The sequence below is a fragment of the Pelodiscus sinensis genome, chromosome 19 (genome assembly GCF_052426305.1).
Source record: "Pelodiscus sinensis isolate ZL-2025 chromosome 19, ASM5242630v1, whole genome shotgun sequence".
Lineage (NCBI taxonomy): Eukaryota > Metazoa > Chordata > Testudines > Trionychidae > Pelodiscus > Pelodiscus sinensis.
Genome location: NC_143070.1, coordinates 22,051,912 through 22,176,004, shown reverse-complemented (window position 1 = coordinate 22,176,004; position 124,093 = coordinate 22,051,912). Strand labels below are relative to the sequence as shown.

The 124,093-nt window shown below is 49.6% G+C and overlaps 4 protein-coding genes across 8 annotated transcripts; 1 reads left to right on the top strand and 3 right to left on the bottom strand.

Moving 5' to 3' along the window:
- The first annotated feature begins 18,424 nt into the window (after positions 1–18,424).
- On the top strand, positions 18,425–41,289 carry LOC102461082 (uncharacterized). 5 transcript variants are annotated; one of them, XM_025185934.3, is made up of 7 exons: positions 18,425–18,790; positions 19,505–19,536; positions 20,585–20,670; positions 27,304–27,373; positions 28,460–28,586; positions 29,697–29,810; positions 33,457–41,289. In XM_025185934.3, the coding sequence occupies exons 4-7, from the start codon at positions 27,308–27,310 to the stop codon at positions 34,956–34,958; spliced, it is 1,809 nt and encodes a 602-aa protein (XP_025041719.2). In that variant the 5' UTR covers positions 18,425–18,790; positions 19,505–19,536; positions 20,585–20,670; positions 27,304–27,307; the 3' UTR covers positions 34,959–41,289. The 5 variants fall into 5 exon arrangements, with proteins under 5 accessions (XP_025041719.2, XP_075769239.1, XP_075769238.1 ...); XM_075913124.2 differs by lacking the exon at positions 20,585–20,670 and having other exon boundaries at positions 33,460–41,289; XM_075913123.2 differs by lacking the exon at positions 20,585–20,670.
- Positions 24,730–26,246, bottom strand: LOC149522264 (zinc finger and SCAN domain-containing protein 29-like). Its single transcript, XM_089771185.1, has 2 exons — positions 25,427–26,246; positions 24,730–25,231 (listed from the first exon to the last, which is right to left on the bottom strand). The coding sequence occupies exons 1-2, from the start codon at positions 25,974–25,976 to the stop codon at positions 25,110–25,112; spliced, it is 672 nt and encodes a 223-aa protein (XP_089627311.1). The 5' UTR covers positions 25,977–26,246; the 3' UTR covers positions 24,730–25,109.
- Positions 41,290–50,087: 8,798 nt separating the features above from the next.
- LOC106732199 (uncharacterized) lies at positions 50,088–119,975 on the bottom strand. Its single transcript, XM_089771522.1, is given in 8 exon segments — positions 50,088–57,066; positions 57,068–57,683; positions 58,451–58,564; positions 74,340–74,540; positions 92,383–94,128; positions 116,461–116,505; positions 116,508–116,654; positions 119,862–119,975. Coding segments are annotated over 7 exon segments (3,330 nt in total). The 5' UTR covers positions 116,641–116,654; positions 119,862–119,975; the 3' UTR covers positions 50,088–56,591.
- Positions 62,398–68,845, bottom strand: LOC149522263 (uncharacterized). Its single transcript, XM_089771037.1, is given in 1 exon segment — positions 62,398–68,845. A coding segment is annotated over 1 exon segment (1,773 nt). The 5' UTR covers positions 67,192–68,845; the 3' UTR covers positions 62,398–65,418.
- Positions 119,976–124,093: the final 4,118 nt, after the last annotated feature.

Sequence of the window (124,093 nt, the reverse complement as noted above, 5' to 3'; positions counted from 1 at the left end):
CGGGGGTGCGATCATTAGGGTCTCCCAGGGAATCCACTTCTTCAACAGGTTAGTGTGGAAAACCTGGGTGCCCCGGCAATGGCCTGTCATCCTCACCTCATAATCCACCTCGCCTATCCTTTTAACCACCTCGAAGGGGCCTTGCCATTGTGCCAACAGTTTGGACTCTTTTGTCGGCAACAGGAGCATCACCCGGTCTCCCGGTTGAAATTCTCATTGAAACGTGTTGGGGTATGTCTAGACTACAGGGTTTTGTCGACAGAAGTTTTGTCGACAGATACTGTTGACAAAGCTTCTGTCGACAAAGAGCGTCTAGACTACATCCAGTTCTGTCGACAAAGCAAGCCGCATTGTTGACATAACAGTGTGGATGCAAAGGACAGTGTAGATGCAATAATGCCTTCTATCGACAGAATTCTGTCAACAAAAGGCGTTATTCCTCGTAGAATGAGGTTTACATACGTCAACAAAACTGCTGAGTTTTGTCGACATTATGTCGACATAACTCAAAGACAGTGTGGACGCAGGTATAGTTTTGTCGACCAAAGCCCACTTTTGTCGACAAAACCCTGTAGTCTAGACACACCCTTGGTGTTATAATACCGTGCTTGCCTCCTCTGGCTATCTTCCAGATTTAAACATGCGTATTCCCCCAGACGACTTAACTTCTTGCGTAGTTGCATAATATACTGGACGGTCCCGTGTCCTGTCATGGCTTGATTCTCCCACCCTTCCCACAAAAGGTCCAAGATTCCTTGAGGACGTCGCCGTACAGCAGTTTGAAGGGGGAGAATCTCGTAGATGATTGGGGGACCTCTCGTACTGCAAACAGAAGGCCTGGGAGCATTTGGTCCCAGCCCCAGGTGGTCATCCTGCACAAACCTCCTCAGCAATCCCTTTTAGCATTTGGTTAAATCGCTCAACCAGCCCATTGGTCTGCGGATAGTATACCGAGGTCTTTAGCCACTTAATTTTCAGCATTCGGCACAGTTCCCTCATGACCCAGGAGGTAACATTTGGGCCCTGGTCAATTAGGATCTCCGGGGCAATCTCACCCTCGAGAAGATTTTCACCAACTCTCGGGCTAAGGTAGGGGCCTTGGTGTTCCTAAGGGGGATGGCCTCGGGGTACCGGGTCGCATAGCCTAGCACCACCATTATATATCAGTGTCCCCTCCCCGAGGGTTCTAGGGGTCCCACCAGGTCCATGGCCACTTGCTCGAATGGCACCGTAACTAATGGTAGAGGCACCAAAGGTGCCTTCAGGACTAGGGCTGGGGCGGTCCATTGGCACTCAAGGCACGATTCACAAAAGTCCTGCACGGCTCAAAACACCCCAGGCCAGTAAAACCTTTGTAACACCCGGGCTAACGTCTTTTCCCACCCTAGGTGTCCCGATCAAGGGTTCGCATGTCCGAGTTCCAATATTTCCCAGTGGAACCGTGTGGGGACTGCTAACTGCTTCAATTCTCCTCCCTCTTTCTCCCCAGTCACCCGATATAGGCGGTTGTTCAATACCTGGAAGTGCGGTCCTTGGATTTGGTAGTCTTGGGGCTCCTCCGGCTCTCCGGGGCTGATAGCCTGGTCCCATGCATGCTGGAACGTGGGGTCCTGTCTCTGTTCCGTCATGAAGTCTGGGGCCGATTCTACCTCCAAACAGGCCACTCCCCCTCTGGGCCTCTCTTGAGCATCTCCTTCGGCATTCTCCAAGGCTCGTTCCTTGGTGATCCATCGGCCTTGGCTCTACAATAGCTGCCCGAACCCCAGCCAGTCTCACCCAATTAGCATGGGGTAGGGCAGGTTCGCTGCCTTCCCCACTCTCCATACCCAGTCTTGTCCACCCCCTTCTATCCTGACCCAGACTGTCAGGTATGCCCTCATGTCCCCGTGGACGCATCTCATCCACACTGGCTCTCCTTCTGGCCACCCTCAGGGTATCAGGTCTGCCTGAACCAGTGTCATCGTCGAGCCCGAGTCCACCAGGGCCTCAGTACATTGGCCTTCTATCGTCATCTCTGTGAGGACCCGATGCTTCCCCGCTCCGGGGACCGAGTTGGGGCCGGTCTGTTCCTCCTGACTCAGGGTACAGTCCATTTCAGCAATCCCGCTTGACATGTCCCTCCTGGCCACACTGGAAGCAGGGCCCCCGCAAGCCTGGCCTCGCCTCCCTTTGAGTCCCGTCTTGGGCCTCATCCCCTTCTGGTTTTTCCACGATCCTGGCAGGCCATACCGGGGCCAGCCTGGGAATGTCGTCCCACCCCCACCGAGGCCCTAGGGGTTGGCCTCTTCCTGTGGGCTTGCTTTGGGGCCTTGGTCCCACTACCTTCGGGCCCGGTAGTGTCTCTTATCTACCGCCCCCTTCCTCCGCCTCGGCCATGAGATATGCCTCCATCAGGTTCACTGCCTCGTTAAGCATCGTAGGCTGGTTCCTTCGTACCCATCGCTGACCTTCCCGTGGGAGGATATGTATGAATTGTTCCATCACAACCATCTCCGTTACCTGTGCGCCTGTCTTGTGTTCGGGCTCCAGCCACCGGGAAGCCCACTCGGAGGTGCTGTGCTCCCTCTCGTGGCCGGTCCCCAGCATTAAATGACTCTGCTGGCAAGTCTTGGGGGAGTGCCCCAGCTGGTCTAGTATCGCCTCCCTTACTTTATGGTAGTTAAGGGCGTCACTGACCGATAGGCTACGATAGGCCAGCTGGGCGGGCCCGCTCAAATACGGTGCCAACAGAGTGGCCCATTGCTCCAGGGCCCAGCATGCTGCTGTAGCCACCCGCTCGAATGTCGTGAGGAATGCCTCCAGGTCGTCTTGCGGCCCCAACTTGGTGAGGTGTAAGGGTAGTCCGGGCTCCTCCCCGTGTCCTGACCGGTGCCTCCAGCTTCTTTTCCACTGTCTAGCACCATTGGTCTTGCTGGGCTGCTAATTCATGCACCAACATCCACTGGTGTTCCTGGAACTGCGTGGCTAACTGCTGGATCAGTTGGGCCTGTTGTTCCTGCTGGGTCTGTTGCTGTTGCCGTTGGGTTTCTCCGAACCATTCCAGTAACTGCCTTGGCTCCATGGGGTCATCAGGGCCGCTATCGTCTGACGCTCGGAATACTCACCAGCTGCTTGGCCGTTTAAGCTCGGGGGGGGGAGGGGGGGCTGTCACAACAACATGACTACCCACGTTCTCCACCACTGTGATTGATTTACCGGGTGTGAGCACCCCCTCCCGACGTCTGACTCTGACGTGTTTCTGTCCCGGGGCCTGCTCCCTGGGGAGGGGTACATGAGTGTGATTGCCCGGTGCCGAGTTGGTGCCGGGGTTCGGCGGACTCACTGCCCCGCCCTCGTTAGGGTCCAGGGGTCCCATAGGATAGGGGGGATTTCCAGGGGCCAGTTCCTAGGAAAGGTCCTCCCCGAAAGGGGGAAGGGTGGAATATCAAGCGTTCAGTTTGTCTTGAAGGTCACCTGGCTCCCCAGGAGTTATGGCGTGATGTAGTTACTGGGTAGGTTGAGGTGGCGGGGACAAAAAGGGGGGGGTGTGGGGGACCCAGGCCTGCCCTCTCCACCAGGTCCCAGCCTGGGGCCCTAAATGGGGAACAACTAACGCATTCCCTCCACGACAGGTGGGGACGATCAGGTGGCGCCATGAGCGCTCTGCCCCGGGCTTCTTCCACTCCTAACTCCCTGCCGCCTTGCTGGGGTGTCCGTTCTGGCCACTTACCACGCCTGAGCTATTGGCCCCATCTGCCTAGTGTCCTGGGGGCTCCAGCATCGCTTTTCTTTCCCTCCAGCGAGGCAGGATGCTCATTCTTTTGGGGGAAGTTTGGCGGTTCCTCCCTGAGCCACTTCCCGCTGTCTCACCCAGCCGCTTTTCAAGCAGCCCAGGCAGGGACATTGGGGGCGCCAGCCCTGCCCCTCCGGTGTCCGCACGCCCCGTCGCATAACGGCCGGGGCCCAGAGCTCCGCCCCCGCTCTGCGCGTCCCCGTGCAGCCGGCACGCTCCTCGGGCTCCCAGCCCGCCCGCCCCCGCTGTGTCTGGCCCCGCCTCCTTTGCCACAGGGCTGTGCCAGGTCTCAGCCTGGCTTGGGCTACTCCAGCTGTTCGTGCCACCTGCATGTCTTTCCCTAGCCAGGGAACCGCTGGGTCCATCACACTACTCAACACACAGGCCCATTTAAGTCAGTTCTGCTGATGTTAATAGAATGCAATATTTACCCAATTTCCACCCATATGACAGCACTTTTAATAAGCAATGACAGTTCATGAATTTAACTACTAAAATGCATATCAACAGAAGACCATTATATTGACCTGCCACTGTGGAACGTGTTCCCAGTGGAGGCCATATTCAAAGGGTCCCAACCTCAGGCTGCATGTTGAGCCCCTACGCTGAGGCCACAAACAAATAGGTCATGGGCTGTGTATTGAGTAGACCTGGTCTAGTGGATACAGCTCAGTGTGAATCAATAACTGGAAACTAAAGCCAGACAGATTCAGACTAGTAAGGAGGCATAGATGTTTGATAGGCAAAGAATCATAGAATACTAGAACTGAAAGAGACCTTAAGAGATCATCAAGGCCCGTCCCCTGTGCTCATGGCAGGACCAAGCACTGTCTAGATCATCCCTAAGGGTATGTCTACACTACAATGTTAATTCGAACTAACGGACATTAGTTCGAATTAACTTTGATAGGCGCTACACTAGCGCTCCGCTAGTTCGAACTTAATTCGAACTAGCGGAGCGCTTAGTTCGAACTAGGTAAACCTCATTTTACGAGGACTAAGCCTAGTTCGAACTTACTAGTTCGAATTAAGGGGTGTGTAGCCCCTTAATTTGAACTAGTGGGAGGCTAGCCCTCCCCAGCTTTCCCTGGTGGCCACCAGGGAAACTCTATTGCCCCCCTCCCAGCCCCAGACCCCTTAAAGGGGCATGGGCTGGCTACGATGTCCGTGCCAGGTGCAAGCCTGCCAGCACCCAGCCAGTAGACCCTGCACCTGGCACAGCTCGAGCCAGCCACCCGATGGCCCCCAGCCCTCCCCCTCTTCCCGGGACCAGGCTGGCGGCTCCTGGGAGCTTGCCCAGGACCGCAAGAGGTGGGCACCCGCCTGGTCCAGTGCAGACATCGTGGACCTTGTCCACGACCTCCGCACTAGGCACAGGAAAGCGGCCGTCTAGGGCAGGAGAGCTGCCAGCCTGGCCACCCAGGAGCAGGTTTGCATGAAAATCAAGGTGGTCCACTGAGACCCCCGACCCTGAGCCCTGAGCTTAGAATGGCCATACTGGGTCAGACCAAAGGTCCATCTAGCCCAGTAGCCTGTCTGCCGACAGCGGCCAACCCTAGGGACCCTGGAGGGGATAGACCAAAGACAGTGACCAAGCCATTTGTCTCGTGCCATCCCTCTCCAGCCTTCCACAAACTTCAGGCAGGGACACCAATCCTACCCCCTGGCTAATACCACTCCATGGACCCAACCTCCATGAATTTATCTCACTTCTCTTTAAACTCTGTTCTAATTCTAGCCTTCACAGCCTCCTGCAGCAAGGATTTCCACAGGTTGACTATTAGCTTTGTGAAGAACTTTTTTAATTAACTTTCTGTTATTAGTTTGAAGCCTGCTACCCATTCCTTTCCTTTGGTGTCCTCTACTCCTTCTATTATGGAAACTAATGAAGAACTGTTCTGTATGCACCCTCTCCACCCCACTCATGCTTTTATAGACCTCTATCATATCCCTCCTCCATCTCCTCTTTTCTAAGCTGCAAAGTCCCAGTCTGTTTAGCCTCTCTTCATATGGGACATGTTCCAAACCCCTCATCATTGTAGTTGCCCTCCCCTCTCCCACCCTCTCTTCCCCTCTCCCACCTTCTTTTTCCAGTCTCCCCCAGTTTTGTTCAATAAAGAGAGATTCTATTTTTGAACACAATTGTCCTTTATTTTGTACATCAGGAAGGGGGGCTAGGGAGGGGTAAGTGGAAGGAGGTGAGGGAGGAATGGGGTACGAGCTCCCGATGGGGCTCTGCGGGCTTCTGGGGGGTGGAAGCTCTCCTGTAGCCCCCCCAGTTAGTTCGAATTAGCACTGTAGTGTAGACATACCCTTAGTTCGAATTAGCTTAGTTCGAATTAACTAATTCGAACTAAGTTAGTTCGAATTAACATAGTGTAGACATACCCCTAGAGGGGTCACGTGACATCTTTTACTTGTCCATCTTGTCCAGGTAGAAGTATTATCCCCAGGTGTGGGACCTCCTTTCAGGAAGGTGAAGGCTGCTATCAAATCCCCCCTCACTTTTCTCTTCTGCAGATTAAAAAAACCCAAATCCCTCAGTCTCTCCTCATAGGTTATGCGATCCAGCCCCCTAATCATTTTGGTCATCCTCTGCTGGACCCTCTCCAATGCATCCACATCCTTTCTATAGTGGGGGGCCCAGAACTGGACACAATATTCCAGATGTGGCCTCACTAGAGCCAAATAAAGGGAAATAATGCTCCATTTTTCTTCTTGGCTACAAGGGCACACTGTTGACTCATATCCAGCTTCTCATCCACTGTAATCCCCAGGTCCTTTTCTGCAGAACTGATACTTAGCCATTCGGTCCCCAGCCTGTAACAATCTGTAGCCAGACATGAACCCCATCTTGTCCCCCCCCCCCCCGAGAGCAAGAAAAAGGCAGTCAGCCTTTGATGCCCTGGGAACACAGGTGTGCCGCCTGTCCCTGACTCTACCATAAACAGAAACCAGACAGTAAATGGGCTAGCTGACAACCCAGGGCCTCCCGCCGTCCTGATGGCTAGTATCAGTAATTGACATGCCTGCACTGTCCCAGGAGAGGAATCTTCGCCCATCACATACTAGAGGTGCCCATTGTCTGCATTTTCCCAGGTGTGAATTATGCTTTGCACCCTTTGGGGGAAACTTGGCATTCAAAGCCATTTTTCCTAATTGGCCACTTGAGACCAGGAAGAAGCCTACATGACCCAAGGGGTATAAAGAGGGGTTTAGTAGCCCACCCCATTTGAGCTCCAATCATCTACACCTGCTGGCAGGTATTGATTGTCTCCCGAGGTCTGTGGGACACCCAACCTCACCCTACTTCTTTCCGAGGGATTGAGAGAAAGACGCTGGTCACACCAAGTCTGGAACGCAGGGGTGAGAATATATACCTGCTATGTGTCTATTTTGCATGCATTTAGTAAGAGCTCAGAGAACCAAAAGGGTTTCATGGTACCTGTAAGTGACTTATTAGTGTAATTTCTGTCCTGTCCTTTGTAGTAACTGTGTTATCTGTAACACAGTAGTAGAATTTAACAACTAAGTTTACCCTGTAACAATAAAATAGTAACTGTTTAAGCTTTAACCTGACTCCTTCAATTGCTGTAACAGAACCAAGCACAATTTAAAAGAACTTCAGCCGGTCATAAGGGACAGGTATAGGAAGAGCTTGGGCGTTTTGGATTGTGTCACTCCCAGGTGACAGATCAGTTGGGGCTTCTCTCAGTCTTTCCCAGACTGCCCGCTGTGAAGGGATTTCTGTATCCTAGCAGCTAAAATCTGAGGTGTAATAAGCTTTTCCTATAAACTCGGGGCATCTGAGAGCCTGTTGGCTGCCCTCTGCGATGGGACCCCGGTCCTAGCAGTAAAGTCACAGACGTTAAACTATTTTTCGGGGCGCCCTCCAGCATCCTAGGCTGTCCACTGCAACGAGACTTTGCGTCTCAGCAGTTGAAGACTTGGGTGTAACACACACGCACACACTGCCCTGACCGTCGGCTGACACAATCCTTGGGATTCTTCCATCCCGACGGCAGGACTCTACACTTGTCCTTGTTGAACCTCATCAAATTTCTTTTCACCCAATCCTCTAATCCAGTGGATCCCAAACTTTTCAGCATCACACCCCCTTTTTGATTTTTGAGAAACTCTTCCCCCTCCAAAAGAAAAAAAAAATAGCAGCAAAACTTGGTGAGCAAAAAAAAAAAAAAAAGGAACTGGCCAGGGCTGAAAAACAAAAATAGCAGCAAAACTTGGGGGAGAACAGGGGCAGCCTGTGCCTATAGGCAAACTAGGCAGCTGCCTAGGGCACCAAGTTACATGGGGCACCAAATTCCAAATCCTGCTCCTTCCATTTCCCCTTCCCTTTCCGGTGCCTTACCTGGAGCACGGCCTCCCTGCAGCCAGGAAGGGGGTAAGTCCTGGGAGAGGCAGCGCGTGAGGGGTTTTTCCCTGTGCCACAGGAGGGGAGGTCGGCCCCAGGGGAGGAGAAATTCAGGAGTTTACCCTACTCCATGGGAGTGGGGGGGTCAGCCTCGAGAGAGGTGCATGCCGACTTCTCTCGGGGGGTGGGATCTTGGGAGGAGGTGGGTACGGGGGACTTTCTCCCCAGCCCAGCACCCTGTTACCTCTCCCCAGCCCCGGAACTCCATCCCCAACCCCTTGGCCCCCAGACCCCAGCCCCAGAACTCCATCTCCGGCTCCCAGTCCCCTGGCCCCCAGCCCCAGAACTCCAGCCCCAGCCCCTTTCCCCCAGCACAGAACCAAAACCCTCAATCGATATCTGCCCTTGGGTTGGAGGGGGGCGCCGATTGCATGGTTCGCCTAGGGTGCCAGTTGCTGGCAGCTAGTCTAGGGCCGCCCCTGGGGGAGAATTGATGGGGTAGAGGGGGGCTGGGTCACCTCGCACTCCCCTGGAATTTCTTCACACACCCCAGTTTGGGAACCCATGCTCTAATCTGGACCCTATCTCTGCCCTCTAGCGTATCTACCTCTCCCTCTAGCTTAGTGTCATCTGTGAACTTGTTGAGGGTGTAATCCATCCCTTCATCCAGGTCTAGACTAAATAGACCCAACTCCCTCAGCCTCTCCTCGTAGGTTGTATGCTCCAGTCCCCTAAACATTTTGGTTGCCCTCTCCTAGACCCTTTCCAGTGCGTCCACATCCTTTTTGTAGTGGGGACCCAGAACTGGACACAATACTCCAGATGTGGCGTCACCAGAGCCGAATAAAGAGGAATAATCACTTCTCTGGATCTACTGGTAACAGGGCAATTCAACTTTGAAAGCCCCGGGGGCCATAATAATATTCACAGCCATAGGCAACGAGTTATATGGGCTTGTGGTGCTCATGCTCCAGGAATATTCAGAGCCGGGGGCCCTGCTCCTCCAATGTTTGGAGGTGGGTCTCTCCCCAAGCCCTGCCTGGAGCAGGCCTCGGCCATGGACAGACTGGCCCGGCGGGACACAGGGGAATTTCCCAGTGGGCTATCATCAGACAGGCCAGCTGGAGGCTGCTGGTGGAGAAGGGGTGTGACTGGGCAAGCCCGTCCCCTCACCCCCACAAGAAGATGCCGGCGACTGCGTCATCAGAAGCTGCACCCCCTGGCGCACCTTGGTGCTCTGTGCATGCTCCGGCGGCCCAGTGGGCACTTCAAAAGCACTGCATAGCTGAGAAAGGGGGCAAAGCACGCCACCATGAGGCCGGCAGAGGATGCGGGAGGCCGGAGGGAGCCAGGGCCCCAGATGAACAAGGACGAGAAGCACCCCATGGCGGACGGGAAAGGACTGTTGAAGGGAAAGGACTGGGCAGGGATTGTCGAATTGAGGATGTAAATGCGTGGTTGCGCAGATGGTGTCGCAGAGAGGGCTTTGGTTTCTTCGACCATGGGACTCTGTTCCGGGCGCAAGGATTGTTAGGAAGAGATGGGATCCACCTAACAAAGAGAGGAAGGAGCATCTTCGCGGGCAAGCTTGCAAACCTAGTGAGGAGAGCTTTAAACTAGGTTCGTCAGGGGACAGTGACCAAAACCCTGAGGGGAGTGGGAAAGTCGGATACTGGGAAGAAATGCAGAGAGGAAGGGGCAAGAAAGGAGGACCCATGTTTCGAATGGAGAAGATAGGACGATCAACTGGTTACCTGAAGTGTTTGTACACTAATGCGAGAAGCCTGGGCAACAAACAGGAAGAACTGGAGGCCCTGGCCCAGACCAAGAAATATGATTTAATTGGGATAACAGAGACTTGGTGGGATGATTCGCATGACTGGAGCGCTGTCATGGAAGGGTATAGACTGTTCAGGAACAACAGGCAGGGGAGAAGAGGAGGAGGAATTGCACTATATGTAAGAGAGCACTACGATTGCTCTGAACTCCAGTATAAAGAGGGAGAAAAACCTGTTGAGTGTCTATGGGTTAAGTTTAAAGGAGCAAACAACAGCATTGATGTTGTGGTTGGTGTTTGCTACAGGCCACCGAATCAGGTGGATGAGGTAGATGAGGCTTTCTTCGGACAACTGAGCGACGCTTCCAGATCTCAGGCCCTGGTTCTCGTGGGGGACTTTAATCACCCTGACATCTGCTGGGAAACCTATATGGCAGTACACAGGCAATCCAGGAAGTTTTTGGAGAATGTTGGGGATAACTTCTTGACACAGGTGCTGAAGGATCCAATCAGGGGCCGTGCACAGCTTGACCTTCTGCTCACAAACAGGGAGGAACTAATAGGGGAAGTGGAGGTGGGTGACAACCTGGGAAGCAGTGATCATGAGATGGTAGATTTCAGGATCCTGACCAAAGGAAGAAAAAAGAGTAGTAAAATACACACCTTGGACTTCAAAAAAGCAGATTTTGACTCCTTCCGAGATCTGATGGGCAGAATCCCCTGGGATGTTAACATGAAGGGGAAAGGAGTCCAGGACAGCTGGCAGTATTTTAAAGAAGCCTTATTGAAGGCACAGAAAGAAACCATCCTGACGCGTAGCAAGAGAGGCAAACATGGTAGGAGACCGGACTGGCTTACAGGGGAAATCCTTGGTGAACTTAAGCACAAAAAGGAAGCTTACAAAGAGTGGAAACTTGGACAAATGACCAGGAAGGAATTTAAAGGTATAGCTTGAGAATGCTGGGGGTTATCAGGAAGGCGAAAGCGCAAATGGAATTGCGACTGGCTAAGGATGTGAAGGATAACAAGAAAGGTTTCTACAGGCATGTTAACAAGAAGAAGGTGATCAGAGAGGGTGTGCGGCCCCTAATGGATGAAGGAGGTAACCTAGTGACAGATGATGTGGGGAAAGCTGAAGTACTCAATGCTTTCTTTGCCTCTGTATTCACGGACAAGGTCGGCTCCTGGACTTCTGTGCCAAGTGACGCAAGATGGGATGAAGATGGACAGCCCGTGGTGGGTAAAGAGCAGGTTAGGAACTATTTAGAAAAGCTAAACGTACATAAATCCATGGGTCCGGACTTAGTGCATCCGAGGGTACTGAGGGTATGTGTACACTACCCTCCTAGTTCGAACTAGGAGGGTAATGTAGGCATACCGCACTTGCAAATGAAGCCCGGGATTTGACTTTCCCGGGCTTCATTTGGATAAGCGGGGCTCCGCCATTTTTAAATCCCCGCTCGTTCGAACCCTGTGCCACGCGGCTACACGTGGCACGAACTAGGCAGTTCGAACTAGGCTTCTTAGTTCGAACTACCGTTACTCCTCATTCCACGAGGAGTAACAGTAGTTCGTGCCACGTGTAGCCGTGCGGCACAGGGTTCGAATGAGCGGGGATTTAAAAATGGCGGAGCCCTGCTTATGCAAATGAAGCCCAGGAAATTCAAATCCCGGGCTTCATTTACAAGTGCGTTATGCCTACATTACCCCGCTAGTTCAAACTTTGAAAAGTCATGGAGATCGGGAGAAATCCTGAATGAGTGGAAAAAGGCAAATGTAGTGCCCATCTTCAAAAAAGGGAAGAAGGATGATCCAGGGAACTATAGGCCGGTCAGTCTGTAGCTAGACGTGAACCCCCATTTTAACATCCGTCTTTGTCTGCTTGAAACCATGCAGGGCACATAAGAGCAGGAAAACAGCATATTCTTTGAAAACCTTAGAGCAAGAGGTTTAGATATGCTGCCTCAGTGACCATGACCAACAGTAAGCAGAGATAAGAGGGTGGTCAAACTAAGAGTCTGTACATCGTGCCCTGGACTTAACCCATATTGATACGAACACATAACCGTCCGCGGGGGGAGGAATCTCCCGCCCAACAAGAACATCCGGCAGTCCTAATTTAGTTATCTTCCTCTCTTACAAGTGTAAATTAACTTGTAACCTGCTTGTAAGAACTGGCACCACAAAACGGACCAGTAAAATTTGGCCTCTTAAGATAAGAAAGAGAATACGGGCCCCCAGGGGTATAAAGATGAGTCCAGCAGCACACTTGATTTGTGTGTCAATCTACCACCTATCTGCTGGTCGGGTTTGGTGTTTGACCTCCCGAGGTTCCAGAGGGGACGCCCACCTCGTATTCCTCTTTCCGAGGAATTGAGAGACCGGCCCTGGCCTGACTCGCTGGAGTCGAAAGGCACAGATGGGGGTAAAAATTGTACCTGAATGTGGTCCTTTATTTAAGTATATATACATAGTGTTAGAGCTCTTTAAAGATTAAGCTGTCATTTAGTACCATTATTTCTATTTTCTATCTTTATCTTTTTCCTGTAACCACTTTTTAAAGATCTATCTATATTTTACTAGCATTTAAGAAATAGAGCAATAGTCATTGTAACCATATGATTTATAAGTTCCTTTAATAAACCTGTAACTGTTTAAGCTTTGACATGACTCCTTCAGTTGCTGTAATAGAACCAAGCACAATTTAAAAGAACTTCAGCTGGTCATAAAGGGACAGACATAGGGAGAGCTTGGGCGTTTGGATCTGTGTCACTCCCAGGTGACAAGATCCGTTGGGGCACCTTTCCAGCCTTCCCTAGGCTGCCTGCTGCAAAGGAACTTTGTGTTCTAGCAGCTAAAATCTAAGGTGTAATAAGCTCTTCCTACACACTGGGGCGTCTGTTAGCCTGTTTGGCTACCCTCTGCGAAGGGACTGTGGTCCTAGCAGTAAAGTCACGGACGTTAAAAACTTTCGGGGCTCCTTTCAGCCTTCTGGGCTGCCCACTGCAACGAGACTTCGTGTCTTAGCAGTCAAAGACTTAGGAGACATACCCACACACACTGCCCTGACCGTCGGCTGACACAGTCTTACCTCGGTTCCTGGAAAAATCATGGAAGGGATCCTTAAGGAATCCATATTGAGGCACTTGGCTGAGAGGAAAGTGATTAGGAATAGTCAGCATGGATTCACAAAGGGCAAATCGTGCCTGACCAATCTGATTAGCTTCTATGATGAGGTAACTGACTCGGTGGACATGGGGAAGTCAGTGGATGTTATATACCTTGACTTTAGCAAGGCTTTTGATACGGTCTCCCACAATATTCTTGCCGGCAAGTTAAGGGATTGTGGATTGGATAAATGGATGGTAAGATGGATAGAAAGATGGCTAGAAGGCTGGGCCCAGCGGGTAGTGATCAATGGCTCGATGTCAGGATGACGATCGGTTTCTAGCGGAGTGCCCCAAGGTTCGGTTCTAGGACCGGTTTTGTTCAATATCTTTATTAATGATCTGGATGAGGGGATGGATTGCACCCTCAGCAAGTTTGCGGATGACACTAAGCTGGGGGGAGAGGTAGATACGCTTAAGGGCAGAGATAGGGTACAGAATGACTTAGACAAATGGGAGGATTGGGCCACAAGAAATCTGATGAGGTTCAACAAGGACAAGTGTAGAGTCCTGCACTTGGGACGGAAGAATCCCAAGCATAGTTACAAGCTGGGGACCAACCGGTTAAGTAGTAGTTCTGCAGAAAAGGACCTAGGGGTGACAGTGGATGAGAAGCTACGGGCAGTCCCGTATTTTTTTCTTATGATAGTGATATTGTGCAATAAAAGGAAACTGTTCGACACAGTTTCCAGTCCATTTTTACATTATTTAATAAAATATATATCAGCTTACAGTGCGGGTAGGGGTGGACTAGACCCATTCTGGGCACCACCAAAAATTTTACAAACCTGCCGCCCCTGCTCACAGCATATGTCAAGGGCCACAACTTAAGTGAGGTTGCATATACATGCAAATTTAGGGTATGTCTAAAACTCCATCGCATCCAGGGAACGCGTTTGCTCTTCCATTTTTTTTGTGGAAGAGCAAACATGCTCTTTCGGAAGCCCCTGTGTTCCTCGTTCTACAAGGAAAAAGAGAATCACAGAATACTGGGACTGGAAGGGACCTAGAGATGTCATCAAGTCCAGACCCCTGCCCTCATGGCAGGAGTCTACACAGGCCAAATGTCAGAAAAGCCTCTTTGACAGAAGAATTGGAAAAACATACGCAAAATGTAAAGCACATTTTGTGTATCTTTTTCCAACAAAAACTTGTAATCTAGCTGTACCCATATATGCAAATAGGTCCTTTCACACTGATGGGCATGAATACAAAGATTAAGGGAAGACTACACAACACACAGGTCCGTTCCGCTGATATTAATAAAATGAAATATTTACCTGATTTCCACCCATATGACAGCACTGTTAACAAGGGCGGCCCGTGGATGAAGGCAACCTCGGCAGTTGCCAAGAGTGCCACATTTAACGCGGCGCCCGATGATAATGTCATGGCATTGAGGGCTATGGAGGCGGTGGCACCGATCGCGCATTCCGCCTAGGGCACCAGTTGCTGACTGTTAATGAGCAATGACGGTCCAGGAATTTAACCACTAAAACGCATGTCAAATATTAACTACTTTTTTGTTTTAAAAGTAGTGCGTGCTGAGTAGCCCTGCATTAAAATCTGTCTGGTTTACAAAACAAAAACATAGGTAACTACTATAGGAGTAATTGTAAGCAAAGAGGAATCAAAAAGGATATTTGTAAAATAAAATAGTATTTAAGCAATACTGTGCCACCCCCAAAGGGGAAGAAGGAGAGAGAGAGTGAGAGAGTATGTTTTTCAGAAAAATCAGTACAAGTTGGTACCAGCTGAATACTCTAAAATACTATGGATCTGTTGTCACAACAAAGATTATGTTTTATGTTTGTCTTACTGTTAGCATTGTTGTGTATTGTGTTAAAACAGTACTGCATTAAGCGGAAAAGGTTTCATAAGCATCAAGCTTTTTGACTGTTTTTTCAGAATCCAGTGTCTCAGAAGGGCAGAGACCATAGAATTCCAGTCTTAATAAAGCATCCAAAAGTGATAAAGACACATTTAAAGGCAGAATAGGCACAAGGATTATTTGTTGGCAAAAATGAAAACTAATAAACATAAAGAAAGTACAAGGTTAAATTATTAAACAAAAGTAACATAGTGGCTGATGTTATCGATTCTGGTTTATCATTAGAAGTTAATTGAACAAAACTATATCATTGGATTTATTAAAGTGAGCAAATTAGCCAACTAACGAATGCCACTGGGGTTCAGATTTAAACATACAGTTTGGCAATTTTACTTAAAGGGTGTAAAATCCCCAAATGTTCACATAAAGCTAAACATAAGTATTCATCAATGTTATGACAATGAGAAGTCCTGTGGCACCTTATAGACTAACAGATTTATTGGAGCACAAGCCTTCATGGGCAAAGACCCAGTTTGTCAGATGCATGTAATAGAAATTCCAAAGGCAGGTATAAATATACAGGCTCATAAAAAGAAGGGACTACCAATCGAGGGGAAGGCCAGAGATAATGAGATCAATTCAGCAAAGAAGGATTTGCCCCATTTCCAGCAGCTGATGTGGAGGTGTGAACACTGTCGTACCTCGGTGTTTTCATACCTTGATACCTTCAGTGGTCTGGACTGTCAGTGTCAGCGTCGTCTGGCCAGGGTTGTCCTGGCGCGCTCCTGACAGGACCTCTACTCCATCGGTGATAATAAACTTTCGGCTGCGTGCATAACAATCGGTACTCCCTTTATCTAGAGTGTTAGACCCCGTGCACTTGGGTCAACACAAGAGATCTCTGAGAGGCCCCGGAAACGACGATGCAAGCAAGGTTTGAAATCAATCGAGCAGGTTTATCGTCAAATTCGAAGCTCTACCAGTTGGTAACAGAGATCAGTACAATGTTACACCACTGGGCACTATGGCCCGCATTGACAAGGTACCAACACCGGGCAGGCCTATTGCCATATATCAGATATTAACAGCAGTTAGTCAAAGTTAAGCTACTGTGCATTCTGTAAGTTTAGGCAATGACATCTGCCGTTCAGGCGCCTAGTGCGCCCCCCCCCAGGTCGGCCGGAGAGCATCCTCTGCAGTGTGCTTTTATAGACAGGTACAAACAACTTACATCATTTCTTTACGCACCAGGTTACCACCCTCTGTTGCCTAGTTACCACCCCTCACCTTATGGAAGGGGGGCTTACTTACTATCCCTCATGCTGTCAGTTCCGATCTGGTCCTGAACCTAGATCGGTATGTGCATTAGTTTTTAGGGAGTTTTTGTACCAAGACATTTCTTATTAAGATGTTCCATTACTCCCCTTTGGCTCACAGTCTGTATCCAGTGCCTCCCTGTGTCCTTCCATGCTCGACCTAACTTACACAATCACACAGTTATCAATAGGGCCTCTTTCTTGGCTCCTGTTACTGAACGAAAGTCTTGCTCACTAGATTGCAGGCCTGTTGCTGTTTTCATGTTACAGGCCTCTATTTAGGCCTGCTGACTCCATGTTACTGACCCTCAATTTACTACAAACACCAATCCAGGAGAAACTGCTTTTAAGGGATTGTCACTTCCATCTAAAATATTGGGAGTTTTTTTCACTCTAATTGTGATAATACATATTAAAATATTGTTTAATGAGTGTGCTGTATGTGATGTTGGACAAAGAAAACATTTGTTAAATTACAACCACAAGCTCAAATTGCTTCTCAGTGTGTTGTCATTCATCAGTGGTATAAAGTGTGACCCACTCAAGAATTGTTCTTGAGGGGCCAAAAGGGAGACAGTGTAGATACAACTCTGTATTAATCGTAAAGCTCTGCATTTATCATTTTCTCATTGAAGTTTTTAACTTTGTACATAGCTTTTATATAGCTTTGTATTAAGTCCTTTTATATGGAAACTTTGTACCTTTTCATATACAACAGTGGTTCTCAAACTTTTTGGCATCACGCCCCCTTTTTGATTTTTGAGAAACTCTCATGCCCCACCCCCCCCCCCCCCAGCAGCAAAACTTGAGTAAAAAAAAAAGGGAACTGACCGCAGCCAAAAAACAAAAATAGCAGCATAGCAGCAAAACTTAGGTGGGGGGGGGGGGGGGGAGTTGATGGGAGGGGATGGGTCACCTCACGCCCCCCCTTGAATTTCTTCACTCCCCCCCAGTGGAGTATGCCCCTCAGTTTGGGAACCCTTGATATACAACATAGAAACTTTGTATTAACTCTTTTGTAGTAAGTCTTGATAGAATAGTATCAGAGGGGTAGCCATGTTAGTCTGAATCTGCAATAGTGGTGAGAAGTCCTGTGGCACCTTATAGACTAACCGAAGTGTTGAAGCATAAGCTTTCATGGGCAAAGACCCACTTCGTGCATCTGACATTAAAAGTATTTGCACAAGAGCGCGTCTGTACTGGCATGTGCCTTTGTGCAAAAGATTTGCTTTTGCTCTAAAGCATCCGTGCCAGTGTAGACGCTTTCTTGCACAAGAAAGCTCTGATGGCCATTTTAGCCATTGGGCTTTCTTGTGCAAGAAATTGATGTTACCTGTCTACACTGGCCCCTTGCGCAAGAACACTTGCGCAAGAGGACTTATCCCTGAGCAGGAGCGTCAGAGTATTTGCACAAGAAGCGCTGATTTTGTACAGTAGAACATCAGTGTTCTTGCACAAATACTCACGGCCAATGTAGACACAGCCTATATGTTCCATCCCTCCCCCACCTAATTCACCTGGCCATTGCAGTTGGGGGGAGAAACTATTGGTAACAACAAGGGGGGAAAGGGAGAGAGAGAGAGAGAGAGTGTGTGTGTGTGTGCTACTTTAAATATAATAGGTGCTCGGTGGGAACAGCTGGGAGCCCATGGAAATGAGAGGGTACTGCATGTGCCAGCTTGAGCCATTCTTGTGCACCGGGCAGCAGGCACATGGTGCATGCATGCCCCCCCCCACCCCCGAGGTGCTCCTTACAGCTGTAATCAGGCTCTGTACGGCCCCTGCCCCCGGGCTGTAAGGGGCACTGTGTGCTCAGGGGCAGGGGCCATGTGGTGCCGTATTGCAGCTGTAAGGGGCTCAGCGCACCTGGGGATGGAGACCGCATGACACCCCTTACAGCTGCAATCAGGCACCCCCCATAGGTTGGTGCCCCGGGCAGCTGCCTGGTTAGCCCCCCCCCCTTAATCTGGCCCTGGGTACTGTAATCACTCCTCGTTCCTGCGTCCATGCCTCCTTGCTCTGCTCCTGCCCCCACCTCAATCGGCACAGATGCCTCCTGAGGCAACCCCTCCCCCACATAGAGGGCAGCATGAATCTGAAGGATCAAGTCCTGCTCCCACAATGCAGTGGGCACGGAGACAAAAGCAAGAGGCACTGAGGAAGGAAACGGAGGTTTTACGAGAGCAGATAATGATTCTCCTCCCCCATCTCAGAGCCAGGGCTAACACCCCGGTGCAGGTTCCCAACTGCTTGGAAAGACCCACACTAGCTGCAACTACACTCTTCCTGCACCAGTATTTTTACATGCAGGGATGATCACCTGTAGAGCCTTCCTCAGTTGGCTGCTGCGTGTACCTTAAGAGTTAATCGCTGTCGGCTCAGGTCTTCCCACATTCCTAGGCTGCTCTTAACCCCACCCCCACCCTGCTTTCTCCCCCTCTCTCTGCTGTCCTCTCTTTGAGGCTTCCTCTAGTGAAAGTGACAGGTTTTACAGACACTTCCCAAAGGTAAAACAATTGAAAACAGAACGAAACAAAAAACAAAGAGAAAACAAGGTAACAACTTTTCTTTCGATAAATCCAGTAACTTAATAACAATGATTTGAACCCTCAGGAATGCAACAGCTGGAAAGAGTCCCAGCTTCCTGGAAGAGATGGTTGCTGAGCAACAGAAATGTCTACTCTGCTTCTAAGCACTAATGCTTGAAACGTGGGCTTTTCCTATCAGTAGACAGCAGCGTTTTAAAACAGAGTTTATATAAATACATGAAAATGCCAAACGTTATTATATTAATGGAAGAAATTTGGCAAGCATCAGAATGCATTTGTATCAGTTATCACTGCATGTTTCCATAAGGCATTAAGTTGTTTATTTATATGTTTAACCCTTTTAATGTTTTATTTTTGTTTGCCTTATTTTGAATAGTCATAAATAGAATTCTGGCCCCACTTGTTTTTAATTGTAACTTGTCCTAGAGTTTCTGTATGTTGTGTGTCATATGAATACTTTTTTATTATTTTTATTTTATTGCAGCAACAGTCACTGTTCTATGGTTTCTTTTAAAAATAGATGGTACAACATTATTTTAACATCTTGCTTCTGGTATAATCATAATGTTATTAATATCAATATTTTTAAAGTTCAAAGAAGTCACTGTTATAAATATAGGTACATATATTTCTACCTCAACAAATAACGTACTTGTAAACAAAAACCAATCTCTTTTGTTAATTACGGTTTTGTTGTTTATTTTTATTTTTTAATTTAAGGACAAAATGAAAGGGGAAACCTCACCATTAAGGTAAATGGAATATGAACATAATGTCAATGTCTTGTCTGGGGTTTTATAAACTTGCTTGAACTTTTGAATAGCTGACTTGTAGCTATGCCAGAGCCCTTCTTTGGTAATGATGACCAATAATCAATTGCCCTCAAGTGACTGCATTTCTCTGCAGTGAGTCCAAGCCTTGGCCTAGCTGATTTTTCACCTAGATGGAGATTCTGGGGCCTGTCAGCCCCTTGGCTGGAAGGTTCCACTTTTCTTAGCTGGGCAGGAGCTTGTCCCCCTGGGAAATGCCCAGCAATGGCTGCCAGGCTGGCTTTGTGCCCTGACTGTAGCTCCCGGAGCTTGCTGACCTGGCTTCAGGAAGCAGAAAGGTCTCTGCAGCTGCAGCTTCCATCTCCCACTGAGAGTGGGACATGGCAGCTTCCCATGCATCTGGTTGCTGGCTGTGTCTGCCCCGTCATGCCAGTGTCACTTCCCAGCTCTGGTTCCATGCATGTAGCAGGCAGGTGCAGAGGAGGTGGTTGGTGATTTGTACAGAGCTAAGATAGGACTGTGCTACTTCCAGTAGCAATATCTTACAGTGAGGAGAATAGAAAGAAGCAAAGTTTTTCAAATTAAGTGTAAAAATATAATAAGAAAAGCCAAAAAGGAGTTTGAAGAACAACTAGCCAAAACCTCATAAAAAAGTAAAACATTTTTTAATACATCAGAAGCAGGAAGCCTGCTAAACAGCCAGTGGGGCCCTTGGATGAGTGAGATGCTAAAGGAGCACTCAAAGAAGATAAAGTCATTGTGGAAATGCTAAATGATTTCTTAGCTTCAGTCCTTATGGCTTCAGTCTTTATTGAGGAGATCCCCAAACCTGAGCCATCCTTTTTATGTGACAGATATGAAGGATTGTCCCAGATTGAGGTGTCATTAGATGAGGCTTTGAAACAAACTGACAAACTTAACAGTAACAAGTCAATGGGACCAGATGGCATTCACCCAAGAGTTCTGAAAGAATTCAATTGTGAAATTGTGGAACTATTAACTGTGGTTTGTAACCTATCCTCTAAATCAGCATCTGTACCTAATGACTGGAAGGTAGCTAACGTGATGCCAATATTTAAAAAGGGCTCTAGAAGTGATCCTGGCAATTACAGACAGGTAAGTCTAACATCAGTACCGGGCAAATTTATTTGAAACTATAGTGAAGAATAAAATTGTCAGACACATAGATGAATATAATTTGTCGGGGGAAAGTCAACACAGTTTCTCTAAAGGGAAATCATGCCTTACTAATATACTAGATAAACTTAAAAAACAACAAATAGTCTAGTACAGTGGTCTCCAACCTTTACACATCCAAGATCACTTTTTAAATGACAGACCAAGCCAAGATCTACCGCCCCGCCCTTCCTTGAAGCCCCTCCCTCTCTATTCTCCTCCTCTCCTTCACTTGCTATCTCCAATCCTTATACTGCTACTTTTAAAAAAAAATTCCCACCATTCCTCGCAGCTACTCACCTGTGCTGTTGCTCGGTGAGTAGCTGCTCCTCAAATGAGGAAATCTAATGTAAATGTACTGGGCAGGCACGCAGTTCAGAGAGGGCTCAAGAGCTACTCTTAGAACCTCCGAGATCTACCGGTAGATCGCGATCTACTGGTTGGTGACCACGGGTCTAGTAGCACCTCAAAAACTAACTAAATATGTAGATGGTACCATGAGCTTTTGTGGGCACAGCCCACTTTGTTACCAGCAAAGGCACACTAGTAAACTAATTTAGACTGGAGCTGCTGACTAGATGGTAAATGCCTTTGTCCCAGAAGGAGATCCGGCCTGGAACCCACTGTATCTATCACCAGAGGATTTCTCAGATGGAAATAAACACAGACTCTGATTTCAAATTTAAAAGATGTAAAAGTGTATTGAATACAACAGGTAACCAATAAACTTGAATAAACACAATACGACACTGTAAAACCAACCCTACACTCTTTTAAAATAATGAGATGTTATGCAGTGTGTAAAGGAGATTATACTCAGTCTGTCTGGAGATGGTAACTGACAGCCAAGGCTCAGGACCTGCAACCCTTTAGCTCAGATAGCCTTGGGGGAGGAAAACTGAGGAGTCCTTGTTGTTATTCTGTCGATGGTGTGACAGTCAGTTTGTGAGTAGAAAACACACAAGATGGTTTTCCCCGCTCTGGAGTAGAGGGCATTCACCACAGCAATCGGAGTTAGGCGGTGTGTCTGGTTCGTCAGGACAGGTAGCTAGAGTCCACTTACACTGGGCTTTCACCGCAGTGATGGGTTGAAGCACTCTGCTGGTCTGTTATTAGGATAGGTCCCGGCCTTCACCACGGTCCTGAAGACAGCAAGCTAGGTGAACGATGAACTCACGAAGAGACGACGGAACCCGAGAAAATCAGGAACTCAGGAACCCGAACTCTCTCAGGGTCCAAGCTTATAAAACGCCTCTGGGCAGGAAAGCAGCTGAAGCGCCAAGTGCAGAGAATGGTGCTGGGTGCAGACAAACTGGTGCGGTGTACATGGACACATGCCATGTGCAAAGGATGGTTTTGGCGGCAAAAGTCCTTTCAGTCTGTTGGGTTCCATGTTGAAATCCCACCACAACTCCATCTTGGATTGTCCCATTAGTCACAGTCTCTATTTTGGTTTTAGTGCATTTCTAATAACATTAAATCCCTACTAACAACTCTCCAGATGACCATCTGAAGAAGTGGACTGTGCTCACGAAAACTCATGATAGTCTTTAAGTGCTACTAGACTATTTGCTGTTTTTTAAGTTTATCCTGTACAGACTAACTCGGCTATCCCTGAATCTAATAAAGGCCTCTCACCAAAGGCTAAGTAAAGTAAGTTGTCGTGGGGCAAGAGGGAAAGTCCTGTCATGAATTGATAACTGGTTAAAAAACAGGAAACAAAGGCTAGAAATAACTGGTAAGTTTTCAGAGCGGAGAGAGGTAATTAGTGGGGTCCCCCAAGGGTCTGTCCTGGAACCAATCCTATTCAATTTATTTATAAATGATCTAGAGAAAGGGGTAAATAGTGAGATGGCAACATTTGCAGATGATAGCAAACTACTCAAGATAGTTAAGACCAAAGCTGATTGTGAAGAGCTTCAAAAAGATCTCACCAAACTAAGGGTACGTCTACACTACAGCGCTAGTTCGAACTAACTTAGTTCGAATTAGTTAATTCGAACTAAGCTAGTTCGAACTAATGCATCTAGAACTAAAAACTAGTTCGAACTAGCGTTTTGCTAGTTCGAACTAGCGCGTCCACACTGATTGGATGCAGGGGGGCATTTAAGGGCAGCTGAAACCGGTTCTGGCAGGGCATCAGGTCAGCAGTTGCTTTGTGTGGCTGCTGTCTGAGGCTATCTGAGGCTCGTGCTTAAAGGGACCCCCCTGGACAGCCGGTTCTCAGCTTTTCCTGCTTGCTTGCCAACCTCGCCGAGGGACAGCAAAGCGTCGGTCTCTGTGCCCATCTGTGTCGGTGCTTCCCTTCGGGGGGGACCGCCGCAGGTGGCAACATGGAGCCACGGCTCGCCCTGCACCTTCTGGTGCACTTTCTGGACTTGCTGCTGCAAGCCTGCCAGCAATGGCTCGAGGCTGCCTGGCACCACCTGGGGAACGTCAGCCCCCTGCCTCTCCGCCTGGCCACCCTGGGGGCCATGGAGGAGCCGCAGCGGCGCCCCGGCACCGGCGTGCCCCGCCGCGTCTGGCGTTTGGACACCAGCAGCGACTGGTGGGACCGCATCGTCCTGGAGCGCTGGGACGACCGACAGTGGACCCAGAACTTTAGGATGAGAAGGGACACCTTCCTGGAGCTCTGCGAGGGGCTCGCGCCTGCCCTGCAAAGAAGGGACACTCGCATGAGACCCGCCATCCCCCTCCAGAAGCGGGTGGCCATCGCCCTCTGGAAGCTCTCCACGCCGGACAGCTACCAATCCGTCGGGAACCAGTTCGGTGTGGGGAGATCCACCGTTGGAGTGGTGCTCATGCAGGTACGGTGCTCGTCGGCCACCGAGCCGGGGGGGAGGGGGGCTGCGAGGAGGGGATGGGCCGCCCCAGGGACAAAGGGGGGGGCGGGAGGAGGTGAAAGCGCCCCGCACCGGAGGGGTCGGGCTGTCCCGGCCGTACTACACGCCGCCAGGGGGGTTGCTTCCGGGAGTGGGGCGCGGGGCACTGCCAGGACACGCACACTCCCAGCCACCCGGGCGCCCCACTGATTGGCACTTTGCTGTGTCTCTCTCCGCAGGTGGTCAAGGCCATCAACTGGGTGCTGCTCCGCAGGGTGGTCCGCCTCGCCGACCCGGACGCTGTCATCCGGGGATTCGGCGCCCTCGGCTTCCCCAACTGCGGGGGGGCCATCGACGGGACGCACATCCCCATCCGTGCCCCGGAACACCAGGCGTCCCGGTACGTCAACCGCAAGGGGTACTTCTCCATCCTCCTGCAGGCCGTGTGTGACCACCGGGGACAGTTCACGGACATAAATGTGGGCTGGTCCGGCAAAGCACACGACGCACGGGTGTACTGCAACTCCTCCGTGTGCCGGCGGCTGCAGAACAGGACCTTCTTCCCCGACCGCCACATCAGGGTCAGGGACGTGGACATGCCCGTGTGCCTGGTGGGGGATGCCGCCTACCCACTGCAGCCGTGGCTCATGAAGCCCTACACGGGGCACCTCAATCCCTCTCGCCAGGCCTTCAATGCCAGGCTGACCAGGGCCCGCATCGTGGTGGAGGGGGCCTTCGGGCGACTGAAAGCCCGCTTTCGATGCCTCCTCACCCGTCTGGACCTGGCCGAGCACAACATCCCTCCCGTGGTGGCGGCATGTTGTGTGCTCCACAATTTGTGTGAGCGGAAGGGGGAGGCTTTCCTGCCAGCCTGGATGGCTGAGGCTGACTGCATGGCTGGACACTACGGTCAGCCCCGCACCGCCGCCGTCCGGGAAGCCCAGCGGGGAGCCATCCGGATCCGGGAAGCCCTGTGGGAGAGCTTCCAGGTGGAGGAGGAGGAGGACTGACCTCTCCCTGCATGCCCCACTGGGGCCTTCTTCCACCCTACCCTCCCTTCCCCTTTCCCCTCCCTACCTACTGTCAAATAAAGACACCTGTTTTTCCAACAAAAACGTCTGTTTATTTCACAGAACTGGGGTGGGGGGAGGGAGGAATGAAGGTGGGAGAAGGGAGGGGGAAACCTGGGACGAGAGAGCTGGAAGGGGAGGGGAGGGAAGGGAGGAAGGGGAAGGAAAGCTCAGGGGTGGGAGTCCCGCTGCCTCTCCCGTCTCGCCACACTGCGGGTCCGGGGGCGTCGGTGGGGAATGGTTGTGGAGGGGGGGCAGAGGAGACAGGGGGTGTGGAGGAAGCAGGAGCGGAAGCAGGAGCGGAAGCAGGAGGAGCAGGGGGAGCAAGAGGGGGAGCAAGAGGGGGAGCAGGGGGAGGAGGAAATGGAAAGCGGTCCAGCAGGCTCTGGAGGTGGCCTCGCAGGGCACGGCCCTGCTCCTCCAGGGCCTCCAGACTCCTCTGGCACAGCCTGAGGTCCTGGACCCAGTGGTCCTGGAGACGGAGCTGTCAGTCCAGGAACCGAAGGTGCCGCCTCTGGTAGTCCTCCTGGTTCCTGGCTGTCCTGCTTGCCCGGGCGCGGGCGGCTGCTGCAGGCGGGGTGGTGTGTCCTGCAGGCCCAGGTGCTGCAGCTGTGGTGCAAGAAGACCAGCGGTCAATTTCCCCAGGGGCCCAGGTGTGTGAAACCCAGCTCCCCTGTGCAAGGCCAGGGCCCCTGCAGGATCCCCAGCTGCTGCTCCGTGGTGGGCAAGGCCCAGGCACACGGTCCCGGGGCTCCCTCTTGCCCCAGCCCCCCGTACACATAAGGGGAACACGAGGGTACTCACAGATGGACGCCTCCCCGGCCTCTGACGATGCAGGCGAGCGGCTCTGTGGCGTGCCTCGGGGGTCCCGGGTCCTGGGCAGGCTGGCGGCAGGCTCCTGGCTCTCAGAGCCCTCTTCCTCCTCCTCCGTCTCCAGGAGCGGTCCCTCTGCCCCGGGGTCAATCACGTCCCGGGGGGCAGGGACGGCATGAGGCCCCAGGATGCGGTCCAGGGCACGGAAGTGGGGGCAGGCCTCCGGGTCGGCCCCTGGCAGGCAAGCCCGGGAGTAGGACTGCTGCAAGTCCTTTATTTTGCAGCGCACCTGCTCCCGGCTGCGCTGGTGGCCCCTGGCGGCCAGGCTGGCAGCCATGCGTCCGTAGACGGCTGCGTTCCGGTGGCTAGTGCGGAGATCATGGACATTGGAGGCTTCCCCCCAAACCTCGATGAGGTCCACGATCTCCGCACTTGACCAGGCGGGCGCCCGCCTTTTGCGCCCCCGGGCAGGCTCCTGGGAGCCTCCAGGATGGTCCTGGGGAGCAGTGGAGGGCTGGGAGCCCTCGGATGGCTGGCTCATGTTGTGGCAGGTGCAGGCTGTGCAGGCACGGGTGCTTGCAGCCTTGCAACTGGCACAAAGTGAGTAGCCAGCCCGTGGCCCTTTAAGGGCTCCGGGGCTGGGAGGGGGGCAATAGAGTTTCCCTGGTGTTGGCCAGAGTGGCCACCAGGGAAACCTGGGAAGCCTTAGCCTCCCACTAGTTCGAACTAAAGGGCTACACAGCCCTTAGTTCGAACTAGCTAGTTCAAACTAGGCGTTAGTCCTCGTAAAATGAGGTTTACCTAGTTCGAACTAAGCGCTCCGTTAGTTCGAATTAAGTTCGAACTAACGGAGCGCTAGTGTAGCGCCTAGGAAAGTTAGTTCGAACTAACGTCCATTAGTTCAAACTAACTTTGTAGTGTAGACATACCCTAACTGATTGGGCAACAAAATGGCAAATGAAATTTAATGTTGATAAATGTAAAGTAATGCACATTGGAAAAAATAATCCCAACTATACATGCAATATGATGGGGACTAATCTAGCTATAACTACGCAAGAGAGAGATCTTGGAGTCATTGTGGATAGTTCTCTGAAAACATCCACTCAATGTGCAGTGACAGTCAAAAAAGCAAATAGAATGTTAGTAATCATTTTAAAAGGGATTGAGAATAAGACAGAGAATATCTTATTGCCTCTATATAAAGCCACAGTGCATGCACATCTTTAATTCTGCATACAGATGTGATCGCTTTATCTCAAAAAAGATATATTGGCATTTGAAAAGGTTCAGAAAAGGGCGAGAAAAATGATTAGGAGTTTGGAATGGCTTCCTAATGAAGAGAGATTAAAAAGACTTGGACTTTTCATCTTAGAAAAGAGACTAAGGGGGGAATATGATAGAGGTCTATAAAATCATGACTGGTGTGGAAAAAGTGACTAAGGAAAAGCTATTTACTTTTCCCCACACTATTGGTGTGAGCCTTTTAAATAGAAGCAGTTGAAAGGGCTCTAGCATCCCAGTTTCCCAGGCAACACACTAGCAGCAAGGGCTGGAGCAGCAAGCTCTTTAAATAGCAGGAATTGAAAGGGTTCGCAGCTGTTAATGTAATGCCTGGGAGCCACAGGGGAGGCGCGAGCCCTTTCAACTCCTGCTATTTAAAGACCTGCCCCTTCTGTCCATGGCTCCACCCTTCTGGGTTGGCCTATAATCGCTTCAAAAAAAATTGAAGTGCCCCTCATTCAAAAATTATTGCCCACCCCTGGCCTAGAACATCAGTCTGCAGAGAGAAGCTGGGGGAGACTGGGGTGTGAAATGGAACAAACCCACTTTGAAAACCTCCCCAATCAGCCCTCTCACTCTGACAGGCTGATGAATCACATCCACACTGTGCTCCAGATCGTCTCATCTTGCAGTGCTGTGGTGGAGGAAGTTCAGGTAGGGGATTTTGTGGGAAGCTGTAGGGGGGTTATTGCAGTGGGAGAGGGGCAGGAAATACACAGGGTGGGGCAGGGTGGGATAAACATGCTGGTCTTACTCAACCTAGGGCCTGATTGTCTGAACAGGCCTGTTTGGGGGGCAGGGTGAACATTTTCCGTTTTCTGAAAGAGGAAACACTCCACGGGTGGGCTGGGAAACTGACCAGAGTCTCCACTGGTCCATCAGTGGCTACTAGCCAGAATGGGCAGGAAGGATGTCCTGAGCCTCTGTTTGCCAGAAGCTGGGAATCGGCAACAGGGGGTGGATCACTTCAGGATTCCCTGTTCTGTTCATTTCCTCTGGGTATGTCTACACTAGCCCCCTAAATTGATCTAGGGAGGCTAATGAGGGCAACCGAAATTGAAAATGAAGCACGGGATTTAAATATCCCGCGTTTGATTTGCATGTTCCTAGCCGGACGCCATTTTAGAAATTGACTAGCCGGAAGTAACTACCCACATCTACATGCAGCAGTGAAATGGGATTCCAAAATAAAGCCCTAACTCGAATTAGCTGGTAAACCTCATTGCAGGAGGAATATCAGCTAATTCGAGTTAGGGTTTTATTTCAGAATCCCGTTTCACTGCCACGTATAGACACGGGAAGTTACTTAAATCCCACACTTCATTTACAATTTCGGTCACCCTCATTAGACTCCCTAGATCAATCTAGGGGGCTAGTGTAGACGTACCCTCTGGGTTGCCTGCATTGGCTGTTCCTGTTGTTGTTTTCTCCTGCTGGAGACAGAGCTCACTAGCCAGAGGCTGCCATGAATTAGGAAGCTGCTGGGATTCCTGTCCCTATCACCTGTGCAGAGCTCTGCTCCCACCTCAGCCTGTGGCTGGTAAGTGGGTGACTGAGAAGACCCTGCCCTGCTGCATCTGCTGGGAGGCACAAGGAGCTCACCCGTCTCTCTTCCCTGGGCCCTCCTGGCATCTCTGGCCAGGGTGGGGTGGGATTCTGCTCCTCGGGCCTCTTTCATTGTGACTAGTGGGGCTGTGGCTGGGGTGGCAGGAGCTAAGTGGGGGGCTCCTGTTGTTTCAGATGCCGGTGACCTTCGAGGAGGTGGCTGTGTATTTCACTCCAGGGCAGGGGGCTCTTCTGGATCCCGCTCAGAGAGCCCTCTACAGGGACGTCATGCAGGAGAACTATGAGACTGTGGCCTCACTGGGTAAGAATTCCTGTGCCCTCAGCTAGCAAAGCCCTGGGGCCAGCATTTCAGCATCAGGTCAGGTTCTTTCCTGGTCAGTTTGCTTAGAGGGAAGTGGGGCCCACAGCCCCTATGTGAGAGACATTTTCATCATCATGCCCCCTTCTGGAACAGGGAAGTCAGACACATAAGGGACAGGCTAGTTCATCCCCATCTACCTAGCTTTCAAGGGCCAGACCTGCGGTACTGTCCTACCAAAATTATTTCTCCTACATACACCATTCACCTGTCTTCTTGGGACTGGCTCCACCTGTGGGGCAGGCTCTAGGTTCCACAGGCTGGGAAATAGCCTAGACTTCAACCCCAGAGATGTGTGTGTGTGTCAGCAAGTCCCTCAGAACCCACAGATCATTAAAATTTCTAGTGAGGGCATGACAACACCCTCTGTCATCGAGGAGTGGGGAGTCACTGGGCCTGCACTCCTATCCACAGCCAGACGTGTCTCTCAGCTGGCAGGTAGAACAGAAGTTTTATTAGTTCACAGGGTTACAGCGTAGAACAGACTTGTTAGCACAGGGACCAGGAGCAATCAGTACAGTCCATCTTGGGAGAAGGTCCCAGAGCCAAGGGCCCTGCCCCCATCTCTGCCAGCAAGACACATTTCCACTTTCCACAGCTCATCCCTGGCTTCAGCCAGCTCCATCTCAAATCTTTGTCCAGCTTCCTGAGCAAAGGGTGTCACCTGATCACATACCCCTCCCAGACTCAGATTATTATGAGCATGCGTCCTTCTGAACATGCTGGCCTGGGCATCCTCCCCCAGTGAGTCACAGCCAAACTACTATCCCTATCTAGATAGTAGTACAGTGTTCAGGTAAACTGAGGCACATGCATGGGGTTGCTACAGGGCAGTAGAAATCAGATACACCATAAAAAAGTGAACAGAGAGAACACAATCCTGACTTCGCCACATCTCCCACCCTCATTTTTCCCCAAAAGTCTACTGCTCTTAAGATGTCTGAATTACCCCAGTCCCATGTAGGATCAGATTGTGCTCAGTGAGTTTTCTTCTGATACATTATCTGCCCAGATTCCATGTGCCTTCAACTTTCCTGATTTCACCCCATGCAGGATTCTCCATTCCCAAACCTGACCTGATTGCCCAGCTGGAACAAGGGGAAGAGCCATGGGTCCCAGATCTCCAGCCTTCCAAAGAAATGGTGATCCTGAGAGGCATCTGCACAGGTGGGGAGTCGGGGAAACTAGGGTTACTGTAATGGGGTACGCTCCATGTAGAGGTCCTTTGGAGGTACCTGTGTTCCTCTTTAGTGCCCCCCCCCTCTAAACAGTACTCATACCCGTTAGATAGACAAACGTTCATCACATCCTAAGTCTTTCTCTGAGTCCATAACTGCTTAGACCCCCCATGGGTCTTCAGGCAAGCCTCTTCCTTCCCCAGAGTTTCCTTGGCTATGATCCCAAGTGAAATGGTGGGGTAGGGGGACCCAGGCCTGCCCAGGGCCCTAAAGCACAGGAACGGCCCCCTGCACAGGTTAGTGGGGGAATAGCACCCGCTAACCCAAGGGCGTTCCAATTACACCCTGCACTGGGCTGCTTCCTACCCTTGCTGTCCTTGTGTCCGTGTCCGCTCTGCATCGAGGCCATTCCCGGGATCCAGACACTCTGCTCCCCTGTCTGGAGGTGCTGTATCCCCTTCCTGGTGGCCGCTTCCTCTGAAGCTCCTGCCAATCGGCTCCCGGCTGCTTCCCCACACCTCCTGACACTCTCCTGCTGTCTCCCCCTTCTCCAGGGTCAGGGCCACCTTTCAAAGGCCCCGCCAGCACTGACATCACCCGTACGCTAGAAGTTGGGTGCAGCCCAATGTCTTACTCCCCGTCCAGACTCCGCCCCCTTTCTCCCTCCCCGCCAGGCAGTGTCCAGGCCGCTTTTTGCCTGCGGGAGGGTTGCGTCCCACCGCGTCCGGCCTGGCCTTTCCCCCATGATCCCGGGGTGGGGGTGGTGTCCAGCTTGTATCGCAATCCATTCTGAGTGCAGGGCTTGGGCGTCCCATCACAGTTACCATATCTGAACTTTCAAAAAAGAGGATACTCCTGAGTGGGAGTGTATCTGTATCAGTAGCTACTAACTCACATTGTATTAATGTGGGTTTATATATATATATATATATATATATATATATATATATATATATATATATATATATATATAATCTATACTGTATACAAGTAACAGTGAGTATACAATGTGAGAATATAATATAAAAAAGCATACTGGGCACTCCCAGAAGACACTGAATCCCAGACTCACTGAGTTACCCCACTGTTCTTACCCTGTTGCTGTGTTGCATTGACAAGCACGCCAGGTCCCCAGGCCCACTGGCTAAGCCTTCCTTCCCCCCTCCAGCCCCTATGTGGTAACTGGGCTGCACCTTACCCGGGGTGCTGTTGCTGCAGGGGAGGGTGGGCTGGCTTCACCAGAGAGCCCCAGCTGCTGCTGCTGCTGTCCAGTGTAGCGACCTGAGTGCAGGAGCTGCAGCTGCTCAGACACCAGCTGCTACTGGGCTTCCCATCGCCACTTCTCTGGTTCCTGCTGGTGCTGCTGTGGGGTGGCTGCGCAACTCATACAGGAGGCCAGGCTTAGGAGCTGGCAAACTCATCCCCATGCATACCAGTCTTGGGGCTATCTTGCTGCTGCTGGGGCTGCCTTTGCCCCCTCAGGCTCTCAAGGTGTAAGGGAACACTGCATGCTGGGATCCTGCTTCCCTGCCACGTCGCCCCAAGACATGCGGCAGCACAGGCTCCAGCAGCGCCACCAACCAGCCAGCAGCCCAGACTGCTGCAGGGCCAGGAGGAAAGAGTGGGGGTCCAGGGAGGCTGCTGGCTGGGCCAGATCCTGAAATTAAAGGCAGCGAGGGGAGAAGTGGCTGGCTAGAAAAGGAACCCAGGAATCCTGCTTCCCAGAATCCCTTACTTTCACTTGCCCACCCCACCAAGCACCAGCACCCACAGTTCTCACAGAGCTGAGACTAGAAGCCCCAAATCTAGCCAACAGATCCACTGCCCACCTACAGGAAAGGAAAGAAGCCAGAAGTTCTAATGCCCAGTTCCCTGCTCTAACCCAGTGCCGCAGCCCTCCCCCAGAACAAGCCAACCCCAGCCCCTTGCTTTAACCCCTACTGGCCTCTGCCTGTGAGCACTGCCCAGCACTGCCCCGCATGAATTGGGGGCAGTGAGGGAACTAGGGAAGTGAGTGTTTGGGGGAAGGGTTAGTCTTGGGCTGGAATCATGAAGGAACCAGTCTAAGGAGGGGGCTGGAATCTAGGGGTGTGTCTAGACTACATGTCTCCGTCGACGGAGGCATGTAGATTAGCCAGATCGGCAGAGGGAAATGAAGCCGCAATTAAAATAATCGCGGCTTCATTTAAATTTAAATGGCTGCCCCGCTCTGCCAATCAGCTGTTTGTCAGCAGATCGGGACAGTCTGGACACGCCGCGCCGACAAAGAAGCCTTTCTTGATCGGCACAGGTAAACCTGGTTTCACGAGGTTCTGCCGATCTGGCTAATCTACATGCCTCCGTCGACGGAGGCATGTAGTTTAGACGTACCCTAGGTGTCCAGGGACCCCATCTCAAGGGGTAAGAGGCATCCTGGCCCAGACTCCTGTAGCAATAGCACGTCTATGCTGTGCTGAATCCTGGAGAAGCCTCTATTCTACTGGCTGGGGGAGTCTGTTCTTGCTGCTACTTAGGTGCAGTGTCAGGGGAACCCCGACTGCGTTGTCACAGGTGGAAGGTAAAGCAGTCACTCCATGGGACGAGCCAAACCCATCCCCCACATCCAACCTGCCCTTGGTCTCACCGAAGATGCAGCCAGCACTTTTCCTTCCAGGCACTGGGGCAGGTGTGCAGAGTGACTGTGAGTGGTCCAGGCACGTGGCTCTAAATGATCAATTTTGACAGACACTTGCCCCCTCCCCAATTCCGGGCAAAATCCTGGATATTTTTAGCCATTGAAAAAGCCCAGCCAGATGGAGATTTAATAAGTGAAAAGGAGGAAATGTCTGGGGAAAACTGGACATATGGTAACCCTAGGGAAACTGGCACAGAAACCATCAGGTGAGTCCAGGAAAATGCTGGGACTCCCAAAATGAGTTGTGGATGAGAGCTCTCACTTCCACCCCATGTACCCCAGGTAGGGCTGCTGGTATCATCCTGGCAAATACTTATCACAATAATAGCTAATATCCTGTTAGATGTGTTGGGATTTTGTGGTTCCCAGAGAATCAGGTGCTGGGCAGAATCAAGGGTCTTCAATACTTCAATTCAATTCAATTCAATTCAATTCAACAAGACTTTATTCAATGTGCACAAAGGGAGAGCCCCTGGTACTAAAATCAGCCAGAGCCCCTCGAGCAAGGAGCCCCTCCCCTTGCTGTTTTATAGCACATGGCAGTTACATAACAGGTTACATAACACAAACTTCTAAACCAATCAGATTCAACCTTTCCATATATGGCTTTGTCACGTGCTTGTACTTCTCCACTCCACATGTTGAGTTCACCACCCTCCCCTGGGCCTTTTCTAGACTGTTCCTAGGATGGTGAGCCACAGCATGCTTCTTTATGCATATCTACTTTCCAAACCACATTTTGTTTAAAATGAACACATACATACCCTTCAGCTGTCAGGAGTTTCCTCCCTATGTTTCCTTCCCTGCGAGTGTTTGGGGGAGGGGATGTGGAGGCAGAATTCAATGTCTCAGTCTCCCCAATTATTATTGTGTTGTATTTTCTATCTTTGCCATTCCCCTGTCAGTCCCTTCTTCCCAGCACAGACAGTGACTCCTTGCTTGGATTCTCTCTTTCTCCCAGCAGGTGATAGAACGAGGGAGAACAATGAGCAGAATCAACAGCAGGAAGGTTCTGGAACCGTAGAACCACAGGAAATGTTTGTGGAAGGAGATGAAGGGGATTTTTCCCAGAATATAGAACAGGAGGAAGCCTGGGGTAATCAACACAGGGCAGGAGGGCAGCTAGAGAACAGTCTAAGCAGAAAAGCAGAGGAATCCATTGAATGTGGGGGAGGATCCAAGGATCCCATAGAAACTCCAGCCCAGCAATCAAATTGCAATGGAAAGAAACCCTGTGAATGCTCAGATTGTGGGAAAAGATTCAATGAGAAGTCAGGCCTTAATCTGCCCCAGATAGGGCACACAAGAGAGAGAATCTGCAAGTGCCTGGAGTGTGGAAAAAGTTTGATTGAACTGTCATCCTGTACTAAACATGAGATTCTCCACATGGGAGAGAAATCCTCCCATAAATGCTTTGAATGTGGGAAAAGCTTCACTTTGAGATCAAACCTTAGTATACATCAGAAAACCCACACTAGAGAGAGGCTATGTAGATGCTTGGAATGTGGGAAAAGCTTCAGTCAGAGGACAACCCTTATTGAACACCAGAGAATTCACACAGGGGAGAGGCCATATAAATGCCGTGAGTGTGGAAAAGATTTCTCTAGGCGATCAGTCCTTGTTAGACATGAGAGAACTCACACAGGAGAAAGACCATATAAATGTCCTGAGTGTGGGAAAGGTTTCACAGAACCATCTACCCTCCTTAGACATGAGAGAACCCACACAGGTGAAAGACCATATAAATGTCTGGAGTGTGGGAAAGGTTTCACTGAACCATCTGCCCTCCTTAGACATGAGAGAACCCACACAGGTGAGAGACCATATAAATGCCATGAGTGTGGAAAAGATTTCTCTAGGCGATCAGTCCTCATTAGACATGAAAGAACCCACACAGGAGAAAGACCATATAAATGTTTTGTGTGTGGAAAAGGTTTCACTAGGCGATCAGTCCTCATTACACACGAGAGAACCCACACAGGAGAGAAACAATGTAAGTGCTTTGATTGTGGGAAAAGCTTCAGCAGGAGTTCATACCTTATTATCCATCAGAGATTGCACACAGGAGAGAGACCTTATAAATGCCATGAATGTGGGAAAGGTTTCACTGAGCCCTCTAACCTCCTTAAACATGAGAGAACCCACACGGGAGAGAGACCATATAAATGCCATGAATGTGGGAAAGGTTTCACTGAGCAATCATCCCTTGCTATTCATGAGAGAACCCACTCAGCAGAGAGACCATTTCAATGCTATGAATGTGGGAAAGGTTTCACTATACAAGCAGCCCTTACTTTCCATGAGAAAACCCACACAGGAGAGAGACCATATAAATGCCTTGACTGTGGGAAAAGCTTTGAGCACACTTCACACCTTATTAGACATGAAAGAATCCACACAGGTCCTTGCAGCAGCAAATCCTCCAGGGAAAAAATCTCCCAGGCTTCATTAGCTAGGATGTAAAACACCGCTTTTAGAGTTTGGGCACCAGAGACTGCTCCACACCCAAGGGAAATTCTCTCCATGCTCTGCCTAATTCCTACACACAGATGAGTGGTATTTGGTTCGCAGGGGTGTCCAGCACTGGGGTGAGGCGCTGTAGATACATCTCTGTATTAAGCATGTTCATGTAACTTTATAGCATCGTATAACTTTGTAGCATTTTCATATAGCTGGTTGTTACTTCTAGTAAACAACCTTGAATAGCTGTTTCATATGCTTCTTCAATGTCCTTATGTTGAAATAGTCAAGAAGCACAAAGTATAGCTGAGAGAGAGGAGATAGAGTTGCTGGTGGGTGGATGAGTGATAGGGTTGTTCTGAAATGCTGCAGGTACCACTTTACCCTTTTGTTCTTCACCTTGTGACAACAGAACTGAGCAACACTCAGTCTACACTAGAACTGGCAGCTCGGCATAAGGGACACATTTCCAGCTATGTAGAATATGTATCTGGAGTTGGTTTCCCTTATTTTCCCTTTGGCTTCTGTCATGTTACTAGATTTTAAAGGGAGCAGCCAGATCACTGCTGCACCCATGGGGGGAGAGGGCGGTATTTGCCCCAAAGTGTATACAAAGGGGGCCATGTGAGGTGTCACATGAAAGCTTCTGCTCTACTGATTTTGTGTGTGCTATTCATGTAATGGTATAATATCTGTATGGAGTTAGAAATATGTACTCTGTATGAATGCTGCAAAATTCTCGGTGGCTGAGCAAAGGGGCAAGGAAAACTCAGCCTATGGAGACAATGAGCAAGGAGACAATGAATCTCTAGGTGCCAATACACATCTCAGGATTGTGACTGATACCTAAGGGCTACCAGCATGGAACACAGGGATAGGCCACTGACCAGGTGACCTGTGGCAGCCAAGAAGATTCCAGGAGAGGTATATAAGTGCTATGTGGCACCCTCCATCTTGGTCTTCAGCTCAGCTCTTGATCCCAGATGCAGGGAACCACGAGCCAGAAAGAACTGTGGACCCATCCTGACATAGGATGTATACCAAAGACTTTTAAGATAGCAGAGATGTTATGAACTGCTAAGAGCCTGCCTTGAGAATTGGGTGATTCGATGCATGTAATGTACAGCCAGTCTCCGAGTTGCGAATGGTCGACTTACAACCATTCGCAGTTATGACCAAAGGTGTCGTAAATGGCGGACCCTGAGTTACGAACACGATCCGCGCTTACGAACAGTGTGGTCGTGTGTAACTCAATGGGGTCTGACTTACAAATGGACCGAGTTACAACAAATTGCTTGGTCCATAACCGGTTCGTAAGTCGGGAAAAGGCTGTATTATCCTTTAACAATCTTACTCTCATGCTTTTCTTTCTTTTAGTAATAAACCTTTAGATTTTAGATTCTAAAGGTTTGGCTCAGCGTGGTCTTGTGGGTAAGATCCAGAATAAATTGACCTGGGAACTGTGGCTGGTTTCTTGGGACTGGAAGAACCCATTTGGGGTGGGTGAGATTGGGTTCTAAAATCCTTCACCTGTGTGTTAGGCCTGGGGCTGATTGGGGCATAGGAAGAGCTGAGGGGTTTTGCTCGTGAGGCTTCTGGCTGGCTGGATCGGCAGCTGAAGCACTCGGTGTGACTGGTTTGTGGCTTGTTTGGAAAGGGCCTCCAATCAGAAGCTGTAAAGAGCCCTGAGTTTGAGCAATTTGCCCTGAGTGGATACCCTCAGCCGTGCCCAGACCTGGACCGGTCCGTCACAGCTTTCCTTAAGACTTGTAAAAGTAAAGTAACAGACATTGATGGGGGTGCCCCCTGAGTTTGACTTCAATGAGTCTTAACTAGACTTGCTAAATTGAACTCTGGAAGATCAACAGCAGTCATCTTCCTTTTAGTATTATTATTATTAGTCCTCTTTGCTCCTGATGGAGCATAAGGCGCCAACGAATCTTCTCGAGTCTTCACAGTCCTGAGAAAGCCAGCTGACTTCTTCCCAGGTTGTGCCCTTCCTTTTCATGTCCTCCTCCACAGTCGTCCTTCAGGTGCCCAACAGCCTCCCTCTTTTACGCTTTCCAGGTGGAGTCCATTTGAGTGCCATATGAGGGAGTCTTGATTCGCTCATCCAAAGGACATGCCCCAGCCATCTCCAGCATCTCTGCTTGATCTTGTTCATAACATTGTTGATGCCAGTGCGTTGGCAACTCCTTGTTGGTAACATGCTGTTCTCAGCAGACTCTGAGGATACGACGAAGGCACTGTCCTTCAAAGCCTCTGAGTCTGCTCTCAATCTTCTTGTTAGTCCTCCAAGTCTCTACGGCATACAGCAGGACTGAGCGCACATTTGACCTATAGATTATCAGTTTAGTCCTGGTCTGCAACAGTGACAACTTCCAAATGTTGTTAAGCTTTTGGAAGGCTTGCGCTGCCAGGGCAATTCTAGCGAAGATCTCTTTGTCGATGTTGCTGTCTGCCGAGATGTAACGGCCGAGATACCTGAAGTCATTTACTTCCTCTAACTCTTCACCCATGATGGTGGTTTTATCGGTGTTAGTTGTCCTCAGTTTCATCACTTTGGACTTGCCAGGGTGAATTCTGAGCCCAACGCTTCTGGCTGTCCGGTCAACAATGTCAGTCTTTTCTTGGATGTCCTGCTGATCATGCGCGAGAAGCGCCAGCTCATCTGCGAAGTTGCAGTCCTCAAGCCAAGCAATCGGTCCCCATAGCACTCCCCTTGATCTGCCCTCAGTGGCTCTGTGCATCACCCAGTCAATGACCACAAGGAAGAATAACAGGTGAGATTACACAGCCCTGTCTGATCCCTGTCTTCATGTGAAACCAGTCACTCTGCTGTCCTTCATGTCACACACAGCATTGATTCTCAGCATACAGGTCCTTCAGGATGTTAATGACCTTCTCAGGGAACCCGTATGCTTGTAGAATCCTCCAGAGTGAGGGGTGGTGGATGCTATCAAACACCTTCTCAAAATTGATGAAATTAATGTAGAGCGAAGAGTTCCACTCTATTGACTGCTCCACTATGGTGCGTAGGATGAAGATCTGGTCCATGCATGACCTTCCACTTCTGAAGCCAGCCTGTTCTTCCCTGAGGATTTTCTCAATGTCCTTTCGCATTCTCTGTAGCAAGACTCTACAGAAAATCTTTCCTGGCCCAGACAGCAGATTAATGCCTCTCCAATTCCCGCAGATGGACAGATCGCCTTTTTTGGGTAACTTCACAATGATACCCTTCTTCCAGGCCTCCGGTACCCTCTCTTCTTCCCAGACCCTGTTGAAAAGACCCCTCAGAGCTTTCAGCAGTGATCTGGTCTTCCCCTGGCGCTGTGTTGCCCTTCGTCTGTTTGATAGTGTCTGCTATCTCCAGCTCACTGATGTCCCCACATTCCATGTCTACTTGGAGGTTCATACTTCTAATATCAGCCTCTTCCTCTGGGTCTGGTCTGTTGAGAGACTCCCTGAAGTGTTCCGTCCACCTGCTGAGCTGTTCTTTTGTTGTCACCAGCATTTTCCCGTTCTTGTCTCTTACTACTGTAGATTTGTTGGTAAAGTCTCCTATAAGAGTCTTGGTGATCTTGTACACTGTCCTAGAATCACCTCTGTCTACTGCTGACTAGGCCTCCGTGGCAATATTGTCCACATACGCTCTCTTATCTCTTCGTACACTTCTCTTCACGGCAATGTTTAGGTCCCTGTAGACCTATACAGCTGTTATTTTATCTTCGTCACTGCCTGCAAGTGTGTGCTGTTTAACCATCTTTCTGTTCTACATGAGCTGCCATGTAGCATCTGAAATCCACTCCCTTCTCTGTTTCTTCTTGTACCCCAATACAATCTTGCTGGTTTCCAGGTATACCTTCTGGATCTTCTCACAGTGGATATTAATATCATCTGCTATCAGGTCTTCGAGCAGGCTGAATCTGTTGGACAGCTCTAGAGTGAACTGGATCTTCACTGTTGGATGTTTTAGTCTACTGGAGTCAAAGAGATGGCCACCAGTCTTTCTGTCTGTCCTTTTCAGCCATTTGAGCTTGAGCTGCAGCTTGCAAAGAAAAAGATGATGATCGCTGTTGGCATCTGCTCCTTTCAGTGCTTGGACATCTCTCATGGATCTTCTCTACTTCTGGTTGATAGGAATGTGATCAATTTGGTTACAAGTCCTTCTATCTGGAGATATACGGGTCAACTTATGTATTGTCTTATGTTGAAAGACAGTGTCTCCTATCACCAAACCATTCTCCAGGCACAAATCTACAAAACGCTGTCCATTATTGTTTCTTTCACCGACACCCTCTGGGCCCATGCAGGATTCGTAGCCTTCGTTATCCGACCCGACTTCTGCATTCAGATCCCCCATTACGATCAAAACGTCGTGGCGAGGTGTCTTGTCTATCTGCTCTTGCAGGTTGCTATAGAATAAGTCCTGCTCCTCCTCTGTTGCTTGTTCAGTGAGTGCATAGCATTGAATAATGGTGGTTTTGGCGTAGCTGGAAAAGAATCTTGCTCTGATGATTTGAGAGTTGACTGGTTCCCATCCCAGAAGGCTCTTCTTAGCCTGAATATCCATGATGATGCCAACCCCTTCTTGATGCTGTCCATCTGACCTTCCAGACAGTCTCCTTCCAGACAGTCTCCCCTGAATCAAGTGTTAGCATCCCTGAGTCAGTTCATCTCATTTCACTAATGCCCAAAATATTGATCTTGTACCTGGTCATTTCTCTCACCACCTGTGCTGTTTTCCTGGTCTCGTACATGTTTCTTACTTTCCATACTGCCACTCTCACTTGTTGCTTGGGTCTCGCTAGGGACTGAATCGGAGCAGAAACTTCCTTTTGGCTTTCATCTCTGCTCATCATGTTAGGCGTTGCTGCCTCAATCCTCAGCTGATCACCCCTTTGATGGCTTTTTAAAGTTTTCATTGACGTTTCTGTAGCAAGAGTTTTTTACGTAGTGGGTTGCTAGCCTGACGTACAATCCTCCTCCTTTCACATCCTGGACTTGGGACCAGGCAATGGTGGAGTTAGTATAGACAAGGACTAAATGTAGCTCTAAGCATGAGTCCTGCTTTGGGACCGTCTCTCTGATACAAGAAACTGCCTAGCCTGCTCTGGTGGTGACACTCCCTCCCTGAGGAAATGTCTTCAATTTTTGAAATAACGAGTATGTCTACCCTGCAGAGATGATCAAAGTTGCTGCTGTCATCTTCTGGGGTTAAAATTAGTGGGTCTAGTTAAGACAGCTAATTTGAACTGAGAGGGGCACTCTGGACTGTGCTAGCAACTCTGCTATCATGAGGAGTAAAGTAAGAGTGTTCTTCCCTTGACTTCCTGTGTCAACAATTGAGTTAAGCTATTTCTATTTCAGCTATGCAATTATCGTAGCTGAAGTCCCATATCTTATTTTGACCTTATCCCATAATGTAGACATACCCAAGGTGAGCATTCACACTATCTAGCCTGTTATTTTGAAATTGTTGATACATTTCTGTGTTAATCATAAACCTCTGTATTAATCATTTTCATATAAGTATGAATCATCTTCATATAATCTCCATATTAAATTTTTAAATTTGTATCAGGTCCTTTCATATAGCTTTGTATTAAGTCCTTTTATATAGAAATGTATCTTTTCATATAGAAATAGAAACTTTGTATCAAGTCTTTTGTATTAAGTCTTGGTAGAATAGTCCCAAAAAATAAAGTAAAGAGAATGTCTTTGTACCAAAATAGAGCTCCCCCTTTTTATTTAATTGATTGCTCTGTTGAGTGAATAAAGTGTAAATGGGTATGATATGGAAGGCATGCACCTCCGAACTGTTGCAATGGTTGGAGGGGATGGGAGCCAAGAACAAGGAGACCTGTTAAGTGGACTCATTGAAATAAGATTAGACATATGGACACCTTGGGAGTCAGCAGCAAGTACCTGCTTTTGGAAACCCCCTCTTTGGAGATGAATGTGTCAGCACTAAGACAATACCCAGACTGTACCACAGATGACTAACTGCATATACATATAATGATTCTCACAGATTTTGCATATGCAGAAGATGATAGAGTTGTTTGAGAAAAGAGCTACTATAAATCAGTGGTATCTTGCAGGAGGACTCCAGGTCAAAATGGAAGCACCAATTTGGATCGACAGAAGCCCGGCTTCATCCCTTGCCCACTCAACTCACTTGGCCAGTGCAGTTAGGGGGGAGCAACTATTGGTAACAACAAGACAGAGTGTGCTTGTGTGTGTAACTATAATATATCATGTGGATATGATAAATGTTGATTGCTATATGTATTACCAATAAATGTGGCATTGTGCCTTATCCCCCTGAAAAGATCCCATGCAGTAATTTTAAGTACAGCATGTTGGAGGCAAAGGAGGAGTAAGGGGAGAGTTAAACTGGTGGTTGTTCTTTCTCACCTGTTAATGATGATATTTGGTTCCCTAAACTTTTGGGCTGTGTCTACATTGGCACCCTTTTCCGGAAGATCCCATGTGCCTCTTAAAAGGCTTTATTTTCCGCAAGATCCTTGTCTAGACTGGCGCTTTTTTTTGGCAAAGCCCCGAGCCGGAAAAAAGCAGCAGCCATGTTCATGCAAATGCCGCGGGGAAAATCTAAATCCCTGCTGCATTTGCAATTCTGAAGTGTCTCATTAGCATCCCTTTTTCGGAAAAGGGTGCCAATGTAGACACAGCCTTGGAGTGTTGTCTGTTAACCCCCTATCCCTTCCCTGAGTGAGTGCAGAAGAACGTCTGAGGTAAACAGCAGGAGTAAACAACAATGCACATGGCCCCCAGCAGGGAGTGCACACAGCCCCAAGAGGCCCAGACTCAGAGGCTGCATGTGGCTGAAGGAGAGAGGGACAGAGATAGAGTGGGTTGACCATCAAGTGGAACCTCCCAGAACACCCTCTGCTTGGATTGCCTGGCCAGCGGACCAGCTTAGGAGTCTACTTGGGAATATCAAACAATATGAACTGCCTTCTGCTCGCCTTATCATCTTGCCTGGCACTGTAAGTGTGATTGAGTGTATGAGTGAGATTCCCCTCCCTTCCCAGTTTTAATTGAATAAACAAACCCTTTACACTCCTATGTGGTGATCCCCTCTCCTTAGTGTTTAAAGCAGTTGCAATCCACATCCCCTTGCAACATTTTTGGTGGAGATGCTGGGGAAGAGGGGATAAGTAAAAGTCCTTTCCCCATGGGAAGTTGAGACGGTGAACTTTGGGGGACTGGGGTGCATTGAAACGTGGTAGGCTAGCAACCCACAGCACACAGTCCAGGTTCCTGTCAACAAGAAGCCCATTTGGGGTAAAGGAAAGGGAGGTGTAAAGGACTCCCAGAAGGGTGGAGTGCAGCACCTGTGCCTGGACCCCTGAGGGAATGGATCCAAAGTAAAGGGGTTGACCCCTGGACTTAAGGGGCGGTGCTCTCTGGTGCTTCAGTGACTGATTTGGAACTAATGATGGAAAAATATGTTATTGTATAAGCGAGGTAAGGAGAGAGCAAATATGTTATTGTACAAGCGAGGTAAGGAGCGAGCAGCTGCTTGGCTGCTATGGCAGGCAGTACATCAGTGGCAGGCAGCTAAGAGTCAGCTAGCACAGGATGTGGAGCAGTTGAAGGAACAGAAGAAGGAACTGGAGAAACAAGATATGTGGAAAGCTCAGGTGCTTACAGCCAACGCCCAAGCTTCTTCTCTTTCTGTTGCCACCATACAAGTGGCAGCTGCAGAAGAGGAACAGGAGCATGTCCAGGAGGAGAATAGAACTTTAAGTGAAAGGGTACAGTGTCTCAAGGGGTTAGTTTTGGGAGAGAGTAGGCCAGAGAGAAGGCTGCTTTCTAAGCGGCTGTAGGGCTTCCTAAGAGAAGTGATCAATACCTAGACTGGGAAGTGACTGGGGTGAAGATTGGGATGGGGATATATGGGGTGACCTGGATCACCCAGATCCAGACTCTGGAGGGCCAGATCTCAGACATCGGGTTGCAGCAATCCGAAGGATAGTCCGGACTGATGGGCCCACCCCGCAAGGGGGAGGAGAGGCCCCGAATATTGGGCATACGGTGGCAGAGAGGGTATGTCTACACTACCCTCCTAATTCAAACTAGGAGGGTAATGTAGGCATACCGCACTTGCAAATGAAGCCCGGGATTTGAATTTCCCGGGCTTCATTTGCATAAGCCGGGCGCCGCCATTTTTAAATCTCGGCTAGTTCGAACCCCGTGCCGCACGGCTACACGCGGCATGGAGTAGCTAGTTCGGATTAGGCTTCCTAATCCGAACTAGCTGTACTCCTCACACCTGGTCAGCCGAGAACCACCGGCTGACCCCAACCCCATAGGGAAGCCCACAGGAGGATCGGCGTTCGGAGGGCAGATGGCAATGGATTGCCACTCTGTCCACCGATACAGAGGGACGCTTTATGGTCCAAATGAGGGTGGGAATGGCGCGAACCCCTTGTGCAGCGCTAGTGGACACTGGAGCTGCTATGTCCCTTCTTCCCTTCAGACCTCCTGAATGTTTGGTAGTCCAGTCTGTTGTTTTAGCTGCTTATGGGGATCAAGAAGAAAAAGGACGGGTCTTGTCTCCAACCTGATGGGAAGTGGGAGACCTCATCTTGGTGTTACCCTGGGTCCAGTCTAATTTAGTAGAAGAGCCAATTGTGGGGATAGATCAATTAAAGGAAATGCAATTGGTGGTAAACTGTGCTAATTGTGGTTTGTGGCAGGTCCCTAAGAGAGATTGGAATCCAGAAGCACTAGGAGGTGTCTCAGGGGTGTTAATTCACTCAATGTTAGGAGTTTCTTCTGTGAATGTTCCAGAGGATGATGAGTGGTGCTATAGGGTCCCTGGAGTCTGGGCTACAGATAAATATGATATTGGCTAATGGAAGGGAGAACCCATTGGCTACGTCTAGACTGGCATGATTTTCCGGAAACGCTTTTAACGAAAAAGTTTTCTGTTAAAAGCATTTTTGGAAAAGAGCGTCTAGATTGGCATGGATGCTTTGCCAATCTAGACGCGCTTTTGTGCAAAAAAGCCCCAATCGCCATTTTTGCAATCGGGGCTTTTTTGCGCAAAACAAATCTCAGCTGTCTACACTGGCCCTTTTGCACAAAAATTTTGCACAAAAGGGACTTTTGCCCGACGGGAGCAGTATAGTATTTCCACATAAAGCACTGATTTCTTACAGTAGGAAGTCAGTGCTTTTGCAGAAATTCAAGTGGCCAGTGTAGACAGCTGGCAAGTTTTTCCGGAAAAGCGGCTGAATTTCCGGAAAAACTGGGCAGTCTAGACACAGCCATTGTGATTAAAGGCCCTCTGGTTGCTCCACAGCGGCAATATAAATATCTAATAGAAGCTGAACAGGCAGTCAGGGAAATTACGGAGGCTTTGAAAAAACAAGGGGTAATTAGGGAGACCACCTCTCCATTCAATTCCCCTGTCTGGCCTCTGCAAAAGGCAGATGGCAAATCATGGCGATTGACCATTGATTATCGCTGAATTAATGCAAACATCCCACAGCGAGCCCCTATAGTGGCAGATATGACCTCCTTATTAGAAAGCATGCCACCTGAAGCAAGATGGTTCTCGGTGGTCGATCTGGCTGTTTATTTGCATTGCCTTTAGCACCCGAAAGCCAGGACCGCTTTGCCTTCACCTTTCAGAACTGACAATATACATTTACCCGAGTCCCTCAGCTCTCCGACACTAGCCCACCAGGCTGTGACAGCCACTCTTAATCACCTGGGACCCTTAGATCAGCCCTGGGTGGTGTCTTATGTAGATGACATTTTAACCATGGGGACAGAGCAGCAGGAGACCCAAGAACATACAGAGCGGGTTCTGCACATCTTACAGGAAGCTGGTTTTAAAGCCTCCTGGGAAAAGGCCCAGCTAGTCTAGCCACATGTCACATACCTTAGGGTACAAATATCAGAGAAGGGACGGCAGGTGTGTCAAAATTGGCTGCAGGCACTGCAGACTCTCCCAGTGCCCTCTGATAAGCACTAGCTTCAGATGGTTCTGGGCTCCTTTAATTTTGTTCGTGCACATGTCTGGGGACTTTGCCAATTTGGCCCAGCCCCTGTATGCCCTTCTAAAAGATGGTGTGCCTTTTGAGTGGGGGAAAAAACAATCCCAAGCTTTTGCAGCGATTAAAAATGGGGTCCCACAGGCAGCTGTGCTGGCCACCCCCAGGGTAGGTTTCCCCTTTCAATTTAGGCTTGCCACCTCACCCCAGGCTTTGGCCATGGCAGTGTTCCAAGCAATAGAAGCAGAACCAGCTCACCCCATTGCCTATTACTCCCGGGTTCTGACCCCAGTTGAGCAGAAGTTTGGTCCCTGTGAGAGGGAGTGTCTGGCAGCTGTGTGGGCCCTGGAGGTATCTGCTGCCATGGTAGGGGATAGTCCCATTGTCATTCAGAGCTCCCATACACCTCTGCGATTCATTTTGTCAGGCAAACTTAAGGGGAGTGGTGTGAGCAACCCCCAATTGGTACAGTGAACCCTAGCCTAAGTCAACAGAGGAGTGCAGTATCAGTCCACCCCAGGAACAGCTACAGCAACTGCAGGTCTCCTGTAAAGTACAGGAGAGACCCATGAATGTCTGTTTCAGGCACCAAAATAGGCTGTTCTGCAGGCCACCTCCTTAGAAGAAGCCCAGACAATTACTCACCCAGAAAATATTTGGTTTACCGATGGGTCAGCAACCCGAATAGATGGCAAACTTCATATCCAGGCAGCATGCCTTAATTTAATGGATCGCAGGTTGGTCCACAGTTAGGCTGCTGGATCAGCTCAGCTTGCTAAGCTTAAAGGCCTAGCTGAGTGTTTGAGACTTTGGTCTGAGAATCTGGGACCACTGGTGGTTTTTAGTGACTCAAAGTATGTAGTGGAAGGAACCAGGAACTAGATGTGGCAGTGGGCCCGTGATCAGTGGAGAAGTATGGATGGGAAACCACTAGCACATGCAGAAGATTGGCAGGTCGTGTATAAATGGGTCCAGGCACATCCAGGACAACTATATCTGACTCATGTAGGAGGAAATCAAGACCCAGAAGGGTCCCCTGAGGCCTTCTGGAATAATAGGGCAGATGCATTGGCTAAGTCACCAGCAGTGTCAGCTGTTACTACCCAAGGTGCTCTGTATAAGCAGTTAAAAGGAGCAGGCGACCCCTCTGAATTCCCAGTGTCAATTCCTGGAAAATGGGACCGGCAGGATATTATATGATGGGCTCACAGTTTGGGCCATGAGGGAGTGGAAGTTACATACCAGCGAGTGGGGGAGATAGGCCGATGGCCAGGTCAGAGGAAACAACTGTCTGGTGTGTGCCATGTATAATGCCCAAGTAGGTAGCGAGTCAGAGAAAGTGCTGCCACTGGGACATCAGCGCATTCCGGAGGGGCCATGGTCCTGTGTTCAGCTTGATTTTATTGAAGGTTTTCCCCCCGGCCCACAAGGACATACTTGTTGTCTAGTGATTATAGATGCCTTCAGCAGAGGTAGAGGCTTTTCCTATGAAGCGACATACCGCAGCAGACACTGCCAAGTTAGTTTTTAGATAAATCATTTGCCAATTTGGTTCTCCGGGGGTCTTTGACTCCGATAGAGGGCCACAATTTGTCTCAGAGATGTGGGAAAATTTGTTGGGGGCGTTAGGTATTAAATGCAAATTGCATATCTCACGCCACCCTCACAGCTCGGGTCAAGTTGAAAGAATGAACCATACTATTAAAGAGGCATTGAGGAAGGTATTAGAAGAGCAAAAAGGATCATGGGTGAAGAAGCTCCCCTTAGTTCTGGAAGTTCTTAGGAGCAAAAACAGGTTGAATTCCCATTTGTCCCCATATCAGTTATTATTTGGTACCCCGATGATCCTTCTCCGATCAGCTCCAAGGGACAATAAACCCCTGGAGGATTGTTCAATAAAGAGAGATTCTATTTTTGAACACAATTGTCCTTTTGAACACAATTGTCCTGCAGCCCCCCAATTGACCCCCACCGATGGCAGCCTGTGGCAAGTGCAGCAGGGCTGATGGCAAAGTGCTGTGATGTGCCGAGTGTGGGCACTCAGGGCACTCTAAGACAGGACTGCTTTGCTGTCCCTCATCGAGGTAGGCAAGCAAGCGGGGAACCCTGAGAACTGTCTGTCCGGGGTGGGGGTCGGGTCCCTTTAAGCTCAGCCCTCGGCTAGCCTGAGACAGCAACTCTACACTGTAAGTCCTAACCTGATGTCCTTCCGGCCAGCCTTAACTTCGGTTCAGGGTCCACTCAATGTGGACATGCTAGTTCGAATTAGCAAAATGCTAATTCTAACTAGTTTTTAGGTCTAGATGCACTAGTTCAAATTAGCTTAGTTCAAATTAACTAATTCAAATTAAGTTAATTCGAATAAGTGCTGTAGTTTAGACATACCCTTTGAGACATGGCTCTATAACTTGGACACTGCTATCCCACCATTGGGACCACAAAATAACCCGCTGCTGTGAGCTCAAGTTGGTGGAAAGAAAAATGGAGGAATTAGTGGGATTCCACCCCTGAAGCTGGGCTTGAAGCTGGCTGAACCAATTGCAAGTTTTAGTTCGTGCAACCATATTAGTGTGCTTCCAGATTCCCTCCCACCAGACAGAGTTGCTTGGGTCAGCTAAAGACCCATTGCCATTCCACCAGATCAGTTGAAGGGTTACTGGGCCTACCCATGGAACCCAAGGGCTACGTCTACACTGGCATGATTTTCCAGAAATGCTTTTAACGGAAAAGTTTTCCATGAAAAGCGTATTCGGAAAAGCTCATCTAATTTGTCAGGACGCTTTTCCGGAAAAGCACTTTTTGCGGAAAAGCGTCCGTGGCCAATCTAGACGCGCTTTTCCGCAAAAAAGCCCCAATCGCCATTTTTGTGATCGGGGCTTTTTTGCGGAAAACAGAACTATGATGTCTACACTGGCCCTTTCGGGCAAAAGTCTTTCGGAAAAAGACTTCATTCTACGAGGACTAACACCTAGTTCGAATTAAGTAGTTTGAATTAAGGGCTGTGTAGCCACTTAATTCGAACTAGTGGGAGGCTAGCCCTTCCCAGCTTGCCCTAGTGGCCACTCTGGGCACAACCAGGGAAACTCTTCTGCCCCCCTCCTGGCCCCGGAGCCCTTAAAAGGGCATGGTCTGGCTATGGTGCCTGTGCCAGGTGCAAGCCTGCCAGCACCCAGCCAGCAGACCCTGCACCTAGCACGGCACGAGCCAGCCACCCGCTGCCACCCAGCCCTCCGCCTCTTCCTGGGACCAGGCTGGTGGCTCCCAGGAGCCTGCCCGGGGCTGTGGAGATCGTGGACCTCATCCAGGTTTGGGGGGAGGCCCCTAACATCCACGACCTCCGCACTAGGCACAGGAAAGTGGCTGTCTAGAGCAGGATAACTGCCAGCCTGGCCACCAAAGGCCACATGCAAACTCAGGAGCAGGTTTGCATGAAAATCAAGGTGGTCCAGTGAGACCCCCGACCCTGAGCTTAGAACATAAGAACGGCCGTTCTTGGTCAGACCAAAGGTCCGACAGCAGCCAACACCAGCTATCCCAGAGGGGATGGACCGAAGACAATGACCAAGCCATTTGTCTCGTGCCATCCATCTCCAGCCTTCCACAAAGGCCAGGGACACCGTTTCTACCCCCTGGCTAATATCACTCCATGGACCCAACCTCCATGAATTTATCTCACTTCTCTTTAAACTCTGTTATAGTTGTAGCCTTCTGTCACCAAGTGTTCCCCAGTCTCGGGCAGCCACCCCAAGTTCGGGGTGCTCCCTAAGTTTCACGCTCGACCGCCTGCTAGTGGCCCCGGCCGTATATGCTGTCGGCGCGCGTTCCGACAGGCCTGAGGGGGCCGGGAAGGGGGCTCGGGCCCTCCCACACTCCGAGCCCCGACCCAGGGCCCTAAGGCAGGGACGGTAGTCCCTGGATAGTGGAGGGGGACGAGTTTCCCCCAAACCCTCCACTCGCGGGGACCACGGCCCCGCCCTGGGTCACTTCTTCCCGGCTCAGCCCCGAGGGTTTCCCCAGCTGGGGAATAAGCTTACCCCCAGTCTCGGTCCCTGCCGAGGGTTCGCGCCTTGAAGTCCCTCGGAGTCCTCCTGTCCCGGTGCGGGGTTGTCCGTCGCCCCGTCCCTCCTCCTCCGGCTGAGGATCCCGTCCTTTTGGATTCCTCGCTCGGGTCGTAAGGGGCCCCGCCCCCGACGTCCACGTCCTTTAGCCCCACCTCCCTGACGTGTCCAGTGACGTCCTCTGGTCGCGCCCGAATGTCCTGGCCCCGCCGGGCTTCCCCTCTTCGGCTCGGCCCCCCCGAGCCTCGCTCAGCTGGATCTCCCCCGCTCTCCCGGCGGGCCAAGCCCTGTCCCAGCCCCCGGCCCCGTGTACGGCGCCGTGGGGATGGCCCCTGCTTCACTCCCCCCCAGTTCCGGGCTCCGTGCGGGGAAGCGCAGAAGCGGTGCCTGCCCCATCACAGCGGGGAAGCGCAGCTGCGGCGCTTGCCCCGTCACACCTTCACAGCCTCCTGCAGCAAGGAGTTCCACAGGTTGACTATTTGCTTTGTGAAGAACTACTTTCTTTTATTAGTTTGAAGCCTGCTACCCATTCATTTCATTTGGTGTCCTCTAGTCCTTCTATTATGGTAACTAATGAAGAACTTTTCTTTATGCACCCTCTCCACCCCACTCATGCTTTTATAGACCTCTATCATATCCCCACTCAGTCTTCTCTTTTCTAAGCTGAAAAGTCCCAGTCTCTTTAGCCTCTCTTCATATGGGACCTGTTCCCAACCCCTGATCATTTTAGTTGCCCTCCCCTCTCCCACCCTCTCTCTTCCCCTCTCGCACCTCCTTTTCGCAGTCTCCCCGAGTTTTGTTCAATAAAGAGAGTTTCTATTTTTGAACACACGTGTCCTTTATTTTGTACGTCAGGAAGGGAGGCTAGGGAGGGGTAAGTGGAAGGAGGTGAGGGAGGAATGGGGCATTAGCCCCCGATGGGGAGGACTGGGGGCGAATTAAGTTAGTTCGAATTAGTGCTGTAAGTGTAGACATACCCTGAGTTACTGAACCAAAGTCTTGCTCCCTAGATTGCGGGCCTGTAGCTGTTTCCATGTTACAGGCCTTAGGCCTGCTGACTCCATTTTTTTAAAATTTTGTATAGTTATAAATGTAATGTTGGCGCTATTTGTTTTAAATTGTAAGTTGTCCTATGTGTCATGTATGTTGTTTTTGTTGTATGTTGTATGTCACCTGACTTTTTTATTATTATTATTTTTATTGTGTTGCAACAAAAGTCAATTTTTATACTTTTTTTTAAATGTGATACCACACTATTTTATAATCATTTTATGAATACTATTTTTTTCAAAGTTCAGAAAGATTTCAGGTACAATATATGTACATATATTTCATGCCTCAACAAAAAATGCAATTGCAAACAATTTTTTTCTTTTATTAATCAAATTTTTTTATTTATTTTTTTTTAATTCAAAGGAAATGTAAAGGAGACCAGACTCTTAACATTAAAGGTCCAATATTAAGGTTCAGATAACATTAACAAAATGTCAATTTTGGTATGGATTTTATAACCTTGTTTTTACTTTTAAATGCAGTTATAAGAATGGTATAGCAATAACGCATAAAGCTAACCAAACTTTTTCAACAGGTTTCCACCTTGAACTCCTAACACAACAAACCATTATGAATGTTTAATATTTTCAAAGCATCTACATGCATGTGTTTTAAAACTTCATTTTGATATAAATTCTGTTTTCTTTTATAGCATGTTAACAGGAAATAGTGGTTGTTAACTTTTGTGCCTTTAAACAGTTAACAAAAGTGGAATTGGTATCACAAGGAAATTAACTCTAAAAACTTGGTAAAATTGCTAAACACTTTGAGGGACAAGCAATACACCATCTCATGGAACACTGAGAGTATCTATTTTAGCAATTAAGCATTACGTTTGGAAGACAAAATTGGTAATAAACCTCAAGTGAAAATAGATACCTATACAACAATTGCAAAAGTTTAGTTGTATTATAAAAGACTTGGTCCCTATTATAAACAAACTTAACTAACCTGTTTATTAAATTTGGGTTACTAAAAACAAGACAGATATAAAGCAAAAACTTTTATTATGTCAACTAACTGAAGATTTTTAAGGTTTTATCTTACAGATAAAAAAAAACCATATGATATCACAGCACAAAAACACTACCAGCACACAGTGAAGAAATGCCTAAGCATAAAGAAAAGAAAAATGAAGTACTTTATAAACAAAAGACTGTTCACGTCAATGTCCCATATATGGACAATTAAGTTGGCAATCAGCTAAAAATCATTGTTAGTTAATTTAAACCTGGCTATTATGTAAAACCAATTGTTGTTTGTTGTACCACTATTGAGGCATACTGAGGGGATTATTTAAATCGCCGCTTCATTTTACTATGTCTGGTAGCCTAATCTACATGCCTCTGCGACAGAGGCATGTAGTCTTGACGTACCCTAAGGGATAGATGGGGAATTAGTTTGTGAACGGTACAACAAAGGTGTCTGCATAACATTGTTTCGCCCACTGCGTCACCTTCAGTTCATGTATTATGCTTTTCCGGGACGATGGGTAAATATCCTCCCCATAAAAGGACAAAAAGTGGGGGAATGTAGTAAGTTGAGGGTCAGTAACATGGAGTCAGCTGGCCTAAAGCCTGTAACATGAAAACAGCAACAGGCCTGCAATCTAGTGAGCAAGACTTTGGTTCAGTAACTCAATACTCATAACTGTGTAATTGTGTAAGTTAGGACTGTAAGCCGAAAGGGAGTAACAGAACATCTTAAGGAATGTCCTGGTACAAAAACTCCCTAAACACGAATGCACATACTGACCTAGGTTCAGGACCAGGTCAGCATTGACAGCATGAAGGACAGTAAGTAAGCCCCCCTTCCGTAGGTGATGGGTGGTATCTAAGCAACAGAGGGTGGTAGCCCGTACATAAAGAAATGATGTAAGTTGTTTGTATCTGTCTATAAAAGGACACCACAAAAGGTGCTCTCCGGCCGACCTTGACGGGGGGGGGGGGGGGGGGAAAGGCGCAGTAGGCGCCTGAACGCACACTAGCTTAACTTTGACTAACTGCTGTTAATATTTGTTATATGGCAATAGGCCTGCCTGATGTTGGTACCTTGTCAACGTGGGCCATAGTGCCCAGTGGTATAATATTGTACTGATCTCTGTTACCAACTGGTAGAGCTTCGCATTTGACAACAAACCTGCTCGATTGATTTCAAACCTTGCCTACATCTGTCGTTTCCGGGGCCTCTCGGAGATCTCCCGTGTTGACCCAAGTGCACGGGGTCTAACTCTCTAGATAAAGGGAGTACTGATTGTTACGCAAGCAGCCAAAAGTTTATCACAGACGGAGTAGAGGTCCTGTCAGGAGCACGCCAGGACGACCCTGACCAGATGACGTTGACACTGACAGTCCAGACCACCGAAGGTACCGAGGTACGAAAACACCGAGGTACAACAGGGAACTGAACAAAAACCAACCCATGGGGCTGTAAGCAGGTAAACTGTGACTTTCGCGGATTTTCCAGGATGGATGGTCAGCATACCCAATGGTCTTCACAAGGAGAGAAAACCCACAATACAGGGTGGGCAGTTAATCACTTTCACACCCATAGAGTGAAACATCAGGGAATCTTTTAAGCCTCAGAATCATGAAAATAAATAAAATTTACCCATTTTTTTTATCAAGTGGCTAAACCTGCTTTATTTTTCATTACTTGACTGTATTAGTTACAAAAGTTCTATATGTCATCATACTAAAACAAAAAAAAAAAGCCCTCAAGTTCCCATGAACAAATGAGTTAGAGTAGCCCAGAAAAAACTGCACGCAGAAATGGAACCAGGGCTGAGAGATAGGACCAGTCACACTGTGCTGGGAGAGTCATTGGTGTTTCCCTACTCATGCCCGTGACACTCTCCTGCAGCCCCCAGGAGCCTGACTTATGACACAGAAATCACTCTGGGATTCTTAAACATGGAGAACCCAGGCTGCTGTGGTCAGTGACCCTTGGGAATGTGCAGCAGTAGAACAGGAAGAAAATAAAACTCTACATGGCTGAGACAGAGGTTCCTGTGTCTAGGGTGAAGGATGGGGGAAGGAGGGAAGCCTCAGACTCACCTGTCCCCTTCCAATGGCAATGGAGAGAAAACACCACGTTTCACTGTCCCCAGTGTCATTAGAGGAGGTTTTGGAACAAATAGAAAAACTTAATGTTAACAAATCTCCGGGACCGGATGGCATTCATCCAAGGGTTCTAAAAGAACTCAAATGGGAAATTGCTGAACTATTATCTGTGGTTTGTAACCTATCCTTTAAATCGGCTTCCGTACCTAATGACTGGAAGGTAGCCAATGTGACACCAATATTTAGAAAAGGGCTCTAGAGGCGATCCTGGCAATTACAGACTGGTAAGTCTAACTTCAGTACCGGGCAAATTAGCTGAAACAATAGTAAAGAATAAAATTGTGAGGCATATAGAAGAACATAATTTGTTGGACAAAAGTCAACATGGTTTCTGTAAAGGGAAATCATGTCTTACTAATCTATTAAAGTTCTTTGAAGGGGTTAACAAACATGCAGACAAGGGGGATCCAGTAGATATAGTATACTTAGATTTTCAGAAAGCCTTTGACAAGGTCCCTCACCAAAGGCTCTTGTGTAAATTACATGGCCACGGGATAAGAGGGAAGGTCCTTTCTTGGATTGAGAACTGGTTAAAAGACAGGAAACAAAAGGGTAGGAATAAATGGTAAATTTTCAGAATGGAGAGGGGTAACTAGTGGTGTCCCCCAAGGGTCAGTCCTGGGACCAATCCTTTTCAACTTATTCATAAATGATCTGGAGAAAGGGGTAAGCAATGAGATGGTAAAGTTTGCGGATCATACCGAACAGTTTAGGATAGTCAAGAGAGAAGCAGACTGTGAGGGACTCCAAAAAGATCTCACCAAATTGAGTGATTGGGCAACAAAATGGCAAATGAAATGTAATGTGGATAAGTGTAAAGTAATGCACATCGGGAAAAATAACCCCAACTATACGTACAGTATGATGGGGGCTAATCTGGCTATGATAACTCAGGAAAGAGATCTTGGAGTTATCATGGACAGTTCTCTGAAAACTTCCACACAGTGTGCAGCGGCGGTCAAAAAGGCAAATAGGATGCTAGGAATTATTAAGCAAGGGATAGAAAATAAGACAGAATATCTTACTGTATAAAACTATGGTAGACCCACATCTTGAATACTGTGTACAGATGTGGTCTCCTCACCTCAAAAAAGATATTTTGGCCTTGGAAAGGGTTCAGAAAAGGGCAACTAAAATGATTAAGGATTTGGAACGGGTCCCATACGAGGAGAGGTTAAAGCGACTGGGACTTTTCAGTTTAGAAAAAGAGGAGATGGGGGGATATGATAGAGGTATATAAAATCATGAGTGGTGTGGAGAGGGCAGAAAAAGAAAAGTTATTTATTAGTTCCCATAATAGAAGAACTAGAGGACACCAAATGAAATTAACGGGTAGCAGGTTTAAAACTAATATAAGAAAGTTCTTCTTCACACAGCGTGTAGTCAACCTTTGGAACTCCTTGCCAGAGGAGGCTGTGAAGGCTAGGACTATAACAGAGTTTAAAGAGAAGCTAGATAATTTCCTGGAGGTTAGGTCCATAAAAGGCTATTAGCCAGGGGATAGAATTGGTGTCCCTGGCCTGTTTGACAGAGGCTGGAGAGGGATGGCAGGAGACAAATCACTTGATCATTGTCTTCGGTCCACCCTCTCTGGGGCACCTGGTGCTGGCCACTGTCGGCAGACAGGATACTGGGCTAGATGGATCTTTGGTCTGACCTAGTACGGCCGTTCTTATGTTCAGTGTTTTAGCATCTAGTGCAAGGGTTGGCAACATCCAGCACACATGCTATAAGTGGCACGCAAGATGATTTTCAGTGCCAAACAATAAATGGGCCCCCACACCCTCCACACCTACAAAAGGGAGCCTGTGTTTGCAATCCAGCATTACTCCCCCCACAAAATTGGAGCCAGAGTTGGTTTCCTACAGGAGTGGAGCGAGGAGGAGCCCATTTGTTGCACATGCCCCATCGACACTGAGCTTGGGGATGGCTGTGAAGAAAGAGACTAGGGATGTTTGTGTGCTGCCACTGCAAAATGCACAGCGTTAAATGTGCATTATATCTGCTTGCAGAATCGGAAATGATGTAAGGAAGCTGAACTGACCCTTAAGGCAGTTTGGCCCCTTCTCTTTCTCCACTTGGGGCGTCGACTTCACAGCACATTCCTGGCTCCGTCACAGCCCCCAGGATAGGAGCCAATTGCAGCAAGTGGAGAGGGGGCAAGAATGAGAGGTGCATGTATGTATGCATTGAAGGACCAAATCTGGCAACTCAGGCTGGCCTGGAAAGTCCTGAGGCTGCACTCTTGATCCAGCTTGCAGGGAAGTGCGTGCGTGGTGCTCCTCCACTCCCCCCAGGAAAAGCCAGTGTGGAGCCCAGGGCAGGACACCAAGCAGAGCATGTGGTAGAGAAAGTACCTCCCATTTCCTGGGACAACAGCATGGCCCAGGGAAGATGGGTTAAATCTTGGAAAACAACTTTGGAAAGGTTGCTGACCCCTGACCTAGTGAGTTCTGGCCCATCAGGCAGGAAATGGACAAAAACTAAATGCTTTTCAGCATGGCCTGGGGTCATAGGAGTGTCTGGGAATGAGCTAATCACTAGCAATGACTCTGCTTAACAGGGGAGGGGGGAGAGGGGGAGCGGAGGAATTCCAGTATCCCTGTGGGATTTGGGGAGGGGAGGATTTTGCAGCATTTCTGCACAGGCCCCTTCCAGGAAACAGTTCTAGGGCAGTATGGGAGGCCTGCCAAGGGGAGATGAAAGATGGGGGGTGGGGACAGGGATCCAGATGGAAAGTGTCCTTCTAATAATGCCCATCGCTGAGGGATCCTAGCTAGAACAGAAAAGGAGAGGGAGAACTTGAGGCAGGCCCAGGGAGCATCTGGAGGAGATTGTGTCTCTTTCTTCTGCCCCCTGTGGCCCATCAGACAGGGCTGCAGTTTGCAGGAGGGCTGATTGGTGTTCCTCCCACACCTAGGGTTTGCTCAAACAAGCCAGAGCCAGAGGGTTACTGACCAGTTGATTGTTGGGTGATGCATCTCCTCACCCCAGTGCTGGACAGCTGGATCCCTGGGAGCCAAATGCCACTCATCTGTTTGTGGGAATTAGGTAGCACACAGAAAGAATTTCCCTTTGGTGTAGAGCAGTCTCTGGTGCCGAAGCTCTAATTAAAGTGTTTTACACACCAGCTCCTGAAATCTGAGAGGTTTCTTCCCTGGGGGATTTTCTAAAGCAGGACTTGTGTGGATTCTCTGATGTCTAGTAAGGCGAGAGGTGTGCCCAAAGCTTTTCCCACAGTCAAGGCATTTATATGGTCTCTCTCCTGTGTGGATTCTCTCATGGACAGCAAGAGCTGATTGACGAATGAAATCGTTCCCACACTCATGGCATTTACAAGGTCTCTCTCCTGTATGCACTCTCTGATGGCTAATAAGGTATGCAGTCTGACAAACTTTTCCCACGGTCGAAGCACTTATATGGTCTCTCTCCTGTGTGGGTTCTCTCATGTCTAATGAGGGCTGATTGCATAGTGAAATCTTTCCCACATTCACGGCATTCATATGGTCTCTCTCCTGTGTGAGTTCTCTCATGGACAGTAAGGGCTGATCGTATTGTGAAATCTTTCCCACATTCATGGCATTTATATGGTCTTTCTCCCGTATGAATTCTCTCATGGACAACAAGGGCTGGGCGTGCAGTGAATCCTTTCCCATACTCGTGGCATTTATATGGTCTCTCACCCGTGTGGATTCGCTCATGGACAGCAAGGGCTGATTGTTCAGTGAAAACTTTGCCACATTCATGGCATTTATACGGTCTTTCTCCTGTGTGGATTCTCTCATGGACAATAAGGGCTGATCGCTCAGTGAAATCTCTCTCACATTCATGGCATTTATATGGTCTCTCCTGTATGCATTCTCTGGTGGAGAATAAGGTGTGAACTCTGAATGAAGCTTTTCCCACACTCAAGGCACCTATAAGGTCTCTCTCCTGTGTGGGTTCTGACATATCTAATGAGGGCTGATCGCTCAATGAAACTTTTCCCACACTCATGGCATTTATATGGTCTCTCTCCAGTGTGAATTCTCTGATGTACACTGAGATGTGACCTCTTAATGAAGCTTCTCCCACATTCCAAGCATCTATATGGCCTCTCTCCAGTGTGGGTATGCTGATGTCTACTAAGGTGTGATCTCAAAGTGAAGATTTTCCTACACTCACTGAATCTTTTCCCACAGTCTGAGCATTCACAGGGTTTTTTTACCTTGCAATTTGTCTGCTGGGCTGCTGTTTCCTTGGATCTTCCCCCACATTCAATGGATTCCTTCACTGTCCTGCTTGGATTGTTCTTCAGGTGCCTCTCTGCCCTGTGTCGATTTCCCCAGGCTTTCCCCTGATTTATACACTGGGGAAAATCCCCTTCAGATCCTTCCACAAATGTTTCCTGAGATTCTACCAGTCCAGGACTTTCCTGCTGTTGATTCTCCTCATTGTTCTCCCTCACTGTCCTATCACCTGCTGGGAGACAGAATCCAGGCAAGAGTCATTGTCTGTGCTGAGAAGAACGGACCCACAGGGGAATGGCAAAAACAGACTAAGGCTACATCTAGACTGCAGGCTTCTTTCAGATGAAGCTGTTCTGGAAGGGATCTTCTGAAAAAACTTCTGAAAGATAGCGTCCACACTGCCAGAGCACATTGAAAAAGCAATCTGCTTTTTTGAAAGATATCTTCCACACTGAACGGAGGCTATCTTGCATTTAAAAGCTGTAATTACTATGGATGAAGTGGCCACCAAGACACCTATACTTTTTCCTATTCTTCTTTCAAAAGAAACACTTCTTCCTCATCCACACATACCGTTTTCTAAAACAGCTCTTTCGGAAAAAGACTTCTTCCTCATAGAAAGAAGTTTACCAATATTGGGAAAACCCCTCTGTTCTTTCAAATTTTTTTGGAAAGAACATGATTGCAGTGTGGACGTAAGTGAAGTTTTTTTTGAAAAACAGCCGTTTTACTGAAAAAACTTTGTCGACATAGCCTGAGACATTAGATTCTGCCTCCAGACCCCACCTAAACACTCCCAAGGAAGGGAATGTATGGAGGAAACTCCTGACAGCCAACAGGATAGGGAGTTGTGGCAGGTATGTGCAAGGTTGATACCTACAGCCCTTCCTGGGAGACATGGGGAGAAGTGAGAGCTCTCACTCACTGCTCATTTTGGGAGTCCCAGCTTTTTCCTGCACTCACCAGAAGGTTTCTGTGTCAGTTTCCTTGAATCCTCACCTGTGTGGTTGCCTCTCAGGTTCTCCATTTCTTTGGGGGGCTGGAGATCTGGGACCCACAGCTCTTCCCCTTGGTCCAGTTGGGTGATCAGGTCAGGTTTAGGAATGGAGAATCCTGCACGGGGGTGAAATCAGGCAAAGTGAAGGCACATGGAGTCCTGGCAGAGTATGTGTCATGTGGAACATTCCCTGAGCACAATCTGATCCTACATGGGACTGTGGTAACTCAGACATCTGAGAGCAGCAAAGTTCTGGGGCAGAATGGGGTGAGGGATGTGACAAAGTTGGGGTTGTATTCACTCTATTACATTGCATGCGATTTCTACAGCCTGTAGTAACCGTGTGTGTGTGTGTGTGTCAGTTTCCCTGGGCATTGTACCACTACCTAGATGGAGATGAGAACATGGGGGTGACTCACTGTAGGAGATGCCCAGGCCAGCACATTCACAATGGCCCAGACTCATGGTAATTTGAGCTTGACAGGCGTGTGACCTGGTGACACCTTTTGCCCAGGAAGTTGGACTAAAGATGGGTCTGGCTGCACCAACGGACAAACTGAGGAGAACAGAAGTGAGTCTTACTTGTTTAGGGGCAGAGATGGAGGGGATCGTGGCCTTTGGCTCTGGAGTCCCTTCTCCCCAAAATGAATTGTACTGACTGCTCCTGGTTCCTGGGCCAACAAGTCAGTTCTAAGGATGTTAAGCGGGTATTTAACTAATCATGTAGTCAACAGAATTTTCATCGACTATACGATCAGTCAATAAGGGAAGAAGTGCTCAGTCCTGGGTTGTGCCGGTCTTAAAGCTACCCCCGCTGCGGCTCTGCAGTTTAAATACAGTAAGAGCTGGGCTGGGACCCTCCATGGATGGGTCCACTGCGGGCAGCAGCTGCTTTGCAACAGCTTCCTCTGCCCCCACCCCCACCTGCACTGCAGCCTCTGATAGCACTGGCTCCTGCTCTATCTGCCCTCCACTGCCTCTGAAATGTGGACCTAGGCTTATCAGGTAGCTGACTACTCACTTACATCCCCAGTCTGTATCCCTATAAACTAATGAACTTTCTGTTCTACCTGCCACCTGAGAGTCACATCTGGTTGCGGGTGGAGGTGCAGGGTCCATTGACTCCCTCCCCCCCTTGGTGACAGAGTGCTGACATGCCCTCACTAGGAGTTTTAATTATCTGTGGGCTCTGGAGGACTTGCTGACATGCACACAGATCTATGATTAACTCCTGCCTATTTCCAAGCCTGTGAAATCTAGAGACTTTCCTATGGATGTAACTAGTCCCAAGAAGGCAGGTGAACGATGTGTGAAGGAGAAATAATGAATAGAACAGTCTCCTGGTTCTGGGCCCTGAAAGCTGGGGAGATGAGGATGAATTAACATATCCGTTAGGTGTCTGACTCCCCTATTCCTCAAAATGGAGCATGGTGATGAATACTGTTGGGATATGTAAGAATTAATAGGTTCTGGGAAGGCAATACAACAGTGAAAGGGGTCTAGCAAGAGCAGACATTCTCCTTTGAATATGTTTTTTCCCCCTTCATCCTTGCACACTGGAAAGATAGATAAAGGTCTGGCCAGAGGGGGAATTATGATTTCTGATGTATAAAGATGCTCTTTCCGTTCATTCTTGCACCCTAAAAGATATTTGCACTGAACAGTGTCTTCTTTGTTTTGTCTTTTGCTTATTTTCACATGCGTTATAAAACTACTTTCAGGGTCATATCCTTTGCAATCTCTGTAACCTGCTGGTTTGGGAAGTCCATAATGTAGAAACATGCTCATCTAACAGAAAATCCAGTAAACAAGGGCAGATATAATAATATTTATTCCCTGCCTTTTAATATTCATTATATGGGAGTTAACATTACTGAATAAGGATTTAGGGAGAGTAGTGATAGACATGTGAATTAACATACTAAAATAGATAAAGGAATGTAACTCATGCCAAATACTTGTTCACTCAGAATGGGGGGTTGGGAGTATGATGGGAATGAGCACCTGCACTAAAGAGGTCTATTTACTCCGTCCACTACTGAGTCTCCTTTTTCTTTTCTAACATCTGGAATCATGAACAGGATTTCAAGGGAGATTTATGCCTCATTAACATGTTTCAATGGATCATATGGGTAAATCTGACAGGCAATTTACTGCAACAACTGAAAGGTGTTTTATTATCAAATTGATGGGTAAATAGTGGGGACCTTATGAGTGTCCATCTGGGGAATATCAGGATTGGCGGGCCATTCAGGGACAGGTAGAATCCTCTCATGTTCAAAACTTCCCAAGAGAAGAAGGCGGCAGCTTTTCTGATCCAGGCTCTGTGTGAGGGTCTGTCTGGGAGGAAGTTACTAAACTTTTAATTAAAGTAGAAACTCTTCAGCAAATTGCTGAAGAGCAGTTAACCATCAAAGTGTGCTGGCAGTCAGCTTGGCTAAGAACTGTATGGACAATTTTTAACTGCCTTAAGTTTAAGAACCTAGCCCTGAAGGGTCAAGCAAATGCCTTAAAGAACAATTCATTTTCCTCTTCAAAAATAAGTACTCAAACATAGGGCATTTGAAAATTTGTAAGAAAAGGACCAGGAAATGTGAGGGCTTGCTAAATCATTAGTGAAACAAAGCCTGTGCCCATGTAAGAGAAAAAAGGATCAGGCCCAGACAAGCTGGCATGCAACAGATGAACTGTAAAAACAGGCAGGGGGATGGTATAGTCAGAGGAGTAAGGAAAAAAGTATATAGGGAATTCACATCCCTGTGAATGGCGGTAACTTGGTTTGAGCCACCAAGTGTAAGCTATTTGTGAGTGTTATTTTGGGAGATAAAGCAAGTAATTAAAGGAAAAAGAGTGAGTGAGAGAGATGTTAACTCTGCAGAGTGTCTGTGTGAGCTGTGTGAACAACTAAATGTTGTTTAAATGTTGAGGGAAATTGTTATAGGAAAAGAATTCTAGGTTTCTTTGCAGCCATTCTGATGGAAAAATGGGCCCTTTTCAAAGAAATGTCTGTAAATAATCAGGCATGTGAAAAAAACTTAAAAAACAACGAATAGTCTAGCGTCAGATTAAAGACTAACAAAACATGTGGATGGTATCATGAGCTTTCATGGGTGCCACTAGACTGTTTTTTTTTAAGTTTTTCCCGTTGCAGGCTAACAAACCCCTCTGAAGTAATTTGTGTGTGAATATGGTGTGTGCACGCATGTGTGCGTGTTTATGCATACACACACACACACACACACACACAAATGTTGTGTAAATATATAAGGGTTTTAAAATTTAAACAAACACAATTTGTAAATCATGATTTGTAAAGTTCTGTTTTTTAGGCTTAGGATAAATTAGTTTTTTGTTTTATTTTTAATAATGCCATTTCATTTTAAGTTGAAAAACTGACAAGACACTTGTGTTCGTTGCCTTTGATCCTTATCTACTTCCTTTTAACTATCCAACCTTCAGGTGCTTATAGGCACCAGCTCTGCCTACTTGTTTTTCCCTTTGATAGTTTCATTCCCTCTGCTCCTTGTTTCCCACCCCTCTTCTCTCTTTCATTTTAAAAGAAATGCAAACAAGCATGCTACTTAACATCTTATTAGGGCTCCAAAAAAAGCCACAAGAAGAAGTTACTCACCCTGTGAGGTAACGATTGTTCTTCGAGATGTGCCCCGTGGGTGCTCCACTCCAGGTGTCGGGTCCTGTCCCAGCGCCACGAATTGGAGAGCTATCAGAGCCATGGTCCGCCGGACTGCGCATGCGTGGCTGCCAGAGGTGGTGTTCACGCCTTTGAAGTGTTGCGCGCGGTCCGGCTTGCTCAATTCCTCTCAGCCGCTCCCTGAAAAGAAAAGAGTGAAAAATTCTGGAGTGGGGAGGAAGGGCGGGTCGTGGAGCACCCACGGGGCACATCTCGAAGAACAATCGTTACCTCACAGGGTGAGTAACTTCTTCTTCTTCTTCTTTGAGTGGCCCCGTGGGTGCTCCACTCCAGGTGACTTCGGAGCAGTACTCGAACACTTGAGCGCTCCGGAATTAATGTTTTTGAATATGCGAAAGAACTGGCGTAGCCACAGAGGAATCAGCAGCAAATTGGTTTACTACAGCATAATGCTTCATAAAGGTAGAATGAGAGGACCATGCTGCTGCTTGACAAATGTCTCGGAACGGAACACCTCTAAGAAAAGCTGTAGTCGTGGCTACTGCTCTTGTAGAATGGGCCTTAGGAGAGCATACAAGAGGTTTGTTACGTATGGAGTAGCAGGTTGTAATACACAACACTATTAATCTTGCAATTCGTTGGGATGTGATGGGTTGTCCCTTGGTTCTATCCGCTAACGACACTATTAGATGGTCCATTTTCTAAAGTGTCGGGTTCTTTCGATATAAAAAGCTAATGCGCTCCTCACATCCAGCGTGTGCAGCACTGTGTCTTCCCTTGAAGCATGAGGCTTGGGATAGAACAACCGGCTCGTTTATGTGGAAATCCGAACAAACTTTTGGAACAAACGCTGGATGAGATCTCAAAGTCACCAACTCCTTAGTAAAAATCGTGTAAGGAGGTGACGACATGACAATTGAGCAATTGACGAGCTATTTCGCTCACTCTGCGGGTTGATGTAATGGCAAGCAGAAAAAGCAATTTTGTGGTCAGAAGCTGTAATGGTATAGTAGCTAAGGGTTCAAAGGGTGTGTGTGTGTCAGGGAATCCAGAACAAAGTCTAAATTCCAGGAAGGTGGTGGTGGACACCGTGGTGGGCTGAGGTTTGTAAGTCCTTTTAGGAACCTCTTTGTGATGGGATGAGCAAATACAGAAAACCCATCCTGACCCTGATGAAAAGCACTAATTGCTGCTAGATGCACTCACAGCGAGGCTATTGCAAGACCCGTGTCTTGGAGGTGCAAAATATAAGCAAGTATCTGGGATATTTTTGTCACATGCGCGTCCCTGACATCACTGCCACACCACGCTTCAAATCTGGTCCACTTGGTGAGGTAGGTCCTTCGAGTAGACTCTTTTCTGCTGTGTACTAATACTTGTTTGACTCTCTGTGAACATGAGCGTTCGACTGGGTTAAACCAGCGAGCATCCACTCTGTGAGGTATAAGGTCTCGGGTTTTGGAAGACAAAGGGAACCATTGTCTTGAGTCAAGAGGTTTGGAAGCAGAGGAAGGGTGTACGGTGTCCTGATGGACATCTGGTGGAGTATTGAATACCAAGGCTGCCATGGCCAAGCTGGAGCTATGAGGATTACTCGAGCCCTTTCCATAATGATCTTTTCCAGGATTTTGGGAACTAGGACAATTGGGGGAAAAGCGTATAGCAATGACATTCCCCAATTGCGAAGAAAAGCATCTCCTAAGGAGTGACGTCCGATCCCTGCCCTGGAGCAATAATTGGGGCACTTGGGGTTGGCCGCCGTAGCAAACAGGTCTATTGAGGGGAACCCCCATTGGGTGAAAATATAATGCAGAATGTCCATGCGAAGTTCCCATTTGTGGTCGTGGGGAAACAGCCTGCTGAGTGAGTCTGCAACAGTATTCTGGACGCCTGGCAAGTAGGTGGCTGTCAGGACGGTATTGATACGGATACACCATTTCCACAAGCGCATCGCCTCTATACAGAGGGATCGGGATCGAGCTCCTCCCTGTCTGTTCACGTAGTACCTGGTGGCAATAATGTCTGTAAGGATTCTGATGGTTGTATTCCTTATATGGGACTGAAAATGGTGACATGTGTGACGCACTGCTCTTAACTCGAGAATGTTGATGTGTAAGAGCATTTCCTGTGTAGACCAGTGACCTAGAACCGTCATGTTGTCCATATGCGCTCCCCAGCCAGTAAGGGACGCATCCGTTGTTATTTGCTTCGGTGGTTGTGGACGGTGAAAGGGAATGCCCGCCGTAAGATTGGTCGGCTTGGTCCACCATTGCAGGGATTGTCGTACATGTGGTGGTATCACCATCACCTTGTGAATGCTGTCTCTTACTGGAGTATATACTGTAGCCAGCCAGTGTTGGAGGCAGCAAAAAAGTAACCTTGCATTTTGGACAACAGTTGTCAAGGACTGGACTCGTTGGGGCATGTGTCAATGTGTGAACAAGATCTCGAATGGCGGCAAAACGTTCGGCAGGTAAGTAAGCGCGTGCTGTTTTCGAGTCGAGCCTTGCCCCTATGAAAATCAGATCTTGTGTCAGCACTGGCGAGGATTTCTGCATGATTATGAGGAGACCCAGAGAGTGAAAGACCCGAGAGGCTGTTGTCACCATGTGTTCGGCCTCTGAATACGTTAGGCCTCTTATAAGGCAATCGTCCAAGTATGGGAAAATTGTCACTCCCAGTCTGCGCAAGTGGGCAGCCACTACCGCTAAGGTTTTTGTGAAAACTCTGGGTGCGCATGCCAAACCGAAAGGTAGTACTTTGTATTGGAAATGTTCTCGGCCTAGCTGGAAACGGAGAAAACGCCTGTGTGCCACGTGGATTGCTATGTGGAAGTAGGCGTCTTGCAGGTCGAGGTCTGCAAACCAGTCCCCCTTGTTCAACGATGGGATGATGGCATTTAGGGTCACCATCTTGAAACGGTGTTTCCTGAGATAGCGGTTTAACCTGCGTAGGTCCAAAATGGGTCTCCATCCTCCTGTCTTCTTCAGGGTAAGGAAGTAGCGGGAATAAAATCCTTTCCCCCGAAACTGACTTGGTACCCTCTCTATTGTGCTGATATTCAGAAGGTGCTGAACTTCTTGCTTCAGCAAATGCTCATGAGAGGGGTCCCTGAAAAGGGACGGAGTAGGAGGGGTGGTAGGGGGAATGGATAGAAAGGGGATGGAGAGACCAGATCATACCACTTCCAGTACCCACTTGTCCGTGGTGATATTGGACCAGTGAAGATGGTACTGTTTTAAGCGATGGTGAAACAGATGTAAGGAATTTTGTGGTACGTTGAACGTGGGAGTCGTTCTTGCATCCTCGACAGAAAAGTCAAATCTGCTGCTTTTGAGCAGGTTGACTGGACAAACGGTTCGGTTGAGATCTCTTACGTTGAGGACGCTGTCGGAAACACTGATCGTCTTGGGTACGCGGTTGATTCTTATTGAACGCATAATCGTACCTTCGTTGGTAAGGATAGTAGTGCTTACGCTTATAGGGAGGTGTGTACATTCCCAAGGTACGTAAAGTGGTACGGGAGTCTTTGTCAGAATGGAGAACCTCGTCGGTGTTACTAGCGAAGAGCTTTTGCTTATCAAAGGGTAGGTCTTCAACTTTATTTTGAAGCTCCCGTGGGGCTCCTGCAGATGATAACCAGGAAGACCGTCTCATTGTGACCCCGGTAGCCGTGGCCCGTGCAGCCGTGTTGGCCACATCCATGGCCATCTGTAAAGTAGTATTACAGGCTATATATCCCTCTTGGACTATGGCCTTTAGCAAGGGTTTCTTGGCATCAGGGAGATATTGTAGTAGCTCTGTAAATTTCGAGTAATTATCAAAATTGTGATTAGAAAGGTGGGCCATATAGTTTGTGATTCGTAACAATAACGTAGCCGAGGAGTAAACCTTTCTTCCAAAAACGTCTAATTTTTTATTATCCTTGTCTTGGAATGTATTTTTATATTGGGGAGCTTTAGCTCTACGTTGTACCGCATCAACAACAAGGGAATTGGGTTGAGGATGGTTGAAAAGGAAATCTAGTCCTTTAGCAGGTACAAAATATTTTCTATCAACTCACTTACTAGTTGGGGGAGCCGATGTAGGGGTTTGCCATATTTCGTCTGCCACTTCCATAATGGCCTCATCAATAGGGAGGGCGATGTTTGCCCGTTGTTGTTGCCGTAGATTTTTTAAAAGACGATGTTTCTTTACTGGTACATCCATTAATTGTATCTCCTGTGTGTTCACGACTCTCTTGAACAGATCCTGGAACTGCTTAAGGTAATCCAAGGGAGGGGTGTCTTCTGGAATCACTGCGTCATCCGGAGAGGAGGAGGAACATTCGGCTGGGGGAATGTGTGGTTGAGGATCTTTTGTATCGGACAATTGGCCCTCTTCTGGTTCTGAATGATCTTGATGGATGCTTAAGTTTTCTGATGGAGGCGAAGAAAACAATTGTTGTGGATGGTCAGGTAAGTGCGCACTAGGTAATGGACGAGTACATGAAGAGCCTCTATAGGATAGGATAGCATGGCCAGGGCGGGGGCGGTCATAATCATCCCTGCAGTAGTGGCCATAGCAGTGGTCTGACCGCACTGGCGAAGAATATCTAGAAGATCTTGAACTGCGGATGTAGTAGACTCGACATGGTGACCGTCTCGGTGATCTGCGCCTTGGTGACCTCCTGGGGGAGCGAGAACGCGATAGAGAGCGTCTTGATTCTATATAAACTGTGTCCCCCCGTGAGGGTCTTCCAAGTAGCTGGTAAGAAGGCGAGAAGCTATAGTCTCGGTGCCGTCGGTATCTGGGTGGAGAAGAAGACGGTCCCGGGGAGAAGGTAAGCGATGGTGACAAAGCCCTGTAGATTTCTTTCCCTGCAGCTTTACAAGGCAAAGAAGCCTTGTCAATTTCAACTGCTGGTGGAGAGCTCAGGGCTGAACCTGGCTGCGGTGCCGATGGAGAGCCACATGAAGGCAGTGTTGGCGGTGCTGAGGATATGCCCAGTGCCGGTAGATCAGAGCATGCCTGCGGTGCCGCTTGGGATGTTTGCCGGCTCGGCACCGGGGGGTTTAAAGGCGCCCCTGCCGGTGCCACTAGCACAGCCATTGGCGGTGCTGGCTTGTGCGCTCCTGCTGATGCCGGCTTCTACACTGTTGCCGGAGCCGGTGCTGCTGTCCCGTGCAGTCCTGGCTCAGGTGATCTCCTCGCTCTAGGAGCCCGTTGGTGCCCTGGGGCAGGTACCCCTGATGATTCGTCAGGGCATTTGACTTTGGTGGTGGCAGGGAGGGATCGCGCTGGGGATGGCTTAGATTTTTTACTAACGGTCGTCCCAGGAGACGTTGTCCGCCATTTCTGAGCTGCTATGCCAGAGGCAGGTACAGCATCAGACTCCAGCACCTTGCCATAAAGAATAAGTTTGAGGCGCAAGTCTCGGTCCTTACGAGCCCTCGCCGTTAACGCTGCAGTGAGTGCACTTCTGGGGGACATGCGTCTCACCCAGGCACCTCACACAAGAATCATGACCGTCCGATACCGGCATAGGGTCCCGGCAGACGGAGCATTTTTTAAAAACGGGGGATCCTGGCATAGTGAATTAAGGAGGAGGAAGAAATTGAGTAGTCTCTCCTCCGCTTGTCTCCTTAACTGGCTGTGAGATCCAGTCCGTTTCCCCCTTTAGTCTGAGGGAAACTTTCCTTCTTTCTTCTTCTGTTTTCTTTCTTTTTTTTTTTAAACTAGAAACCAACAAGAACTAAATAACTAATCAGGATCTGAACTATTTACAATTGTGAAGGCTTCTTTGAAAAAGCCATTGTGAAGTGAAACTGACAAGCAGGAGCTCTCGTCCACGACCGAGGGCGGCTGAGAGGAACTGAGCAAGCTGGACCACGCGCAACACTTCAAAGGTGCAAACGCCGCCTCAGGCAGCCACACATGCGCGGTCCGGCAGACCACGGCTCTGATAGCTCTCCAATTCGCGGCACCGGGACGGGACCCGACACCTGGAGTGGAGCACCCACGGGGCCACTCGAAGAATTAACTGTTTTCTTTTTCAGATTACTGAGTGTTGTGGGAGCAGAACTTGAAAGTAAGAATTAATCAGAACTCTGGCAGTTCACTGTGTCCCTTCTAAGGCAGGGTCTCTGAGCTGTTGATAACTTTGGATCTGAAACAAGCCAGAAAGTGTCTGTGTGAATGCAGATTGTCTGGCTAGTGGGGAAGGGTGAGAACTGCCCATAAGTGGCAGCACAAAGGGGTTGTGGATGATTAATAGACCTGAGCAGCAGCTACACTCATACTGTAATCCTCCAGAGGGGAGATTGGCAAGGGTGTCAATCCTGAGAATCGGGGAAGTGGGGGGGTCAACCCTAGGTAGAAAAATTTGTAGGCACAGTGCTGAAATCTGAAAACAGATAAGAGGGGTCTGCTATTATGCATGATAATCCTATCTTTCAATTCACTCAAACCCCAGGAAAAATTAAGGCCTATGCAAAGATTTCCAGACACACTGGCCTGAAAGATAAATAGTCTAATAAAAGGCATGGTAAACATGCACTTGTAAGAGACTTTACATTACTGTTAAATCCTTAGATACATTTAAGTTTAATAAGTAACAATGCGTAATGCATCTCATTTTCTTTTGGGAAAAGAAGAGCCTTTAAGCATGCTGGAATGGTAGCTGTAAACACACCTGGTCTGCAGTATATAAAGGAAACTGAAGTATATCACTTCATTAATCAGAGGGGTAGCCGTGTTAGTCTGAATCTGCAAAAGTGGCGTGGAGTCCTGTGACACCTTATAGACTAACTGAAGTGTAGGAGCATAAACTTTCGTGGGCAAAGATCCACTTCATCAGATGCATCTGACGAAGTGGGTCTTTGCCCATGAAAATTTATGCTCCTACACTTCAGTTAGTCTATAAGGTGCCACAGGACTCCTCGCCGCTTCATTAATGTAATGAACACACAGTTGGATAATTCACCCTAGACCAGTGGTCCCCAACCTTTACAGGCTCCCGGGCACCCAGGGGCGGGGCCACTCATGTGCTGGGTGCCCGAGGGTGGGGCCACTCATGCGCCAGGCACCCGGGGGCGGGGCCACTCATGCGCCAGGCACCCGGGGGCGGGGCCACGCGTCCTGGGGCACACCAGAGGCGGGGATGCCCTTGCACCCGGCGCCGGCATGTGCCCCAAGGCCGGGGCCGCCTGAGCGCCTTGTGCCGTGGGCCCGGGGCCGGAGCCACGTGCCTGGGGCCGGCACCGGCGCCGCACGCCCGCATGTGCCCCGGGACTGGGGCCGCCCGAGCGCTGCGCACTAGGCGCCGGTGCGTGTCGTGTGCCTGGAGCCGGCGCCTCCAGTGCGCCACGCGCCGGGCCGGCCCAGGTTGTCGGTGGGCGCACACAAATGCCCCGGCGTCCGTGGGCACCGCGTTGGGGACCACTGCCCTAGACCCTTAAAGGGAAGAAGCCATTGAAACCTGGTAGGCTTATAGAACAAATGTACAGGTAAGTATTGGAGTAACTGCAGGAAATTAAAAAAATCCAGCAAGAATATCTGTAAACGAAATGGGTATTTTAAGCTATTATACACCATCCCCAAAGGGGTACAAAATGTTCTTTGTGTCTTTCAGAACATAAGAGCTGGTACCAGCTGAAAAGCAACTGAAAATAACATGGCTCTATTGTCACAACAAAGACGGTTTTGTATTTCATGTTTATCTTGTGGCGTTTGTCGCGTTGCTAGCATGGTTACGTACTGTGTTTGGGAAAAAAGAGGGAATACTGCATTTAGCAGAAAAATTAATAAGCATTTTATAACGATATAGAAACCAATATTGCAGAGGGGGCATCAGATGGGAATTTCACCCACCCTCTGTGTTCTCCTGTTCTCTACAAGCATAGCACCCCTTTTTATTGGGCATGTCATGCCATCCCCTTTTGAAATAAAGGGAAATTCACACGAATTAAAGTTCCTCCTCTACCTCCATCCCTCAGGGAAAATAATCAGTTACACACTTAGCTCCATGGTGGTTGACTTTTCCCCAAAGGCCTGTAGTTTTTAATGCACCAGGTTTGCAAAATATCTATCACTCGGATTGTTTGGTATCTTAGTAACACATTTGCTCCCAGTTTAACAAAGTAGGAGAAAAAGCACTGCTATGGGCCATCAAGAAATCAATTGACAGAAGTACCCAGGGACAGCAAGACCTTGCCAATTATATATGGGAATGTTGAAATTCCCTGCAAGAAGCTGATTCCTCCACTCAGATCCAAAAGCTGGAACATGCTCGGAGGTTACTGGATGAGGAGGAGTGGGGACTGTTAGAGATCTGCCCTTAGCTCCACCAATCACCTGTTAGGGGATGTCATTTTAACTCTGGGAAACATCACTGAGTCTCTCATGATTAACCTAGTAGGCAGTGTAAAGCCTATGGTCAAGTACAACAAACTCTTACTGCCCACATTGTAAGCCTCCTGCGGGATGCCCACTCAGGCCTATGTTATTGGAAGGAACTGATATAGCCACCCAATTAAAGGCTCTGGGGGGAGAGGTGGATTTATTAGGGTTACTTATAATTTTTTCTCCTTTACTTAAAGATAGAATCTCACAGAAGCCTGAAGGAAAAAGTCCTCATGGCATACAGAAAGCCACGTTTGCAGGGTATCCTCAGCCTTAGGCTACTTACTGCTTCAAGTGAACTTCAAGAAAGCGAGGGTGATTCTTGTGTTGTATGTTAGTTTAATTAAAAGTTTTCAGAGTGTTATTTTAACAGGTAAGTTAATCTCTAAGGGTATGTCTACACTACCCCGCTAGTTCGAACTAGCGGGGTAATGTATGCATACCGCACTTGCTAATGAAGCCCAGGATTTGAATTTCCCGGGCTTCATTAGCATAAGCGGGGAGCCGCCATTTTTAAATCCTCGCTGCTTCGAACCCCGTGCAGCGCAGCTACACGGGGCTCGAACTAGGTAGTTGGGACTAGGTTCCTATTTCGAACTACCGTTACTCCTCGTGAAACGAGGTGTACCGGTAGTTCGGAATAGGCACCCTAGTCCGAACTACCTAGTTCGAGCCCCGTGTAGCTGCGCTGCACGGGGTTCGAAGCAGCGGGGATTTAAAAATGGCGGCTCCCCGCTTATGCTAATGAAGCCCGGGAAATTCAAATCCCGGGCTTCATTAGCAAGTGCGGTATGCATACATTACCCCGCTAGTTCGAACTAGCGGGGTAGTGTAGACATACCCTAACATTCATAACTCTCGTAGTTTTTGCTGTGCAATAATGTGAAAAACAATTAGGTTAACTAGGTAAGTAAATGGGCAGTTAGGAAGCATTACAGATTGCTTACAATAAATGTATTAGGTACCTTGTTAGTCTTTAAAGTGCTACATCATTTTTTTTTTTTGTTTTACCAAGGTCAGACTAACACAGCTACCTCTATTACAATAAATTTGATATGATCAAAATCTTTTTTACTTTTTATTCATTAAAAAAATGTGTTAAGTGGTTTTAAATGCTCAAATGAAATATAGTGATGAAATTCATATTTAGGTTGTATAACATTAATTTCTCTTGTGTTTTATAAAACTTACATATTTAAGAATTTGACATTTTTTATGTAAAAGTCATGAACCTAATGAGAATAGGATATGAACAAATTAAAGAGAAAAAATATTTAACAGAATGTAAACCACAAAACTTTATAACTTATATGTCTGTCGTTAGTAAAATAAGTAATTCATTAAACAATAAATATCCTAAGAGGTGGATTATTTACAGTGGTGAAGTGGGGGGGGGGAGGGGGGAATGGCCCTTGGGCGCCACACTAGTGAGGTGACAGTATAGTCCCCTTACACTCTCCCGGTCATCCCTCTGCTCGCCTGCTCCTTCTCTGCCCTCCGCCACCGGCTGGAGCTACCTCCGACCCGCCTCTCTGCCCCCAGCCCGACCCCCTCCACCTCTGCCAGAGGGTTAGTGCATGCAGGACCCAGCCCCAAACTGGAGGCGGTTGGGTAAGACACAGTACAAGCTCCCCCCACTCCTCCCAGGGTCAGGCTCAGCCTCAGCTGTGCACCAGGTTCAGGGCCCCACCATTTGGCCTGGGGGCAATTTTGCCTTCATCCCCGGGCACATAACACCCTTGCTACGCCTCTGTCCGATGGTGCACACTGACTGGACTAAGGCAGTATCTGAACCTACCAGGATTAACTTTGACACGCCTTTTAAAGCATCTCCAGGCTGAGCAATGCCAAGTGCAGATCCTGGAAACCTGGGCCATCCAAGGGACTGGACCAATGCATTCCAACTGGCAACTGAATTGCCTACAGTGTGTGCTTGGACTGATGTAACCTGCACCCTTAGAACAGGCCTTATGTACACTCATTCGCTTCTCAGATTATCCATAGTATTGGGATTTTGTTCCTGCTGATTGTACCACTGATTATTATTACTAGGGCTCTAAGTTATTCACTGTCCTGGCCACTCTTTGGAAGCCATATTTGTAGGTCAGCTACCCACCCTGTAGCATGGAGAGTGGATCAAGGAATCAGGTAGTTAAGAGTTAGGGCCTCTAGCCTAAATGCCCTAGTGGTCAGCGTCTGGGAAGGAAGGGTGCCTGGGACCTTCTTTGAAATAGGGTGGAGGAGTGTTGGGATATTTCAGAGTTCATTGGGGTCTGGGAAGGCCTGTGAGATTGGCAAGGGTCTGGCAACACCTGTAAATTTTCCTTACTAAATTATAGGCCCGTTTTTCTCTTGCATGAGGCCTGCTTTCTCCCTCCTTGCTGCTTGTAGAAAAGATAAGTGAGGCCACTTATCCTTCTCTCTGATGATGAGATAGATGGGGCTGTGTTACACTAAACTGTAACTTGATAAATCCACCCTAATTGCATCCCTTGCCTGTTCTCACTTGCTGTAAAACTTATTATCGGGGTCACAGTTTCTTTTCTCCTCCCTTGTAAGCTGCAGATTAAGACCATATGTAAAGCTGATTCAACTAAAAATCAGTAAACAAACAGCAGTGGGTATAACTGTATTCATCACCTGTTATTAATATTCATTGTATGGGAATTAACCTTACTAAATAAAGGTTTATGAAAAATAGTGATAGTCGTGCAAATTTACATACATTCCTTTATCAGTTTTAGTAACTGCTGCGATATCTTTGCCACTCAGAACTCTGTGTTGGCAGTCCAAGGTAAACATGTATGGGCGATAAAGTGGCCCATTTTCTCTGTCCTCTAGAGCAGGATTTCCCAACCTATGGGTCAGGACCCAAATATGGGTCACCATTACATTTCAAAAGGGTAGCCAAGTGTCTCCCCAGGTAGCTCTGCTCCCTCTCCTCCCCCTGTTTCTGAATTGCCTTGGGTCACCAAGTCTTCCTGAATTGTTAAAATGGGGTCCCCATCTGGAAAAGGTTGGGAACCGCTGCTCTAGAGTTTCCTGTGCTCCTTCTTCCAACAGATACAAGGATCCCAGGACACACTTACCTGCAGTAAACGTGCATCCCCCTGCCAGGGGAATAGCCCAGTTGATTCCCCCAGGGAAGGAGAGAGCTCTGCCACACTCTGTAGGGTACAATTAAGTCTCCTTCATGGCCTATTCCATCCCAGGACAGTACAGACACACACTGTTCAGAAAGTGAGCTCCAGTGGGAGCTGGCAGGTCTGACACCGAGGACCCCAGGCAGGGCTCAGACTGCAGTGGCAGGTCACTAGGACTTGGAGAGAAAGGACCCAGCAGAGCTCTAGCTCCCCAAGGGTTCTGTGCACAAAGCTCCCAGCTAGAGGGCTCAGCTCACTCTGCTCTTTTGGCTCAAGAGCTCCTTGAAGCAGAAAGAGGCAGAGGAAGTTGCCTGAGAACCTAAGTGAATCCTTGGCTGGCTGCCTCAGACCCTGCCAGAGGTACCCTGCAGGCACTAACAGCAGCCGCACCAGCCCCACAACTCTGGTACCTACCGTTCCTGTCTTGGCACTTCCACTCACACCTCCAAACAAGGCACCACATGGGCAAGATGGTGGGGAAGCACACTGAGACCTTGAGTGCAGGGAAGAGCAGCACCATTGTTATGTCACCGAACCTGCTTCCTCTGGGAGGGGGCATGAAGGAGACAGTCTCTAATACAGGAGCCAGGATTATTGGGGCTGATACTCCTGGTACTGGGGGGCAAGGGACAATGATGGACTCTGAACCCAACCCAACCTAGCTGCTCCAGAGCCCACCCAATTTCTGATACTCAAGGGGACAGGAATCCTTACCCAGCCAGCTCACAGCCTTATAATTCTCCTGCATCACATCCCAGTAGAGGGCTCTCTGATCCAGGTCCAGCAGAGCCCATTCCTCCTCAGAGAAATACACAGCCACCTCCTCAAAGCTCACCGGCTCCATCACAGCCATTTCCTGTCTTTGACTCTGCAGGTGATGGGCTGAGCTGGAGCAAGACATCTGTGTTCTGCAGCCTGGCAGGAAGAGAAGGGCAATTGGAAAAATTTCAGAAGGGGCTTTAATCCTTCCTACACCCCCGTTCTGCTGAGATACTTGGTGATACACATGCTAGACTCGGCTATTTTGGGAAAATGCTTGAGTCTAGATATTTCATAAACAACTTACACAAGTTAGATCCCAAATCCACATTCATTCTCTCAATACCTGTCTTGAGATTTAACATTACTGCACTGGCAACAACGGGATTTGGTTCTGTGAGCCCAATGTGTCTGATAAACAAGTTGCATATTCACCTGCCTGAACGTGAATGTAGGTTTCAAATGTAGGCTCCTGTATTTAAAGCCCCTTCGTGCATTTATTAGCAGCACAGACCTAGGCCTTCTCATCAGGACTAATTTGGCAGAAAAGAGGTGAAATCAAGGGGACCATTCAGATGCTTAAAATTAAATTAAATGCTGAATGTTTATAGGATGAGATCCTAAGATTCATGGATTCAGAGGAATTATTCTTTCATGTATTCTGGTTTCATCTGTATTATAAGCCATTTTATGTAACCCAGTTACCCCCAAAACAAACCTGTATTTCCCCAATGAATACTTCCTAGAAAGCTGCCAGCAAAAGCAGCTACACAGGCAGGGGGATCAGCCATTAGCAGCACCCCCGTCCCAGAAAAAAGGGACATACGGTCGGTCACCAAAGGCATAGAGCCAAAGGGTCCCATTTCACTAGGCCTTGTGTGAACATAGAAGTAAAACACAGCTTCTATGAGCTTACATGCTAAGCCAATCTGTTTAAATAGTTACATCTACGAAGGGGTTCTAGTTGCCCCAAGCTTCGCAGATAAAAGCACTGAGGATCCCTCTAGCAGTGCCCCATATTACAATTCAGCATTATTGCTTACCAGAAAGGACTGGAAAAGGAACTGAAGTAGATTAAGACGATCTAGGAAATATCTTCACCTGGGCAGACAACAGCATGCAGGCAATGCCCAGTAGAGGCAGAAGGCCTTATGTGGCCGTTACTGCTCTCCTGCAGAGTGCAAGACAAGAGGGAGAGGAAAACCAGTCTGAGACATGGAACGCTGGGGGAACCGCTCCCCTCCAGGGAGTTACAAGGAGGGCCTGGAAAGAGGAGGCCTGGCACCAGCTGAAACCAAGCTCCCCAGTGCTCAATGGAGTCACTCCTGGCACCTAACTGGTGTGATATCAGTGTCATCTCCCTGCCTTTTCCCCGCCAACACCTCGCCCTGCCTGGCAGTGATTCCCTTTGCTCCAGCCCCCACCCCAGAGACCCTCCCATCATCAGCCCCCCGCCCCCAGCCACCGCCGTGTCTTCCCTCGCACCGCCTTCCGCCTTACGCATGCGCACTGGGCTGCTCCGCCCCGCAGATGAAGACCAAAGTGCTGGACCGGTCGCTGGGAAACAGTTTGTGGCATGGGTCAGTGTCACGTGATCTCTACAAACCCTCACAACCCCCCCCCCCCGTGTGTGACATGAACCCCCGCAGCCGTAATGTGGGTTTCAGGGTAAATGTTTCCCCTCACTGCCCCCCCCCCCAGAGATTTATCTGGCCTGGCCTCAACCCTCCCCTTAGCGCCCACCGGAACTGACACGTCATCTGCCCCACCCCTCCCCTCCAGGTGCCTCCCCACCGCACCTCGCCTCGCCTCCTCCTGCCCCCCGCCCGGGCGGCACTCCCCGGAAGCGGAAACAGCCGCGCAGCGAGTAACTGCACGAACTATTTCCTCAGACTTGGCGCCTCAGGGCGCACGGCGCATGCGCAGTGAGCGCGGAGGGTGTGCCCCTAGCGGAGGCTGCCCAGGGGTGCAAGGCCGGGAGCTGCTGCCCTGTCTGCGGCGGGTCGCTCTGGGTTTTACTCACTGGGCTAATGCCCCTGACTGTGCCCTGGTCCCGTGCGACTCACCAGCCAGCTAAAGCCTGGCTGGCCCGGGAGAGGCAGTGACAAAAGAAATGCTCCGGCCGAGAGGGCCATTGAGGCAAATATCGAATCTGTAAAGACGCCGGATGTGGGAATTCTTTTCTCTGACCTGCTGAACTCTCCTGGAGCCCAGCTCCTGCTGGTGAAATAAGGGCTCGTTTCACTCAAGGGAAGTCGTGGTTTAGGTCAGGTAGTTCTGAGAGCGCTGCTTTCAGCCTGGAGAAGGGGATGTTACTAGCAGCTGTTAAAGATTTGATCAATAGAATTTGATATTCCATTAATTTTCAATCATTGTAGCTCTTACGGATCCCAAATAAGATCTGGGGTCTGCACACACAAAAAACAGTGAAGGACAATCCCTGCCCTGAACAGTTTAAATAAACAAATGATAGGAAAGGAAATTGAGGCACAAAGCAAGACAGAGATTTGCCCACTGTCACCCAGCAGGTTGGTGGATGCATTCAGCATAGAACCTCAGCTCCACCCCACTGATGAGACTGTTGGTTAGAAGGGAAAGTTGCCTTGCTAAAGGCCCCAGGCCCAGCAGGGAGGGGATGTTTCCCATTGGGATGCTGAACTCCTGGGCTGCTCCAATCAGGTGCTGCAGCCAGCTCTACAGGAGATCACTGGGCTGGACGCTGTGTGGGACCCTGAGCATCTTCACACATAACAGGGCTCCAGGAAGTGCAGGTCCATGATAGGTACTACTGAGATTAGACTGGATTGGAGCAAAATGAGCCCCAAGCTGGAGCTGCCCAGTGCCAGTCTGACCTGTGCTAGTGAGTGCATGGGCACAGACCAGCCAACGTGGTTCCGTTAGTCCCACCAGGCACCTTTTGGGAATCTCCTAGAATGCACTGCTTCCAGGAGCTGTATCAGGGACTGGGACAGTGGGTACCTGCCCAAAGGGTGTTGCTACTGCAGGGGCTCGTCTACACTGGCCCCTTTTCCGAAAGGGGCATGTTAATTTCACAGGTCGTAATAGGGAAATCCGTGGGGGATTTAAATATCCCCCGCGGCATTTAAATAAAAATGTCCGCCGCTTTTTTCCGGCTTTTAGAAAAGCCGGAAAAGAGCGTCTACACTTGCCCCGATCCTCCGGAAAAAAAAAGCCCTTTTCCGGAGGATCTTTTTTTTCCGGAGGATCGGGGCCAGTGTAGATGCTCTTTTCCGGCTTTTCTAAAAGCCGGAAAAAAGCGGCGGACATTTTTATTTAAATGCCGCGGGGGATATTTAAATCCCCCGCGGATTTCCCTATTACGACCTGTGAAATTAACATGCCCCTTTCGGAAAAGGGGCCAGTGTAGACGTAGCCCAGGGGTTTAGGACAAAACAGGGGCAAACCCCAACTGTTCCTTATAGAGCTCTGCATGTCTAAATAAAGGGGCCTCTGAGGCATCTCCAGAACATAGGAAACCCTTCACCTACCTGCCCGGGCCCACCCTGACCTGTATAGATCAGACTATGGGAGCCAGCTTCTGGCTTTGTCAAAACTTCCCTACCTAAGCCATTCTGCATGGAAGTGCCACCCCCATTCCCATCCTCACATGTGTCCTCCTGCATCCACAGTTGCTTTCTGTCTCTTTTTCACTGGACAAAGCCACATCCAATGCTGAGCCTTACAGGATAGGGACAAAGCTCCACAGAACTGGTGGCTTCTGTGATTTGTATCACTTAGCTGAACCGTTTATGACATTTATTGATTCACCCCCATGTAACTCCAGTGCCATGTTACGGGCTGTACCACCTATCTGTTCATAAATACCAATAAAGGTTGGTGATAATTAAGATCCTTCTCTAATTACTAAAATACCTGAACCTGAATGTGTAACAAGTTGGACACTCCCAGTCTGCATTAATGACCTTTCATCTCCCTAGGGGCCAATAGTCATCTTGTTGGTGGAAAAGCACCCCATTCCACATCCCTCTCAGCCCTCACAATGAAACCTCCCAACTCATTTCTGTTTCTTCATGAAAAATTTGAGGCCCATTTGAAGACTGAGGTGTGACGGACCAGGCCGTGTCAGGGCACAGCTGAGGGTGTCTGCTCAGGGCGAATTGCTCAAATCTGGGGCTCCTTACAGCCCCCAGACTGGTGACCTCTCCAAACAGGCCACAAACCAGTCCCACAGAGCACTTCAGCTGCCTGCCTGAAGCCTCACAAGCAAAACCCCTCCGACCCCCCGGCAATATCCGTGCCCCAGTCGGCCCCGTGCCTCATACACAGGTGGGGGGTCCTAGCACCCAATCTCACCTACCCTGAACAAGTTCTGTCCGGTTCCAAGACACCAGCCACAGATCCCTGGTCAATTTACCCTCTGGACCTTACCCACAAATCACGCTGGGCCAATCCTTTAGCATCTAACAACTAAAGGTTTATTAACACAAGAAAGAAAAGCATGAGAGTAAGGTTGTTAAAGATTAGTACGTTACATGCATCGAATCTCCCAGTCCTCGGTGCAGGCTCTAGCAGAGATGTTACAGCTGCTGGTTTAAAAGTTCTTGTTGCACATCCTAGGGTCAGGATGGGTTCACAGGTCTTCCGGGCTCTTCGATCCCTGCAGTGCTGCCTCTGGGATGAAGTGCTGAGCTGAGAACAAAATGGCATCGACCGCATGGCCTCTTTATACCTCCTTCCTGGCCTCTTCTAGTATGTAGCCAGTCACCTGGACAGAGGCCAATCTCTGTGTTCCCTGCTGGCTGCTCTCAGGTGACAGCCCCCATTCTTTAGGTGTGTCCATAGCCCATTGAGAGCCATTGTTCCACAGGGCCTCGATAATTAGCATGTCCACAGGCTCGGCCCTGCCCAATGCTTAACCACATGCAGGGAAATCTTCAGTGTCCATACAAGTACATGCTAATAATTACACACACATTATACAAACACCAGAACAGCATACATAGGATTATCAAATAATAAGCTTCTATTCAATACCTCACATGGCCCCCTCCTATACCATTTTTGGAGCCAACACCCCCACCTATGGGTGCATCAGGGATCTGGCTGCTCCCCTCAAGATCCAGCAACGTGACACGAGGGAAGAGAGAGAAAAGCTGCTGTGATGGAAAGCAACAGGAGAGGGAGAAGCCTGGAGTATCTGGTAGGTGACTGTGGCTATGGATTGGCAAGACGGAGGGCTCTTTGGAGGCAGACTCCTGTATGGCATTCGGAAGATGGGTTTCTCCATGAACATGGATTGCTGGGTTAGATCCATGTGCAGACAAGTCAGTGGATGAGTTAATGTCTATCCCTTGTGGCTTTCCCAGAAAATCCTTCCCTCGGTGACCTGAATGTCCCTAGGAAGGGCTGTCTGCTGTATCAGCTCATTTCCTGCGTTAACAACTTTGTTTCTTTTTTCTCCCCTGGGTGTGTCTGTCAAGCTGGTGCTGAGTCCTGCCTCCTGCTGCTCTGGGTCTGAATTCCCAAAGACCATAAGTAACAGAACACGCTGCCCATGGCAGGCAGGGAACTGGCCCTTTCAGAGGGACACGGGCCAAAGGGGAAGCTGAGGGATGCCTCAGCCCCAGTATCCATGAGAGTGAGTCAAATGTCAGAAATCTGAGAGTTTGCAAAGAAGTTCTCCCTGCTGTGCACTCAGCTCCCTGTGAAGGGGCCCTGGGCTCCATTCATGCCCCTGACCAGCCCTTTCCCTGTTTTCATATGGAAACAGACACAAGATGAAAGGCAGAAGTTTGTGGCTGAGTTTCAGCAGCTGTGGCAGTTCCTGGAGGCACAAGAGCTGGAGAAGCTGGTCAAGGAGATTGGGAGGTTCCAGACTGACACTATCAGTAAACTCTCCGTGAAGATTTCCCATCTCAGGCCGTGTCCACACTCAGGGGTTCTTTCGAAAAAAGTACCCTTTTTTCGAAAGAACTTCCCCTGCATCCAGACTCAAGCCGCGTTCTTTCGAAATTATTTCGAAAGAACGCGGCTTTTCTTTCGATGGCGGTAAACCTCGTTTCACGAGGAAGAACGCCTTCCTTCGAAAGTTCCTCTTTCGAAGGAAGGCGTTCTTCAATGTAAAGAGGCCGTCTTCGAAAGAGAGCATCCAGACTCGCTGGGTGCTCTCTTTCGAAAAAGCGGATTTCCTCTATCGAAAGATCCGCCTGCTGTCTAGACGCGATCTTTCGAAAGATGCTCTTTCGAAAGATACTTTCGAAAGAGCATCTTTCGAAAGAAGCCTGCAGTCTAGACATAGCCTCAGTGAGCCGATTGGTTTCTCCATGACCATGTCAGAAGCCAGCGAGTGAATTCCTGCAGGTGAGACTGAAGGTGAAATGTCCCAGCTCCCCGCTCAGGGAAAGGAGGCTCCTGAATCACAATTGCTAGGGTTCAGCAGTCAGATCTGGGTGTAGCTTAACATGTGCATTGCTAACATGTGAGTGACTGTTGTTCTTTGCAGTTACAGACAAAGAGATTAGAGATCTCAAAGCCCCATTCGCTCCAAGGATGCATAGTCTTGGATCAGAGCATTGCCTCTCTTCCCCATGCAAAATCCCTTCCCTGGGGTCCCCTGTGTGTGTCCGATGGGGCTGAGATTCTTTTCTCTTTCCCCTCAAGGATATCAGAAGCATCTTGAGCAGCAACATGGCTCTCTTTCCCTTCACACTGTACAGTGCTGGGAAAAATGTTGCTGGTGTTGGCACCATACCTCCCCAGGTCTCTACAGCAAAGTGTGGGGAAGATCACATTTTGGATACAAATCTCTGTGACTCATTTAATTCTAAGAGTCTTGTCCTTGCACAGCAGATTTTGGAATTCCCCATTCAGCAGCACAGTCTGACCTCAAGTGTTTCCTGGAGTTGTCACCTCCCTGGGGACTGGCTGCCTCAGGACTGTGGGGATGGAACACGGGCCTGTCACTGTTGGGCACCGGGCACCATTCAGCCCAGGGCAGCAGGGATCAAGAGTCTTTCCCAGCCAAGGGCTGTTTGGAGATCTGTGTGGAATGAACTGCAGAGTGGGGAGCTGGTGTCTCAGTCTAGTTCCTAGTGAGCAGATTTCTAAAGCCCTTCACCTGGGAACCTCTTGTCCCTCAGGGCCTGGAGACCAAGGAGAGAATTGTCCATGGAGACTCAATTCCCCTTTCGTCCCCAGAGCTGGAGAATGTTGCTTGGCGATGGGAGAACTGGAAGGATTCTAACTCCAGGCCCATCAGAACAGTGACTCACTAGCCAGAACTCTGAATCATTCAATGCAGTGTCAGCATATGACATTGTTTCTGTCCAGGTGTGAGATGGGGCAGTTCCAGCAGCCAGAGGAGATTTCTCCTGAACTGGAAGAACATCATCTGAAGAAGTGCGCTGTGCCCACGAAAACTCATGATATCATCTACATGTTTTGTTAGTCTATAAAGTACTACCAGATTATTGTTGTTTTTTCAGTTTACCTGTATAGAGTAACTTGGCTGCCCCCTGAAACTGTTGGAAGAACAAGTCAGAGCCTCCTCCCTGTGCTGGCCCCTCTCAGTGGCCGCACCCCAGCTCCTCTTTCCCTAAGGCCCTGCCGCCTGGGCAGGCTAGAACCCCCCCCCCCCCATACTGGGCCCAGGTTACCTTTTGAGCCATGGATCCTGCCCCTGTCCTGGGTGGTACACTCCAAGGAATGGGGACATGGCCTGGGGGGTTGCTCTCAGGCCACCTGGACCGTGGCCCAAGCCAGTTGGAGAGTCAGGGGGTCCCCACAGCGGCCAAGGCTCACAGCCAGATCAGGAGGCAGGGCCTCACTTGCAAGAGGAACAGTAGGGAGGAGCCATGGAGTGGTAGGGCTACAAGCTGCAGGACCTCGTGCTCCCTCATCCCTCAATTCTCCTCAGCCCCAAGACTGGTGTCAGGCGTATTTGTGTGATGTCAGCTTGGGATCCAGAACTTGTGGGGGGATCACAAGCTGATGTCACACAAATATGCCTGACACCAGCTGTGGGGCTGTGTTTCTGCCCAGGCTGCTGCACAGAAACCCTCTCCCTTAGCAGTGTCTGCACCGAGCTCTCATCCCTCTTTTTCAAACCAGTGCAGGGGGGGCTCCCCATCGCTCTTCTCCCCATCCGGCCTTTCCTTTGGGCAAGGCTGGGCTCTCCCATTGGAGCTGCTCCCTGCCTTGAGGAGACACTCTTCCTATGATGCTGGCAACTCTTCTCTTCTCTTGGGGCTGCCCCACCCAGTGCCACTCCCTGCTCTCTGGGGTTAGGCAGGTCTTCCCAAAGGCTCTAAGGCAGGATACAGTCACTCCCCTGCCTGGTTGACAGGCACTCCGTCTGAAACTCGCCAATCCACAGGCTATCAGAAGGCCCCACCCTGGGCCATTTCCTACTCCTCCTCTCTCCCCTCCTCGGGGGCTCATCCAACTTACTATTCAGTGTGGCCCTACCGTCAGCGTGTCAGGGCCCCTTGTCCACTCGCAGAACTGCTCTGTCCTCCTCCAAGCCACCACAGCAGTTCCACCCTTGTCTGAGGCGTCCAGGCTCCGCCTACCTCTATCCGAGCTGCCGGGCTCACCTGCCATCCTGCTGGGCAACTGAAGCCTCTCCTCTTGCCTCAGCCTCAGCATCCAGCGGATTTAAATCACCCACCAGAGCGGTGAGTAGGCATCACGACGTAGCGTGAGTGCCGCATTCCACCCCATCCTCTCTCTAGCACATGGGTCAGTGTGGAGGGGTTCAGAACAAGAGGCAGGTGGGGGGTGATGGTAGGTTGTAGGAGATGTAGGGCACAGGGCTGGGGGAGGAGCTTACTGGAAATAACTGGCAGAAGGGTGGTGTTGCTCCAGTGGTGACCCCTTCCACAAGGCTGGGGCTGCACTCCTCAGCCAGTGGCCCCTCCCAGTCCCAGCCTCCAGCTTGTCTGAGGTGGGCTTAAGGGGCTGAGCACAGTCTCCAGCTGCCCCTACAGCCTCCTGTTTATCCAGTGTGGTAGAGATCTGGGGATTGCCCCGGCCTCTCCTGCCCCTCCAGCCAGTTCCAGGCCCCAGATATTTTGGGATGGGGGAGTCACTCTCTTGGGTGGGGCTAGGTCTGCACTTCCTGGTCCTGGGGGGGCACAGTGGTGGGGCCATTGGGAGGCTTTGGCCCCTAGGCTGTAGCACTCTGAGGCCCAAGGGCAGTCAGGCAGACTCACTCCTTGGATCCTTACCCCACTCCAAAGGGGAACAGGGTGCACCTGCCCCAGGGCAACCTGTCTTCACTGAATTTCATCTTGTTCAATTCAGACCAGCTCTCCAGCATGTCAAGGTGATTTGAAATTCTGGCTCTCACCATCCTATGGCTGCTCTTGGGGATCCCCAGCTGGGAGCCCCTCTCCTGGAAGTCAGGGCTTGGGCTGCTCCATGTAGGAAACCCCCTGTTAGAGGGAGAACAGGGGTGTTGATGTGGTGTCCTTGAGAACAGGGGCGGATATAGGGCTGAGCGAGCGGGGCGGCTGCCACAGGCCCCGCACTTCAAGAAGCCCTGCGCATGCGCCATGTCAAAAGGGGGGCCCTGCGAAATTGTGCTGCCCTGGGCCCTGCAAAATCCTCATCTGCCCCTGCTTGAGAACATTCAGCCCACTTGTCTTCTTGCCCAGAGGGCAGCAGCCCAGGGCTCATTTCCCCTTCCTCAAGTGGGGACACAGCTCTGAACAAGGGTTTTACATCTCTCAGGAGAGCTCTGACCAGTGAGTTGGGACAGGGCTTGGCAGAAATCTCTCCCAGGCTACATCTACACTGCTGTTTTTTCCCCCTAGAAGATATGCAAATCATGCTCTCATTTGCATATCTTCTGACAATCCTTTTTGCAGAAGAGGTTTTGCTGCAAAAAAGCCCTGTGTAGATGGGGCCATTTGTCAGAAAAAAAAACCCTTTTGCGCAAGATCCCTTATTCCTCAAAAAATGAAGTTTACAGATGTCCTTCCACAAAAAGGATCAGCAGAAGATATGCAAATAAAAGCACCATTTGCATATCTTTTGCAGAAAAAACCCACCATGTAGAGGTATTCCCAGAGACTCTGAGGCTGGAGAGATGTTTGTTAGGAAGCATTTTGTAAATGTTGATTGATTTAAATGGTTTCCTCAAGTGGTGGGTTTGAAGATTTTGTTTAAAAATTTTCTCTATTCAGATGTTCACAGTTGTAAGGAATTCGGCAGGTGGTGGGGAGGATTTTAGCCAATGGGAAGCAATGAATAATTTACTGACAGTGATTTTGATTTACTGGCAGTGACACTGTCACTTGCAAAACTTCACAGCCATATATCAATGTAACTATAGAAAACAAAGGGGCCACAGGGCCATGCTGGCTGCCACTTCTCACAACTCCCCTTGGCTGGGAACAGGGAATGAGCCCGTGTCAGTCATTCCCTTCAACCCCATGATCCCCTTGCATCTTCCCATCCCCCCCACAGTGCAACCTCTGCCTCCCCTCATACTCCCCCCACATCCTCCTTCACCCCACCTGCCCCCCAATCCATGTGCTCCCACTACACTCACCAGCAGAACAGCAGCACTGGGAGTCACAGCCTCGCTCCCCAGGAGCAGCACTGAGGTTGGGAGGAGGGTCAGGGGACAGAGTCACTTCCCTGCCTGGCCCAGCCTCTCTCCTGGGGCTCACTCTTCAGCTGCAGCCTGTGGTGCACCCCAGTGTTGGCGCTCCACAGAGGCTACAGCAGGGTGTGACTAGCTGCCCACACTCCCCCATTTGAGTAAGGCCTTCCCTTCCTGCAGCAGCCACTCCCAGATCAGAAGACAGAGCTTGTAGGGAGGAGAGGTTTAAATCCCTTAGGGTATGTCTACACACAATTTTTATTTCGGGAGAAGGATGCAGATAGCGCTGTGCAATTGTATACTTCCTCCAGGGTTGGTTTTTTTTGGAAGACGCTCTTCTGGTATTTATCCGTGTATACAAAGGTCGAATTTCAAAATAAACCCCTATTTCAAAAGACCCCTGTAAACATCATTGTAGGAAGAATAAGGGGTCTTTCGAAATAGGGGTTTATTTCAAAATTTGGCTGCATGTAGATGCAGGTAAATATCGGAAGAGCGTCTTCCGAAAAAAACCCTAGAGGAAGTATGCAAATGCCCAGCACTATTTGCATTCTTCTCCTGAAATAAAACTTGTGTGTAGATATACCCTTAGTTCCCAGGAGCCTCACAACCAGGCCAGGTAGGGGCAGCCCTAGGGTCACCAGGCCTAACACAGGCTGCGATACCTGGGGCAGCCCCTGGGGAGCTGGGGCAAGAGTCAGTAACTCCGCATACTGGGTACTGTTGTGGGGGGGGGAGGCTGGGGGCTTTCTAGTCACACACTGCTGCCCCTCTGTGGGGTGCCAGGGCCCTGCCCAGTCACAGCTGGACCAAGCCCAGGGCAGGCGGTGTCTGAAGCCATTTGTGTGGTGCCAGCTGCACCCAGTATTCTGGCCCCTGCCTGCCTGTGACTACATGCTGAGTAAAGACAGCAGCCAGTTACTGCACATGGTCTGTGCAGGGGCGCCTATATGCAAAGTAAGGGCAGTAGCCTCAGCCATAGACATACTCCTGGAGTTGCTGGTGCATTTCCCCACCCCAGAGCCTGCTTGGACCTCAGCTAGGGCCCATGAAACTCATGTTCATCTGATCAGTCACTGTCCTTCCCCCTCCCTCAACTCCTCAGTCACTGCTTCCTTGGCTAAAGTCCATCCAGTGCTGGCCTAGATATGGGCACAAGGGCTGTGGCTCAGAGTGATGTTCTGATGGGAGCATATTTGAATAGTCTCATGTGACCTTACCTGGGGCCAGCCAGCTAAGCAGGAGGGGAAACTCAGCAGTCAGCTCAGCCAGGGCCAGGGAAGACAGAAGCCCTCACTTGTCTCTGATGGACACTGTGGGCAGCCAGAATTTGTATCACCAGGTCAGTGGATTAGTTACAAGGGGGCAGACATGAGCATCTTCTTCTACTGGGGAAGGATCCAAGTCCTGTTCTGCCCCACCAGGAGGGTGTGTGTCTACATTGCAGGGCTTAACTTGAAATAAGCTACACAAACTGAGCTATATCAGTTGTGTTGCTTATTTTGAAACAGGGAGCATCTACACAGCACTTATTTCAAAATAGAGCCCTCTTTCTTGTGCAAATACTCTTTAATGCAAGAGTTCTTGTGTTAAAGTATTTGTGCAAGAGAGCGTCATGTGCTTTTGTGCAAGAGCATCTGTGCCAGTGTAGATGCTCTCTTGCGCAAGAAAACTCCGACGACCATTTTAACCATTGGGCTTTCTTGCACAAGAAATTCATGTTGCCTGTCTACACTGGCCTCTTGCACAAGAACAGTTGCGCAAGAGGGCTTATTCCTGAGCGGGAGCATCATAGTTCTTGCGCAAGAAGCACTGATTTCACACAGAACGTCAGTGTTCTTGCACAAGAACTCGCCGCCAGTGTCGACAGGCAGCATGTTTTTGCACAAAAGTGGCTGCTTTGGCGTAAGATCATGCCAATGTACACATCTTCTTGCAAATTATCTGATAATTTCTGATCTGTGTGTGTGTAGGCAAGAGGTCATCAGCATCTAGAGCAGGGATTTCCCATCAGGCAATGCTTCCCTTGTCTTGGACTTGCTGTTCTCTATTCTGTATCTGTGTCTTCCCCAGCCCTTTTCATTGCTTTTTGTTTTCTGATCAACTTTGGTTCAAGCAGATAGAGGGGGAGACAATGGAGGAGACTTTCCTGAGTCTGACAGTTTGAACACTATGCCCTTATTCCCCAAGAACACAGAGCTGGTAGGTATCAAACTCAACAGAATAAACTTGTGCTATAAAAAGAAAAAGATAACAAGTACGTAGAGTTGACAGCTGGAGCTTGGATATTCATGAGGAGATGTCAGAGAGAGATAGAGATTTCAGTGTGGGTGGAAATAGGCAGGTTTGGAGAAGGAAAGTAAAGCTATGAGTCAGCAGCATAGAGACTGCAGCTGAATTTGTGCTGAGAGCTGAGATTCCCTAGAGCAGGGGTTCTTAACCACTAAGGTGTACCTCCCTAGGGGAGGTGTGAAGGGGATACGTGGAGGTGTGAGGTGCCTCCCAGAAAATTTATCGCAATTGCCTTCTCACTGGATAAAATTATGGGCTGTGTCTACATTGGCAAGATTTTGCGCAAAAGCAACCGCTTCTGCGCAAAAACTTGCCGCCTGTCTACACTGGCCACGAGTTCTTGCACAAGAACACTGACGTTCTAATGTAAGAAATCAGTACTTCTTGCGCAAGAACTATGATGCTCTGCTCAGGAATAAGCCCTCTTGTGCAACTGTTCTTGCGCAAGAGACCAGTGTAGACAGGAAACATGAATTTCTCGCGCAAGAAAGCCCAATGGTTAAAATGGCCATCGGAGCTTTCTTGCACAAGAGAGCATCTACACTGGTACAGATGCTTTTGTGCAAAAGCACATCTCTTGCACAAAAGCACATGCCAGTGTAGACACTCTCTTGCGCAAATACTTTAACGCAAAAACTCTTGCATTAAAAGTATTTGCACAAAATCTTGCCAATGTAGACGTATCCCTAAAGGTTAGATTTCTACATAATTAACAGGGCTCGACAATCTATGTAATCTACTCGCCTGTGGTGAGTAGATTACAACCCAGAAGAGCCAGGTTCAGGTGATCTGCGCATGCGCAGATTGCTGGACAGTGCGGCTGGTGACCCTGATAATTAATATTATGAATTAAAATTATAAACATTAATTCCTTATTAACTTCTAGAGATTGGCACACTACAATAGCAGTGCAAATCAATCAGGCCTATGTGACAACACACTACAATAACAGTATGCAAGCATTGCCGACTTTCATCTTCAAATATTATGTAAATTTGTTAGGAAAAGGTTCAAAGTAAAAAGCTCATATTATTCATTTAGGCATTGTAACAGGGTTCACTTACCCCACAGGGCCACCAGCTATTAAACTTGGGAATTAGCTCGGACAGCTGTGTCCAGCTGGTTCGCCAGGTCCCAGGCAAGCTTTGGGGTTCAAGCTGGGCCTTCAGCTCAGGCCAGTCCTCTGAATCACCAGGCACCAGTAGAGCCTTGGGTTCTTCTAGGTCAGAGGGTAGCCCTGCTGGCTGGCCGGCTTGGCCATGCTTCCGCAGCCCAGGCAGGGAAGCCTTTGCTGGCCTGAGGGAAGGCGGCTGTGGGAAGCCTAGGCCAGGTCTCAGCCTCGTCAGCCAGGAGCTCTAGGCAGGCCTCTGTCTCCCTCAGAGGCTGGGCCCCAACTGAGCTCCCTGGCAGAGTCCTTAATAGTCCTAGCCATACCCCTTAACTTCCTGTTAGATGAGGGGGCAGAGCTAGGCTGTGCACAAAATGGCTGCCAGGGGGTTTGAACATGAAGTTCACTTTCAGGGGAGGTGTGAAGGTAAAAAGGTTAAGAATCCCTGCTCTAGAGGGAACCTCCTGGTCACTCCATGTCCTGGAAAGCCTGGACCAGTGCTGGGGAGGAGGACTGGTGGGGTGCTGTGAAGGGTGCAGGGAGGAGGTGGGGACTGGAGATGCAGAGTCACTAGCCTACATCCTTGCAAATCTCAGGAGTGTAGCCAAGGCTGCAAAGCTGTGTGGGGATCCCCTAGCACACAGGGACCGTATGGAAGGGGTGAATTTTTTTCCACCCTAGGCAAGTTGTTGAAGCCTCCTCTCTGCAGATCAGGTAACGGGGGGCCAGGGGTTGTTTGAAAGAAAGCAGGAGACAGATTATTATTCAAATAGTTAGATTCACCAAGCCAGCAACAAAGCAACTTTTACAATACCCTACTGGTTACCCAGAAGCCAAAGCACAGCTCCCTTAAAATGTTCTAGGGCTGGGCCCCCAACTAGACAGCCAAGTTAAATATGATGAGGATTACTGAAAATCTTGTTCGTCATTAATAATGTTCTATCAAGCCTAAAGAGTCAGACACGTTACCCACCAGATTAATGATTATGTCATATCTCCCCAACATACATGTTTACAACCAATTCTTTCATTAAGATTTATGAAGTAAGACCACAGAAAGAGTGTTGCAATTAAATACCATTAAGCATACAGAAACGAATGAAGTTCTCCAAGCAGACAGTCCATATAAAGACTTCAAATTCTTCCATGAAGATTAGCAGCATAATTTAGACTGGAGCTCGAGTCTTCAGTCTTGCAATTCAAGCATCCCCTGACCAAGTATAAGCAGATCTGAGATGACAGGATCAGGCCTTAGAGAGCTTTTATAGATTTCTAGCAGGCAGTGGCAGCCTCTTGACATCTTTGATCTTAAGCTTAACTGAATCCTCCACAAGCAGAATACAATGTTATTAAAACACAAAAGGGAATTAATATCCAAAAGTTATATTGTTAACATCTAACAAGCAATATCTAAATATGATTAGTATTTACACTGAATTCTCTAACAATACAGTTTTACATTTCAAAGTTCTAGTCTAACATGGCTATGTTAGATATTTATAGGGAATTGTCTTAATTAACATTCATATACTTTTAAATGTAGGTCACTTAACCTACTAAATGTGTCTTTGGGCAGTGCCACACAGATATACAGTATGGACAGAACCAAAAATTAAAAAATCATGCACCAAAAAAATGATTTTTTTAAAAAAAGATATACATTGTGGCAAACTCCAACTATTCTCCATAAACTACACATTATTGGTAGGTAGTGTTAGCCTCAGAGGCTTGCTGTGGCTCTCCACACAGTATCTTTCTCTTTACTAGAGGTGGAAGCCAGTCTACCAAACCATACTTATCACAGGCTAATTCATAATTTTGGGGTAAAATCCCCTTGGGAGTCCTGATCTCTCTTCTCAAGGCAGATTTTAAAATGTTGTGGGGAAGTTTGGGGGGAACCCAGGCCTTCCCATTACTCTGGGTTATGGCCAAGGGACCCTAGGGCATAGGCAACAGGCAGAGTTACTGTCACTCTCAATCTGGCAGCTTATCTGTGGGCCACTTCCCCGAAGATCCCTCCCAGCACCTTTCCTTTGGTACCTGTTCGTCAGTCCTCTATTCATACCTACACAGTTCCTGCACACATCACTTTCCTATCCTTCACTCTCACCCTCCCCCCACCTTTGCCTGGGAGACACATTTTAAAGTGGCATCACAGGCCTTAATTGGTTGCAGGTGTCTAATCAGCCCTAGCTTCTAGCAAGCTTTAATTGACCCCAGGTGCCTGACTGATTATGCTGCAGTTAGATTTGAGATTTTTTTTTATTTAGGGAAGAGACAATGATTCACCCAAGCCCCAGCTTGTCTTCCCTCCATCAGTGTGTGGAAGCCAGCTTAGGGTTGTCACATATCCTCCCTGCCTGCTCAACACCCAAGGATTGGGTAACTTGGCATGTTAAGCAGTGCATGCATGACAGGCCATCAGCACTGAGGCACTCTCTCTCAACCACATCATATTTACATTCCCTCAGGAGGAATTTTCTGCTGAGGTTTAGTACAGGATGCTCCTCTTCCCCAAATATTTGCAATAGAACTGGCTCCAACCCAACTTTGATGCATCTGTCTGCAAGAGCGATGAGGAGTCCTGTGGCACCTTATAGACTAACTGAAGTGTAGGAGCATAAGCTTTCGTGGGCAAAGACCCACTTCGTCAGATGCATGTAGTGGAAATTTCCAGAGGCAGGAATAAATATGCAGGCCAGGATCAGGCTGGAGATGACGAGGTGGATCCAATCAAGGAGGATGAGGCCCACTTCTAGCAGCTGATCTGGAGGTGTGAATTCCAAGAGAGCAGAAGCTGCTTTTGTAGTTAGCAAGCCATTCACAGTCTTTGTTTAATCCAGAGTTGATTGTGTCAAACTTAAAGATGAACTGTAGCTTAGCAGTTTCTCTTTGAAGTCTGGTCCTGAAGTTTTTTTGCTGCAGGATGGCTACTTTTAGATCTGCAATTGTGTGTCCAGGAAGATTGAAGTGTTCCCCTACAGGTTTTTGTATGTTGCCATTCCTAATATCAGATTTGTGTCCATTGATTCTTTTACGTAGGGACTGTCCTGTTTGGCCGATGTATATAGCAGTGGGGCATTGTTGGCACATGATGGCATATATTACGTTGGTGGATGTGCAGGAGAATGTACCAGTGACAGTATGGCTGATCTGGTTAGGTCCTGTGATGGTGTTGCTGGTGTATATATGTGGGCAGAGTTGGCACCGAGGTTTGTTGCAAGGATTGGTTCCTGAGTTCGAGTTATTATGGTGCGGTATATAGTTGCTGGTGAGAATATGCTTCAGGTTGGCGGGTTGTCTGTGGGCAAGGACCGGCCTACCTCCCAAGGCCTGTGAAAGCGAGGGATCATTGTCCAGGATGGGTCTGCAAGATAAATTCTTTAGTGAAATCCAAGGCTATTAATACAGGGTTGATGCAGAGGACAATCCATAGATCCCTGAATGTTGGGTCAAAGAGTGGGAGAGCAGGAGTCTGAGGGCTCCACCTGGGAGTGTGGGCTCTATGGTGGGCCAAGGATGAGGGGTATGAGATTCAGGCTACAGTAGAGCAAAGAGAATCCCACCAGCTCTCTCTCCTCCAGCTCAGGTGCTGCTGTGAGAGGGAAGAAGAAAGGTACCTTTATTTGCCATGGCAGCTTTGGGGCTGGGACTGCGGGATAGCCAAACATCCTCCCTCAGCCATGACAAGTCTGGTCTAGGACTGAGACCAATGGGTAGAGGCATCTCTCCCCATCACAGCCCTAAGCACTGGAATAGCACTTAATAGGCTGCATGGCAACACAGCTTAAAGGGAACTTAGGTTATAGGGGATTCTAACCTATCTTGATTCTTAGATATTCAATGAAGTTTGTGTTCTGACTGAAGATTTTGCCACAGTCAGAGAAATTAAAGGTTTCTCTCCTGTGTGCATTGTCCTTAATCTAACAATGTCTAAGCTCTGAATGAACTTTTTCCTGCTATCAGAGAAGTTATAGGATTTCTCACCTGTTCTCTGATGTTTAATCAGGTCTGCGCATGGACAGAAGTTTTCCCCACAGACAGAGCAGTTGAAAGTTTCTCTCTGGTGTGAACTTTCCTATGCCTAACAAGGTCTGCACTCTCACTGCAGCTTTGCCCACAGTCAGAGAAGTTATAGGATTTTTCTCCTATGTGGATTGTACGATGACTGTTAAGATTTGAGTGCCTACTGAAACTTTTCCCACAGTCAGAACACACAAAGGGTTTCTCTCCTGTATGGGTTCTCCAATGTGTAACAAGGTGTGAGCTCATACGAAAGCTTTTCCCACACTCAGAGCAGTTGAAGGGTTTCTCTCCTGTGTGGGTTGTCTGATGACTAATAAGACTTGAGGGCCCACTGAAGCTTTTCCCACAGTCAGAGCACTCAAAGGGTTTTTCCCCTGTGTGGATTCTCTGATGTTGAATAAGGTGTGTGTTCTGACTGAAGTTTTTCCCACACTCAAAGCAGTTAAAAGGTTTCTCTCCTGTGTGAGTTCTCTGATGATTAATAAGACTTGAGCGCTGACTGAAGCTTTTCCCACAGTCAAAGCACTCAAAGGGTTTCTCTCCCGTGTGGATTCTCTGATGTTTAATAAGGCTTATGCGCTGACAGAAGTTTTTCCCACACTCAGAGCAGGTGAATGGTTTCTCTCCTGTGTGGGTTCTCCTATGTGTAACAAGGTTTGACATCTGTCTGAAGCTTTTCCCACAGTCAGAGCAGTTATAGGGTGTCTCTTTTGTATGTATTATCTGATGTTTACTAAGACTTGAGTGCTGACTGAAGCACTTTCCACAGTCAGAACAGTTGAAGGGTTTCTCTCCTGTGTGAGTTCTCCGGTGTCTAACAAGACTTGAGTGCCCACTAAAACTCTTCCCACAGTCAGAACAGTCAAAAGGTTTCTCCCCTGTGTGGATTCTCTGATGTTTAATCAGGTGTGTGTTCTGACAGAAGCTTTTCCCACACTCGGAACAGTTATAAGGTTTCTCTCCTGTGTGGATTCTCTGATGACTAATGAGACTTGAACGAACACTGAAACTTTTTCCACAGTAAGGGCAATCAAAGGGTTTCTCCCCTGTGTGGATTCTATGATGTTTAATCAGGACTGAGCGTTGACAGAAGCCTTTCCCACATACAGAGCAGTCATAGGGTTTCTCCCCTGTGTGGATTCTCTGATGTATAGCCAGGTACGTGCTCCCACTGAAGCTTTTCCCACACACAGAGCAGCTGAATGGTTTCTCTCCTGTGTGGATTCTCTTATGTCTAATGAGCTCTGACCTCTGACTGAAGCTTTTCCCACAATCACAGCAGTTGAAGGGTTTCTCTCCAGTATGGATTCTCTGATGAATAATAAGAACGGAGCGCCGACTGAAGCATTTCCCACACACAGAACAGTCAAAGGGTTTCTCCCCTGTATGGATTCTCTGGTGTAAAACAAGGGCTTGTCTCCGTTGGAAGACTTTCCCACACTCATTGCAAGTGTAGGGTGCTTGTTGATGAGGGATTTTCTGTTGAACAGTTTCTGTGTTTCTTTTCACCCCTCTGTTCCCATGACAGGATTTCCCCTGTCCCTCTCCTGGATGGTTTCCCTGCTGCCTTTCTGGGCTATGCTGACTCTGACAGGTCTTTCCCTGCTCAGGTATTTGGGAAACATGTCCTTCAGATCTTCCCAATAGCATCCCGCATGGAGCCACTGGCTCTAGTCCTTCCTGCTGAAGACTCTCCTCATTGTTTTTACTCCCTGTCCCATCACCTGCTGGGACAGAGAGAAAATTCAGGAGTCATTCTCTATGCTGAGCTGAAAGGAAAAATTTGAAAGGAGAATAGAAAAGGGGAGACACAGCCAAATAATAGCTGGAAAGGTTGAATAATCATGAGCTGAGTTCATCCTCCTTCCTCACAACCCTTCCTCAGAAGAGAAAATCTGGCTTCCCCACTTCCCCCAAATGAAGTTGAAAACAGGCTAAGGGTTAGTCTTGATGAAAATGCACAAGTGACACTTGCTATGAGGACACAGAAATTGGTTTCTGAGTCAGTTTAGTGGATTACTCACCTGTGTGAATGTGTGATGTTATTAGATTTTAATAGGAACATGCAAATCATTGTTGCACCTACTATTCTGTGTTTGCTCCAAATTCTGTGCAAAGTGGGCCAAGTGAGGTAAGCTTTAGCTTTTGATTTTATTTATGCTACTCATATGCATGTATTAGAGGTTCGGTATGTAAAGTTATGAGTATTGGCGCTCTACTTGTGTTTTAAATGTTTGTGACTGGGAGACAAGCAGCAGTGTTGCTCACCTATTGTGGGCACTCAGTGAATTAATTCACTGTGCTCAGTGAATAGCTATGTTTCATGGACAATGGCCCTTAAGTGTTGCTAACAAACACCTGAGGATATTGCTGCAAACCTACAGACCATCAAATATACCCATGGATGGCTGCCTAAAAAGGACATAGGACAGGTAATTTGATCATGTGGTCAACTCCCTTTTGGGAGATACCTTCAGACAGAACATTGAATTTCCCTCTGCATGGGCAAGGTCATAAAAATATCCCACAGGTTCCTCCATTTTGGTCTTCAGTCCTGCTCTTCACTTCAGACTGAAGTGCTATGAACAGAGGGCCGAGAAGGATTTGTGACCCATCTTAACAAAAGCTGTACTCCAGAAACTTTTAAGACAGCAGTTTACTACATCTCTGCGAAGAGCCTGCATTTACTGGTTTGCCAAGATCTAACCCTCCTGCTCTGGGCCATGCCATCTCCCGGGAGCAGGGGAGGGGTTCTCTCCACTGCACACCTCATGGACCACCTGGCTCAATGCAAACCTTTCCACAGACCACCACTTGTTAATGGAAACTCACCGTTAATTACATAATTACGTCTAAGCAATTTTGCTAGTGCTGTAGGTAGAGAGAATGGTTTAATTTAAATTATTAAACAGACTAAGCTTTTTAACTTTCTCATTTCAGTTTGTCAAACTTCATTTTAAATAAATAAAATATTAATTTAAATACAAAGGTTTCAATGTTTTCTTTATTTATGGCAGGGGGAAGGAAACTTTTTTGGGGTTGGGGGACACTGAACCATAGAAAAATCAGTTTGGCACCACACAAATAAGAAGCAAAAAAACTCCAAACCCCCCCAGCTCTTACTGATATTGCTCCCAACTGAGTCACTTCACTCTTCTGGTGTGCCAGCCCCACAGGGCAAGAGGAAGGGACAGGGAGGACTGAGATTCAGGGTCTCCCATAAGCCAGATTTACTTTTCTGGGGTTCCAGGGTTAGTGGATTTTGGGGTAGGGACAAAAATGAGGGGTTCAGTGTATGGGACAGGACTGCCAGAGAGTAGGATGGGGTGCAGGATCTGGGCAGGAGGTGAGGTGTAGGGGGGTGAGGGTGGGAGGTCTGGGTGGGAGATGGGGTGCAGAAGCAGGCTATGAGCAGGGTGGTTGGCCAGGTGGAAGGGTGCAGGAGCAAGGGAAGGTGGGTTCAAGTCCCCCCTCCCACCCTTGGAGTGACCAGACAGCCAACACAGGATGAGGGATCTGCTGAAGGTAGAGAGGTGGGGTAGGTTCTGGAGTAGAGTAGGGGATAAGGTATCTGCCTAGAGGGTGGTGGGTTCAAGTCCTGCCTACCCTAGGAACAGCGAGACAGCCAGCACAGATGCCTCAGGGATGGAGCTGGCTCCTGCATTAGGAAGGCAAGATAAGGGACCCACTGAAGGTAGGAAGGTGGAGTGAGATCTCCAATGAACTCAGGGATACAGCAGGGATTCACCTGGGGAACACAGGATGGTGAAAGGGTCTTGGCAGAGGTGAGTGAGAGGGGATTGGGGTGCAGGGGTCTGTGCACAAGGGAGGGGTGCTTACCTGGCTTTACCCCCCATTGCTCCCAAGCACCATCCCCACTGCTCCCATTGGCAGGACCAAGAGAGCAGCAGGGAAAGCCTCCAGACAGCATATCACTGCACTGCTGTTCCCTGATGGGAGCTCAGTCCCCCCTCCCCCTCCTCCCCAGCCCACATGGCTGCTCAAGGCTTGTGATCACTGCACAGCCTGGCTCTCCTCCTTCAGCCACTTTTCCAACAGGTTGTCTAGCACTATGTTGATCCAGGGCTGGGCTCATCGGTGGTAGTGCATCAGGGTCACTGGCTTGCACAGCCACAGGCAGAGGGGGCAGCTGAGCATGGCTTGGTCAACACCTTGTCCACTCCCTCAGGACTGCTGAGAGAATCCCTGGGTGGCTTCTTCAGACCCTTCCCACACACCTGATCCACAACCCCTGGCTGCCTGTGTCTGTGTCTGGGTGGGCCCTGCCAGCAGCCCATAACAGATGCTGCTCCTGCAGTTTAGGCTGTGCTGCTTCTCTGGAGTGTGTGGTTGTTGCTGCAACTGAGCTCCCCCTCTGCTGCCTCAGTTCTACTCAGCCAGCAATAGCAGCTTACTTGTGTGATTTCCCAGCCTTCCTTGGGTGCCCAGATCCCCCACCTCCTTCACCTATGTCTGGGTGGAGGTGGCTCAGTTACACACCCTCAGCTGCAGAGAATCATTTTACATCTTGTGGGGTGCATTCCTCACATCTTCAACCAGTCTCCTTGTCAGACCACTGAGTGCTGGGAAGATTCCCCCGTGACATTAAAGGATTGAAATATGAACATATAGGTCACTGTGCTACCACTGTTACACAATTGCAACAAGCCTTGTGCAAAGTGTGTCATTTGCAGTGTCAATGGGAAAGTTCTGATGTGGTGAATATGATTATCCAATTTATATACATCAATTTGAGGTACATCATTTTTGTACCTCAAATTATGAATATGAACCAGGCATGTGTGTTTGAAATATGGTTTCTGCTGGAAGCACAAGGTAGTTTCCATCCAGTCCAGCCAGCACATTGTGAATGGAACATTCAGATTGATGCTCCATCAAGAAAAAACAAATCTCATCTCCCATGGACATTACTCACTATCTGCCCAAAAAGTCCATGGGAATGCCTGCCGTGGCTCATCAGAGCAGCCATGGGCATGTGACTAGCTTATGTGACAATACACTCCATCTAGCCCCTGTGCTTTTCAATTCACAGTGCTGGAACAATTAATTCCTCTCCACCTGTGTTCCTTGTAAGGTACAGCCACATGCAGCCAAGCAAGTGAGATTCACACACCAGCCAGCTGATCAGCAGAGAGCACATGCTGCTAGCTTTGCATGGACATGCCTCTCCCACCACCTTGCACCATACTTATGCCAACCGTACATCCCGGAAAAGCCAGGACAGTCTTGAATTTAAATACTCTGTCCTGATGTTCCCATCAAATAGCAAAATGTCCTGGAAAGCCCTGCTGGAGGAGCAGCAAGCTGGAAATGACTCAGTATACTGCCATTTCCCTCCCCCAGCTGGCAGAACTCACAGAGAATCATCCCCTAGTGTGCGGCTCAGCAGCCACAGTCTTTCTCTGCCCTCCCCACAGATCATGTAGGCGGCTGCCTGCCTTGGCACTGTGCCAGAGGGCAGCTAGGGTGGCTTCTGGACTTCCCTGCATTCCAGCACACCACCCAGTGAGCCTCCGCCACCCCCTAACCCACCACTTTGGGCTGCATAGCCTCCTCTCTTCCCCCGCAGGACTGATTCTGTTATGCGGGGCCCCTGGTCCAGCTGTGCAGCCTTCTCCTCAACATGTGCAGGCAACCACTTATTTTTTGTTACAATGGCCACCAAAGCCACTCCCAGATCTCGGCACTTGGGCTGCTGAGTCTTGGGCTGCTGAGTCTCGACACAGGGCCTGGCTGGTGAGATGGCACCCCTTCGGAGCATACTCAGGCTCAGCAAGTGCACTCCGTGCACTGCCACTCTCTCTTCCCCACCCTTTACTGGGGGAGCAGGAGCGCATGGAGCTGCTCATTCTGCTGCTCTGTCTGAACCAGTCTGCCAGGATTGGGGCTTTCTTCACACACACCCCTCCCCCGCCATGCCTCTGAGCAGGAAGCCAGAGTTGGTACTGCAACCTCGCAGCTGCAAAAGCTCCCCGCTATGTGTGTATGAGCCTGAGCTCCCTGCCCTCTCCCCACCCCACTAGAGGAACAGCAGCCTACTGTCCAGAAACTTTCCATAACATAAGAGGGCGCAAAGCCAGGTAAACATTCCCCCTCATATCTGGACCTCTGCACCCCAATCTCCTTCACTGGCTACCCTCCCGCCACCAAGACCCTGCACTCCCAGCTTGCTCTGACACCATTCCTTGTACTTGCACCCTCCTCCTGGCCAGACACCCTACTCCCAGCTTACTCCTGTACCCTACCTCCTTGCCAGACACCTACCCCCACCTTGCTCCTGTTCCCTCCACCTGGCTAGACACCCATGCTGCCTTACCACCCACCCAGACCTCACAACCGCTCCTTCTTCTGCACCCCAACTCTCTCCCAGATCATGTACCCCTATTCCTATCCCACTCACTGGCAGCCTTATACTGCCCACTGAACCCCTCCTTTTTTCCCTATCCCAGAGCCTAAGGAGGCCCATAAAATCCACTAATTCCAGAACCCCAGAAAAGTAAATCAGGCCTACAGGAAGTCCTTTCCCCTCGTCCTGTGGGACTGGAGCACCAGAGGAGTGAGATGTCTCAGTTGGGAGCCACATTAGTGAGGGTTGGGGGTTTTGGGAGGAATTTTTTTGCTTCGCACTTGTGTGAACCCCAACTGATTTTTCTGTGGGTCAATGACCCCCAACCCAGAAAAGGTTCCCCACCCCTGCCATAAATAAAACATTGAAATCTTTTGTGTTGGATATAAATTAATATTTTACTTTATTTAAAATGAAGTTTGATAAACTAACATGATAATATTAAAACACTTAATATTAATATTATATTAATTTAATAATTTAAATTAAACCCATCTCCCTAGCTGCAGCACTAGCAAAACAGCTCAGGCATAATTATGTAATTAACGGTGAGTGTCCATTATCAACTGGTGGTTCGTGGAAAGATTTACATGGAGCCAAGTGGTTCACAGGCAAAAAAGTTTGAGAACCACTAAAATAGAGGCACCTCTGGTGTCATGAATAGGAGGAGTGCTGACCAGCACCCAGTGACTAAGGGGTTAACTCAGGTACCTAGCAAAGATGTAAGCCAGAGGGCCGAGAGAACCAATTGAGATAGAAGGTTGAAATTTGAATTGGATATATTCCCTGCCTGTTTTTATTGTGTGGGAGAGTTAAACCAGGAATTGAGAGAGACAGAATCATTTAAACCCAGGCAGAACTACCACGAACCCCCATGGAATTCAGGGCATGAGAGTTGACTGAACAAAGAGAAAATTAGAAGCAAGTACAAGGGAAATGTGAATCCAGTTGTGTTCAGGGTAATTTTTCTTTATTTTGTGGTTTGGTTTGACCTGCTCTGTGATTCTATGCCTTCCCTCCCCCTTTACCATCAAAGGATTGTGCCAAGTTTTTTTCTCTGTTTTGTTTTCCTTAGTTGCTCTGTAACATCTAGCATCCAAGTATGTTTTATCAAGTTTGTCTTTTGTTTTGTAATAAAAATCACTTATTTTAAGGTGATGATTTGATTCTTGTGTTCTTGAAGGTCTGTGTGTATCTGCATGCATGCCTCTGACTGAGACTACATCTAGACTGCAAGCTTCTTTCAAAAGAAGTTTTTTGAGAAGAGATCTTCTAGAAATTTTTTTTGAAAGAGAGCATCTACACAGCAAAAGCACATTGAAAAAGCAATCATATATAAGGCCACCTGGAACCAGTTCAGGCATGGCATTAAGTCAACAGTTGCTTCTGAGTGCTGTTGCCTAAGGCTAGCTGAGAGATGCGCTTAAAGGGACCCCCCTGGACATCTGTTTCTTTGCTTCTGCTACTTGCTTGCCTACCTCTCTGAAGGACAGCAAAGCATTAGCAGTGCGTGGTCCGGTTGCCCAGCTTTTGGACGCCACAGCATTCTTCATGACACAGAGCCGGAGCTGCCCCATGCCATGTAACGGCCCCACACTGCCATGCTGCAGTTTCTGCAGCAGTTTGTGCATGCTGGCTTCATGGACCTGCATGAGCTTGACACTGAACTCATCCTTAAGATCCTCTTCCTCTGTGCAGGAGCAAGACCCATGCAACTGCACCCAACAGTGGAGAGACATTTTTGGAGGCTGGACACCAGTTCTGACTGGTGGGACTGGCTGGTTATGGAGTGGTGGGATGACCAGCAGTGGCTCCAAAACTTCCACATGTGCAAGGCCACCTTTTTGAAGCTGTGTGCCTGGTTTGCCCCTACCCTCCAACAATGCAACACCCACCTGCAGCATGCTATCCCCTTGAAGAAGCGGGTTGCCATCACCATCTGGAAGCTTGCCACCCCAGTCAGCTACTGGTCAGTGGGCAACCAGTTCGGCATGGGGAGGTCCATCATCAAAACCCTCCTTATGGAGGTAAGGCACTCTTGGGCTGCAGCATCTGTGTGGGGGGAGGGGGAGTCCTGGAAAGGGGTACCCTAGCAAAAGGATACAGGAGTGGGTTGGGGGGAAGCTCCATCCCCAGGAAGTTGTGCTGTCCCGCTCTTACACAGCCCTGCTGCTGGGGAGCGACCTGATAGGGGGTGGCTCCTGGGTTGTCTGGAGAAGGGGACAGATACCTCCCAAGGCTCAAGCACTCTCATTCTCTGTTTTGTGTGTTTGTCTCCTTCTGCATGTTGTGAGGGCCATCAACTCCATCCTGCTGCACAGGATCATCCGCCTGGGACACCTGGATCCAATCATCACAGGATTTGCTGTCCTGGGGTTCCCTAACTGCGGTGAAGCAATCAATGGAACCCACATCCCAATCCGTGCACCACATCATCGAGCAGCTCAATACGTAAACCGCAAGAGCTACTTCTCAATGGCATTGCAGGCCCTGGTCGACCACTGTGAACAGTTCACAGACATTTTTGTCGGGTGGTCGGGCAGGGCACGTGATGCCCGAGTCTTTAGAAACTGTAGCCTGTACCACAAGCTGGAGGTGGGCACGTTCTTCCCCCACCTTGACTTTGGGGTCGGGGACATGCAGATGCCACTGTGCATCATGGGGGATGTCGCCTACCCCCATATTCTGTGGCTGATGAAGGTGTACACAGGCCACCTGGACCCCAGCAGGGACCAATTCAATATCCACCTCAGTGAGGCCCAAATCTAGGTGGAGTGTGCCTTCAAGCACCTCAAGGCATGATTCAGGTGCCTCTTGAAGGAGCACTTGAGGGAGCATGACATCCCCAAGGTGGTGTTGGTGTGTTGTGTCCTCCACAACATTATGAAGAAGGGGGAGGTCTTCCTACTGCAGTGGGAGGCAGAGGCCAGCCATGAAGAGAGGGCCTTCGAGCAGCTGTGTTTAACTGCCATCTTCTAAGCCCATCAGTTGGGGATGCGCATCTGGGAGGCCCTGAGGGAAAGTAACTCAGTAACTCTCCCCAGGGCCTCCCCACTAGGAGCCTGTGCCTTGCTCCACTATCCCTTTCCCACCACAACCCCTCCCTTCCCCTCTTCCCTTCAGTCTCAACACACCTGTTTTGATTTTAACAAAACAATCTTTGTATTTTTATTTCAATAAAATAAACTGGGGAGGAAGGGGGCTGAGAACTTGGAGGGGGGAGAAATGAGTGGGGCTCAGTGCTGGGACTGGCATGAGGGGCGGCTGGAAGTGCCACCTCGGGTCAAGGAACCTCAACAAACTTGGGGTTGATGGAATCTGGGACAAGCAGGGGGATACCATGAAGGGGGGGGCTGGAGGCAGGGATGACGGGGGCAGAGGAAAGGGGCATAGGCATAGCAGGGGTGGGAGCAGAGGTATTACTTGGGAGGCAGGGGGAATATGCATAGCAGGAGGGCAGAAGGGTGGAAGGCAGGAGCAAGGAGAGCAGCTGGGTGTGCCATCATTTCACACATGATGGCATACATGTTGTCACCCTGCCACACAGGCTGGTCCCACATGCCGCTCCACCACTCAGCATTCTCCCGGACCTTATGAGCCAGGGCCTGCTGCATGTTGCACAGGATGCCTACATGCTGTTTCAGGAGGTTCACCCCTCAGCAATGCCTGGTCTGGCTGTGGAGAATAGAGGGAGAGGCGGTCAGTCATCCATGCAGAAACTGTCCCTGAGGCCATGCCCTCCTCTGTGAGCAGTGACCAACAGTCCTTGGCCCAGAGGACAGGGATGTCCCAGGAGCAAGGCCATGTGTGGCCTGCACAGCAGCCCTGCCACACCAAGTGCCCAGGGCACCATGCTGCCCACTCCCCTCTGTCCCCCATAGACAAGCACACAAGGGAAGTGTACAGCCACAGTGGGTTCCCATGGGTGGGAGAGGGGCCTGGAGCAGCCTGGCCCTCCTTTGGGCCTGCGCACACACCTGCATCTTCTCAGGGTATATGAGGTCATGCACGCACCCTTATGCCAAGTTTGCTTCCAGTGGTGGATGGTGATGGCAGGGCATCCTCCCCAGGGGCCAGACGTGTGTGTGGCTTCCCGAGTCTGTGAACAGGATCCTGGGAGTGCTCCGGGACTGCCTCTGGAGGCTTTGTAGCAGTCTGGTGCTGCACATGCTTCCACATGCCCTGAAAGAATATGATGCCCAGGCCAAGAAGGCCAAGTGACAGTCGCACCCCCTCCCCTCTGTGCCCGCCTCCCCCGCCCTGTGTGTGTGTAAAACTGAGAGCTCTCACCTGATGATCTCTTCATGCAGTCAGAGAATGCCTGTGACACGTCCAGGCCCTGGGATACCAGTTCGAGGGTCAGCATCACAGTGCTGGCCGTGTCTTCCTCCATCTGGCCTGCTGTCCTTCATCCTCCTCCTCCACAGTGAGCTCAGCGTGGGCAACAGGTGTCTCAAGCCCCAAGTCTACCACCATGGGTGGGGAAAGGGCTCCCCCCCCAGGATCTGGTGGAGCTTCTGGTAGCAGGGGCAGGAATGGGGTCCTGACCCAGAGTGAGAACTGTGCTCCCTGGCCTGGCCCTGGCAGAACTCTTTAACTTTACTCCAGACCTGTTCCAAGGTCCAAGGGGGAGTGTCCCCTCTCTGCCAGGGCTTTGGCCATGCACCCATAGATGTCGGTGTTATCAGCACTGGGGGCGAAGATCATTCAGGGTCTCCTCCTCCCCCCTTAGCCTGAGGAGGGACAGGATCTCTGGTCTGGACTATGAGGGCGCATACCATTTGCTACTCTTGGCAGCGTCCTGAGAGCCCTGCTGTTCCTCCCTGTGAAGGTCAGGGGAATTTTGGGGGGCTTCTGGCTTGACCATGAATGGCAATGCCTGTGGCAGAGAGCCACACAGTCAGGTGCTGCTCCCAGGGCCAGCTTCCTGCCACAAGGCTTGTCCAGGGTACATGCAGCTTTAAGAGCTGGCAGAAGACAGGAACTATAAAGTTGTGATTAGTTTGGACAGTGTCCACCAGGTTAGCTATTTCTGGAGGCCTCTTCTTTTGGGGAAAAAAAAGCCTCTTCCACAAACATACACACCTTTTTCCGAAAGAGCTCTTTCAGAAAACGGCTTCTCTCTCATAGAAAGAGGTTTACTGCTGTCAGAAAATCCCCTCCATTCTTTAGACTTTCTGTCGAAAGAACAGAATAGTAGTGTGGACGTAAGGATAGTTTTTCCGGAAAAACAGCCATTTTCTGGAAAAATGCTGCAGTGTAGACATACCATGAGGGGCCAGCTACTAGACCCTGAGGGGTCAACTCCCCCTCCGGAGCAACCCCTGTCCACCGCAGGCTGGACTTCCAACAGAGAAAGGCAGCTCCACACACAAGTGCAGTCCCTGCCTGCAGGGACCCTGGGTCTCCCACCGACAGGGGCTACTCTGAACAAGAGCAAACCCTGTCTGTAATGGCCCCCCTGCAGGGCTAAAACAGCCCCCAGTTAATTGGAATTGGTAAGAATCATCCATTAAGTGGACTAAGGACATTGTCCCATGAAATTGTGGGATAGTTCTGAATGACTCTCAGGCCCTTAGTCAAATGCAAAGTAATAGGGTTCAGATCCTGGATCTCATCTTGAATTGAGGTTGAACCCTTAGGGCTGCAGTCTCATCACAGGACCCTACGTCTGGGGCCCGGGTTAATGCAATTGCAGTATAGTTGCATGAGGCCCTACTATGGGTCCAAACCGATCTCTTTGGATAGAAGATGGTAGAAAGAGTTCTTACAGGGGTCACATGACACCCTTTACTTTCAATCATGTGTCCATCTTGACCCCAGAAGTACTACCCACAGACTTCCTGTGGTAGGTGGGCAGGGCCTAGGTAATGGGATCAAGGGGCATGGCTAAAGTGTCCCCATTTTTGGTTGAGAAAATATGGTTACCATAACCATACTGTAGCTGCTCCTGGGAGGGACTTTCCTGATAGCTATGTGTAGCGTGCGCATGAGAGAGAGAGAGAGAGAGAGAGAGAGAGAGAGAGAGAGAGAGAGAGAGAGAGTGAGTGAGTGAGTGAGTGAGTGAGTGAGTGTGTGTGTGTGTGTCAGTGTTGATGTCAGGGTGTCCCCTGCCCCTGTACCTCAACTCTGCAGAGCAAGGGAGAGAAGACACAGCCTGGCTCAGAATTCTGAGTTGCTGTCATTTGAACATTTCTCCAGCACTGAGTGTAATTGACTCAGCTACTCTTTTAAATACCTATACTGAATCTGAGATTTCCCCAGCAGCCAGCTCACACTGTCTCTCTCTCCCTTCCTCTGTTCGCTGAGCAAGGGGAGGGGAAACAACAGGGCACAGGGACAGAGCTTGCTGTGTCGTAAGGAAACAGCTCATTGGGTTTCTCAGAAACTTGCCCAGCAGCAGCCACCACACACACAGACTCCTCTGTTCCTCTCTCACACACACAACCTGTCTGCATCACCCACAAAGACACCCACTGTCACACACACACACTCTCTCTCTCTCTCTCTCTATGGGTGCGTCTAGACTGGCAAGCAGCCGCTTTTGCGCAAAAACTTGCTAGCTGTCTACACTGGCCGCTTGAATTTGCGCAAGAGCACTGACTCTGTAATGTACAAAATCAGTGCTTCTTGCACAAATACTTTCACTCCTGCTCGGGAAAAAGCCCTCTTGTGCAAGAATACTTGCTCAAGAGGGCCAGTGTAGACAGGGAAGAATTGTTTTGCACAAAAAAGCCCCGATGGCTAAAATGGCCACGGATGCTTTTGCGCAAAAGCACTTTTTGTGCAAAAGCATCCTTGCCAATCTAGACAGACGTGCTTTTGCAGAAATACTTTCAACGGAAAAACTTTTCCGTTAAAAGTATTTTCGCAAAATCATGCCAGTCTAGACGCAGACACTGTGTGTGTTTTATACACAGTGGAGACTTTTAAAAAGTATCTATGAAATCCAGGGGATTTGTTTCTACCTGTGGTGCACAAGAGCATGTGTCAGTGCACACAACAACATGCATTCCACACATGGATGAAAAAAATAGAAGGAATCCTGCTGTTCACATGCTAAAGAGATATAAAAGCAGAGGTGGGCAAAAGGGCCTCTGCAAGCCGGATTTGGCCTGCCAAGCAGGGTGATACGACCCACAGGGGTCCTGCTGCTCTCCCCTCCCCAGGCCAATCAGGACCTGGGAGTAGGGGGGGAAAGCACACAATGTTTCCTCCGCCCTGCCAGGAGCAGGCGGCGCTTTAAAGTGCCACGCACTCCTGGCAGAACAGGGGGAGACTTCTCACGCTCCCCCGTCCTCAAGCCCTGATTGGCCTGGGGGTGGGGGGAGCACACAAAGTTTCCTCCGCTCTACCCCAGTTCTGCGAGGAGCGCATGGCACTTAGAAGTGCCACATGCTCCTGGCAGGGCAGGAGGAAGCTTCACATGTTCTCAGGCCCTGATTGGCCTGGGGAGCACGGAAACTCTTCCTAATGCCAGGGCACGGTGCTTAGTGGGAAGGAGCGGACAAAGGGGCTCCCTTACCCCCAGATTATGACTGGGGAAGCCCGAAGCATCCTGGCCCCACTCCTTCCGGTATGGCCTGGCAAAAAATTATTGCCCGTCCCTGCATAAAAGGATAGAACAACTCCATTTGGCCTCTTCCCTGCACTGATCTCCAGACTATGGATGTATACTAATGGGAGCATTCTAACCAAAGGACAGAGGACCTTCCAGTCTTTTGGAAGCAACCAGAAATTCAACAAGCCAACAGTTTATTGCATCATTGGTTCAAACCTGATGCAGAAACATTGAAATGTGGGCTTGTATTTTATTGCTTTCTGCAGTTGTAACCCTCACCTCTCTCTCTTCTCTTGCAGAAACCTTTAGACATCACAGAATAAAGAATTGGCAACCATGTTATATTTGGATAACATCTGAATTATTTATTGACCTGGATATATGGCTGGTCCTTTAGCAGCAGAAGAACCTTTGGTTAACGAAACTGGTTTTAAATCATAACCACTAATTAAGTCTAGCATCTGGATGAAATAAAGGGCGAGTTTTCAACACCACTCTTCAGTGCAGGACAGCACAGCTTCACAGATGATTAATCAGCCCTACCCAGTGAGAGGCTCAGAGCTCTGTGCAGAGCTCACTGACTGGGTGTGGATGATTAATCACCTGTGATGCTACACAGCTTAGAGCAGAGGTGGGCAAAAGCCTCTTGGCAGGCAAAATCTGCTCCACCCAGGGCTTTGATCCAGCCCAGAGGAAGTTCCAGGCCCTGCCCCCTAGTGCAGGGGTCAGCAACCTACATGTGCTAATTTTCAGTACGGGGGAGGAAGCTCAGCCCCAGCACTCCTCCCCCACGCAGCTGCTGGAGAATGCTCCCTCCTCCCTGCAGCAGGTTAGGCTACCATGGGAGGAGGCAGCACTGGGGCTGAGGCTCATCAGTGATGCCTCAGTAGGGACAAGGGTGCCGTAGCCATACGGTCCGGGGCCAGCCCTGGAGGCATCACTTCTGTGGCCACATGGCCCAGGGCCACGTGTCTGCTGCAGCAGGTCTGCTGGCCTCTGGGACCAGCCCGAGGCTGCATGTCCGCAGCAGCGCCTTCAGCCTCCAGGGCTGGCCCCAGGGCTGCGTGGCTGTTGCAGCAGCAGGACCTCCCTCCAGAGCATCCGGGACAGCATGACTGAAGCCTTTGTTACAAGAGGACACGAAGATAGGTAAGGTTACTCCCTCATGCCCAGACTTCCCCCATCCTAATCCCCTCACTCCTCCCCCAAGCTTGCTTTCACACCCTCCCTTGTTCCTGTACCCTCGCTCCTGGACACACACTGCATCCTCCCTTAGTCCCACTCCCTCCACCTGGCCAGACACCCTACTCCCAGCCTGCTTCTGAACCCTACCTCCCTCCCAGATCCTGCACCCCATCCCTATCCTACTTTCTGGAAGCCCTGTCTCGCACGCTCTACCCCTCATCTTTGTCCCTACCCCAGAGCCTAAGGAGAGCCATAAAATCCAGTAACTCAAACTCCAGAAAAGTAAATCTGGTCTATGGGAAGCCCTGAACCTCCCCATCCCTTCTCCTCACCTCTGGTGCCCCAGCCTCACAGGAAGTGAGGTGTCTTAGTTGGGGGCCATGTCAGTGAAGGTTCGGGGATTTTGGAGAAGGTTTTTTGCTTCTTACTTGGGTGGTTTCCAACGGATTTTTCTGTGGTTCAGTGACCCTCAACCCCAAAAGGGTTCTCCACCCCACCATAAATAAAGGAAACGTTGAAACCTTTTGTGTTGGACATATTTTACTTTATTTAAAATGAAGTTTGATAAACTAACATGAGAAAGTTAAAATGCTTAATCTGTTTCATAAATGTAAATTAAACCATTCTCACTAGCTGCAGCTGGTTCAGAAAATAAGATCACCGTACTCAACCTGCCCTTGCCTCTCTTCCTCACTCCGTCCCCCGGCACACAGATCCTTGAATAAGTTAAACCTCAGAACACCACTTCTGAAAGGTTGCCAACCCTTGCACTAAAAGGTATAATCTGCATCTTAATTTATTTAATAATGAAGCTGCTGTAGATAGGACTATTTTTTACTTTAAAAAGTATCACCAGCACTCGGACCTGTATAACGAGGCAAATAAGTCAAATCCCAGCACTGCACCTCTGAAAGGGCTCACAGCTTTCAGTCCCACTGGCCCATTGCCTGGAAACTGCACAGGAGGTGCCCTTTCAACTGCTTCTATTCAAAGGGCTTGAGCCTGCCAGGCAACAGGTTAGCAGCAGGGGCAGGTGCTGCCAGCCATGTTATGTGAATTCTAAGCCTTCACTTAGAACTCTGGGAGGACTCTGGCCCCCAGCACCTTCCCATCTGCTCCAGGTCCTTTCCATTGGCCAGAAGTCAGGAGGCAGGGCCCCCAGGCCAAGCAAAACTTCTGGCAGGGTAGTTCTCAATTCTACCCCTTCTGCCCGCGACTCCACCTCTTGTGATTGGCCCATGGCTACTTCTGAAATTTGTGTAGTGGCCCCCCCTTCCAAAATTATTGCCCACCCCTGGATTAGCGGGAACACTGCTAGCCTTTCCTTTCCAGATTGACCAATCTCTGAGTGGCCCTGTGAGATGTGCTCCTGGTGGTCAACACGGGCGCCTGAAACCAGCTAGAGCTTCGTCACACTCTGGCAAAGCCCTCAGAAGGGCTCTGTGTGATGCCCACTAACCAATCTACAGCAACAATGGCTGATCATGCAGCACTACTACACGTTCTGGGATGTCCTTGCTATGAACTAGGCAGAGCCCCTGGGCAGTGTGTGGCTCCTTCTGTCATGGAGGCAGGCTGGGCGCACCCTGCTGGAGAAGTGGAACCTCCATGTCCTGAGGAATTGGTGCTCAGAATCACTATTCAGCATGGACTCTTTGGTCACAGCACTGTGAAGCACCAGTGTAAATGCATCCCCAAGGCTGTGAGCTACTCCCCTCCTGAAGGTGGTTTATCTAGACCAGGGGTCGTCAACCCTTTCAGAAGTGGTGTACCCAGATTTAACTTATTCACTTCTATTTATGGATCTGTGTGCTCAGGGGAGGAGACAGAGGCAGGCTGGGTATAGTTACCATATTTTCTGAACCAGCTACGGCTAGGTAGAATGGTTTAATTTAAATTAAATAGATTAAGAGTTTTAACTCATGTTTCAGAGGAATAGCTGTGTAAGTCTGTAAAAACTAGTCTTGCAGCACCTTAGAGATTAACAAAAATGTAGATAGTATCATAAGCTTTTGTGGGCACAAAAAGCTCATGATACTGTCTACATTTTTGTTAGTCTCTAAAGTGCTGCAGGACTATTTGTTTTGTTAAGTTTTAACATAATGTTAGTTTATCAAACTTCATTTTAGATAAAGTAAAATATTAATTTATGTCCAACACAAAAGATTTCAATGTTTTCTTTATTTATGGCAGAAGTGGGCAACCTTTTTTGGGTCGGGGCCATAGACCCACAGAAAAATCTGTTGGGGACCACACAAATGAGAAGCAAAACAACAAAAATCCCCAAACCTCACTGATGTGTCCCCCAACTGACATACCTCATTCTTCTGGCCTCACTGGGTAAGGGAAAAGGACGAGGGGGGCCAGGGGGACTGAGGTTCAGGACTTCCCATAGGCCAGATTTACTTTTCTGGGTTTCCGGAGTTAGTGGATTTGGTGGACCTCCTTAGGCTCCGGGATGGGGACAAAAATGAGAGGCTCAATGTGTGGGATAGGGCTGCCAGAGAGTGGGATATGGATGCAGGAACTGGGTGGGAGGTGGGATGTAAGGTGGGTGAGGAAAGCAGGGTCTAGAAGGGAGTCTGGCAGTGGGAGTAGGTGTGGGGTGGGGGTACAAGAAGGAGTTGGAAGGGGGTTGGGAGAGTAATGCAGAAAAGGTGAGAAGGTGACAATGCAGCCAAATAGCTAACTGGGGAGAGAGTCAAAGAAGTGGGAAGTGAAGGAAAGTGCAGCTTCTGCAAAGTAAAATGATATGCCCCCTCACATCTTCCTTCTGCTCCAGCTTCACTCCCTACAGCACATGATGCCCCGCAACCTGATCCCTTGCATTGCCCATTCACCTCAGTATAACCCCTGCCCCCATATCCTCCTTCACCCCTCCTACCTCCACATCCCTGTACCTCTAGTGTGCACAATGGCAGGGCAGTATGCTGGGACCCACAGTCCCCCAGGAGTAGCGCAGGGCCAAGGAGAGGCTTGGGGGGGGGGGGGGGACAGACAGAGTCACTTCCCTGCCGTGCCCAGCCCTTTGCTGGGGTACACCCCTCACCTGCAGGCTGCTGCTCTGGGGCAGGTGGAGCCCAGGGCTGGTTCCAGCCCAGCCAGGTGCAACAGGGTGCTGGGGAAGGGGCTCCCCGTTCTTCTGCACTCTCCCTGTGGGGAGCAGCCCAGGCATCCCACAGAGGCAGCAGCTTGTGACTGGCTGCCCAGCCCAGGATCTGCAGAGTGGCTCCAGCCCCACCCCCTCCTGAAGCAGAGCCTGTAAAGGGGGAGGGAGAGGAAAGGGGTTAACCCTTTTAGCTCCTGGGAACTACATGCACAGGCTCGGCAGCGGCAGCCCCAGAGACAAGAAGCCCAGTGTATGATCATGCCACCCGCACACCTACGCACCCATGCCTCCCTCATCTCTGTTTGCCCTTCCAGCAGGAAGCTGGAGCTGGTTCTCTAGCCCAGTTTTTCTCAAATAGTGGTACGAGTACATTTAGGAGTACTCGAGAGAAGTCTGGAGGGTACGTCAACAACTGAAATTTGGAGAAAAATGATTTTTTTTTAAGTTTTACAGCGCTTTATTATTTTTGTACTTTTTACAGCCAAAAATTTCATCATCTGCCCAGCTATGATTAAGCTGTTTAAACAAGTGTGTTGCAATAGTTGAAAAAAATTGTGTGTCAGAAAACTGTAGGTACTGGGAATACTTATAATTTTTTTAAAGGGATGCTTTATTTAAAAAAAAAAAAAAAAAAAAAAAAAAAAAGGTGGAGAAACACTGCTCTAGCCTGCAGCTGCTTGGCAAATGCAAAGCTCCAGCTCCTGCCTAGGGGGGAGGCGGGGTGTTGAGCCACACATGCCACTCAAAATAAGTGACATGTGTGCCGTAGATTGCTGACCCCTGGTCTAGGGCATCAGAAGAGTTCTCTCCCAGCCCTCTTGTCACAACCACGCTGCCGAGTTAAAGTGCTGCTGTAAACAAAACCTGAAAGAATAAATGCATGAAAGCAACTTCTTAAAGTAATCCAATCACAACAAACCACAGAGCTATTTTTTTTCACCTGGCATTGTGGGTGCACCACTCAGAAGGTCACTAGAACAGAAAGACTGAAGTGTTTATTCAGTTTGTTCACTGTGGGCTTGCCAGCGATTCAGAGCCTGATCCTGCACTTGTTAAACTTCATCTGCACTTTAAAAATACTCCACCTTCTCAGAACACTACAAAGAGCACAGATTATTAACACGTCTCTACAAAAGCATCTTAAGTGCTTTACAATAAAAAAAAGTCCAAATCAGACCCTGAATTGAATTCTGATAATGTACAATCCCTCAGCCCTTTGTACCTCTCTGCTCTGGATCTTTATCCCTCTCATCAAACTACCTCTTAGCCCAGGCTTTCTAACATTTCCCACCAGATGTCCACCAGCAGTAAACTGAAACACACCTTGGCCAAGTGCAAGCACTTCTGTGCCAGCTGATAGATGACAAATCTGTTGGCCTAGAACTGCAGAGAATTCACTGTTTTGGATTTGCTCTATAATTCTAACAGTGGAAAACAGAGAGGGCCCCACGATACTCCCTCCTTATCACATAATTATGAACAGGGCTCAACAATTAGGGCAATCTACTCGCCCGCAGCAAGTAGATTTTAGCCCAGTGCGGCCGCGCAGTGAGGTCAGCGCATGCGCAGCGTGCCAAGCCACACAGCTGGCGAGCTCACTGCCGCTTTTCATAATCAGGGCTTGACGTCTGAAATATACCAGGAATATCATCAACAGTCAGGTGGTAATTACCAGCTCTTCATCCCAGCCTAATAGTTGCCTCAACAAGAGAAGGGAAGATGAGCTTGAATTGACCTCAATCTGACATTAATGAGACAACGAAATTTCCCCAGCACCCCAATTCCCACGTAGCTGCATCCCCTCTTCAGTTGCCCAGAATGACAGCAATCCACTCAAAATCTTGGTACCCTACCCCCTGTGCTGCCTGCTCCCCCTCAGCATAGTCTGAGCCTGGGATAGAGTGCAGTCTCTCCCCGGCATCAGCAGCTGCAGCCCAGCTGGGGCTGTGATGCCCAAAACCAAGGCTATTAAGAGGCGTAACTGACTAATCATGTAGTTGATACTATTTGTATCAACTACACAATTAATCAATAAGGGAAGGTGCTCTGTCCCAGCTCGTGCCAGTCCAGGAGCTACCACCACCAGGGTTCTGCAGCTTAAATATAGTAGGACCCAGGTTCGCAGGAGCCACCCAGCTCCTACTACATTTAAACTGCAGAGCCACAGCGGGGGTAGGCCCCATAGCAGGATGAGTTGGGATCACTGCAGCTCTGCATTTTAAATATAGTAAGAGCCAAGTGGCTATTACTACGTTTAAAATGCAGAGCCTCAGCTGTCCCAGACTGGCGCAAGCTGGGATTGACCTGGGCATGCTCAATCCCAGCTCACGCAGGGAGCTGGGCCTCCCCATGGGCACGGGCTGCTGCCATGAAACAGCCCCTGTTCACAGTGGCTGGAGCTAGCCCCAAAGAGGAGCTACTACAAGAACAGCCTCTTCCCACGGCCAGCCCGAGTCCACTGTGGGCAGAGGCTGCTGCTAACCCCTGCAGTGCGGCGGGGGGGGGGGGGGGGGAGAACAGCTGGCACCACAGAGACGGTGCTGGGGGAAAGAGATGGTGCTCCCCCCAGCACCTGCTCCTGTTTCTCTCCAACTTTGCTCCTCTGATACACAGGCAGCAAGGGGGGGACGGGGGGGACGGAGAGGTAATCAAGTAGTCAACTCAGCTACCTGATGAGTAGACAGCTACCCAATAAGCCTAAGCTTAACTACTCACTTATAACCCTACCCCAAACTCCCCATCTCCACCTCATCCCACTGTCCTCCTACCCTCTGCCTATTTCTCTCAATATACCCCCCACCCCTCACTTTATTCCACTACCTCTGCAGGATCCAGGAGACACCTCATTAATGGAACCCCACCAGCGTGGCTCTACTCATTAGGTGTGTGGCCCTTCAGACCCTCATGTGCAGCTGCCCAGGCAGACACTTTAGAGGGAACAAAGGCGGCACTTAGGGAACAGCGGAAGCAGTAGAACAATCCAGCAAAGGAAGGGCTGCCTGAAAAAGCAGCTACCACAGCACAGCCCATGCAGGGTTTCAGAGCAGCTCCCACCAGCAGGAGGCATCAGCAGCAGCTAACCCAGCAACCCAACGGGCTTCTGTTTCTGCCCCCACAGAGCAGCACTGATCTCAGCAGCAGCTTGCCATGAACTCACCAGAAGGCCCTGTGCTCCCTTCATTCATCAACCCACTTTAGCGACTGACACAACAGAAGCACCATTCTGCTGGCGGGCCAGAGGGATTTCTAAGGAAAGGGAAAAAAAGATGAGGAATAAATGGGCAGTGGCAGAATGGAGAGGGACAAATAGAGGAATCCCCCCCTAGGGCCACTTTCATAGTCTTGTGGTCTTATATCTGCCTCCACTATCTCCCAGTTTTCTGATACCATGAGCAACTTGCTGTCCTCCCTCTGACAAGTCTTCTCTAAAATCTCTGAGAGCTGCAGAGATCTCCTCAGCTCCTGAAAGCTGGTCTCTGCAACCAGATCTGCCCCATATCCTGAGGGTGGAGACCTCCTGCTTGAACTCCTTTAGCACAACCTCCATCCTGTGGCACAGGGGCTGGAGGTTCCTTTGGATGGTGTCACCAAGACCTGCCTCTGGGACACCCAAGTCAGTGACCTTCTGGACTATGGCTGGAGCCCAGGGTGGACCCCAGTGTGCTTGCCCAGGATATAGCACTCCCAACTCAACCACGTCTTCCATAGTGTGCTCCGAGAGGTAAAGGCTGCCCTGTCCCCTGCCTCTATGGCTGTTCTCAGGCAGTGTTTTCCACCTGCCTGTATCACCAGGCTCGCTAGAGCTTGATGTCAGGTCCCTGCCACATCAGCTCCCACCCATTGCTCTGAACCTCCCATTTCAGATAACTCTGAGAATTTCTGTCTCACCCCCAGAGAAGCTCTGCACACTCACACTGCCCCCAGTCATTCCCCTGGGCCAGTGTTCTACCCAGATACACATAGGCTGAATATGCTGCCTCCTCTTAAAGAGAGGCCAGCCTGTGTTCCGCCATCATTCCATGGCCCAGCAGGAATTAGAGATGGCTGGGAAGAGCGAAGCAAGGTCATGTAGCTGACTCCCTTTTCAGCTTTCCCTGGCACTTGTTTGTTCTAGGCAAGAGGGAGTCCCAGAGCTCAGGCCTGTCTGTATCTGGAGTGTTCCAGGTTACAGCCCCTGTTCTGCCTCCTCCAGAACCTCTTTTTGAGACTCTAGCTGCACTTTTGCATTCACATTTGTATGGACTCACTGCCCACATTTGTCTCCACAAGTCTTCAAGCTTCTTTGTTGGCGTCTTTCTCATTCTAGTAAAGGCAACCACGTATCACTGCAGGACGAGGGCACAGCAGGGAATGTATTCTGTGACTTAGATCAGTAAGATTGCATCTTAAGGCACATGTTATTCCAGAACCTGTTGGGGCTCTTGTACATTTCAAAGGAGGAATGTGGAAATGCCTATCGACGGGTTGAGTAGTCAAAAACTACCCAATAAACAAATGCTTATTGGATAGTTGATTAGTCTTTAACCTCCTTACACTAAGTACCAGCTAACCATGTAAGCACATTCCAGATGAGTAAAGAGGATTCAGAACACACCGATCTCTGCAGTACCTGCAAACACACACTCCTAAGAGATGTCAGAGGAACATACTGACCCTTGTGCAAATCGGGGGGGGAGGGCGAAGGGGGGGAGAGAGACAGGAGGGGGGATGAGGGTATAATGGATACAGATGTTTTGTTCTAACAAACGGGAACAAGGAAAAGGGAAGTAGCAACACCCAGAGTGCAATGTTCACCTTGTTTGTGTTAATATATGAAAGGAGAAGTCACACAAGGGACATGTTGGTGTTTGGCTGAAAAGCAGTGTTCTGGTTGCTAACTGAGCAGGTACCATTATTGGAGGTATTATCTTACTATACCTGTGCCTAAGGAGCTGAATTACTAGTCTGCTCCTTCAACAACAAGCCTGTCCGAGCACCTTAGTTCCCAAATGGAGCCTGTGCCTTTCTTTAGCAATAACCCTGAGCTGTGCTGCATGGGCAAGCCGCACACTCTGCCAGTGCAGCTGGCATCAGAGCTCTGACAAGAGCCGCCCTGAGCAGCTCTAACAACACACTGCAGCACTAGCAGCAATTCATATGGCACTGCAGTCATTACAGGAAACAAAGCTTATCAGTCACAGCAAGACCTGGGACCTCCAGGACACCACTGTGCTATCGGGGTGTTTATGTGGAGCTGATCATCTCCCCTAATTAATGTATTTGTCTTTCACCAGCCCTGTGAAACAGGGACATGCTATAATGCCTATTTTGGGGACTGGGGCACAGACAGTCTAAGTCACTTGCCCAAAGTGTCTTCACGTTTAAGCACTACCGCAATACACCCCATAAAGCACTCGTACAGCTTGAATTGCCTCATCAACCCTCCCTCAGCCCCAACACCACAGGCAGGAACCAGCATGTCACAAAGATTAGCCACAGCCAGGAAAGGACTCTGGGAACTGCACCGTCCTTCCAGGGTCCTGCAGGCACTAACAGCATCCAGATCCAACACCAGAACTCAGCCACCTGCCATTCCTGCCTGAGCATTTCCACAGATACCTCCAGCCAAGGCAGAACAAGGGCAAGATGGTGGGGAAGCACATTGAGTATGGGAAGAGCCATTATGTCATGTGCCTGAACCTGCTTTCCCTGGGAGGTTCTCACACAGAAGAGGTGTCTCACACAGAAGCCAGCACTATTGGGGCTGATATTTCTGACATTGGAACCTGAACCAAACTCAGCCAAGTGGCTCCAGACCCAACCCAGCTTCTGATACCTAAGGGGACAGGAATCCTTACCCAGCCAGTTGAGAGACTCATAATTCTCCTGCATCACATCCTGCAGAGGGCTCCCTGACCCAGGTCCAGTAGAGCCCATTCCTCCTCAATGAAATGCACAGTCACGTCTTCAAAGGACACTGGCTCCACCACAACAATTTTCTTTGCCTGTTTCTTCATGGATGAGCTGGAGCAACACATGGGTGTTCGGCAGCCTGTCAGGATGAGAAGGGCAATTGGAGACATTTCAGAATGGGCTTCAACATAGTTTCCCCTAAGATGTGTCCTGCAGCACCAAAAATTTGCCTGTCACTCATCTCCTCAGCAAAGCCATGAAGTAACTGCTCCATATGACCCACCACAGGAGCAGCTGGGCAGTAACCACATGGCCCTGGCTCTAGCTTCAGCCCTTCCTCAGGCTGAAGGAATGCTGCATGTTGGTAAAAACAGCACTGCAACCCCAGCTCCAGTCCCAGCACCAGGAGGGCTAAAGGGGACTGAGGGGTGCAGGTGTCGCAAAGGTGAGGAAGGTGCAGGGAGAGAACTAAAGGGAAGGCAGGGGTGAGGAGTGAAAGGGGCTGATGCTGAGGCCAGAGGAGGGGCCAGGGCATACAAAAGGGGAAGGCACTAAGGAGCACTAAGAGGAGAGAGAAATCCCAGTGGGCCAAGAGGAAACAATGAAGTAAAAGGGCAGAAGGAGCAGAGGGGAGGGGATGGGAAGGTGTCAGTGGGGGTGAAAGAAGGGATGGGACAGGGGGATGCTGGGCGAGGAAAGGGAAAGGGTAGAGGGGAGGAGCCATGAGGGCAAAAGGAAGGAAGAAGGGAAGAGTGGGTGCTGGGAGAAGAGAGGTTGAAAGGAAGGATGGCATGAGGAAGGCAGGGAATAGAACTGTCAAATTATTGGATTTTAAGGGGAGCAGCCAGATCACTGCTGCGCCAGCAGGGGAGGTGTTTGCCCCAAACTATATACAAAGGGGGCCATGTGAGGTGTCAAATGAAAGCTTATATTCTACTGATTCTATATATGCTACTCATGTACTTGTGTGATGTCTGTATATGGAGTTATGAATACGGACTCTGTGCCTATACTGTGGATGTTCTCTGCCTGCTGTAAGGAAGGAATGTCCAATAAATGACTACGTTAACTAGCAGAGCACCAAGGAATGGCTCTCAAGGTGCCCAATACACACCTGAGGAATATCTGGGAACATGCAAACCAGCCAGGGCATAATGGCTGCCAGCATGTGAAACACAAACAGGTCACTTGACCATGTGACCTGCTCTGGCTAGGAGGACTCCAGGAGAGATATACAAGTGCCATGAGGCGGACTCCATCTGGTCTTCAATTCTGCTACTGAACCTAGATGCAGTCTCGCAAGGAACAGATAGCCGTGAAGGACTACTGACCCATCCTGACATAGGATGTATACCAGAGACTTTTAAGATAGCAGTTTGTATCATCTCCACTGAAAGTCTTCATCAAGAGCTTGGTGACTGGTGCATGTAATGTATTTTTCCTTAACAACTTTACTCTCCATCTTTTCTTTCTTTTATTAATAAACCTTTAGATTTTAGATTCTAAAGCAGTGGTTCCCAAACTTTTCCACATCACGCCCCCTTTTTGATTTTTGAGAAACCCTCACCCCCCCCAAAAATAGCAGCAAAACTTGGGGTGGGATTGACAGGGGTGTGTGTGGCTAGGTCGCCTCGAATCCCCCCCCCCCCGGAATTTCTTCACGACCCCCAGTTTGGGAATCCACGTTCTAAAGGATTGACCCACTGTGATCTTGTGGGTAAGATCCAAAGTGTAAACTGACCAGGGATTTGTGCCTTGTTCTTTGGGACCAGTTCGGGGCATGTGAGATTGGGTTCTATAACCCCTCACTTGTGCCACAATCAGCCCTGGGCCTAACACACAAGGAGAGCTAGGGTGTCTGAGGGGTTTTGCTCGTGAGGCTTCCTGCTGGCAGATGAAGTGACTGGTCTGTGACCTGTTGGGAAAGGTTTCCAGTCAGGGGCTGTAAGGAGCCTTTGTTCTGAGCAATTTGCCCTGAGTGGACACTCTCAGCAGTGCCCAGACTCGGCCCAGCCCCTTACAGGGAAAGGGAAAGGGCAGGGGGAGGAGCAATGAGGGCAAAAGGAAGGAAGAAGGGGAGAATGGATGTTGGGAGAAGAGAGTTAGAAAGGAGGGATGGCATGAGAATGGGCGGCTAGTTATATGGGCTCGTGGGTATATGGGCTCCAGCTATATTTAGAGCCAGAGGCCCTGCTCCAGCAATATTTGGAGCTGGGTCTCTCCCCCAGCCCTGCCTGCCAGCCCCCTTGCGCATCCTCCCACCCCAACCCCAGAACGTCCCTATCCCGTCCCTGCCGTGCGGAGCTTTCAGTCCAGCTCCCTGCAGTTGGCTGCTGCTGCCATGACGTCACGGTCCGGGACTTTAAAACTGCTCAGTGCGGCGGTGCACTGTGCAGCCTACTTCCAGGTTCAGAGACCAGGAACTTCTGGGGTCCGAGAACAGACTCCGCCCCACAAAATAGAAGGCAGAAGGGAGGGGAGGCGAGGGGAGGGGAAGAGAAGAGAAGAGGGAAAACTAGCAGGAATGGGTGGAAGAGGCTTGTGGGGAGAGGAGGGGGAAAATTATACAAACTTGCGGCCCCAGGGCATGAGGAAGGCAGGGAACAGAACAAGTCACGTGTGAGGGTGCAGAGAAGCATGAGGAGAACTGGCACCAAGAGTGGTCAGGGGGGCAGTTGATGGAAGGGCTGGGGCAGTGAAAGAAGGGGGAGGGTGGAGGTACCAAGGGGACTGTGAGGGTGAAGCAGAAGGGGAGGGATGGGCAGCAGAGGAGAGAGGCAGGGCAGGTGGGTAGAGACAATTGTTAGCAGAGTGGATGCTGAGAGGGGCTAGAGGAGAGGGAAGGGAAGGGCGGGTGCAGGTCCCAGGAGGGCTGAGGGAAGTGAGAAGGGCAGAGGAGGGTGAGGGGAAGCTGCAGGCCCCGGGGGACAGATGGAGGGAGGGAGACAAGGCAGTAGAGGTTTATAACGGGAGTGCCGGGAGCTCGCATCCGAACAGGCGCGCGCGACAAGACTCACTCCGCTCGTGGATGGGAAATCTTAGCGGGAACACGGGGCATTAACCCCGCTCTCCCCAGACGGGCCCCGCGCTGCAGTGCGGGCAAACGCTGAGTCTCGGCGGTGCCTGAGCAGCGCACAGGCTGCTCCCCAAACCCGCACGCGGGTCTCTCCAGCCCGGCCAGAGGTTCCGCGCGATGCCGCCCTGCTGCGGCTGAAGCGCAAGTTCCCCACCGCACGGAGACCGGCCGCGCGCTGGTTTTGGCACCTTTTAGTATCTGACCCCCAGCTCCCCACCTGGCCCTCCCCCTCGCACCCGCCGATCCCCAGCAGGTGTCTCCCCGCCTCACCTCTGCTCCTCCGCTCCCCCCTTCCGGGCGCGGAACCGGAAGCAGTAGCGCGAACGAGTAACCGCACAAACGGCTCTCTCAGTATTCGCTCATCAGTGCGCGCAGCGCATGCGCAGTGACCACAATGGGCGAGGCTGCCTCCCTACGCCCGCGCGTGGAGTTAGACGCTACTGCGGGCCCTACCCAGGGGCCAATTGCAATGAGGAGGGCGGGGCCTGAGCAGGAGCAAAGAGTGACTGGCGGAGAGGGGCGGGCTAAGAGCTGGGCTTTGTCCTAGCGGGAGATGCTGCCAGCCCCTGCGAGTTACCCCAGTGGGATGCAAAGGCAGGGCTGGAGGGCAGCTATTGCCCCTCACAGGGTAGCTCCCCGGCTCTGCTCTGAAAGGTCCTGCCGGGCTAGTTCCTGGTCTCTCCTTGCAGCGCCTTTAGCTCGGCAGCAGACTGAATGCTGGAACCGCCCACCTGCCGTGAGTGCGGGGCAGGGAAGGGAGGGTGACTCACAAGAGCTGTTGGTGGCTGGCTTTAAGGACCCAAGTGAAAGGGCCCTGCCCAGGTTTCTCTGGGGCGTTTGGCTTCTGGTGCTTTCGGAAGCATCCTGCTTGTGCTCTTTCCCCACATTAATACAAGCGTCTTCCCTTGCGTTTTCTGTTCCCCACTTTGTGCTTGTGAGTGGGGACAGGGTTGTTCTCAGAGGCAACTGGTGCCCCATCTCCTTAACTTAGGATGAAGTGCATTCTTTACTTTTGCAGCTTATTAGATTTACTTACAGGTAGTCCCAGACTTACAAATGCATCAACATATCACCAGCCGCACTTATGACCAACCTCCCATTAAGTGCTGCCCCAATTTACAAACAGTGATCACACTTACAAACAGTGTGGTCCCATTTAAATGAATGGGGTCCCACTTACAAACACATCGAGTTACAACCAAGTGCTTGGTACATAACTCGTTTGTAAGTTGGGGACTGTCTGTATTTTGTATTTGTGCCCCTGAATATGATGTGCCGGGGCAAGTGCCCTGCTTGCCTCCCCCTTGTTACAGTCCTGTAGGTGCTACCAATTAGCCAGCTGAAAGATATGAAAGCCATGACCCTTCCCACATAAGAGGAAGCCCTGGGTTTCCCCACAGAAAAATCTGTTAGGGACCAAACAAGTGAGAAGCAAAAAACCACCACAGAAGCGCCTCATCCAACATCAGCCTAACCTGCTGCAGGGAGAAGGGAGCGCTCTCCAGCATCTGTGTGGGGGAAGAAGGGCGGGTCTGAGCTCCCTCCTATGCGCAGCTGAAAATTGGTTTGCGTTCCTTAGGTTGCTGACCCCAGGCTAACACCTTGTGATGCTCGCTACAGAACACTCTGGGAGTGGCCTGAGGGAACATTTGGGAGTGGGGAGTAGATAGTCTGGGATCTTTGTGGAGGTCCTCAGGCCACATTTAAACAGGGTCCTCCCCTCCTTTTGACTCTTCTCTGGCTTTTGAGCCTTACCACAGAGCTGTCAGTCCTAGCTGCTGTTGCTCCATGTGCCTAGAGGAGGAAAGGTGTGTTGAGGTCCAGTCAGCAACTCTGCCTTGACTATTAAGCCTGGCTCTGCTGCTTCTTCCTTGAAGCTCCATGGAGGAAAGAGGGAAGAGCCTGGAAGCTGACAATAAAGGGACCAAATGTATGGGCATCCGATGAAGCAGCATGAGACACAACCTCAGTCCCCCTCAATCTCTAGCCAGACTGTAAGTTCTAGGGGCCCAGCATTCAGTAGCCACCCCATTGAAACAGATGGCGGAAAGTCCTAACTCCAGTGAGTATCAGTCACCCAGTAGGAGGGAAAAGACTCTGGGGCATTTAAGGACAAGGATGCCAAACATTTGGATTCCCAGTGTAGAAACTGTAGAAACCATTTCATATTTAACTAGAAGCCACTTCATGTAACAGAAGCCATTTAAGTTTCTCGCTTCTGCACGTACACTAGAAAGTTAACTGATGTTCACCAATGTGAGAGAGGCCAGGAGGATGGGCTGTTGGAATGTGTTAATGAACCATTTTGAGCTGAAGCTCAAACTCCCTAAAAAAAAAAACCTGTTTCTTTCTGTGCTGATAACAATTTCTCTTTGGAGTTTGTTTTGATGGAATGCCCTGGCATCAGACTTGTTTGGTTAAGGCAGTGTTTCCCAATTGGTTTCCACAACGAGGGGTTCCGCAAGGAGCCGGCACTTCCCGGCCCCCTGAGAAAGAGAGAGAGAGAGAGACGGCTAGCCAGCAGAGGCATGGTTGGCGAGTTGTGTGGGTTTGTGGTGCCCATGCTTCCACAATACCTGGAGCTGGTCCCGATCCCGCGTGCGAGAGTCCTCCTAGCCTGGCCCCAGAGCATCTCTTCCCCCGTCCCTGCTGTGCACGACCTTCCCTGAGCTCCCCCTGGCTGGCTGATGCTGCCCTGTGCAGCGCGCTCAAACCAGCGGGTGGAGAGATGCCCAGACGTGACATAAACTCACAGCCCGGGATTTTAAACTTACTGGGCGCTGTGATGCACTGCATGGCTGAGTTGCGGCTTCAGAGTCTGGGGACAGAGCACAGACTCCAGCCCCGCAAAGTGGAAGGCAGAAGCTGTGACGTAGTGGGGGTACCTGGCTGGTTTCTATGCTGCTGGCTCTGGGGTAACCCCCACTGGCTGCCGTGGGTACCACGACCCAGCAAAACAGGATGAGTCACTATGCAAAGGGATCTCTCAACCAGTATGGCCAGACACCCCCCATGGAGAGGAACAAAGGAAGGTGGAATGCTGCCCTGGCTGGGGGAGGCAGGGACGGCGCGTTGGGGTCCCCCGTCTCGTGCACCCCGAAATGGCACAAACAGACTGCACCAGCCGGTGGAATAGAGGAAGTTTATTGCCTCTCCAGGATACAGCACAGCACAGATGTAGTCTGGTCACAGAGCTGGGCAAGGATGCCTCAGGCCCCCTTGAGTTGGGGGGAGACTGGGCCCCTAAACTCCAGCTCCTCTCCCTAGGCTGTCTCATCCATCCTCACAGACAGCCACCAACCAACTAACCCACTTCCAGCCCTGCCCCCCAGCCAGGGCAGCATTCCACCTTCCTTTGTTCCTCTCCGTGGGGGGTGTCTGGCCCCTGGCTCAACAAGTTTGGCATTACCTCTGCCTAGCGAGGTTTTCCCTGCTGGGTCTTGCTCCAGACAGCAGGGGTCACCACAGCCCAGCAAGTACCCCCACTACGTCACAGTGGGGCTTGCCTGTGCGGAAAGCAACCAAGGCCCAGCTGATTGCCCAGCTGGAAGAGAATGACCAGCCACAGGGCCAGGATCTTGTCCCCAGGGGAAGCAACCAGACCCCCCCTCAGAGTGTGTCAGACTCAGAGAGGGGGAGTAGCGCTGGAACCCACTGGAGAGATGAGACAGCGTCTCCCGGGAGGCCTGCAAGCCGTAGCCCATCTAGGGCAGGGGCCAGTCCAGCGGAGCTGCGGCGGCTGGAGATCCAGCTGCGGATAAAGGAATTGGAAGTAGAGGACCAAGAGAGGGACTGCCAGGACCGAGAGAAGGAGCGCCAAGATCGAGAAAGGGACCGCCAGGACCAAGAGAGGCAGCGACAGCATAAGCTGGCCATGGCAGAGCAGAGAACCAGCGGGGCACCGGCTGCGCCAAGTGCGGACGGGCCCCAGGGTCCCGGGACTGCCAGACGCTTGGAGAGGCTCGTGGTGGCCCAATTGAAGGACATGGGCGACATAGACGGGTTCCTCAGCTCCTTTGAGAGGGCCTGTGGACTGCAACGGGTCCCCCCAGCTGACTGGCTGCAGGAGCTCGTCCCCGCACTGAGCCAGGAAGCGGCTGGAGTGCTCAGTCAGCTGGAGGACTACAGCCAGGGGATTACAACCGAGTCAAGGAAGCCCTGACCCCCGAGATGTACAGGAAGAAGTTCCGGGGGGTACAGAAAGGGCCACGGGAAACCTATGTGGATCTGGCCCCCCGCCTGTCGCAATACGGCTGCAAGTGGGTGTCTGGAGTCGGAGCCCAGACCGCAGAGGAGCTGCTCAAGCTGGTCCTGATGGAGCAGTTCTATGAAGCGTGCCCACCCAAACTGAGGCTGTGGCTCAAAGACCGGAGACCAGAGAACCCCCAGGAGGCCGGGAGACTGGCAGATGAGTTCACGGAGAGCCGGTCCGGGTGTGAATGGGAGTCCCGGAGAGAAAGGGAATCGCGCAGAGACCGGATCTCAGCTGAGCGACGGAGGGA

What these genes read in the sequence shown, in the direction of transcription:
- LOC149522264 (XM_089771185.1), bottom strand. Translation starts at nt 25,976, where the DNA reads ATGAGCCAGCCATCCGAGGGCTCCCAGCCCTCCACTGCTCCCCAGGAC. An exon ending in GGCCGGGGAGGCGTCCATCT is followed by an intron (nt 25,232 to 25,426) that starts GTGAGTACCCTC and finishes CTTGCACCACAG; the next exon opens with CTGCAGCACCTGGGCCTGCA.
- LOC102461082 (XM_075913123.2), top strand. Translation starts at nt 19,511, where the DNA reads ATGAAAGGGGAAACCTCACCATTAAG. An exon ending in CTGTGGTGGAGGAAGTTCAG is followed by an intron (nt 27,374 to 28,459) that starts GTAGGGGATTTT and finishes CTGTTGTTTCAG; the next exon opens with ATGCCGGTGACCTTCGAGGA. An exon ending in TGAGACTGTGGCCTCACTGG is followed by an intron (nt 28,587 to 29,696) that starts GTAAGAATTCCT and finishes CACCCCATGCAG; the next exon opens with GATTCTCCATTCCCAAACCT.